We start from the raw sequence: 135,203 nt of genomic DNA, 5'->3' as shown, positions 1-135,203 counted from the left end.
CCCCAGGCCTAGGGGTCAGGTGCTTTAGGCCCCACCTCATTGACTCCCCACCAGGATAAAACTTGTTTTCAACCACAATACCAGCTCCAGGGGGAAAGCTCACATCAGGATTGGCATGGCAAGGTGAAAACTAAAGAATGGTACTGGCAGTTTGGGGTAGGTGGCGGCCGGTACAGATTCACTTTAAGACTATGTTCACACATGTCGAGCCGTGAGCCATACTTTATACTGTGAGCAGAGGCTGTCTTGTAAATCCGCTGTTCACCGAATAGTGGCCGCACCTGTCAATTATTTTGTGTGGCCTCAGAGAACCACAGCTGTAGTGTGTATAGAAACGAGCGGAGATGAGTCCGATGGCCATAGGAAAACACTTCTTCCATCCAGTGTCGGACTGGCCCACCAAAATACCGGAGAATCCTCCAGTGGGCCCCCATCTTTAGAACCTGCAAAAACACTGACTGAAATGTCGTTTCTCTCTGATCCTTCACTGGTGGGCCCCCCATGATTATTTCCTCTAATGGGCCCCATATACCCCAGTCCGACACTGCTTCCATCTATTACATACTAAGAAGGTGTTACACAGGAGAGGTCCTCATCAGAGATGGGAATCAGATGAGTTACATATAAGTAGCTATTTCCTGGACATCAGAATGGAAGTGCAAAAAAGAGCCCATGGAGTTTAAAAACACAGGACTAGCCAGATATTCCTCCAGGAAGGACACAGCCAAGGGGGGGTTCCTGTGGGGAAACCACCAAAACCACCATATTCAGTGGCGCTATAAGTCAATGTAATGACAAGGGAAAAACCAAGGCCAGGTAACCATCCACATACAGCTGTTTCGGGGTGTTGCCCCTCATCAGTGTGGAGCAGGATTCTGGCAAGGTGGGAGCAATGCCTATTACAGCCATAAGTGTCAGGACAGGGAGGTAGGGATAAGACACGACAGTGAGCCCTAAGGCTGAACCCACCCACTGTCCATACCTACTTACCTTAAACGGCCCTAGGCAGCTGCGGACAACCACAAAGCCAGTCTCTGCTCTGGTATAGGTGTAAACCAGAATGAGACGGACAAACACAAAGGAGAGTCAACAAGCCAAAGTCAGAACCAAATGGGCAGCGCAGAACAAATTCAGTAAACAATCGGATAGTCAAAGGTCAGGCAGGTGGTCAGATAACAGGTAAATCGAGCAGAGGAATTAGGTACAGAAATCGCAGGAATGGACAGGGGGAGCTGGGAGTCTGGAATATGAGTCCTGTAGTCTATAATATGATTTGTGTACGTGCATTTGTTCAGTGATTACAGCTGTATTCCTATCAGCTCAAAAACGTCCTCTGTCCGTCACCAAAAATACTAAATATTTGACATCTGTTATACAGTAATTAAACGTACATCTGATTTGTGTGCATGAATTTGTTCAGTGATTATAGCAGTATTCTTATGAGCTGACATGCATTCTTTCTCCGTCATAAAAAAATACGGAATACTTCACATCTGTTATACCCAGTAATTAATTGTACATCTGATTTATGTACGTGGATTTTTCATTGATTACAGCTTTAGATCAGCTGAGATACGTTCTCAGTCCGATAGTCTGGAATATCAGTCCTGTAGTCTGTATTATCAGTCCGATAGTCTGGAATATGAGTCCTGTAGTCTGTAATATCAGTCCGATAGTCTGGAATTTGAGTTCTGTACTCTGTAATATCAGTCCGATAGTCTGGAATATGAGTCCTGTAGTCTGTAATATCAGTCCGATAGTCTAAAGTTTAGTGATTACAGCTGTATTCCTATCAGCTCAAAAACGTCCTCTGTCCGTCACCAAAAATACGAAATACTCGACATCTGTTATACAGTAATGAAATGTACATCTGATTTGTGTACGTGCATTTGTTCAGTGATTACAGCTGTATTCCTATCAGCTCAAAAACGTCCCCTGTTCGTCACCAAAAATACTAAATACTTGACATCTGTTATACAGTAATAAAACGTGCATCTGATTTTTGTACGTGCATTTGTTCAGTGATTGCAGCTATATTCCTATCAGCTCAAAAATGTCCTCTGTCCGTCACCAAAAATATGAAAAACTTGACATCTGTTATACAGTAATTAAACGAACATCTGATTTGTGTACGTGCATTTGTTCCGTGATTACAGCTGTATTCCTATCAGCTCAAAAACGTCCTCTGTCCGTCACCAAAAATATGAAATACTTGACATCTGTTATACAGTAATTAAACGTACATCTGATTTGTGTATGTGAATTTGTTCAGTGATTACAGCGGTATTCCTATCAGCTGACATACGTTTTTTCTCCGTCATAAAAAAATACTTCACATCTGTTATACCCAGTAATTAATTGTACATCTGATTTGTGTACATGGATTTTTTCAGTGATTACAGCTGTATTCCTATAATACATATCACATACATATACATATCAGTGTCGTGGTATCACTACAAGGGGTGACCACTGTCCCATGTGATGGCCCTAACATTATTACATCAGCAGGGGGCAGTTTGTCCTCCACATCATCCAACAAGTGTTGGGGGGGGCATCTATCTGATGACATTATCTATTTGATAACATCATCAGTTGGATGACTTCATCTATCTGATGACATCATCGATGACATCATTGATTACATTATCAACATCACTGATGACATCATTGTGTCAGCCGAAACGTAGTAGTCTGTTACATGAGTCCAATAGTCTAGAATATGAGTCCTGTAGTCTGGAATATTAGTCCGATAGTCTGGAATATCAGTCCGGTAGTCTGTAATATGATCCAATAGTCTGGAATATCAGTCTTGTAGTCTGGAATATCAGTCCTGTAGTGTGTAATGTGATCCGATAGTCTGGAATAGGGATGGTCCAAACCTGCAGAGGTTTGGGTTCGTATGAACCCGGACTCTTGGCAATGATTCCCGCTGTCTTAAACCTCCATGCAGAGGGTGGATACAGCGGGAAGACCACCTGGAAAACTGGGATACAGCCTATGGCTGTGGCTGTATTCCGGTTTTCCAGGCGGTCCTCCCACTGTATGCACCCTCTGCACAGAGGTTTAAGACAGCGGGAATCATTGCCGAGAGTCCGGGTTCGTACGAACCCGAACCTCGGCAGGCTCGGACCATCCCTAGTCTGGAATATCAGTCTTGTAGTCTGGAATATCAGTCCAATGGTCTGGAATATCAGTCCTGTAGTCTGGAATATCAGTCCAATGGTCTGGAAAATGACTCCTGTAGTCTGGCATATCAGTCTGATAGTGTGGAATATGAGTCATGTAGTCTGGAATATCAATTATGTAGTATTTAATATCAGTCCGATATGGAATATGATAGTCTTTTAGATGAATCAATCTTTGGTGCAGAGAAGTTGGTGGTCAAATTTTTCCTGAATGGGTACAGAGCCTGCATTGCAGAACAGTTTTTTTTTTTTAATAATATCTTCATCTGTTAGACGTATCAATGTTTCGTACAGAGGAGTTCCCAAGTATTTTTCTCCCATAACTATAATGGGATTCGATATTTGTTTGAATATACGAATATCGGGAGCTATTCAAATCGAATTTCGAATTATTGAATATTTCACTATTCGCTCATCTCTAGCAGTATTTTATCCCCCTTTTTTCCCCTTTCATTCTTAAAGCCAAATTTCAGGCTATAAGTTGTTCCATGTTGCTAGTTTACTCTTCTGGGTGATAATTACAGTGTCTGCTACTACATATAGGTGTCAAAATTAACCCAAACATCTCCCATTGACTTTAATGGGGTTCGAGTTTGAGTTAGAGTGGAACTTTGAACCGAACTTCACTACTGTTCGAGGTTCGACTTGAACATTTTACTGTTCGATCATCACTAGTCATGGGATCAGTGATACAATCTGTGATGTCATTGATGATGTCATCAGACCGATGTCATCACTAATGTTGTCAATGATGTCGGCAGATCGATGATTACATTATCTATGTGATGTTATCAAATTGATGATGTAATCAGTGATGTCTTAGATATTTACATCAGATCAAGTATGTGATCAGTGATGTTGTCATTGATTTCCTTAGATTGATGATGTCATCAGTGATGTTATGGATGATGTCAACAGTGATCAGTGATGTCACTGATAAAATCGATGTCATTAGATCGATATTGAATTAATCATTGATGTTGTCATCCACAATGTGGTTGATGATGTCATGAGATCGATGATGTCATCAGTAATTTTGTCAATGATGCCGTCAAATTGAAGACATCATTGATGATGTCATTAGCATCGGTGATGTAATTGATGTAATCTATATTGTGAGCAGTGATGTCATCAATTATATAATCAGTGATGTCATTGATGATGTCATCAGTGATGTCATCGATGATGTCATTAGATCAATTATGTCTTCAGATCGATGATGTCATCAGTGATGTCATCCGATAGATAAAGCTATAAAATCGATGATCTCATCAATCAGATGATGTCATCCGATCGATGAACATATGAATAATGAATGCAGGGTGGTTGTTTGCAGCCCCTGCTCTGTCATTCTACAACTGTATCTGTGTCTGGAGGAGGATGCAGATTCAGTGAGCTTTGCCAGCCGTCGTTCAGTGATCGCTGGATGAGCTGACGGCTGACGTCAGTGAGTGGGGCCTTCCTGTAAAGGACAACTCCCGCGGGCCCCCCCCCCCCCAAAAAAAAAAACCACAGACACCATACTCACCATCCCTCCTTTCCCTCGATTTCCCGCCGTTCACCTCTCCGTCACCGCCGTCCGCCGTCCAGCGATCTCTTTCACTTCCGGGTCCAGGGGATGGAAAAGGCGCAAGTGCACTGGCAGCCTTTTCATTGGCTGGAGCGCATCACATGGCTTCCAGCAAGCTCAGCCAATCAGGGCTGAGCAAGCTGGAGGCCATGTGATGCGCTCCAGCCAATGAAAAGGCTGCTGGTGCGCATGTGCACCAGCAGCCTTTTCTATCCCATTCACTTTCCATGAAGATGCCGAGGAGGAAGAAGACTCGGACCGCCCCCCGACTCTGACGTTGTCGTCTCAAGATGGCGCCCGGGAGAAGAGGTCAGTGTTGACCATAATAGGTAATGTATAATTTCTTTAACTTCCAGGGGGGGGGCAGACCGGGTATTTAACCACATTACAAATTATATAACTTTGTAATGTGTGTTAAATAAGCAAAAAAAAATTTGCGTGGGAGTTGTCCTTTAGGCTGGGTTCACACTATGTATATTTGAGGCTGTATTTGGTCCTCATGTCAGGTCCTCATAGCAACCAAAACCAGGAGTGGATTGAAAACACAGAAAGGATCTGTCCACACAATGTTGAAATTGAGTGGATGGCCGCCATATAACGGTAAATAACTTCCATTATTGCAATACAACAGCCGTTGTTTTAAAATAACAGCAAATATTTGCCATTAAATGACGGCCATCCACTCAATTACAACATTATGTGAACAGATCCTTTCTGTGTTTTCAATCCACTCCTGGTTTTGGTTGCTATACAGCCTCAAATATACGTAGTGTGAACCCAGCCTTAGGCTAGGTTCACACTACGTATATGTCCGGCCGCATATTTTTCGCGGCCGGACATATACGCAAGTTGCGGCCGGATACGTACGGACCGCGAATTTACGCCCGTAGCGTACTTACACTTCCCGAGCGCTCTTCGTAGCGATCTAACAGCGGTCTTTTACTTGGAAATCTTCGCCTAGCCCCGGACACCCTACAGAACCTTTTGGATCGGAACAAAAAGCTGGCAAAATGAATAAATCACCACTACGTATGGGACCGCATGTTACGCTACGGGCGTAAGTTACGGCATTTCCGTCCGGAAACAATGGTCTGGTTCATTTTTTACGGCGCCGCATACGATCCGGGCGTAAGTTCGTACATAGTGTGAACTGTGCGCCCGTAGATCGTATACTTTTCATTGTACGCAAACTACGTAAGTTTCCGGCCGCTTATTAACGGAACGTGCTGCGGCCGGAAACTTACGTAGTGTGAACGTAGCCCCCGGCTGCGTTCATACTACGTATATTTCAGTCAGTATTGCAACCAAAACCAGGAGTGGATTAAAAACACAGAAAGGATCTGTTCACACAATGGTGAAATTGAGTGGATGGCCGCCATATAACAGTAAATAACTGCCATTATTTCAATATAACAGCCGTTGTTCTAAAATAACAGCAAATATTTGCCATTAAATGGCGGCCATCCACTCAATTTCAACATTGTGTGAACAGAGCCTTTCTGTGTTTTTAATCCACTCCTGGTTTTGGTTGCAATACTGACTGAAATATACGTAGTATGAACGCAGCCTTAGGGCTAGGTTCACACTACGTATATGTCCAGCCGCATATTTTTCACGGCCGGACATATACGTATGAAACTCCGGCCGGGACTTTACGCAAGTTGCGGCCGGATACGTATGGACCGCGAACTTACGCCCGTAGCGTACTTACGCTTCCCGAGCGCTCTTCGTAGCGATCTAACAGCGGTCTTTTACTTGGAAATCTTCGCCTAGCCCCAGACACCCCACAGAACCTTTTGGATCGGAACAAAAAGCTGGCAAAATGAAGAAAGCACCACTACGTACGGGACCGCATGTTACGCTACGGGCGTAAGTTATGGCATTTCCGTCCGGAAACAATGGTCTGGTTAATTTTTTACGGCGCCGCATACGATCCGGGCGTAAGTTCGTATGTAGTGTGAACTGTGCGCCCGTAGATCGTATACTTTCCATTGTGCTCAAACTACGTAAGTTTCCGGCCGCTTATTCACGGAACGCGCTACGGCCGGAAACTTACGTAGTGTGAACGTAGCCCCAAGCTGCAAGGAATCCTGCTGGCAACAAATTTAGAATTCTGGACGCTTTCCTGATGTGCATCAGAATTCCGAAGCTCCCATAGACTTCTGTGGGGGTGTCTGTGTTGGAATTGTAGACAAAAATAGGACAGGATCTATAAAATCCGGACCTATTTTTCCTATGTCTAGATACAATACACATGTTACATCAGAAATTAAAGGTCTTAAAATAAGTGAGTTACCTTGAGATAAACCTGACCATCTGCAGCTTCTCACTGTGATGTAAGTGCAGATATCCATCATTATAAATACCCTGCTCCTAGCATCTAGAAACTCCACTTTCACCATGAAACTTTTGCTTCTCCTCGCTGCCTTAGGGGCAGGTGTGCTCTGTGAAAAGACATTTATAGGGTAAGTTTACAAAAGTGCTATATAATGGCATGAGAAGATTCAGGAAGATTGCCTTTGAATTTATATTCCATACATTTTTAGGAAAACAGTCTATAATGAGTTTATCGGTTACAGTCTATGGATTTTATAAAAAAAAAAAAAAGACAGCAATAACAATGTAATATCTGTAACAATGTAAGGTCTGTAATATCAGTCCGATAGTCTGTAATATGTGTCCTATAGTCTGTAATATCAGTCCAATAGTCTGGAATATGAGTCCTGTAGTCTGTATTATCAGTTCGATAGTTTAGAATATGAGTCCTTTAGTCTGTAATATCAGTCCGATAGTCTGGAATTTGAGTTCTGTAGTCTGTAATATCAGTCCGATAGTCTGGAATATCAGTCCTGTAGTCTGTAAAATGATCCGATAGTCTGGAATTTAAATCCTGTATTCTGGAATATTATTCCGATAGTCTGGAATATGAGTCCTGTAGTCTATAATATGATTTGTGTACGTGCATTTGTTCAGTGATTACAGCTGTATTCCTATCAGCTCAAAAACGTCCTCTGTCCGTCACCAAAAATACTAAATATTTGACATCTGTTATACAGTAATTAAACGTACATCTGATTTGTGTGCATGAATTTGTTCAGTGATTATAGCAGTATTCTTATGAGCTGACATGCATTCTTTCTCCGTCATAAAAAAATACGGAATACTTCACATCTGTTATATCCAGTAATTAATTGTACGTCTGATTTATGTACGTGGATTTTTCATTGATTACAGCTTTATTCCTATCAGCTGAGATACGTTCTCAGTCCGATAGTCTGGAATATCAGTCCTGTAGTCTGTATTATCAGTCCGATAGTCTGTAATATGAGTCCTGTAGTCTGTAATATCAGTCCGATGGTCTGGAATATGAGTCCTGTAGTCGGTAATATCAGTCCAATAGTCTGAAGTTTAGTGATTACAGCTGTATTCCTATCAGCTCAAAAACGTCCTCTGTCCATCACCAAAAATACGAAATACTCGACATCTGTTATACAGTAATGAAATGTACATCTGATTTGTGTACGTGCATTTGTTTAGTGATTACAGCTGTATTCCTATCAGCTCAAAAACGTCCCCTTTTCGTCACCAAAAATATGAAAAACTTGACATCTGTTATACAGTAATTAAACGAACATCTGATTTGTGTACGTGCATTTGTTCAGTGATTGCAGCTATATTCCTATCAGCTCAAAAACGTCCTCTGTCCGTCACCAAAAATATGAAAAACTTGACATCTGTTATACAGTAATTAAACGAACATCTGATTTGTGTACGTGCATTTGTTCAGTGATTACAGCGGTATTCCTACCAGCTCAAAGACGTCCCCTTTTCGTCACCAAAAATACTAAATACTTGACATCTGTTATACAGTAATAAAACGTGCATCTGATGTGTACGTGCATTTGTTCAGTGATTGCAGCTGTATTCCTATCAGCTCAAAAACGTCCTCTGTCCGTCACCAAAAATATGAAAAACTTGACATCTGTTATACAGTAATTAAACGAACATCTGATTTGTGTACGTGCATTTGTTCAGTGATTACAGCTGTATTCCTATCAGTTCAAAAACGTCCTCTGTCCGTCACCAAAAATATGAAAAACTTGACATCTGTTATACAGTAATTAAACGAACATCTGATTTGTGTACGTGCATTTGTTCAGTGAATACAGCTGTATTCCGCGGTTCAGGGAAGAAACAGAGTGCTGCACCTCACACCTATGGCTGATACTAGTGCCGCTAGGCCAAATAAAAAACACATCAGAATTTTGTGTATGAATTGATCAAGCCATACTGCCCCATGTACCTCGTGCCGGTATCTGATACACATGGGTCCCTACACTGTGCCAGTCCACACCGTGCCAGTCAGTGGCCACCAACCCCGCAGGCATGCACAGCCAGGGAACGGGGGCCATGGGACGGCCCTGCGACCCCCATGCCACAGGACCAGACCCAAAAACACCACACCAGAACCCGGCCAGCACCGCCGGCGGAGAAGGTCGCCCCCAAGCAGCACAAGTCTGGATAAGGTATTACACTCACCATAGCTGCAGCAAACAGAATGGGAAAAAACAGGAGGGATCAAAACCATGTGCACTCAGGTGCCCCCTGCTAACTGCGGTCATGTGGGTCTCACCAGGAGGAGTGCAATACACGGAGAAAAGAGAGAAACAAAATGCGGTTCAGGGAAGAAACAGAGTGCTGCACCTCACACCTATGGCTGATACTAGTGCCGCTAGGCCAAATAAAAAACACATCAGAATTTTGTGTATGAATTGATCAAGCCATACTGCCCCATGTACCTCGTGCCGGTATCTGATACACATGGGTCCCTACACTAAGTCCACACCGTGCTAGTCAGTGGCCACCAACCCCGCAGGCGTGCACAGCCAGGGAACGGGGGCCATGGGACGGCCCTGAGACCCCCATGCCACAGGACCAGACCCAAAAACACCACACCAGAACCCGGCCAGCACCGCCGGCGGAGAAGGTCGCCCCCAAGCAGCACAAGTCTGGATAAGGTATTACACTCACCATAGCTGTAGCAAACAGAATGGGAAAAAACAGGAGGGATCAAAACCATGTGCACTCAGGTGCCCCCTGCTAACTGCAGTCATGTGGGTCTCACCAGGAGGAGTGCAATACACGGAGAAAAGAGAGAAACAAAATGCGGTTCAGGGAAGAAACAGAGTGCTGCACCTCACACCTAGGGGCACTAGTATCAGCCATAGGTGTGAGGTGCAGCACTCTGTTTCTTCCCTGAACCGCATTTTGTTTCTCTCTTTTCTCCGTGTATTGCACTCCTCCTGGTGAGACCCACATGACTGCAATTAGCAGGAGACACCTGAGTGCACATGGTTTTGATCCCTCCTGTTTTTTCCCATTCTGTTTGCTGCAGCTATGGTGAGTGTAATACCTTATCCAGACTTGTGCTGTTTGGGGGCGACCTTCTCCGCCGGCGGTGCTGGCCGGGTTCTGGTGTGGTGTTTTTGGGTCTGGTCCTGTGGCATGGGGGTCGCAGGGCCGTCCCATGGCCCCCGTTCCCTGGCTGTGCACGCCTGCGGGGTTGGTGGCCACTGACTGGCACGGTGTGGACTTAGTGTAGGGACCCATGTGTATCAGATACCGGCACGAGGTACATGGGGCAGAATGGCTTGATCAATTCATACACAAAATTCTGATGTGTTTTTTATTTAGCCTAGCGGCACTAGTATCAGCCATAGGTGTGAGGTGCAGAACTCTGTTTCTTCCCTGAACCGCATTTTGTTTCTCTCTTTTCTCCGTGTATTGCACTCCTCCTGATGAGACCCACATGACCGCAATTAGCAGGAGACACCTGAGTGCACATGGTTTTAATCCCTCCTGTTTTTTCCCATTCTGTTTGCTGCAGCTATGGTGAGTGTAATACCTTATCCAGACTTGTGCTGCTTGGGGGCGACCTTCTCCGCCGGCGGTGCTGGCCGGGTTCTGGTGTGGTGTTTTTGGGTCTGGTCCTGTGGCATGGGGGTCGCAGGGCCGTCCCATGGCCCCCGTTCCCTGGCTGTGCACGCCTGCGGGGTTGGTGGCCACTGACTGGCACGGTGTGGACTTAGTGTAGGGACCCATGTGTATCAGAGACCGGCACGAGGTACATGGGGCAGTATGGCTTGATCAATTCATACACAAAATTCTGATGTGTTTTTTATTTAGCCTAGCGGCACTAGTATCAGCCATAGGTGTGAGGTGCAGCACTCTGTTTCTTCCCTGAACCACAGCTGTATTCCTATCAGCTCAAAAACGTCCTCTGTCCGTCACCAAAAATATGAAATACTTGACATCTGTTATACAGTAATTAAACGTACATCTGATTTGTGTATGTGAATTTGTTCAGTGATTACAGCGGTATTCCTATCAGCTGACATACATTTTTTCTCCGTCATAAAAAAATACTTCACATTTGTTATACCCAGTAATTAATTGTACATCTGATTTGTGTACATGGATTTTTTCAGTGATTACAGCTGTATTCCTATCATACATATCACATACATATACATATCAGTGTCGTGGTATCACTACAAGGGGTGACCACTGTCCCATGTGATGGCCCTAACATTATTACATCAGCAGGGGGCAGTTTGTCCTCCACATCATCCAACAAGTGTTGGGGGGGGGGCATCTATTCGATGACATTATCTATTTGATAACATCATCAGTTGGATGACTTCATCTATCTGATGACATCATCGATGACATCATTGATTACATTATCAACATCACTGATGACATCATTGTGTCAGCCGAAACGTAGTAGTCTGTTACATGAGTCCAATAGTCTAGAATATGAGTCCTGTAGTCTGGAATATTAGTCCGATAGTCTGGAATATCAGTCCTGTAGTCTGTAATATGATCCAATAGTCTGGAATATCAGTCTTGTAGTCTGGAATATCAGTCCTGTAGTGTGTAATGTGATCCGATAGTCTGGAATAGGGATGGTCCAAACCTGCCGAGGTTCGGGTTCGTACGAACCCGGACTCTTGGCAATGATTCCCGCTGTCTTAAACCTCCATGCAGAGGGTGGATACAGCGGGAAGACCACCTGGAAAACTGGGATACAGCCTATGGCTGTGGCTGTATTCCGGTTTTCCAGGCGGTCCTCCCGCTGTATGCACCCTCTGCACAGAGGTTTAAGACAGCGGGAATCATTGCCAAGAGTCCGGGTTCGTACGAACCCGAACCTCGGCAGGCTCGGACCATTCCTAGTCTGGAATATCAGTCTTGTAGTCTGGAATATCAGTCCAATGGTCTGGAATATCAGTCCTGTAGTCTGGAATATCAGTCCAATGGTCTGGAAAATGACTCCTGTAGTCTGGCATATCAGTCTGATAGTGTGGAATATGAGTCATGTAGTCTGGAATATCAATTATGTAGTATTTAATATCAGTCCGATATGAAATATGATAGTCTTTTAGATGAATCAATCTTTGGTGCAGAGAAGTTGGTGGTCAAATTTTTCCTGAATGGGTACAAAGCCTGCATTGCAGAACAATTTTTTTTTTTAATAATATCTTCATCTGTTAGACGTATCAATGTTTCGTACAGAGGAGTTCCCAAGTATTTTTCTCCCATAACTATAATGGGATTCGATATTTGTTTGAATATACGAATATCGGGAGCTATTCAAATCGAATTTCGAATTATCGAATATTTCACTATTCGTTCATCTCTAGCAGTATTTTATCCCCCTTTTTTCCCCTTTCATTCTTAAAGCCAAATTTCAGGCTATAAGTTGTTCCATGTTGCTAGTTTACTCTTCTGGGTGATAATTACAGTGTCTGCTACTACATATAGGTGTCAAAATTAACCCAAACATCTCCCATTGACTTTAATGGGGTTCGAGTTTGAGTTAGAGTGGAACTTTGAACCGAACTTCACTACTGTTCGAGGTTCGACTTGAACATTTTACTGTTCGATCATCACTAGTCATGGGATCAGTGATACAATCTGTGATGTCATTGATGATGTCATCAGACCGATGTCATCACTAATGTTGTCAATGATGTCGGCAGATCGATGATTACATTATCTATGTGATGTTATCAAATTGATGATGTAATCAGTGATGTCTTAGATATTTACATCAGATCAAGTATGTGATCAGTGATGTTGTCATTGATTTCCTTAGATTGATGATGTCATCAGTGATGTTATGGATGATGTCAACAGTGATCAGTGATGTCACTGATAAAATCGATGTCATTAGATCGATATTGAATTAATCATTGATGTTGTCATCCACAATGTGGTTGATGATGTCATGAGATCGATGATGTCATCAGTAATTTTGTCAATGATGCCGTCAAATTGAAGACATCATTGATGATGTCATTAGCATCGGTGATGTAATTGATGTAATCTATATTGTCATCAATTATATAATCAGTGATGTCATCGATGATGTCATTAGATTAATTATGTCTTCAGATCGATGATGTCATCAGTGATGTCATCCGATAGATAAAGCTATAAAATCGATGATCTCATCAATCAGATGATGTCATCCGATCGATGAACATATGAATAATGAATGCAGGGTGGTTGCTTGCAGCCCCTGCTCTGTCATTCTACAACTGTATCTGTGTCCGGGCCAATCAGGGCTGAGCCAGCTGGAGGCCATGTGATGCGCTCCAGCCAATGAAAAGGCTGCTGGTACGCATGTGCACAAGCAGCCTTTTCTATCCCATTCACTTTCCATGAAGACGCCGAGGAGGAAGAAAATCCGGACCGCCCCCCGGCTCTGACGTTGTCGTCTCAAGATGGCGCCCGGGAGACGAGGTCAGTGTTGACCATAATAGGTAATGTATAATTTCTTTAACTTCCAGGGGGGGGGCAGACCGGGTATTTAACCACATTACAAATTATATAACTTTGTAATGTGTGTTAAATAAGCAAAAAAAAAATTTGCGTGGGAGTTGTCCTTTAAGCTGCAAGGAATCCTGCTGGCAACCAATTTAGAATTCTGGACGCTTTCCTGATGTGCATCAGAATTCCGAAGCTCCCATAGACTTCTGTGGGGGTGTCTGTGTTGGAATTGTAGACAAAAATAGGACAGGATCTATAAAATCCGGACCTATTTTTCCTATGTCTAGATACAATACACATGTTACATCAGAAATTAAAGGTCTTAAAATAAGTGAGTTACCTTGAGATAAACCTGACCATCTGCAGCTTCTCACTGTGATGTAAGTGCAGATATCCATCATTATAAATACCCTGCTCCTAGCATCTAGAAACTCCACTTTCACCATGAAACTTTTGCTTCTCCTCGCTGCCTTAGGGGCAGGTGTGCTCTGTGAAAAGACATTTATAGGGTAAGTTTACAAAAGTGCTATATAATGGCATTAGAAGATTCAGGAAAATTGCCTTTGAATTTATATTCCATACATTTTAGGAAAACAGTCTATAATGAGTTTATCAGTTACAGTCTATGGATTTTATAAAAAAAAAAAAAAAAGACAGCAATAACAATGCATTTACACCTCTACTGGAAATCCCATCAAATTTGAATGCTTTTTCTCCCCTTCAAACAACAAACACCACAAAAGAGATTATTAATTCTGTTAGAAAAGATTATAGATTATATACAGTGTATTAATCACCATTAGACTGTTCCCACTACAGGATTTTAGTGTGAAATGATGGCCATTTATTTATATTTTTTTATGATCATTATCAATAGATGGCTGTCATTTCACACTAATCCTGTAGTGGGAACATAGCCTTAATAGATATAACATAAACCCTATATTTTTTCAGAGAGCAGGTACTTAGGATCAAAGCAAGGAATGGTGAACAGATACGCCAGTTGCAAGATCTGAAATCCCTTGCACACCTCCAGGTATGGCTACTGTATTATTTAGTCATATAGATCATATAAGTTCTAGTTATATAAACCAGATGATACCTGACCCTTTCCCTGTGAATACAGTATGTATTGAATAATAACATTTATTGCTTTGCAGCTGGATTTCTGGACTAGCCCTGCCAACCCAGAGATACCAGTTGATGTTCGAGTTCCCTTTGACAGCCTTCAGTCAGTGAAGATCTATCTGGAATCCAACAACATTGACTACTCCATAATGATTAGGGATCTACAGGTAAGCTATGGGTCACATAAAAATATAGAAGATTGTAGACGAAAAAGACCACCTGGTCCATCTAATCTGCCTTTCTTTCTGTATTCATTATCTGTATAATGTAGGAGGTGATTAATGCAGAGAAGCAGGAGATGGAAATCAATCAAAGGAAGGAACGCAACGCTGGTACTTTCAACTATGGGGCTTACCATACATTAGACGTTGTAAGCATCCCTATTTGTTACCAGACATGTCTGTGATATGTACATCATAACTAGTAGCTTTCAGTTGGTTAAGAACCCATTTAACCTTTATTTCTCCTGTTAGATATACACTGCCCTTGATGCTATTGTGCTGGATTACAAATCCTTAGTCAGCAAACAGCAGATTGGACTATCATTTGAAGGACGCCCTCTCTATGCTCTTAAGGTAAATGTCTTCAAAACATTTTAAAATATCTCATCTTATGCCTCAATAGGGTATATTGAAGGAAGTTGGGAAACCAATTAAACTTATACACTGAGTTATCTTAATAATCTTGTGTTACTAACTTTACAGTTCAGCACTGGTGCCAATCGCCCTGGCATATGGATTGATGCTGGCATCCATGCCCGTGAATGGGTCACCCAAGCTACTGCCCTCTGGACTGCAAACAAGGTAACTGCTGGAAATGTCATGAGTCTGAGGACTCAAGTGGATCACTATGTTATTAGAGTTTGTTGTTTACTTAAAGTGAATGTATCATCAGAACATGACTTACGTATTTCTGTGGTCACACAAATGCTAGTAAAGTGGAACTTTAGCCATAAAATACTCATGTGGGAAAGACCCATAAAAAAACACACACACTGGTCCCCCACAGCACCTATTGGGCTCTGTTAGGTCCCCTGATCCTCAGTCTTCTTCTTGATTGTGAGAAAAACACTCAGTGCAGGATGTGCTCACTGGGCGCAGTAGGTTGGTCCACTTGGTGGATCATCTCGGAAGCAGCTGTAGACAGTTAATGAAAATCTGTAGACAAAATAATTTAATACAATATAATCTATATGGATCTATACCTATCTACAAATCTATCTATGAATCTATATAGTCTCATGAAGAGTGGGGTTGATTAAAAGATTATATATATATCCATAAACCTTTTTTTTTTTTTCATAGCTTGCCTCAGACTATGGAAAGGATGCATCTGTAACCTCTCTGTTAAACAGTTATGATGTATTTTTGATGGTTGTCACCAACCCTGATGGATATGCCTACTCTCACACAAAAGTAAGTATACATGTACCACTCTATATATATAATTAGTATAACTATTCGCAGTATTATCATCATCATCATCATTATCTATTAACATAGTAACATATGTTCAATGTAGCAGGAAGCATTTGAGGAGACACAAGAATAGCCGGCAACAATACTTTGATAATAAACTTTTGAACATTTCTAAAGCTTAATTAAATTCACATATATATATATATATATATATATATATATATATATGTATAAAAATATATATACTGTCAATGACATATGTTTTAAAGTGATTGCTTCTGCGAACTTCTTGTATGAGAAATTATTTATTTAATTGATGTTATGATAATGCCATGTTATACTCTAATAACTAGCAAATATATTGAAACTACATTCAAGTTTAAATTTCTTTGTTTTTAGGATCGCATGTGGCGCAAAACCCGTTCCATAAACAGTGGTAGCCGATGTGTTGGTGTAGACCCCAATAGAAACTGGGATGCTGGCTTTGGGGGTAACAAATATTTCACTGTTTTTCCTGATGAAAAATGTAAATTTTTCATTATATGTGTAGTCATTACTTTTTATGTTAATTCTTTGTAGGCCCAGGAGCCAGTTCAGACCCCTGCGATAGTGCTTACTATGGACCCAGAGCAGAATCTGAGGTGGAAGTGAAAGCAGTTGCTAACTTTATTAGAAGACATGGCAAAATCAAAGGGTTCATAAGCATCCACAACTACTCCCAGCTTCTGCTCCTGCCTTACGGATATAAGTGTACCACCCCTGCTCACTTTACAGAACTTGTAAGTTGGTTGTAAGAATCTTACTCTCACTTTCACAGTTAGGCCATGTTCACACGGCGTAAAACACCGGCTGTTCTGTGACCCAGCCGGCTGAGAAAAAGGCCGGTGTTTGCGAAGATCATCCCGGCTGGTACTGCAGTACCGGCCGGATGATCTTCCTTTGTGCTGAATTGGGATGCGGGCGCATCCTTGTGCGCCAGCCTCCCAATTCACCATAGCCGAAAATGGAGTATGCGGCCAAAGCTCCATGCTCCATTGTGTTACTTGTCAAGTTAAGCAGCCGCTATGTAATAAATAGTGGGTGTGCAAAACTGACATGTCAGTTTTTCGTGCGTCCGCTAGGGAGCCCAGCCAGAGTGTATACTAAGTGCACGCAGCCTGCAGTGTACGTAAGTTTTGAATTAATCACGGCCGTTGTTGCAAATCGGCAACAACGGCCCAACAACGGCCATGATTAATTCAAAACTTACGTTGCGTGAAAATGGCCTTACTGTGCGTTGTATTATACAGCAATAGTCCACTTATTGATGTTCAAGTCTATAAACCAGTGTGGAATAGGTAATAGCTCTAACACCTTGTGGTATAATGAGAAATATTGCTGTACTGAAATACCTGTGTTTTTGTAGAACAATGTTGGTAAAGCTGCTGCCAGTGCACTAAGCTCCTTGTATGGCACCCAGTATAAAGTTGGAACAATCTGCTCCACTATTTGTAAGTATGCTTGGTATCATTACTGTTGATGTTAAATTGCTAATCATTCAGTATTTTGTTAATACACTGGGTCCATTTGCACATTCATAGGTGGTCAATATTCAAGTTGTACATCCTATTTAAGTCGTACAAACTGCATCAAAGAAACAGCATTAGAGTGGTATTCTGGTATAATAATAATAATAATAATAATAATAATAATAATAATAATAATAATAATAATAACAATAATAATTTATATAGCACCAACAGATTCCACAGCACTTTACAATTCTGAGGTACATACATAGAATCAGACATTACAGAGATCTACATATAATTATCCATACAGACTATCAGGAGGGGGTTGAAACAAAAAGGCAGAGGGGCAAAGTGCATCATTGTTCTTATGGTCCGGCCATCTTTATAAATAGGGCAGTGCAGGTAAGGGGGTGAACCTGTCACCAACCAATGTCTGCATGTGTAGGTTTAAGTGCTTAAATTCTTGGTGTGTGTGTATGTATGTGTATGTATATGTATGTATGTGTGCGTGTGTGTGTGTGCGTGTATGTATGTGTGTGTGTGTGGGGGGGTCATATTAGGGAACCTGGTAAGCCTGCTTGAACAGATGTGTTTTAAGATGTGCTCAGCCAATCGCGGCTGAGCACAGTTGTGACGCGGCGAGGAGGTACGGGCGGCAGCGACTCGGCCGTCCGTCCGAAGATGACGTTTGGCACAAGATGGCGGACGGCCCTCGACACGGATCATGTAATGTATAATGCACCACACTTCCGGGTACACGGGTGGGGGTGGTGGGACACGGGGAACGGGGCGATTCACAGACATAACATACATTACAACGTTGTATAACTTTGTAATGTGTGTTATTCTGTGAATAATTTCTGAGCGCCGCACTACCCCTTTAAGTTATTATTGGAAAGCAAGGCACGGGTAGGACAGTAGACAGAGATGAGGGAGGAGATGTAGGGAGGTGCATTGTCGCGGAGAGCTTAATGGGTGAGCATGGGTATCTAAAAGATGTATTTAAATGAGACTATCACCTCATACCATATTACTTATTAAAATAGTGTTAATACTAAAGCTGGGTGCGCTTTTGCAGGCAGTTTTTTTTCCTATTAAAAAAAAAAAAACTGCATGAAAAATGTATTTGAGTGCATTTGTTTTGATCCATTTTTTCATCGACTTTAATTGGTGGTGGTGGTGGTGGACCACATTTTTGTGTATGCCAAAAACATGGATGCGATTTGATGTGGTTTTTTTTTTTAATAATTTTTTTAATGAGAGTTAATGGGAAAAATACACAATAAGAAGTCCTCTCCATTATGTGCACGAGCCTAGTAGTCCTCAATATTTATGAGAAGCAGCTCCACCCAGCAGCTGCTAATTGGCAGTTATTAGAGGTGAGCGAACCGGGTTCGGGTTGGAGTCCATCCGAACCCGAACGTTCGGTATTTGATTAGCTGGGGCTGCTGAACTTGGATGAAGCTCTAAGGTTGTCTGGAAAACATGGATAGTCATTGGCTGTATCCATGTTTTCCACATAGCCTTAGGGCTTTATCCAAGTTCAGCAGCCACCGCTAATCAAATGCCGAACGATCGGGTTCGGATGGACTTGAACCCAAACCCGGTTCACTCATCTCTAGCAGTTATCTATCCATGCTGTGTATAGGCAGTTAACTGTCAGTCAGCAGTTTGGGGGCAGGGGAGGGGTGTTGCAAGAATCCTATTCTTCTATATATTAGGGGAATGGAAGTAAAGTTTTTTTCAGCATTTCTGTCACTAGTTTATGCTGCCTTCATTGACCCTTTGAGGACCAGGCCCAAAATGACCCAGTGGACCGCTCAAATTGTGATCTTAGTGTTTTCGTTTTTCCCTCCTCCCCTTCTAAGAGCTCTAGCACTCTCAGTTTTCTATCTACAGGGCCATGTAAGGGCTTGTTTGTTACAGGAATAGCTGTACTTTGTAATGGCGTCTTTCATTTTACCATAACATGTATGATGGAACCCCAAATATATTATTTATGAAGATATAAATTGGTGAAATTGTAAAAAAGAATGCAATATGGTAACGTTTAGGGGGTTCCTGTGTCTATGTAATGCACTATACGGTAAAAGCGACATGATACCATTATTCTATTGGTCAGTCCGAACACAACCATATGCAGGTTTACACAGATTCTCTAATGTTATATGTATTTTTTTATGAAATCCTTTTTTTTGGCAATTAATTATTAATAAAATGGGCCTATTGTGACGCTTATAACAGTTTTATTTTTTCACCTACGGGGCTGTATGGGGTGTCATTTTTTCCGCCATGATCTCTATTTAATTAATACCATATTTGTGAAGACCAGACATTTTGATCACTTTTTATGAATTTTTTTTTTTATATATAATGTAACATAAAATCGGTAATCTGCGCACTTTTTTCGCCGTCATTCACCGTTTGCAATGACGCTTGTTATATTTTAATAGATCGGACAATTACACACGCTACGGTATATTACATGTTTATTTATTTTTATATGTTTTATTTATATAAGGGGGGGGGATTTAAACTTTTATTGAGGAGGGGTTTTGGGGTAGTGTGTTAGTGATTTTAACTTTTTTTTTAATACATTTTAAGTCCCTTTGGGGGACATATACATACATTACTTTGATTATTCACACTGATCACTGCTATGCCATAGGCATAGCATTGATCAGTGTTATCGGCACTCTGCTCATTGAGCCTGCCTGTGCAGGCTCAGTGAACAGATCGCCGATCGGACTGCACGGAGGAAGGTGAGAGACCTCCGGCGGGCCGTTTTATAGATCGGGACCCCCACAGTCACTTACACTTAAACGCCGCAGCGTTTAAGGAGTTGATGTCACACTGCAGCGCGATCGCTGCAGTGTGTCATTAACGGTTAGGTGCCGGCTGCTGATTGCTGCCGGCCCCCTCCTGCTATGAAGTGCGCTCCGCTCCGGAGCACGCTTCATAGCTCAGGACGTACCGGTAAGTCCAGGGTCATCTGGGCACAGACTTCCAGGACGTACCGATACGTCCTAGGTCATCTAGCGGTTAAAGGCAGCATAAAGGCCCTATTCCACCAACAGATCTGACGAAAGATTATCTGCCAAAGATTTGAAGCCAACCCCAGGAACAGACTATAAACAGAGAACGGGTCATAAAGGAAAGACTGGATTTCTCCTCTTTTCAAATCCACTCCTGGGTTTGGCTCCAAATCTTTGGCAGATAATCTGTCGTCAGATCTGTTGGTGGAATAGGGCCTTAAACCTAGTTACAGATACCCTTTAAGTTCACCTTTAACCAGTCCCCTATTATCTACATTACCACCTTCGACTAGCCCCTCCAGTGTACATCATCATCTTCCCATCTGTTATTTACATGTATACATATATATATTTTTGTTAGGGCATTTAGGGAAGAATGTGGTGTGTTTACAGCATGCTGTCTTGTGCTGCACAATGTCAAAAGTAGAGGAGCAAGTAGTGTATGCAGCAGCTTTTGCAGACTTGCTGTCTGGATAGATAGAGTGCTGTGGGCAGGGAAATGGCAAGTGTGCTGTGGGAGTATAGCTGGCAGGGCGGGATAGCTGTGATAAACAGCTGAGGAAAAGCAATGCATTCTGGGAATTGTAGTACTGTAGGACGGTTTTAGAACAGAGACAGACAGGAAAGTAATGCTATATGCTGTTTTTTAATTAGTTTTACCTGGTTTCACAACCTTTGTATTTTGTATCTAGTCCAATGACCCAGTGGCCAACCTTGGAATGCCAGGGTTTTTGCAACCATTCCTAATGATACAGTAGCATTCTTTAGTGATCGACTAGTTTACCAACTATTCTTGGTGATCCAAAGATAGAGACCTAGATGTATCAAGTTATTCTAACTTTGGCTGTGAAAATATTTGATCAGTTAATATAACCGTTGTTTCTTGTTGCAGATCAAGCTAGTGGTGGGAGTATTGACTGGACCTACGACATAGGAATCAAATATTCATTCGCCTTTGAGCTCAGAGACACAGGATTCTACGGTTTCCTGCTTCCAGCCAATCAGATTCTGCCTACAGCACAGGAGACTTGGTTGGGGCTGAAGAAGATTCTAGAACACATAAGAGACAACCCTTATTAAACATGATTCCATGCATAAACAGAGTCTTTGTACATCTATGTTTCTCAGTTCGAAGAAAATGTTTAAATGTTTTTGTTGTTTCTTTTTTTTTAAAAACTCTTTACACTTTGGCCCAAATTTAGTAAAGGTGCACCAGACGCAAATTCCATAAATTTTTGTATGAAAATAGAAAAAAATATGTGACAGCTTTCCCAACAGTTTTTTTTTAGGTGGTGCTGAGCAGCAATATACAGTTGCACTCACTGTTGTAGGAAAAAACGTTGCCTTTATTGTTATATCAAGCGGGTAAACTAAACTTGAACCCTGCTCCACAGCTGGTGTTTTAGCCAAAATGGAAAATAATACAAAAGAAAGTACAAAGCACATATTTATATCACAAATACAGATATATATATAATATAATAAAAATATTCTTTACAATAAAAGTGATAGAATGTTACGGTCATTGAAACCCAATGGACCGGCATAGGTGCATAAGGTCCATCTGGCACAATGCCCACATATATGACTACCCCTAGGGGGCAAATTTTTTTAATCATGTCCATCGTACAAAAGACCATGAACTAATTCATCCCTTAAACTGGGTTCACACTATGTATATTTCAGGCAGTATTTGGTCCTCTTGTCAGGTCCTCATAGCAACCAAAACCAGGAGTGGATTGAAAACACAGAAAGGCTCTGTTCACACAATGTTGAAATTGAGTGGATGGCCGTCATATAACGGTAAATAACTGCCATTATTTCAATATAACAGCCGTTGTTTTAAAATAACAGCAAAAATTTGCCATTAAATGACGGCCTTCCACTCAATTACAACATTATGTGAACATAGCCTTTCTGTGTTTTCAATCCACTCCTGGTTTTGGTTGCTATACAGCCTCACAAATACAGCCTCAAATATACATAGTGTGAACCCAGCCTTAAAGTGTTAGAGCAAATCTCTGTCATGTTAAAGCCACATGTCAGACGTTTGTATCGGTGGGGGTCTAGGGGTTGAGACCCTCACCAAGAACTGGAACGAAGGGGCAGAAGCACTCTGCCCCCTTATCTCTACTCTCAATGCTTATGTTGCAATTGACAGAATTATAATGAAGGCTATGGAACTTCCGGTGATCGCGTCTTCCACAGCTTCCATAGGCTTCATTATAATTCTGTCAATTGCAACATTAGCATTGAGAGAAGAGATGAAGGGGCAGAGATTTTACTGTTCTGGACAGGGAGCAGGTTTTGTACAATTTTACATAATATTTAGACACACAACCTGCACTTTCTGACCATCAATGCAGGTCTGCATATACAGTGGTACCTTGGTTTAAGAGTAACTTGGTTTAAGAGCTTACATTTTTTCAAACTTGTGACTTGGTTTAAGAGCATTGCTTTGGTTTAAGAGCTCCCAGTACTGGGTGGGGGTGTGAGTGGGGGAGGGACATGGTCTGCATAGCGGGGTATACAGCCCTGTACTCTGACCCAGGAAGTCTCCCTCACCTTCCAAATCATAGCAGATCCACCTCAGGCAGAGGCTTACATCAGGGGACAGGACTGTGGAGGTAATCTCTTTATAGCTGTAACCAGTGGCGGATTAAATGTACCCTGGGCCCCGGGCTGTCTACCCAACCTGGCCCCCCCCCCGTAAATCCGCCCACATTATAATCCACTACTGCCCCCGCTAATGCTGTCCCCAATTAACACTGCCTGCCTCCCCTCCCTGCTGGCACCAATAAACATAATGTTTGGTCCCAGCAGCACAGAGGATGTCAGAAGAGGAGGGTGCTGATCTTATAGGGGAGGTCACATCAGCACAGAGGACGTCAGGAGAGGAGGGTGCTGATCTTATAGGGGAGGTCACAGCAGCACAGAGGATGTCAGGAGAGGAGGGGGCTGATCTTATAGGGGAGGTCCCAGCATCCCAGCAGCACAGAGGATGTTAGGAGAGGAGGGGGACCTTATAGCTGGTCCCCCCCCTTATAGCTGGTCCCCCTCCCCCCCTTATGGCTGGTCCCCCTTCCCCCCCTTATAGCTGGTCCCCCTTCCCCCCCTTATAGCTGGTCCCCCCCCTTATAGCTGGTACCCCTCTCCCCCCCCCCTTATAGCTGGTCCCCCTTCCCCCCCCTTATAGATGGTCCCCCTCCCCCCCCCTTATAGATGGTCCCCCTTCCCCCCTCCTTATAGATGGTCCTCCTTCCCCCCCAGCAGATAACACAAATAAAACAAAAAACAACACATCTCACCTGCCCTCTGTTCCCCTGTCGAGCCTCTCTCCCTCTGCAGCCTCCGGCTGACGTGCGGCTGCCGGGGGTGTCCCATCCTATCCCCGGCAGCGCGCGCATCAGAGAGCTCCCCATGTGCCGGAAGTTACAGCCACAGGCGCACGGGGAGCTCTCTGATGCGCTCGCTGCCGGGGATAGGACGGGACACCCCCGGCAGCCGCGCATCTCTCGGGGGACAGTTATCAGTGCGGACTATAATGTGGGCGGCGTGGAGTGGGCCCCCCCGGAGCCTCGGGCCCCGGGCGGCCGCCCAAACCGCCCATATTATAATCCGCCACTGGTTGTAACCCCTCTCTCCCTAGACAGAGAGAGCTGCTATACTGTGCCCACATCTGCCCTGCTCATTCCTTCATACTCCCTGCAGTCTCTGTCCGTCCTTGTGTTTCCCATCCTCTCCATTCCTGTACAGTAACTTATAATATCACATATTCTGCTGTTTCTGAATGTGTTGGTCCCGCCCCCCAGTGCACCAAACCACCTTATTAGCATATTGATTAAACTACAAAATACAGTGGTACCTTGGTTTAAGAGTAACTTGGTTTAACAGCTCGCAGTTTTTCAAAATTGTGACTTGGTTTAAGAACATTGCTTTGGTTTAAGAGCTCCCTGTACTGGGTGGGAGGGGGAATGAGGGAGGGGCATAGTCTGCATAGCGGGGTCTACAGCACTGTACTCTGACCCAGGAAGCCTCCATCACCTTCCAAATCATAGCAGATCCACTTCAAGCTGGGGCTTACATCAGGGGACAGGACTGTGGAGGTAATCTCTCCATAGCTATTACCCCTCTCTCCCCGGACAGAAAGTGCTGCATGTATGTGCCCACATCTGTCCTGCTCATTCCTTCATGCTCCCTGCAGTCTCTATCAGTCCTTGTGTTTCCCATCCTCTCCATTACTGTACAGTAACTTATAATATCACATATTCTGCTGTTTCTGAATGTTTGTTTCATCTGTTTTACATGTTATTCAGAATAATAAATCATTATTTTTGGGATGTGGAACCAATTGTCTGCATTTCTATGATTTCTTATGGGGAAATTTGCTTTGGTTTAAGAGTGGATTTGGATTACAAGTGCCGTCCCGGAATGAATGATGCTCGTAATCCAAGGCACCACTGTATAGGCATCATTCCATCTTGGGCCTTGTGCTCAGCTCCTCTACCAGCTTTACTTCTGGTAACAGCTGCCATGAGATTGGATCAACAAGCCTCTGACTCACACCCTAGTGGGGTCAAGATTAATGCGAAGCTGAAGCTGGATAAGCTCGGGATAAGCAGCAGGAGGTCCACAGTAGCACAACCTCTCATATTGCTTGCAAGAGGCACCCCGATACAGCTGAAAATAAGTGTTTCTGCAAATAATCAAAGTTTGCTTCATGGCTATGTTCATAAATGATGGTTATTATCATTAAATATGCATTTTCGTCACGATTTTGTCTCAAATTGCGCAATCACAGTAAAATGGTGCTATTTTTGCCACAATTCTTTAAAAAATTGTGGAAGATAATGCTATTTTACAGGGATTGCTCAATTTGTGGCAAAATAGCACCACAATCTTGTAAAAAAAATGCATTATTAATGCTAATTATCTGCCATGTGTAAAATAGCCTCAAAACTAATAATTTCTAATCAATAAAAGCAATTCCATTTTTAAAATAGTGATTAGCTGTTCAGGGTTTTCATTTAATAATTGCAAATATCGAAGCCAAAGCAAGGAAGGAAGTCATAAAGGAAAAAAAAACTATTTTTTCCCTTTTCAAATCCATTCCTGGGTCTGTTTTCATTAAAGAGGTTATCCAGCTCTACAAAAACATGGCCACTTTCTTCCAGAGACAGCACCGCTCTTGTTTTCAGTTTGGGTGTGATTTTTTAACTCAGTTCTATTGAAGTGAATGGAGCTTAATTTCAAACCACACCTGAACTGGAGATGAGTGGTCAAGTTTTTGTAGTGCTGGATAACCCCTTCAAATACCAGTAAAAACTTGAATTTAGGAATATACCCTCAATGTTTGCATATAAATAGTAATCAAGTCATGATTAGCTTTGCTAGTTTTTGGTGCAAAAAATTATTCCATTAAACTTAGTAAATAACCACATGAATATCCAAAAACCAGGAGTGCCAGCCCGCATGTACAAAAGATTACATAGGGGAGAAATGCATTATTGTTCTTTTATTCAATATTCACAGCTGCTGCTAATTAGTGTGCTCCTAATTAGTTGATTGCACCAATCACCAACCCCTATAAATATGCACCTGTCCTGACATTACCTGTCATGCTTCCCTTGGTGTGTGGTTCCAGCTCCCCGTTGTTCCTGCCCGTTGTTCCTGCTCCGTGCTTCCGCTGTCTGAGCTTCCAGCCATGAGTCCTGCTGCAACCCTGCTGTCTATCCACATGTCTCCAGCTACACCTCGCCTGCCGCCGTTAGCAAGCCTAGCCAGGGGTAGCGACCTGGGGGTCTCCTGCCGCTGCAAGTCCATCCTGCCTTGCGACAGGCACTGGACCAGCAGCCCCTAAGACTCCACTCCCTGGTGCGACTACGTCATTGCTGGCGGTGGTACAGCAGATCTACGACTCCATTCGTTACAGTTGCTATATTCTTCAGTATTTTAACTTGTTGATACTGCATAATTAGTGGTTATTCACTGTTTTTTTTATCTTGAATATATGAATTTAACTTGATAAATAATGCTGCCTGCGGCCACAAGAGTATTCTGCACTGATCTGCCAATCATAGTGTAGCATCATTTAACTGTGAGCACTCATTACAAGTGATCACAGTTAACCCCTAGACGACCCAGGAAGTACAGGTAAATCATGGAAGTCTGTCACCAGACGACCCTGGACGTAACTGTGTTTCTCCCGGTATGAAGTGCGCTCTGGAGCGGAGCGCGCTTCATAGTAGGTGGGGGCCGGCAGCAATCAGCAGCCGGCACCTCACTGTTCATGACATGCTGCAGCGATCGCGCTACTGAGTTTCATTAACTCCTTAAACGCCGCACTGTGACTGCGGGGGTCCCGATCGTTGGAACGGACCGCCGGAAGTCTCTCACCTGCCTCCGTGCGGTCCAAACGGCGATCTGCTTCACTGAGCCTGCACAGGCAGGCTCAATGAGCAGATCGCCGATAACACTGATCAATGCTATGCCTATGGCATAGCAATGATCAGTGTGTGTAATCACACTAGTGTATGTAAAAGTCCCCCAAAGGGACTTCAAATGTGTAGAAAAAAAAAAAGTTAAAAACACAATTATACTACCCCAAAGCCCCTCCCCCAATAAAAGCTTAAATCACCCTCATCCCATTATATAAATAAAACATATAAAAATAAATAAATAAATAAACATATAATATACCGTAGCGTGCGTAATTGTTCAATCTATTAAAATATAACAAGCGTCATTGCGAACGGCGTACACGAAAAGAGGGGAAAAAGTGCGCGGATTACCGATTTAATGTTACATTAATGTTAAATTATTTATAAAAAAAAATAGTAAAAAGTGATCAAAACGTCTGATCTTCACAAATATGGTATTAATAAAAACTAGAGATCATGGCGGAAAAAATGACACCCCATACAGCCCTGTAGGTAAAAAATTAAAACTGTTATAAGCGTCACAATAGGTCCATTTTATTAATAATTAATTGCCAAAAAAAGGATTTTATTAAAAAATATATATATAACATTAAAGAATCTGTGTAACCTGCATATGGTTGTGTTCGGACTGACCTATAGAATAATGGTATCATGTCGCTTTTACTGTATAGTGTATTACGTAGACACAGGAACCCCCCAAACGTTACCATATTGCATTCTTTTTTACGATTTCACCAATTTATATCTTCATAAATAATATATTTGGGATTCCATCATACATGTTATGGTAAAATGAAAGACGCCATTACAAAGTACAACTATTCCTGTAAAAAACAAGCCCTTACATGGCCCTGTAGATAGAAAACTGAGAGTGCTAGAGCTCTTAGAAGGGGAGGAGGGAAAAACGAAAGCACTAAGATCAAAATTTGCGCGGTCCACCAGGTCATTTTGGGCCTGGTCCTCAAAGGGTTAAAGGGGTTATCCAGTGCTACAAAAATATGGCACAACACAACATATATAAGACAACACGACTCTTGTCTCCAGTTCAGGTGCGGTTTGCAATTAAGCTCCCTTCACTTCAATGGAACTGAGCAGCAAAACCCCGCCTAAGTTGAAGACAAGAGTGGGGCTGTCCCTGGAAGAAAGTGGCCATGTTTTTGTAGCGCTGGATAACCCCTTTAATGGGCCAGAGGCAGCACCCAATGCTGGGGTTGCCCAGTGTCTTTGCCCAACAGAGAAATGGCTACATATGTGCACTCACTTTTTCCATTACAAGATAAGGAAACAGCTGATCACACCTACTCAATGAGTGTCCCAGCAGTGACAACCCCATTAGTCTAATTTGTCTTGTCATATTCAGTGGACATGCTATAAAAGACAAATATGTTGGAAAATCACTTTGTTTTGTAATCAAGTGCCTTTATAAAAGAACGCCTCGCATGCTTATCAATATGATGTGGGAGGGCAAACAGCGGCTCAGGGAATAAATGAAACAAACAGCTTTATCTCTGTGTCCCAAAGTGATCACAACAGCTGTGGTGCTGTTTACAACTTTACAGTCAGTAGATGGAAAATATTGGGAAGTAAATACTTATAATATATAGCAGTGGTCAAAAAAAAGGTTTCTTCCTTTGCTGATGTATGTAATATTATTCAATATTTTTTATTAGTTAAAAAAAAAAAAGATTCAACAACAAACAACATATAGGGCATGCGCCCTGTATCAGGTGAACATAACCCCCATCGTTACATCTGAGTTCAAGTGATTGCCTATTGTACATATAGTGAGATTATTATTAACTCTGATTGTTGCATCTGTAGCCATTTGTAAAGAAAACTTCTTAATCTCTTCCAATAGTATATGTACACCATTACTTATTCTTTCCTTCATTAAGTAATTTAATAGAAAAGGGAATCAAGTGTACAGCATTTTTGCCTGTACCTGGCAAGTTTTGGGACACTGTTCACTCTCATGGCTATTGCAAGCTCCATCCTGTAGTTAGACTGCACTTTGGTTACAACTTCTAAAATAGATGGAATTTCACTGGAGTTCCACCTTTTGGCTATGCTGTTTCTTGCTACCATCACAATATGCAGTAATATACAGTAGCAGTCTCTTGAGGTGGGATGCCCTCTGTGTCCATTAAATTTAGTGCCAAGCTCGGGCCACAGGTTATTTGGTGTCCAAGTGCATTTTCCATAAGCTCATGTATTTGTGCCCTGAAGTGACTGGTAATCCCACCATACATGTATCATGCTCCCAACACAATTATGACATCTCCAACAGGTGGAGAACACATTAGAGATGAACTTTGATAGTTTATAAGATGTCATATACCAACGGTATAAGAGTTTATGTGATGCTTCCAAATGTCCAATACAATGTGAGACTCTAGAAGGGAAGCCATATGCTATTTCCCATTGATGTGTAAATGTGCGCTTTAAGCCTTTTCCCCATTTATTTATAAATGAGACAGACATCCTCTGGGATGAAAAGATTTGGTATGCTAAAGTAAGACCTTTTCCTGAGTTCTGCAAAAACTGTTCAAATTTTGTATTAGGTTCTAGAACAACTGCGTTATCTTCTTTAATTTTATCAAGACAGTGTCTAAGTTGGAGGAACTTAAAAACATAGTGTCTAAGTTGGAGGAACTTAAAAACATATTGCTCACCCCATACTTATTCACTAACTCTAAGAACAGTTTAAAGCGACTCTGTACCCACAATCTGACCCCCCCCCCCCAAACCACTTGTACATTCGGATAGCTGCTTTTAATCCAAGATCTGTCCTGTGGTCCGTTTTTGGCAGGTGATGCAGTTATTGTCCTAAAAAATAACTTTTAAACTTGCAGCCCCGTGCCCAACGGAATTATCTGTGCCCTTTGCACCACCCCTCTGTCCCTCCTCCCCACGCTCTTCATCATTAGGAATGCCACTGGAACATTTTCTCCTGTCTGAACATTGCACAGGTGCCTTAACGATCCAGCCCATGTTCAGTATTCACACAGCTGATGAATAGAAGACAATCTGCCTGGAGCATTCCTAATGATGAGGAGGGTGGGGAGGAGGGACAGAGAGGTGGTGCCAGCCTAATGCATACACAATCTAAGCCCCAGCCGTTAGACACAGCGCTGCCAGTTTAAAAGTTGTTTTTTAGGACAATAGCTGCATCACCTGCCGAACGGACCCCAAGGCAGATCTTGGATTAAAAGCAGCTATCCGAAGGTACAAGCAGTTTGGGGGGGGGGGGTAAGATTGTGGGTACAGAGTCACTTTAAGACAATTTTTTTACCGTCCTTTCACTGTCTTTCACGCTGCACTGACAACAGCCACTGTTCCCCCTACGGCCGCACAAATAATCGATATGTCAATTCTATGTCCACGCAATGTAAGGCTGTTTTGATGGCTATACATTGCATGGACTGCAATGGTTAATTGGATTGCTGGCCCACAAATGTGTCTGCAATCAAAAAATAAATAAAAAATGATGTTCCTGCAGCTGATATTGCAGTATAAGCAGCAAGAACATGTCAAACAGCGGCCATTGTTTGACACGGCAAACAATGGTTGTTTTTAATAAATTATTTGAACATACCCTTAAAGAGGACCTGTCATCCCCCGTGCTGGGGTGACAGGCTCCCGACCCCCCGTTAGATCCCCCTATACTTACCTCATCGCGCCGGGTCCCGCTTCCTGAGCCGGTCGGGTGACTGAGATTCCAGCGCCCGAAGCCCGGCGCTCGCGCTCACAGGAGAGTCCGATGCCCATAGAGAATGACTGGGGGGTCCGATGCTCCGTCATTCTCTATGGGCATCGGACTCTCCTATGAGCGCGCGCTCCGGGCTTCGGGCACTGAAATCTCAGTCACCCGACCGGCTCAGGGATGAGGTAAGTATAGGGGAATCTAACGGGGGGTTGGGAGCCTGTCACCCCGGAACGGGGGGGGGGGGGGGGTGACAGGTTTCCTTTAAACCCCTTAACGACATCGGGCGTATACTTACGCCCTGATGCCGGTAATGACGTTCAGAGCGGAGCCGCGCGGCGACCCCGCTCTGAACCGCGGCGGTCCCGGGTGCCGCTTGTAGCCCGGGACCGTAGGTATTAGCGGGCACGGTCCGATCGCTGTGCCCGCTAATACAGTAATCAGATGCAGCTGTCAAACATGACAGCTGCATCCGATTACCGGATTCAGCCGTTCCCTGGTGTCTAGTGGAGGAGATCGCTCCTCCGGGATGTTATCCCGGAGGAGCGATCTCCGTGTCTGAAGCCAGCCGGGGACCGCTCCAAGATAGCGCCGTCCCCGGCTCGGCACTCGTTTACTTCCGGCTGCAGCAGCCGGAAGTAAACGAGTGCCTATCTCATGGATCTCTGCAGCATATCTATGCTGCAGAGATCTCTATGAGAGATCAAAGCACTTATACTTGAAGTCCCCCAGGGAGGCTTCTAGTATAAGTGTAAAAGTTAAAAAAAAAATGTTGTTAACAGTAAAAAGCCCCCTCCCCTAAAAAAGTCTGAATCAACCCCCTTTTCCCAGGTTATAAATAAAAGTAAAAAAATAAACAAACATATTTGGTATCGCCGCGTGCGTAATCGCCCGAACTATTAATTAATCACATTCCTGATCTCGCACGGTAAATGGCGTCAGCGCCAAAAAATCCCAAAGTGCAAAATTGCGCATTTTTGGTCACATCAAATCCAGAAAAATTGTAATAAAAAGCGATCAAAAAGTCATATATGCACAATCATGGTATCAATAGAAAGAACACATCATGGCGCAAAAAATGACACCTCACACAGCCCCATAGACCAAAGGATAAAAGCGCTATAAGCCTGGGAATGGAGCGATTTTAAGTGACGTATATTTGTTGACAATGGTTTAAATTTTTTACAGGCCATCAGATACAATATAAGTTATACATGTTACATATCGTTTTTATCGTAACGACTTGAGGAACATATATAACAAGTCAGTTTTACCCCAGGGCGAATGGCGTAAAAACACGTTTCCCCCAAGTAAACAAAATGCTTTTTTTTTTTCAATTTCACCACACTTTGAATTTTTTTCTGGTTTCGCAGTGTACTTTATGCAAAAATTCAGCCTGTCATTGCAAAGTACAATTAGTGGCGCAAAAAATAAGGGCTCATGTGGGTCTCTAGGTGGAAAAATGCAAGTGCTATGGCCTTTTAAGCACAAGGAGGAAAAAACTAAAACGCAAAAATCGAAATTGGCTCTGTCCTTAAGGGGTTAAGCTTATCCATGTTTACATGCTACAAACAATCCTATGCAGTTTGTTCCTGTTGTCCCACATTTAGACTATGTTTACTTATAAAGAGATATCTATCAACCAGTGAAAATGGCATTATCTGGTGCAGAGGGGCCAGATGCTTATACATTTATTCGCACACGCTTGTATTGGGAATAAATTATTTGCATCGGGCTCCTCTCGCGCCAGAGGGACGGGGAGGGGGTGTAACAGGGGATGCGGCAGTGGAAAAATGTTAAGAAAACCTACACCAGCTCTAAGAGAGGCTCCGATGCGCACAGGATTTATGTAGAGGCATTACATCTCTACATACCTGCATATGTACATAAACCCTAGACTTAATAAATGTCCCCCATAGTATTTTTACCCAAAACTAGTAGTGGGATAAAAACACAGAAAGGCTTTGTTCCCACAATATCTTTTCTAGATGAGAAAAAATGCTATTTTTTGGTAACAAAGTCCATTAATAATGATAATAATTTAGGGCCAATTTGTATAAATTCTTCTCTGTTAGTTCCACTACTGGTTTTGGCTAAAGATAGTGGCTAAAATACTGACCAAAACACTGAGCATGTTAACATCTTGGTCTGTTTCTCAGTGCTGCAAATGCCATGGCTAGACCATCTTTTACACATGTGAATTTAAAGATATTGGGGGAGATTTATCAAACATGGTGTAAAGTAGAACTGGCTTAGTTTCCCCTAGCAACCAATCAGATTCCACCAGGGGCGTAGCTAATGTCTCCTGGGCCCTGGTGTGAGAGGTCAACTTGGGCCCCTCCCCCCCCTCCTTTTACGACCAAGTGATGCTATTGGTGTGTGTATATATATATATATATATATATATATATATATATATATACACACACACCAAGACAGATATTACCAATAACACCAGTATATAGGAAGGAAACATTACTGCCACACCACAACCACTACCATCACCACCATATTGTTACTGACCAAATCCAGTATACTAAATCACCTTATCCAGTCATATAGAGGTGGCCCCAGCTCTACACAGGTTCTATACACCATATACATTACAGTGCAGTTATATCCAGTGACTCACAGGAGACGTCTTTTCTGATCGGAGTGCTTTCCTTTCCATCTTCTCCATCTGCCCTGGGCCATTATGAGAACTTCTCTGAGCCACGAATCTGCCAGACAGACATATTAGGCTCCTCACACTGGCACCATCCTCATCTCTATACACACTGCGTATCTGTATTGGCCCCTTTACACCCTCATTTAGTGGGTAGCCCTGACTCTATGTGACCCCCTAATAATATATGCCCCCCTCTGTGTATTCCCTCTCCCCCGATGTTGCCCCCCCAAATAGATGGCCCCTCTCCCCCAATGTTGCCCTCCTTATAGATGGCCCCCTCTCCCCCCACCCTCCCTTATAGATGGCCTCCTCTCCCTCCTCCATATAGATGGTCCCCTCTACCCCCTCCCTTATAGATGGCCTCCTCTCCCCCCTCCTTATAGATGGCCCCCTCTACCCCCTCCCTTATAGATGGCCCCCTCTCTCCTCACCCTCCCTTATGGATGGCCCCCTCTCCCCCCACCCTCCCTTATAGATGCCCCCCTCTCCCCCACCCTCCCTTATAGATGGCCCCCTCTCTCCTCACCCTCCCTTATGGATGGCCCCCTCTCCCCTCACCCTCCCTTATAGATGGCCCCCTGTCCCCCCACCCTCCCTTATAGATGGTCCCCTCTCCCCCCACCCTCCCTTATAGATGGTCCCCTTCCCCCCCTTATAGATGGTCCCCTTCCCCCCTCCCTTATAGATGGTCCCCTTCCCCCCCTCCCTTATAGATGGTCCCCTTCCCCCCCTCCCTTATAGATGGTCCCTCTTCCCCCCCTCATAGATGCCCCCCTCTTTCCCCCCACCCTCATATACCCCCCTCTTTCCCCCACCCTCATAGATGCCCCCCTCTTTCCCCCCACCCTCATAGATACCCCCCTCTTTCCCCCCACCCTCATAGATGCCCCTCTCTTTCCCCCCACCCTCATAGATGCCCCCTCTTTCCCCCCACCCTCATAGATGCCCCCCTCTTTCCCCCCACCCTCATAGATACCCCTCTCTTTCCCCCCACCCTCATAGATGCCCCTCTCTTTCCCCCCACCCTCATAGATGCCCCCTCTTTCCCCCCACCCTCATAGATGCCCCCTCTTTCCCCCCACCCTCATAGATGCCCCCTCTTTCCCTTCACCCTCATAGATGCCCCTCTCTTTCCCCCACCCTCATAGATGCCCCCCTTTCCCCCCACCCTCATAGATGCCCCCCTCTTTCCCCCCACCCTCATAGATGCCCCCCTCTTTCCCCCCACCCTCATAGATGGTCCTTTTTTCCCCCACCCTCATAGATGCCCCTCTCTTTCCCCCCACCCTCATAGATGCCCCCCCTCTTTTCCCCCACCCTCATAGATGCCCCCCCTCTTTCCCCCACCCTCATAGAGGCCCCCCTCTTCCCCCCCACCCTCATAGATGGTCCCCTTTCCCCCCACCCTGCAGGCTGATAAAAAAACAAAACAAAACTTAACTCACCTGACAACGCGCTCCCACGTTGATCCTCTCTCCTCCTGGTCTGTCCGCTGCTGCGCGGCTGCCCGGGGTGTCGCGTCTTATCCCCAGCAGCGCGCGCATCCCAGAGCTCCCTGTGCGCCGGAACCGGAATTCAGGGCCCAAGACGCGCAGGGAGATCTGGGATGCGCGCGCTGCCGGGGATGAGACGCGACACCCCCGGCAGCCGCGCAGCAGCCGGGGGAAGACGGAGCCGGACTCTTGTGACCGCAAGCAAAACAATGCTTGCGGTCACAAGAGTGATTGATTGGGAGGGCCTCGCGGGCCCCCCTTTGTGGCGGGCCCGGTCATGGCGGTAGCTACGCCACTGGATTCCACCTTTCATTCCTCACAGACTCTTTGGAAAATGAAAAGTGGAATCTGATTGGTTGCTAGGGGCAACTGAGCCAGTTTCACTTCACACCATGTTTGATAAATCTCCCCCAATATTTTTATTAAATGCATATGCAGTGAGGCCTTGGATTACGAGCATAATTCGTTTCAGGGACGTTCTATCCGGGGAGAGAGGGGTTACAGCTATGAAGAGATTACCTCCACAGTCCTGTCCCCTGATGCAAGCCTCAGCCTGAAGTGGATCTGCTATGCTTTGGAAGGTGAGGGAGACTTCCTGGGTCAGAGTACAGGGCTGTAGACCACACTATGCAGGCCATCCCCCTCCCCCACTCGCGCTCCCACCCAGTACAGGGAGTTCTTAAACCAAAGCAATGCTCTTAAACCAAGTTACAATTTTGAAAAACTGCGAGCTCTTAAACCAAAACACTCTTAAACCAAGTTACTCTTAAACCAAGGTACCATTGTATAGTTCTTAATGTTTTCAATGTATGTGAGGAATATAGTAAAATCATTTAACTATATTCAATAAAAAGGTACTAAAATGTGGTAAATGGTGAATTATTTGATAGATCGCCATCCAGGTAAGTGTAAAAGTACAGGTGTCTGAGTAACAGCATTATCTATCATGTGTAGCATGGCTGATGCCAGGACATAATTAATAGCTTTTGATATAAAAGTCCTTGGCTGAGGTTCACACTGAGCAATATAAGTGGCCAGAATCTCATTGACCTAGTTCTGTTGGTCCAAATAATCGGAGAAATGAATATCTTGATATTCTTTATTATTTTCATAGCAGCTGCTTGCAGCCAAAAGACTTTTGTTGGGTAAGTACACGTTTTATGTCAGGAAAGTCTTATTTTTATGTCAGGAAAGTCTTATTTTTATGTCAGGAAAGTCTTATTGTCTCAGACATTCATTTTTTTATACTAGACTCATAAAACCTCTAAATCTAATTGCATACTTACAGTTACACAGTTCAGGGGAATAGCCAATCTTAAAAGAGTATTTAAAGGCAATGTGTCATGAAAACATTTTATTGTTTTTATAAAGTTTTTATGTTTAACATACACTAAGGCTGGATTCACATTACATTTTTGCAATCCATTTTTTTCATGGTTTTTTTTTTTTCAAAAAACGGATGCATGTGTGTGCATCCATTTTGATCTGTTTTTCAATTGAATTCCCTTATGAAAATTTTTTTATCAAAACGGATCTCCTTTTTTTAACGTACACAAAAGTAAGGTCAGCTACATTTTGTGTACATGAAAAAAAGGGATGCGTTTTCATCTGTTTTTTTATTTTTTATAATGGAAGTCAATGGGAAAAACAGATCAAAACTGAATAACAGAAGTGCATCCAATTTTTCCATCAGTTTTTTTTTGCAAAAACAGATGAAAAAAATGGATTGCAAAAATGTAGTTTGGACCCAGCCTAAGCCTAAAACTAAGCTGAGACTTTCTGTTCTGTCTTTGATGATAAGCATAATGTTTGCAGCATTAGGCTCTAGGCACACATCATCAAAATGACATCTGTTTTTATTGGACGGCCGTCTTTTAACGGCAAATCATTGCCATTATTTTAGAACGTCTGTTGTTTTAAAATAACAGCTACTATTAGCTGTTGAATGATGGCCGTCCAATAAAAAGGGACATCATTCTGACGATGTGTGAACATAGCCCAACACTAGAGATGAGCGAACTTGCCGGATTTCTGGTTCGTATGAACCAGAAATCTTGGGGTCTAAATCCTGCTGTCTGTTCGCTCCGTGCAGCGGGTGGGTACAGTGTAAGGAATGCCTGGAAAACTGGGATACAGCCATTTGCATTGGCTGTATCCTAGTTTTCTAGGCGTTCCTTACGCTGTATCCACCCGCTGCACGGAACAAGCAGACAGCGGGAATCAGACGCCGAGATTTTTGGTTCATACGAACCTGAAATCCGGCAAGTTCGCTCATCTCTACCCAACACTGAAATAGCTAGAAGCTCACAATGTTGCCTCCCCTCACTGCAATGTGACTTTTCCTATTTATATCAATGGGACAGCTCCAGTCTTTTGTTGTCAATGTTTATAAGTCTAAATGCTGTTAAAAACAACTCACGCAATATGTTTGCCCCCATAATAATGTACAAAAAAGTTGATAAAAAAATGGCAATCATAAAATAAAAACAGAATAAAAAGGCATGTGTTTCAGTATTTGGCTCTAAACAGTAAATGAATCTAGATGACACATTTCCTTGAAGAGACTTCAAGATTATTTCTGCAGCATTTAGCCATACAAAGGATAGAAACATTTTCAACTTTTCCCCAAGACTTGTGTTTAGTTCTGTTATTCGATGCTTTCACAGCCCCATGCACACACTGTGGGAGGGATTTATGAAAGGGTGTAAATATACACCTGGTGAATAATACACACAGCAACCAATCACAGCTCAGCTTTCAGCTCTGGTAAAATATAAGAGGAGCTGTGATTGGTTGCTGAGGGCAGTTTACACCAGGTGTATATTTACACCCTTTTATAAATCTCCCCCTATGTGTACAGAGGCCAGTGGTGTAGCTATAGGTGCGCCCCCACACATTAGGGGGCCAGAGGCCCCCTTTACCATATTAAGGTTGACTGGTTATGCCCAACCTGATAAATTCAGCTCCACTGCTCAGCACTATATGGGGGTCACATAGGTTAGGGTGCACGAATAAGAGAAGAGTAGATAAGAACTGTGTGCCAACCCCTTCCTCTCAATATAGTATTTGCATGTGCTATGCTATACTGGGAATGGCAGCACCCTTTAGGCTGTGGCAATAGAATAATAAAGTCCTCGATTACGGTGGTCCACCTTTATACTACCCAAGGTACATACAGTATACAAGAATTAAATACGAGTCAGCATTCAAACGTGAGTTATTTAATTGCTCCTGTGCATTTTTATTGATCCATAACCTAAAAAACCCAGGTAATAGACAAGTAACCTATGGAACTGTAGCAATATTTGAGGTCTCTGGGCCAAATGGCCTTCTTCAGGTTATTGGAACCACCAAAGAATAAGTGTCTGTCTATATATAGGCAAACAGCAAAACCTCCGGTATGGAGGTGGGAAGGAGCTGGAAGGCAACGACTGTGTATGATATCCACACAAGTAAAAGAAAGAACCGGCACTACCCACTTGTTGCCATGTTCACATTGGCGCATTGGACTGTGCATGATTTATTGGGTTAGTGTACTCTACTTAACATTTTCTTACTTTTTTCTTTGTTTACAGAGATCAGGTTCTACGTGCTTATGCCAAAGACAATGCACAGTTGGCTATATTAAGGGAATTAGAAGCCATGGAACATTTACAGGTACTTTATTCATCATAAGCTATAGAGAGCTCATTACAACAAACATACCAATCCCCGGTCAGCTGTATTGTAAATGCAGAACCGATTAAATAACATTTATGACCAGCAGATCTGGGGTCAATGTTTCTCAAAGGGGATGTTCATTTATTTATGGTAGAAAAAAAAATTCATAGTTTGGAGTCATACTCACCTTGCTGACTCCCCCCCCCCCCTCACTCCCATTCAGTTATATCCAGGGTAGTGCCAGTCTATTTACTTCTTGATCTCCATTTGACATAGACACGTGACCTCTGCATCTATTACAGCAGTGATCTTTTACAGTAATTTAATGCAGCTGCCAAGTGGTCAGTGCTCATTTACAGAACCTTTATAAAGCTCAGTGAATGGCTGGGCTGCACGAACAATCACTGGATTGTTTGTGCAGCCATTTCTTTCAGCCACATATTACATAGGGATATGTGTGGCTGATGAATGATGATTTTTTAACCCTGTTTAATCATGTGACCACTATAGTGAGGTGTGTTCTATACAATGTATTTACATGGGGCTGTAGGAAATGTATCAAAAAGGGATTCATTTCTAGTAGCATAGTGGCCTATGGCTTATGCTAAAGAAGTGTTAATACCAGACTACAGTGTGTTTAGAGGGATATTCCAGCAATACATATTTTTTCTTTATAAGAAAGCATATTCATAAGCCCCAATCCCTTATACAGTAGCTGCCATTTCAATGGCTTCCACCCCTGCTGCTTACAACTGGTACCCTCCTTCTTCTAATGTGACGACCCTGCAGGAAATGCCTGTTTTCATTCTCTTAGTGGTAATACTCAGGCTGCTGTGTATCAATGCATATACAACGTTTTTTGTGTCAATTGGACTTATTTAAAAATTACACCCCACATTATTGTGTAACAGCTCCTTTCATAAGTTATCTCATGTATTTATTTATTAGCTTTAGTCTATGTTTCCACTATAGGAACAACTTGTCATTTAATGGAAAATCCTGTCGTGGAAACATAGGGGGACATTTATCAAAGTTACAGCAGGGGAGTACGCCAGGCAAACGGCACAGATTTTCCCCTTCTCCCTGGCCTGTCGTATCCACCGCGCGCAGGCCAGGGGGAAAGTGGAAAGTCGGGGAGGAGGCGTGGCCTCACCCGTGCCTCATTTACTATGATTTACACCTGCTCGCAGGCGTAAATCATGATCCAAATCTACACCTGCTGCAGGGGTTGGGCGCACGGCTGGTCGGCCGGGGAAAAGGGGGCGCGGCCCAATTTAAGACTGGCGTACGAGTATACCGATCTTGATAAATCCCCCCCATAGTCTTTAAATAAGTGTGCAAAAATCCTGGCACACTTCATCTAACATATGATATGCAAACTATAGGTTTAATGATATCAACGTAAGTCCTATCTTCTCATTCAGGTTGATTACTGGCGTGGTCCTTCAAGGCCTAATCTACCTGTTGACATGAGAGTTCCTAATGCCGTTTTACAGCAAGTGAAGGTGTTCCTGGAGTCTAACAGCATTGATTATTCCATCATGATAGAGGATGTTCAGGTACCTTTAGAATGTAAAAAGACACACTTGATTTTTTTAGTGGACAACTTTATTGGGTTTCCTCTATATGCTGCTGTGGTAATACCATTTGTTTCTTTTTTTCTATTCCTTCCCAGGACTTACTGGACCAGGAGCAGCAGGAAATACTATCTGCAAAGTTGCATGGGAGAAGTACTAATCGCTTTAGCTATTCCACCTATCACACAATAGAAGAGGTTAAGGAATATCTCATTCTTATGAATTCTCATTTTTGAATAAAGTAACCATGGACATTTGAAAGTGTTTAGCTGTGTAAGGCTATGTTCACACATAGTATTTCCATCAGTCTTTTGGTCAGCATTTTTTCTACCAAAATCAGGAGTGGAATTGACAGGAAAAAAATTATAATGGAAAGATGTGTTTTCAATGTTTTGGTTGAAAAAAGACTGACCAAAAGACTGACGGAAATACTGTGTGTGAACATAGCCTAAAGCATCAGGGTCACATGGCCATTTGCTGAAATTTTAACACAAAGAGATGCTTACAACCCTAAAAACTAAACTATGTGTGGAAATATATCATGTTTTTGGTTAATATTGGTTAACATGCTGTTTATACTATCTATCTATCTATCTATCTATCTATCTATCTATCTATCTATCTATCTATCTTTATTTTTCTAGATTTACAGCTGGATAGACACTTTAGTGTCAGAATATCCCCAACTGGTCAGCAAGATTGATATTGGTCAGAGCTTTGAAGGTCGCCCAATATATGCTTTACAGGTAAGTCCTGTGTAAATAGGAATCCTTTCTATTTTTCAGTAAGGCTTATGATTATGATTTGCAACAACGGCCGTGATTAGTAAGGAAGTTACATTGTGCAAACATAGCCTGAGTTGTCTACTACAGATAAAGCAAGAAGATTGCCTTCTATAGCGAGTTAGCATACAGCCTGACACAAGATTGTCAGAAGTGAAGTGACTGCTCTCCTGCAAAACATACAACACATTTACTTTTCACAATACATACGTATTTTGTATATTTTGTTACCTTAACCACCTGCAACACTAAAATAGCAATTGAACACATTTTCTTGTGTTTTACATTTTTTTCAATGTGCTTTAGTTTAGTACAGGTGGAAACAAACCAGCCATATGGATTGACACTGGAATTCATGCTCGTGAGTGGATAACCCAGGCCACAGGTGTATGGACAGCTAAAAAGGTTGTGATCAAGGACTATCATGCTTATTAGTACAAATCTGCTGTAATCCATCTACGTCACATTCATACATATTAATATTGCATTCATAGATTGCAAGCAGCTATGGTGTTGACTCGTCACTCACTGATATTCTAAACAACATGGACATATTTCTGGAGATTGTTACCAACCCTGATGGTTATGCTTACACCCATAGTACGGTAAGATTGCTACTGGTAAGCTAAAGGGCCTTTTACACGGCCAAATATTGGCGAGGAGCAATGCTAGAAAACATTCCTTCTATGATAATCAGCCCGTGCAAAAAAGCCAGAGATCAGCCGAAGAGTGGGAAAAGACCCAATCTTTTGTACTGTGGCAAAATACAGTGGGGGCTTGGATTACGAGCATAATTGGTTTCGGAAATCCACTTGGAAAAACCAAAGCAAATTTTCCCATAAGAAATCACTGATATTCAGACAATTGGTTCCACACCCCCAAAATAATGATTTTTTATTCTGAATAACAGGTTAAAACAGATGGAAAAAAAAACCATTTAGAAACAGTTGAATATGCGATATTATATGTTACTTTACAGTATAGAAATCAGCATGTCGAGTATAATGTATAGTAAGTGCATAAACCTGAAAAAAAAAACAGCAGCAGTTTGTAGATGCAGAATGGAACTTCAGATCCCCATAATGCAGAAGTGTAACACAACAGAGTACAGACATGGCCAAAAGTTTTTAAAATGATACAAATATTAATTTTTACAAATTTACTGCTTCAGTTTTTAAAATGGCAATTTGAATATACTTCAGAATGTTATAAAGAGTGATCAGCTTAACAGCAATTACTTGCAAAGTCAATATTTGCCTAGAAAAGGAACTTAATCCCCCAAAACACATTTCAACATCATTGCAGACCTGCCTTAAAAGGCTAACATTGTTTCAGTGATTGCTCCATTAACACAGGTGTGGGTGTTGATGAGGACAGGGCTGGAGATCAATCTGTCATGATTAAGTAAGAATGACACCACTGGACACTTTAAAAGGAGGCTGGTGCTTGGCATCATTGTTTCTCTTCTGTTAACCATGGTTATCTCTGAAGAAACATGTGCAGTCATCATTGCACTGCATAAAAATGGCCTAACAGGGAAGAGTATCGCAGCTAGAAAGATTGCACCTCAGTCTACAATCTATCGCATCATCAAGAACTTCAGGGAGAGAGGTTCCATTGTTGCCAAAAAGGCTCCAGGGCGCCCAAGAAAGACCAGGAAGCGCCAGGAGCGTCTCTTAAAAGTGTTCCAGCTGCGGGATCGGGCTACCAGCAGTGCAGAGCTTGCTCAGGAATGGCAGCAGGCAGGTGTGAGTGCATCTGCAAGCACTGTGAGTTGGAGACTCTTGGAGCAAGGCCTGGTCTCAAGGAGGGCAGCAAAGAAGCCACTTCTCTCCAGAAAAAACATCAGGGACAGACTGATATTCTGCAAAAGGTACAGGGAGTGGACTGGTGAGGACTGGGGTAAAGTCATTTTCTCTGATGAATCCCCTTTCCGATTGTTTGGGATATCTGGAAAACAGATTATTCTGAGAAGACGAGGTGAGCGCTACCACCAGTCTTGTCTCATGCCAACTGTAAAGCATCCTGAAACCATTCATGTGTGGGGTTGCTTCTCAGCCAAGGGAATCGGCTCTCTCACAGTCTTGCCTAAAAACACAGCCCTGAATAAAGAATGGTACCAGAATGTCCTCCAAGAGCAACTTCTCCTAACCGTCCAAGAGCGGTTTGGCGATCAACAATGCCTTTTCCAGCATGATGGAGCACCTTGCCATAAAGCAAAGTTGATAACTAAATGGCTCAGGGAACAAAACATAGAGATTTTGGGTCCATGGCCTGGAAACTCCCCAGATCTTAATCCCATTGAGAACTTGTGGACAAACAAAAACCAACAAATTCTGACAAAATACAAGCATTGATTGGTCAAGAATGGACTGCTATCAGTCAGGATTTGGTCCAGAAGTTGATTGAGAGCATGCCAGGGAGAATTGCAGAGGTCCTGAAGAAGAAGGGTCAACACTGCAAATATTGACTTGCTGCATTAACTCATTCTGTCAATATAAGCTTTTGTTACTCATAATATGATTGCAATTATATTTCTGTGTGTGATAAAAACATCTGACAAACACACAGAAAAAACAGAGGGCAGCAGATCATGTGAAAATATAATATTTGTGTCATTCTCAAAACTTTTGGCCATGACTGTAGAATAGAGAAGCAGGGCTACTGTCAGAGGTCTGTGTGGTCACATGACCACAATGGGCAAAGGTGTGTGTTCAGCATGGATCAATCAGGAAGTAAGAATTACAGAGCTGTGCAGAAGGACAGTGACAGAAACTTTTCTATACAGCAGTGTGAATGGCTGAGTGTAAGTGCAGGCAAATTATAGCAGCAATGTGTATAGCTGAGTTTAAGTACAGGCACATTATAGCAGCAGTGTGTATAGCTGAGTGTAAGTGCAGGCACATATAGCAGCAGTGTGTAAAGCTGAGTGTGAGTGCAGGCACATTATAGTAGGAATGGAGAGGATGGGAAAAAAAGGGCTGACAGAGACTGCAGGGAGGAATGAGCAGGGCAGATGTGAGCACATAAATGTAGCACTCTCTGTCTGGGGAGAGAGGGGTTACAGCTATAAAGAGATGACCTCCACAGTCCTGTCCCCTAATGTAAGCCCCAGCCTGGATCTGCTATGATTTGGAAGATGGCACAGACTGTACAACGCTCTTAATCCAAGTTACTCTTAAAACAAGGTACCACTGTATATCACTATTGGCTGATATTGAGACTTCTTAATGGCCGAACAATACAGTGATAATTCTTTACTTTATGGTTAATATAGAATCGCATGTGGAGAAAGACCAGGTCGATCAATGTGGGCTCTTCTTGTATTGGTGTGGACCCCAACAGGAATTGGAATGCAGGTTTTGGAGGTGCAAAAATGATTATATGGGTTATATTCTAACTTAGGGAAGTGACTAAATCCCATACTGCACAGGGACCTCGCTGGGGGTGTGCACACAGCTGTTCAGGCACGCCACGCACTGATTTCATTGGCTGTTCCACTCCGGGCGTCCTAGCAGCCAAAATCAGATCCTGACGGACCCCCGACCCTAATCCGAACGTTTTGTTTTAGGGTTTGGGTTGGGGGTCGGCTTAGGGTTACATACCAACTTAACTATCCCCTGCCCGCACAACAACCCTTACCCTCGCGGTTGGTGCTAATCAGGAAGGTTAAGGTTGGGGCTGACGCAGGGTTAGAACATGACAAATCAGTGGGACGTAATCAGGGATCCGTCAGGGTCTGATTTTGGCTGCTAGGAAGCCAGGAGTGGAGCAGCCAATTAAATCTGGCTGGGGCACGGCTTGCCTGGAGAGCTGTGTTCGCGCCCCCAGCGAGGTCCCTGTACGGTATGGGATTTAGACACTACCTTGCAAATAGAAGTAACGGGAAATTTTTAATGTGGTTAATATCTAGATTCACCTACATTTTTTTAAATTGTTCAAATTAAAATGTTTTTTTTTTTTGTGTGTGTGAACAGAATTATTTTTTATTTATAAGACATGAAACATTTAAAGGCTATGTTGACTCATAGTATTTCCATCAGTCTTTTGGTTAGTCTTTTTTCAACCCAAACCAGGAGTGGATTGAAAACACAGAAGCTGTGCAAATCGGCCATTATAATTTTGCCCTGTCAGTTTCACTCCTGGTTTTGGCTGAAAAAATACTGATCAAAACACTGACAGAAATACTATGAATGAACATAACGTAAATCTTGAACAAGCATTTTTTAAAGAATTTTGACACTTCCATGTGTTGAAATTCTGCTTTACCATAAAACTATGTTTGTTTGTTTTTTGTTTTAGTAATAATAATAGTAACAACGATACAGGATTTAATAAAATTATCTGCACTTTTTTTTTTTTTTTTACCTTTTTTGGCCCAAATAAAAATCAACTTGTATGAAAAAATGGCAATGTTTTCGAGAATTGTGACAAATTTACACTGCCTACAGTAAATAGAAACATGTGGTTTTATGGTTTGCAGGCCCTGGTTCCAGCAGTAATCCATGTGCTGAGACATATCATGGAGCACATCCTCACTCTGAGCCTGAAGTTAACTCTGTTGTGGATTTTATCTTGGCTCATGGCAATGTGAAGGCTATGCTTACCATACACAGCTACTCCCAGATGCTGCTATTTCCTTATGGCTACACTAATAATCTTGCACCAGACCATGAAGAGTTGGTAAGAATGAACAACAAACTAAAGCTAATGTATGGGACTTAAAGGGGTTATCCAGCGCTACAAAAACATGGCCACTTTTCCCCCTACTGTTGTCTCCAGTTTAGGTGTGGTTTGCAATTAAACTCCATTTACTTCAATGGAACTGAGTTTCAAAACCCCACCCAAACTGGAGACAACAGTAGGGGGAAAGTGGCCATGTTTTTGTAGCACTGGATAACCCCTTTAAGGCCCTATTACACTGAACCGTTCAGGCAGACAATCATTCAGTGTAATGGCACATTTTGAGAAAAACATGTTTAGGCTATGTTCACACAACATAAGTTTCACAGTTATCACGTCCATTGTTGCTGAAGGCTGAGGGAATCTCAGCCGGACTGTATACACATAGGGGGGGGATTTACGAAGAAGAGCGTACAAGTACGCTCGTCTTATATTAAGCCCCGTCCCCTTTTCCAGGCAGGATTCGCTAAGAGGCGCATGCCTCTTAGTGAATCCGGGCGGCCCGGCATACCAAATCTACACCTGCTTCCAGCAGGTGTAGATTTGCGTCATGATTTACACCTGCGAGTAGGAGTAAATCATGATAAATGAGGCACGGGAGGAGGCCACGCCTCCTCTTCGCCTTATCACACACCCCCAAGCTCCGCCAGCCCGCTCATCGGGTGAATCTGCACCTCCTCCCTGGCGTATGCCTCTGGCGTACCTTTCATAAATGTCCCCTATAGTATACACTCCAGCCATGATCCCTAGTGGCGCAGCGAGAAACTGACATGTCAGTTTTCTGCAGCCGCTATTTAATGAATAGCGGCCGCAGAAAACCGTGTCAGTGCACACAATGGAGTGTGCGGCTCCAGCCACACGCTCCATTGTGTGCAGTGGGGAGTTTTGATGCGCACGCGCACGGATGTGCCCGCGTCAAGACTCAGCGGTGCTAAAGATCATCCGGCCGATACTGCATTACTTCTGAGACCAGCCGTTCCGTCACCTGGCCAGGTCACGGAACGGCTAGTCTCTTACAGGGTCTGAACATAGCCTAAAAGATCACGATCAGTCTGCTAAGGTAGCCCCTTCCCTCTGCTCCTGTCTTTGCGTGTAATAGCACAGTGAAGCAAGCAGGGAAAGAAGGGAAAGGGAGCACTGAGCTGAAAGCGCTTGCCTCCCTGGCGCAGCAGGCAGTATAATATGGCCTTTAATGATATACAAACAGTTTACAACGTTTCCTGAATTAACTCACTGTAATAGTGCTGGAAGTCAGTTCTATATGCATGATCATGACCATGCTTCTGGTAGGCAGGGACAGCCTTGGGGGCCTAGTGCTAGGGCTGACACTGTCTGTTTCTGTCTTTCATCCAGGTCCCAGGTTCCCTTACAGTACAGTATTCACATATATTTTGAATGCACATAAATGTACTGGAGCTCCAACCAGGAATGGGCATCTATAATCGAATAAAACATATCTAGTTTTTAGCTGTTGTACTAAAAATATTTTTCTGTAGATTTTATGTTTGAAAATGGCTACATAAAAAATACAGAACATATTAGATACATAAAAGACACAAAAAGTGTGTTTTGGGTTTGTCTATATGTAATCATTAACTGGCAAAGCAGGAAATATAAGAAGAATCCGGGATTTAGAAGATCATTATTTATTCAATTTACAACTTACTTTATGTTTTAAGATGGAACTAGCCCAACGAACAGCAACTGCTTTGGCCTCCTTGCATGGAACTCGGTATACTTATGGAACCACTATTGCCACCATTTGTAAGTAGATTACTGTAACAATAATAGTCTTGTACAGTATGGGGAGCAGGGCAAAAGATTTGATGATTTCCGCTAAGTACTGAATACATCAGTTGTACAAATATTCTATCATGATAACTTAATACAATGTTAGGGCTCATTCACATTATGGAATCGGGGCTGAAATTCCGTGCGACCCCCCCCCCCACGCAGACTCGCGCCGAATCCTGCCTTCTATCTGCTTAAATGGGAGGGCTTGCCAGCCTCCGCTCAATTCATTGAGCAGAGAGCGGAGGCGCGAAAAGCCCTCATATTCAAGCAGATAGAAGGCAGGCAGGAATTTCGGCCTTTTGAAGTCAATGGAATCGCCTTAGTGTCTGTCTGAATAAGTTAGTGTCCATTATTGAACAGGCCAGCTGGCCCTGTCCTGTGGCGCTAAACTGACTTTCTGATAAATGTGAACCTAGCCTCAAATCTGTTTTTGTTTTACATAGATTGATATGTCTATGTAATACTGCTTCTCAGCTTCAAGCAATACAGGAGTTAGGGTGGGTTCACACTACGAAATTCTCGCTGATAAACTGCGGAATTCCGCCGGCTGTACGCGCTCACGGATGCGCGCCTTTCCACCGGCTCCATAGACCCCATTCTATGGGCCGGCTGATTCCACATTCCACCAAAAGAATTGACATGTCAGTTCTTTCGGCGGAATGCGGAATCAGCTGGCCCATAGAATGGTGTCTATGGAGCCGGTGGAAAGGCGCGCATCCGTGAGCATGTACAGCTGGCGGAATTCCGCAGAGTTTATCCATGAGAATTCCGTAGTGTGAACCCGCCCTTAAGCTGAGAAGCTGCTAAACTTGATAATGCACCTGTGTTGTCTGTGTGATTGACGGGTTCCTCTGCCTTTCTGCTACCTGGAAGATCAGAGTGCTGGTCCAATGGGGATCCGTAACGGGCTCTTGCTCAGCATAAAAAAAAGCTGAGGCAGGTTTCCAGCGCTGGCTATTAGGTTAACTTCCTGGTCCCAGCTTCCCCTGTCTACTCCTGCGATCCCCGCTCCTTATCCCTCTGTTTTGCTCGACTTGTTACCTGACCTCCTGCCTGACTATCTGACTATCCGTTTACTTGCTGATAGCGCAGGGAACGTCAACGTGGTTGTCCACGGCCGCCTAGGGCCGACTGAGGCAAGTAGGCAGGGACAGTGGGTGGGTTCAGACCTCGGGCCCACTGTCTTGTCGTGTCTGTACCTCCCTGTCCCGACAAACACATAAAAAAAAATGAAGACAGCAAGAAAAAATGAACATACAATAGTTCGGATAATCAATGAGTCTGGAACAAGTGACCACGTAATGAATAGGGGACCACAAGTACTTTAAGAGAACTTTAAGCAATCAATCTCTTTCGTTTTGAGGAAAGTCCCGAGCGATGTAATAGTTGGGTGACCCACCCGTGGGTCCGGTTGCATCAATGTAGTCTATTCAACAATCATAGCTCTATATATATAGGTTAATAACAAATTAGAGAACAGCAAACAAATCATGTCTGTAAAACACTATGGGGGCGATTTATCAAACTTGGTGTAAAGTAGAATTGTCTTAGTTGCCCCTGGCAACCAATCAGATTCCACCTTACATTTTTCCAAGACTCTGTGAGGAATAAAAAGTGTAATCTGATTGGTTGCTAGGGGCAACTGAGACAGTTCTACTTTACACCTCTTTGATAAATGTCCCCCTATATGATAAAAAATGAAAGAAAAAAGAGAAAAAAAGTAAGCAAGCAAAAGAGAAAAAAGAATCAAAGAGAGAAGCAAAGAGGAAAGACCCAAAAGAAGAAAGGAAGATCCAGAAGGATAAAGAAGAGGGGAGAACAGGAAGGGTACAGGGGGGGGGGGTATAGGTGGGATGATGTGTTAGTTATTTCTGAAAAGAATCCTGATGGATCAGGCCAACCAATTTTTGAGAGTGTCAGAGTCCCAAGCCAACCATGTGTCCCTGAATGGGATTTGCCTATCAGTATTGTCAGCAACTATCATAATTTTTATAAATTATATATTTAGAGGCACATAATGACATGTCTTTACAAATAACACGACTTTGTTTTTTGTTTTTTTATTCATTTGCATTCTTTGCAGACCAAGCAGATGGCACAACCACAGACTGGGCCTATAATAATGGCATCAAGTATTCCTACACCTTTGAGTTAAGAGACACAGGAAAATATGGCTTTATCCTTCCTGCTGATCAGATCATTCCTACAGCAGAAGAGACTTGGCTGGCACTCATGACAATTATGGAACATGTCAAGGATCACCCTTACTAACCCTCTTTGTGCCTTTAGGAGATGAATAAAATTAAGTTTCCTAAAAGTATAAATGTATTTTTGCCTGGGTAGTTTGTCATTTTGTCATTATTTCTGTTGCCAAGGAATGGGGTAGATTTTTATTGACATTACAAAACCGTAGATACCTTTTGGTATGTTCTACATTAACAATATTTCTTATATAAAAATAGAAGAAAAAAAAATATTGCTGTATTGTAACAATGAAAGACTATTTATTTTACTTCATTAACAGGTTCAATTGGTCTTAATAGGTTCATGCTGCTCTAACCATGGGTAGCGTGTAATAGCTTCGTTATTATCATCACTTATGCTTTATGTAGCCACAAAAAGAGTTTGACCCACGTTTTATTGTTTCCTCTTGTTTATTTCTTTTATATATTCACTTGGTGTATTCACATAAGGTAGCTACGGGCTTGTCTCAGGTGTGCATGTACAGAGTGGGCGTTCCTCACTGCCGTGACGCAATGTTTCGGGGTAAGCCCCCTTACTCATGCGTGCTGGCTAGTAGGACGTGTATAAAAAGGAGCATGTCCTACTAGCCAGCACGCATGAGTAAGGGGGCTTACCCCGAAACGTTGCGTCACGGCAGTATAGAACGCCCACTCTGTACATGCACACCTGAGACAAGCCCGTAGCTACCTTATGTGAATTCACCAAGTAAATATATGAAAGAAATAAACAAGAGGAAACAATAAAACGTGAGTCAAACTCTTTTTGTGGATACATAAAGCATAAGTGATGATAATAACGAACAGAATAAGTGCTCCAGCAAAGTATATATGAATGTGCAGACTTATAGGCAAGTGGCAGCCTAAGAGATTGTGAGCACCCAAACATTACACGATTTAAAAGTATCAGCGTTGAATGTATGGGACGTTGTTGTTTCACACAGACAATTTTTTCTATAGCGTGTAATAGCAACAAGCTTCACACAGTACTTTCAATGACTATGAAACAGTAAAACATAGCTTGATGTAATGGAGGAACCTGCATACAGGATCTACAGCAGATTTGATGGCGCAGATTTAAAGATGCATATTCAAAGCAAATCAAATCTGGACCAGATTTAAATCTTCGCCATCAAATCTTTTTTTTTTTAATTCTTTATTTTCCGAAAGCACGGAGGTGGTACAGCCACATGCCCACCAGTCCTCCCAATAAACACCAATAAAACAGTTAACGACATGTAACAAATTGTAAACAAAATAATACTTCCATCTAGATGCATATTATACCTCTGTAGCTCATGAGATAACTGGCGGCCGCCACCACTCCCGCCCTTCGGTAGTTTAAAAAAAAACAAAAAACAGCTAAACACACCCAGGTGGTGTGTTTTTTAGAGAAGGAGGAAGCATCCAGGGGAGCCTGGAGGTAAACACAAAAGAAGGAAAAGATATGAAGAACAAAGGGAGAGACGTAAGACAACACCTACCCACACACAGACAGATAGAAAAAAAAGGGAGGGGGATATGGGAGGGAAGGGAAGAAGCCCACAATGTTTGCACCAAATTACGGATGGCGGGCCCAGGTCGACCACCCACAATGTTAGTCGGAGTTTAAAATGTGTCTAATCATATGGTTTCAGAAGGAACACCCTCCTTTCCTCTACCCTTAACAGGACTCGGTATTCTGGAGTATCTCTGAATGTCATCCAATCGAACCACGTTTTCTTAAATCTATCATTAGAATTATGTATGGAAGAAGTCAAATCCTCCATCAGCATGAGGTCGTTAACCTTCAAAACCCATGCGGAGATTGGTGGGGGGATCGTTTTTTTTCCAATACAAAGGAATGCAAGCCCTTGCAGCCATAATCAAGAATCTGAGAAGGGATTTTTTTGTAAGTGGAAGAACAAAATGCTGAAGGAGGAACAGAGATGGTGTAAGCTCTCTAGAGCTTTTTGGTCACCTGTCTGATGGCCCTTTTCACCTCCTCCCAAAAGGAGGACAGTATCGGACATGTCCAGTATATACTGCGCCATCAAATCTGCTGCAGATCCTGTACGTGTGAACGCACCCTTAGGCTATGTTCACACTACGTAAGTTTCTGGCCGTAGCGCGCTCCGTGAATAAGCGGCCGGAGATTTACGTAGTTTGCGTACAATGGAAAGTATACGATCTACGGCTGCACAGTTCACACTACGTACAAACTTCCGCCCGGATCGTATGCAGCGCCGTAAAAAATGAACCAGACCATTGTTTCGGGACGGAAATGCTGTAACTTACGCCCGTAGCGTAACATGCGGTCCTGTACGGAGTGGTGATTTCTTCTTTTTTACACTTTGATTTGCCGATCCAAAAGGTTCTGTGGGGTGTCCGGGGCTAGCCGAAGATATCCAAGTAAAAGACCGCTGTCAGATCGCTACGTACGCCGCTTGGGCAGCGTACGTAGCTTACGGGCGTAAGTTTGCGGACCGTACGTAGCCGGCCACAACTTGCGTAAATACCGGCCGTAGTTTTACACGTATATGTCCGGCCGCGAAAAATATGCGGACGGACATATACGTAGTGTGAACATAGCCTTAAGCTGCCTGTGATTATAGCTGCATTCCTTTCAAGGAATTCTCTGGGACTTGAAAATTAACAGCCTTTCCTAAGGATAGACCATCAATGTTTGATCATGTAAAGTAAATTGAAGACTATGGGTCCAAGTGCAAAATTGCTCACAGGCAGGGGCGTAGCTACAGTGGTCGCAAGGGTCGCAGTTGCGACCTGGCCCACCAGTCAGAGGGGCCCGGCCGCCCCCCCTTGCCACTTCACAATCTAACCAACCTTGTGCAGCTGCTCGCATCCCACAAACCCACGGATGCAGGCTGCTGCCGCTGCACAGGAAGCGCTGGAGCCGATAGGGGGCCTGAGGCCCTCCCCCCTGTATGCCTGACAGTCTCCAGCGGCAGGCTGCAGAGCTGAGGACCCTCACCAGGACGAGTCAGGGATCGCACATCCCCCTCCTCTCTCCACTGTAGCAGGGGGCTGGTCATGTGCAGCACTCACCTCCTCATAAGCAGCTGTCGGGACTGGAGGGAGGAAGCATCACCAGAGTGAGTGGGTCGGGGGCTGGGGTGCTGTGTATCTGCTGTATCAGGCTGTCAGGTTTGTCTGGCTCCTGCACACTGTCCTATCAGGCTTCCTCCCCCTGACTGGAGCAGACACACACAGGGGCAGGAGCTCTTAAGGGGGATTTATTGTGAGTTTCCTCAGTAGTAGCTACAAGTACTATACAGCTGCTAGTCAGTAGTGGATTATAATAGGGGCGTTTTGGGCGGCAGCCCGGGGCCCGGAGCTCCTGGGGGGCCCATGACCACCCAAAAAGACTTATACTTTCAGTGGTGTATTGTCTCCTGGCTACACTTCTGCCATGATTTGCAAAAAATCACTGTTTTTTTAATGGCAATTTTGCACAAATCAGGACATCATGACATTATCTATCCTGTACTATGAGCACCAGGCTAGTGCTGCCACAGTTACAGTGTGCTGGGGGGGCCCAGGCTTGGTGAACAGCCCAGGGCCTATGGTAAAGTTAATCCGTCCCTGCTGCTAGTGAGTTCACAGAATGAATCCACTTTTTCCCTGTCCCCTCCAGTTCCCTCCCTGCTGCACACAATCTCCATGTAGCCCTAACTTATGATCTCTTATTCTCTATAAACAGCTGCATCGGGGGTTTATTGATCACCACTTGTCCAGCACCAGAAAACTTGGAGTTTCCTCTGTTCAATATTTCACACCACCTATACACAGCCAGGCAGGTGGAAGTCAGCCTTTAAAAAGTGTTTTCCTATCATACAAAATATTGCTAGGAAAGCAATCACTTTCTGGTTACTATGACTGGTTACTGGAGAGGACTTCTCACCCTGGCTCCTAAATATAAGGACAGGGCAGCAGTATACACTGACACTGCACACTGTAGCTGCCATACACATTACAGTAACAGTTCCCATCATAGTAATTTGTGTCTTTCATTACAATTTTTTCTTCTATGAGGTCTCTTTATTGTGGGAGAAATTATACTTTTTGCCCCCCGCCCTCTCAAAACTGCAGGGTGTGACAGAACTGTGTGTGGCAGCAGCCTAAAACAAAGACACAACTCTTTTGAAAGAAGCAATCACCTTACATCCCAATTCTCTGAGCCCTATAAATGTTGTATTCTACTGTGGACTGAGCTTTGTGAGGTGCATTTGTCGTGTGCTCATCTGTACTTATCTGTACTATTTTAGAGTATGTTCACACAGCGTATGAGACCAGCCGTTCCGTGATCCGGCCGGGTCACGGAATGGCCGGTCTCTGCACAGATCATCCTCATAGCACACAAAGAAGCAAGCATCCGGAGCCGGTCACTTCATTGTGTGAACTGACAGGTCTTTCTGCGGCCGCAATTCACTGAATTTTGGCCACAGAAAACTGACATGTCAGTTGTTTGCAGCGCCGTACAGGATCCCGGCCAGAGCGTATACTATGTGTGTACACTCTGGCCGGGATCCCATAGAAAATAGGCAGTGTTCCACCCATACAAAGTACGACCGTTGTTGCCGATGGCAACCACGGCCATACTTTAACAGTGTGTGAACATAGCCTTAGGGTAAAGGGGACTTTTTTTTAGGGGGGCCCCAAGTTGACCTCTTGCACCTGGGCCCATGAGACATTAGCTACGCCCCTGATCACAGGGCCAACTAACTAATGCTTAATTATTAGCTTTGGCCTCCTCATATGGGAAAGAAACAATTTATGGGAACCCTCTAGCTCCTGCTCCAAAGTGCAACCCTCTGCCCCCTCTATAGTTACATACTGAGAGTAGGAGGGCTGAGCTCAATAATTGTAGTTGTAGCCCATGAGCAGAAAACAGCCAAGCACACAAAGTGATTCAGTGAGGCTAATGTTAAAGTTTGTGGGTTGACCATGCGTACACACACCACAAACTGGCTTATTTGAATCCAGTAGGATACATAGATTAATCGGCACTGCTGTTATCATGTGTGGTAAGGATGCTTCACGCATGGCTAGTGTGGAGGTGCCCTACCACTAAAGTCTGCATTCAGGTTTTGTACCAATTCATAGAATGGTATTGTTAGGGTGGTCTTCAGGTAAGACCTTCAGGTATATTGGATGGTAGCCAGATTGGAGGGGCAACTCGGCCGAGAAGGATGCAGACAACTCGAGATGGTTCTGAGTAGCAGCATGTTTATTGCAACAAAGTCATCTTCTTTTATACCCCTTGCGGGGTGTACACTTCATTAAACATTAACACAGAATCTTTAGGTATTTTCCATAGTATTTTCCAAAATAGTACCAAGTATGGTACCAAAAGAAAGAAAGAGTAGAGCAGATGTTATCTGGCAGTGGCTCTGTTCTTTGTGGTCATCAGGTGCATTCTCACAACAGTACTTCTCTACAAGAACTAGAAATCTCTAGCGGTGCCTTATAAACAATAAATAAGTAGTGCAAGATTTTACACAGCAGATGGATATAACAGCATCTGTCTCTCTTTCAAGAGTAAAGTCAAGGAAAGTATTTGGTGCCCAGCATGTAAATGATGCGTAAGTTTACAGGCACAGAATAAGACATTACTTAGCTGTAAACTGTGGGAAAGAAACACATTGTGAGTTTTCCATTTTGATGCCAGCTTGGTAAATACATTCTTGCACTTGGCCCATTAACTTCTGTGGCCTTGTTACTGTGTCAGCATAAGAAAACAAGCCTCAACTAGATAAGCTACAGAATACTAAGGAATACATCATGCGTAGTTGATATATCTTGTATGCAATAGGAACGTTTCCAAAAGAAAACAATTGCTGATGCAACTTCACAAAAGTGATAGTAAAGGAGACTCCGCTGGAGCTCCAGTTTGAAAGCTAGTTACAGCTTTGCAACCAAATGTATCATTTCCTGTCCTAATACAAATGAAGATTACAACTAAAGCAACTGCAATTCAGGTGCAAAGGAAATTACTCCACCACAGATTAATACATTGGACTTTAGTAGCAATGAGCAAATTGGCATTTTCCACATTTTCCCATTGTCCAGATTAGTGATGTCACAATACCAGAATTTTGAGTTTGATACCAATACCAGCTGTTTTATTTCGATACCCAATACCATTTCGATACTAAAGTTTGAAAAAAGAAAGGAAAAATACAAATATAATGCTCCCCCCCCCCCGGACTGCGGATATGTGAACTAAAACCCCCAGCAACCCCCCCCCCTATATGCACAACAAGTCCCAGCATACCTCTTTGTTCCCAAGGAGGTATGCTGGGAGTTGTTGTGCACAAGGGGGTATGCTGGGAGTTGTTGTGCACAAGAGGGTATGCTGGGAGTTGTTGTACCTAAAGAGGTATGCTGGGAGTTGTTGTGCACAAGGGGTATGCTGGGAGTTGTTGTGCACAAGGGGGTATGCTGGGAGTTGTTGTGCACAAGAGGGTATGCTGGGAGTTGTTGTGCACAAGGGGGTATGCTGGGAGTTGTTGTGCACAAGGAGGTATGCTGGGAGTTGTTGTGCACAAGGAGGTCAATGCCATAGATAGAGGGGACAGAGAGAAAGAAGAGACAGAGAGAAAGAAGAGACAGAGAGAAAGAAGAGATAGAGAGATAGAGGGGACAGAGAGAAAGAGGAAACAGATAGAGAGATAGAAAGCTAGATAGATAGATAGAGAGATAGATAGATAGATAGATAGATAGATAGATAGATAGATAGATAGATAGATAGATACAGGGTAGATGTGAAAATAGCAGGGCACTCACACTGACTGATGGACACAAGGTAAGAAGCCAGAGGAAACTAGTAATGTAATTAAACTGACAGATAGGAGATAGAAAGAAGGAGAGAAAAGAATCCGCAGGCCTACATCAGGGGATCTTGGAGGCTACCCGGGGAGGCTGTGGAGGAGGGAGGAGACGCACAGGCCGGGCAGAGGTCACCACACTGCCCGGGCAGCATGGCCTGTGCTATGGAGAACGCCGCCGCAGCTGCCTCACATACAGACCAATGATTGATGTCCTGACGACCAGGGCCATCTTACCCATTGGGCATGGTAGGAGGCTGCCCGGGGGCCCTAGCGTCCTAGGGGGCCCCTGCCCTCTGTGACATACCTGTATTTTTTGCTTTATAAGACGGCGAAGACGGCTCCCAAGCAGTGCTAAGCACCGCAAGGAAGCCGTCCCGCCCCCTGTATTGCCGCTCACTATGCATATGCATAGTGAGCGGCCCTGAGCGACCCCCTCCCTCCCCCCGCCCGCCGCTTCTATCGCTTCTCAGCTGAGCCGATCAGAAGCCCAGGAAAGTGCAATGAGCAGCACTTTCCTGGACTTCTGATCGGCTCAGCTAAGCGGCGATAGAAGGGGCAGGCTGGGCGGTCCAGGAACTCACCCGTCCGCCGGCCCCAGCAGCTGATGTCTCCCGGCAGCGTGCACTTCCGAACAGGGGCAGATTAAGTTTACCATAGGCCCTGGGCTGTGCACCAAGCCTGGGCCCCCCCACCCCACTGTAACTATGGCAGCACTAGCCTGGTGTTTATAGTACAGGACAGATAATGTCATGATGTCCTGATTTGTGCAAAATTGCCATTAAAAAACAGTGATTTTTTGCAAATCATGGCGGAAGTGTAGCCAGGAGACAGTACACCACTGAAAGTATAAGTCTTTTTGGGTGGTCATGGGCCCCCCAGGAGCTCAGGGCCCCGGGCTGCCGCCCAAAACGCCCCTATTATAATCCACTACTGCTTCCGAATCCTCCGGCACAGGCAGCGGGGTACAGAGAAGCTGCCTGTGTCCCGGATGTGTGGTGCAGCCAGACACTTCCGGCACAGGCAGTCTCTCTGTAAACCGCTGCCTGTGCCGGAGGATGTCGGGAGTGGCGTGCTGACGGGAGAGGAGCTGCTGGGACCGCCGGACAGGTGAGAAACTGGTTTGTTGTTTTGGGGGGCACTGGCTACTATGGGGGCACTGGCTACTATGGGGGCACTGGCTACTATGTGGGGGCACTGGCTACTATGTGGGGGCACTGGCTACTATGGGGGGCACTGGCTACTATGGGGGCACTGGCTACTATATGGGCGGCACTGACTACTATGGGGGGCACTGGCTACTATGTGGGGGCACTGGCTACTATGGGGGGCACTGGCTACTATGGGGGCACTGGCTACTATATGGGCGGCACTGACTACTATGGGGGCACTGGCTACTATGTGGGGGCACTGGCTACTATGGGGGGCACTGTCTACTATGGGGGCACTGTCTACTATGGGGGGCACTGTCTACTATGGGGGGCACTGTCTACTATGGGGGGCACTGGCTACTATGGGGGGCACTGGCTACTATGGGGGCCACTGGCTATTATGGGGGGCACTATATGTGGGCATTGGCTACTATGTGTGGCACTATATGCAAAGATGTGGGGGATTTTATGGCGGCGGATGGGGGGGGGGCCCAATTCGCACCTCTGCCCAGGGGCCCATAATGCTGTTAAGACGGCCCTGATGACGACCAGTCCAGCATACCGTCCAGCAGGCTGTCGGGTGGCTGCAGCGTTCTCTTTAGGCCCCCTGCTTCCCGTTCAGTGTGATGAAGTTTGGTTTCCACCTGGACGCTATCTGCACTGCAATGCCGTTTTTAATAAAATGAAGGCTGCACAGCCCGCACCCATGTGAGAGGGTTATCTGCAGGTTACATCCCCCCCTATAGCCAGAGCCGATCCCCCAGTCACCCCCACATTACTGATGTCCACACTGGCAGCATCCTCACAGCCCCGGCCGGCTTCCTCCTCCTCATGGCCGGCTTCCTCCACCTCACAGCCGTGCTGGACATGGATTGGTCGCATCTCCTCCTCCTCCTCAGCAGGCCCGCTCCATATGCAGCAGACTCCTGCTGTATATGGAGCGTCTGGGAAAGGGGTTAAATGCCGATGTCAGGTGTGACTGTAACGCCTGGAGTCGTGGATCCACTGAACGTCACTAGCGATGGCACTAACCTCACCAGGGAGCGGAGTCTAAGGGGCCGCTGGTTTTCACCAGAGCCCGCCGCAAGGAGGGATGGACTTGCTGTGGCAGCCATCCCCCAGGTCGCTACCCCTGGCTCGGTTGCTAGTGACAGCAGGCGAGGCATGGCAGGAGCAGTAGGCAGAAGATAGTGCAGGCAGAGGTCTGTAAGCGTAACCGCAGGTGGCAGACAGTACTCAGGAAACAACGGGTTAAGCAGCGGGCAGGAGCTAGGGACCGGGACAGTGGACAGGAACTGGGAACAAGGACTGAAGTCAGGAACAACAGGAAGCTGGGACAAACGCTATGGGACGCATGTAGGGGCTCCAACCCCTGTAGTGGGGCAGGGCTAGAATTTATAGGAGAGTGTGATGTGCAAGAACCAATTAGGGGCGGACTGCCCCTTTAACTCTGAGACAGCCTGCGCGCGCGCGCCCCAGGAGGCGGAGGCGCGCGCGCCGGCCAACACAGCAAGAGACAGGAGCGGAGGAAGGTGAGGCGCCCCCAGGGGCCAAACTAGTAGCAGCGCCGGGTCCCTGTACATGGACCCCGGGCTGCATGGGGGCAAAGGGGAGGTTGCGGCGGCGGCAGTAAAATAGCCGGCACTAGCAATCGCTATGTGCCGGCTATTTGAATTTGACGCCGCAGGGAGTGGAGTGTTCGTGGGCAGAGAAGGTGACACTAGAGGACAGGGGGCGGCACACAGAGAACACGGCCGGCGCTCAGGCAGCTGCCGTCTGCCATGTTCTCTGCTCTATACTTTATGTTAAGCTGCGTTATTATGCGGCTTAACATAAAGTATCGATTACAGGAAATCCTGGTACCAAACCGTATTTTTGCCCGAAATATTGATAGTAGTATCGATATTTTGGTGCATCGTGCATCCCTAGTCCAGATACATAACATAACATATCGCATTTAAATATTATACAACTAATTATGACTCAATATACCAATGATGCGCGAATATACCAATCCGCGTAACCACTAAAGTATACATTAATTTTATATTAATCTTGAATGCAGCTCCTATATGTAGGTTTACAACATGTGGCTTGTTTGTTGGATATAATTCAGCAGCATACCTTGAGGCTGGTTAGTTTGTTCCTGCTGTATGTAGAGGTGCCCACCATTTTTGTATTCAGAAATATTTAAAAGTAAAGTGAAATACATAAATAACAAAAAAGTATGGGAAAACTTACATAGTTGGTCCTTTTGCCCTATAGATGCCCCTGACTCCGCCACCTGTTCCCAGACCTGGTTTCAACCAGTCCGGGAAAGATAGCTGGAATCCCAGATGCAGCGTCGCTCTTAATTGAGCTTGTGCAGCTATTTCCTGGTTAAAATGGCTGCAAGAAGGAGCTACGCCTGTGACATCACAATAGCGGATCTGTATTTACTGGAAGGTTTGTGGACATTTCTTTGTAACAGAAATGGGCATTTGAACAAAACATCTTCGATAATGCTTTGGTTTTGGGCTATGTTCACAAGCTGTACAGATAACGGCGGTTCCACCGTGAACAGATGTTGTTTAAAGCTACCTACAGCCGGAATTAATGTTCATGATCCTTAATTCTGGCCAAAAGGAAGTGTTAAACACCAGCTGCTCACAGCAGAACGGCCGTTGTTTGTACAGTGGGTGGACATAGCTTAGATGTAGTTCTTTTTTTTTATCATCCTCAAATCGGTGCTGAATTATTTCTTTATAGTGAGAGGAGTTAACTTTTTTCTCATTCACAGGTCTAATTCCCATGCATAGAAATTGTCAACATAAAGTACATTATTTTAATAATTTTCACCTGTGAAATTGCCACAAACCACATTGCAAAACCACAGCTAGGTTTCTATGTGAGAAGCTGATATGAATGTTATCTCAGGTCACTACAGATTTCCAAAATAAAAATTCTGTTGAATTGCATGAAATCTGTAAAACAAATATAAATTATGATCATTGTTAGCAAAGCTGCTAATGTATTGTATCTGTCCTTCGGCTAGGGCTGGGGGGGGGGGGGGGGGGGTGCTGGTTGAGTAGCTATCAATGTGGACCCCTGAGCCTCCTAATGGATCAAGTATACTTCCAGTGTAGACTGAACAATCGGGTTTGGATGGACTCGAGCATGCTCGAGGTTCGCTCATCTCTATTAACAACAAATTGGAATTTGTTGTTAATAGAGATGAGCGAACCTCGAGCATGCTCGAGTCCATCCAAACCCGATCGTTCGGCATTTGATTAACGGTGGCTGCTGAAGTTGGATAAAGCACTAAGGTTGTCTGGAAAACATGGATATAGCCAATGACTATATCCATGTTTTCCACATAGCCGAAAGCATCCGAGTGCCGATCTCATTGATGTTTGCTGTATAAGTATGCAGCATAGATCTCAATGAGAGATCAGTGCACTTATACTAGAAGTCCCCCAGGGGGGCTTCTAGTATAAGTGTAAAAAAGAAAAAAAAAAAAAGTGCTGTTATTACTAAAAAGCCCCCTCCCCTAATAAAAGTCTGAATCACCCCCCTTTTCCCATGTTTTAAATAAAAGTAAATAAATAAATAAACATGTTTGCTATCGCCGCGTGCGTAATCGCCTGAACTATTAATTAATCACATTCCTGATCTCGCACAGTAAACGGCGGAAGCGCAAAAAAATCCCAAACTGAAAAATTGCGCATTTTTGTTGCATCAAATCCAGAAAAAATGTAATAAAAAGCGATCAAAAAGTCGTATATGCGCAATCAAGGTACCGATAGAAAGTAAACATCATGGCGCAAAAAATGACACCTCCCACAGCCCCAAGGATAAAAGCGTTATAATGGGAATGGAGCGATTTTAAGGAACGTATATTTGTTAACAATGGTTAAAAATTTTTACAGGCAATCGGATACAATATAAGTTATACATGTTATATATTGTTGTAATCGTAACGACTTGAGGAACATGCATAACAAGTCAGATTTACCCCAGGGCGAATGGCGTAAAAACAAAAAAAACCCTAAATTAAACAAATGCATTTTTTTGTTCAATTTCACCACACATTGAATTTTTTTCTGGTTTCGCAGTGTACTTTATGCAAAAATTCAGCCTGTCATTGCAAAGTACAATTAGTAGCGCAAAAAATAAGGGCTCATGTGGGTTTCTAGGTGGAAAAATGCAAGTGCTATGTCCTTTTAAACACAAGGAGGAAAAAACGAAACCGCAAAAACGAAAATTGGCTCCGTCCTTAAGAGGTTAAAAGCATTTCTCTCTCTACTGGGTGGGAGTGGGGGAGGGGCATGGCCTGCACACGGTGGTCTACAGCACTGTACTCTGTCCCAGGAAGTCTCCCTCACCTTCCAAATCATAGCAGATCCACTTAAGGCTGGGGTCTACATTAGGGGACAGGATTGTGGAGGTAATCTCTTCATAGCTGTAACCCCTCTCTCCCCAGACAGAGAGCGCTGCTGTACTGTGCCCACATCTGCCCTGCTCATTCCTTCATGCTCCTTGCAGTCTCTGTCCACCCTTGTGTTTCCCATCATTTCCATTCATGCTATAATGTGCCTGCAGTTACACTTAGTTATACACACACTGCTGCTATAATGAGCCTGCACTTACACTTAGCTATACACACTGCAGTATATAAAGTTTCTGTCTATGTCCTCCTGCACATGGGTATCTGCATCTCCATTCTGTATCTACAAATTGCTGCTGTTTTTTCATTCTTATGCAGTTACTATACATTATACTCCACATACTGATTGCTATACTGTAAGTAACTTATAATATGACATTTTCAGCTGTTCTCATTGTTTGTTTAATCTGTTCTACATGTTATTCAGAATAAAAAAAATATATAATATTTTGGAGGTGTGGAATGAATTGTATCAGTGAGTTCTTATGGGAAAATTTGCTTTGGTTTAAGGGTGGATTTGGATTACAGTTCAGGAACAAATTATGTTTGTAATCCAAGGCAACACTGCACATTAAATAAAATGTTGGAAGCTAAGAAGTTAACTTTTACAAGTCTATGGCTCAATATTCTTGCAGCAGAATTTAAATCGGCTGCGGGAATGGAGTGCCATAGGCTTTAATAGAAATCACTATGAAAAGCGTGCAGCAGGAAATCCGCTGCAAATGAAGTACATGTGAAGGCACCCTAATACTATATCAATAGTATGCTATGATTACAGAAGGATAGTTGGAAATGCACCGTTTTGATAGCAATGGTTATTTGCACTATGGATATTCAGTAAAGCCGTGCATTTTTATATGTGGGTCAGAACTTATCCCTATATCAATTGCCGCTACTGGAATCCTGTGTTTGTCTGTACACCTGGTAAGTGGTAAGTTTGACTGTATTTTATGGTTATTATCTAATGTATTGCTTCAAAATTGCATGACATTTCAATAGCAGAGAGTCACTAAATTTAGTGACCAAGTTAGCAGCCGGCTTGTTCCCACTGTGTTAATCAGGTATATGTGGGAATAAAAACAGGTGTACAAGTTACACTAGCCAATCCCACAGTAAGCTCACTGCAGTCTATGGGGACAGGACACTATATATACAGTGCTCTGTTGGTTATCATTCTAGCAATTCCAAGATGAGGGGTATTTTGGCGTTACTTGCCCTGGTGGCAGCTGTCACCAGCATGGAGAATTTCAGTGGGTAAGTACAATTTGTTGGTTTCTGCCTCCTTATTATTATTATTATTTTTTTATCAGGGTACATGAAAATGTTCTAGTACTGTAGTATTTCTGTGCGGGCTGCAGAAGCGTTCAATCTCCAAATAGATTGTGGACTAAGGCAATTACTTGATTTTTTAAAAAAAAAGCTGGCAAAAAGCTGAAAGCTTAACTTACTAGCGTGTATATTGATAAAGCTGAATGTGTAATGGGAATTACTGGCTGAGGTGGCCATAATGTTACAATCACGGCCGAGAGTAATGATCATGATCATCAGTCACGGCCATATTTATAATGAGAAACAGATTGCTGAACTCAGGGAGAACAGCCAAATGACAACACTGCCGGCTGCTAATGAAAGCGCTCAATGCAGTGAAGTCCTAGGTGCATTTCCCCCTGGGACACATGAGTATGCAAAAGAGGAGTCTGTGGAGCCTCATTGAAGAGTCTCAAAACACAGGACTAGCCAGATATCCCTCCGGGAAGGACCCAGCCAAATGGCAGCTCCTGATAGGAAACCACCAAATCCACCATATTAAGTGGCCCTATAAGTCAGTGTAATGACAAGGGATAAACCAAGGCTAGGTAACCATCCACAGACAACTGTTTTGGGGTGTTGCCCCTCATCAGTGTGGAGCAGGATTCTGGCTAGGTGGGAGCAATGCCTAGTAGAGCCATAAGAGAAACAGATTGCTGAACTCAGGGAGAACAGCCAAATGACAACACTGCCGGCTGCTAATGAAAGCGCTCAATGCAGTGAAGTCCTAGGTGCATTGCCCCCTGGGACACATGAGTATGCAAAAGAGGAGTCTGTGGAGCCTCATTGAAGAGTCTCAAAACACAGGACTAGCCAGATATCCCTCCGGGAAGGACCCAGCCAAATTGGCTGGGTCCTTCCCGGAGGGATATCTGGCTAGTCCTGTGTTTTGAGACTCTTCAATGAGGCTCCACAGACTCCTCTTTTGCATACTCATATTTATAATGAGACTGCTGCCTTTCCAGCTATGTTCCAGAAGTGGGATCATAGCCTATAAGAAACTGCAGGGAATATAGAAGAGAACTAAGTGCATTTCATACATTTTAATGGCTAAGTTCCCACTTTAGGAACATAGCGGGGAAACGTGGCCGTCTCGTAATATTTACGGCTGCTAATAATGATCATAGTCCTTATTTGCAGCCATGATTATAAAGAGATGGCCACCTTTCCCTCCTATGTTCCCAAAGTGGGAACATAGCCCTACACAGTAAAATAAAGGCAAATACTAAAGTAAAAAAACACAGTTGAATTTCAAATATAATAATAAGCTACATTAAAGTCTATGGAAAAACAGCAAATGTGTGCACACATTGTAAAAAAGTCCATGGAAAAACAGCAAATGTGTGCACACATTGTAAAAAAAAAAAGGTTGTTTTCCATGGACTTTAATGTAGAGTTAAAAAAAGGGAAAATGACTGTGTTTTAGCCCTATTTTATCATTGTATCTTAACAGGAAATTGTTTGTTAAAGCAGATTTCAGCAATTTTAAACATATTAAGGCTATGCTAATGAAAAGTAATACTTTTATTTCTGAACATCTCTACAGACAACAAGTCCTGAGAATTCTCCCAGCCAATGAGGAGCAGGTGAACTTGGTTCGAGACCTGGAAAATTTTGAAGCTCTGCAGGTAATAAAGTCAATCAGATTCTAGATTTCCCAGGCTCTGTTCACATATAGCATTTAGGCCATGTTCACACGCTGTCTTCTTTTTAATTAAGATAGCGGCTGTTAATTTATACTCAAAATAATAATTTCCAATGAAGGCTATGGAAACAAGGGCCGTTAATTCGCACAATGCATTGAATAACAGCGGCTGTTTGCAGTGGCCGTCAACTGAATGTTCATGTGATTAATTGTGGCCGCTATTTAGCGAACAGCAGACATTAGTTTACATTGTTCAAACATAGATTTTTGTTTTCACTGTCCTTTCATTTGTCTTTTCATTTAAATTCAATGGACCCTTTAAAATTAGTCCCACCCAAAAAGGCCATCATCAACCTTAACTAGAATAATATACCAATGCCTGTAATTTTATACGCAAAACAACGGCTGAGTATGAAATTACATGTGAACACAGCCTTGATACAGTATGCATTTATTTAGTGTTCATTAGTGCTATTTTGGTAGAAATTGCACAATGCGTTATAAAATATTAATATTTTTTGCAACAAACCATAATCACTGCAAAAATATTGCTTTTGTACCATAAAATTGCAATTCGTGGCAAAATAGCACTAATTAACGCTATATAAACATGCATTAAATGCTATGATCACAATCATTAATAACCTTAGTTACTCTTATTTGTACAGTTTTTATTTTAGAGGACTGCCATTTTGAGTCTGATTATTTCACAAATAATGGCCGTTGTTTTGAAATAATAACTGGAATTTGGGCGTAACATGAGGGCCGTCCAAAAAATCGCAATTAAACAGCCTAAAAAAGACGTGTTAAGATAGCCTGAGGCTATGTTCACACAACGATTTTTTATGGCTGTTATGTTAGACGCAAAACAATGGCTGTTGTTTTGAGTCTAAAATAACACCCATTGTTTAGTATACTGTGGCAGCAATCATTGCAATGACAGCATTGGTGCATGTTTAAGTTTAAAGTGACATTTTTTCACCTGTTCACACATTGTTCTATTTTCACTCAAAATTGTGGACGTATTGGGCTTTTTTTTTCTGTGTGGGAACATATCTTGATTCCAACAGACATGGCAAATGCTTCTTACTACCTTGCAAAGTTTGACTAGCATGCCCAAAAATGCCAGTCTTAACAAATCGCTCCCACATAGTTCTTAGATATTTTTGGGGTTCTAAGATGTTAATGGGAAATTTTGTGCAATTAGGGTCCAACATAGGAGCTGCCATTATACTATTATTGTATTAACCCTTTCATATTTTGTTTTACAGCTGGATTTCTGGCAGGGACCCTCCAAACCAGAGAGGTTTATTGACATCCGTGTACCATTCTTCAGTCTTCAGGATGTAAAGGTCTATCTGGAGTCAAACGATATCCAGTACAGCATCATGATCAAAGACCTGCAGGTGCAAGCAAAGAAAAGATCTCTATGATTTTTTATTTAAACAATGAGGTAGAAGTATAAAGATCTAAAATCTAGAATTTCATATAATCTTAATACTGGCTACGCTACTTTATGGCAGTTGCTATGTTAGTTGTGCTAGCAATAGTGACCTCATTAGATTTACTATAGGGTAGAACTCTAACACAGTGCTGGTCTGTTCTCGAGTACTCTCTATGACACGTCTCCATTGATTCTAAGGTAAGCCAACCATTTCCAGCTAACAAGCCCCAAACAGCCAAATGGTTACCACATGGTGTACATATTACACAGATCTTTCTGTAGGTATTTTCGAAAACCCCTTTAACACAGTCTCTTCCTATATCTAGCTGTGCAATAGGGCAGCTCCATCTGCCCTATGGAGACTTGGGGCACTTAGATAACATAGACAGCAATGTTTTATGTTAGTGAAGGTATAAAGCTTGTCATCTTCACCTATTTTCCTACTCAAATAGGCCTTGCTGAATGAGGAAAGGAGAGACATGAAAATTGGACGTGCCATGGAAAATGCCCGCTCCACTGACACATTTAACTATGCCACATACCACACTTTTGACGAGGTAAGAGATGATACCTGTCAGTATATTCCCACAGCCCTTATGCTCTCTTTATTCACTGAACATATGCTCAGGTAAAACCATGAGAAACCAAGGCCCAGATTTACTAAAACTGCCTAATTCCTAGACAGTACAAACACGGATGGGAGGTTTTCAGAGGCCCCAGTGTGTATCAGTCTGACATCTGAGGAATTCTGGCGCATTTGCAATAGAAAATCTGGGCCAATATCTGTATACTGCTTATGCTCCCTGTATTCCTAGCGACTGTCTTTTATCATTTGAGCTAAATTGGCATAAATGATGTCCTAAAAGATTCATTTTTTTGTATTGGATAAATTCTAAGTATTGCTTATATTTCATGTCTCCACAGATTAACAAATTTATTGACACCTTAGTGGCGGAAAATCCTGGTCTTGTAAGCAAAGTTCAGATTGGCAAAAGCTATGAAGGTCGTCCTCTGAATGTTCTGAAGGTAAGATCAATCTATAGTTTTCACCATTTATGAATATAGTGCACGCCTGTACCTATTTCCTTTCTATGCTGTCTACAATTTTTATGTATGTGCCTCGTCTTTCAATGACGCATATTCTCTCCTGTATTTTAGTAACATAACCAAAGTAGTCTACGCTGCATGCAGGAGTACTAGCTCATCCTTGATAAAGAACTTCATTAAATAACATATTTAAATACTTTATATAAAATCGTGTAAATTAACAGATTAAGCAAGTATGATGACTACATTAAATTTGTATTCCATATTGTGTTCTAGTTCAGCACTGGTGCTAACCGCCCAGCATTCTGGATTGATACTGGAATTCACTCCCGTGAGTGGGTAACTCAGGCCAGTGGTCTGTGGTTTGCTAAAAAGGTATGGAATAACAATTTCTTACTTATACAATGTGTATCAGGCATATTTCTTTACTTAAACCTTCATTTTGTCATTATGAGACATAAAGAGAACAAGGGGAAATATTAAAGCTTATATATGTGATGAAATCAGACATCAGCTATGTCTCATCTCTTCTATTTTCTGTAGATTGTGAAAGATTATGGACGTGACCCATCTCTTACTGCCACCTTGAACTCTTTGGACATCTTTTTGGAAATTGTGACCAACCCTGATGGCTACGTTTTTACCCACACCTCAGTAAGTATTCTTTATTTGGTTATAAGAGAGGCTTTATGCTCCATGTTTTACATCTGCTTTCTGTACATGTCACACTTTATAGCCCTTGTGGTAGTGCACTTAACTCATTATCACTATTATATTACAGAACCGTATGTGGCGTAAGACCAGATCTCCCAATAGTGGCTCCACCTGTATTGGAACTGATCCCAACAGAAACTGGGATGCTGGTTTTGGAGGTACAATGCTCATACATTCAAAAGCACATGTACATTAGTAGAACATAATATTGTTTAGTGGAGCAAAAAATTTAAAGTGTAATCCCGTTTAAGGCTATGTTCACACTACGTATATTTGAGGCTGTATGTTTGAGGCTGTATAGCAACCAAAACAAGGAGTGGATTGAAAACACAGAAAGGCTCTGTTCACACAATGTTGTAATTGAGTGGCTGGCCGTCATTTAATGGCAAATATTTGCTGTTATTTTAAAACAACGGCTGTTGTATTGAAATAATGGAAGTTATTTACCGTTATATGGCGGCCATCCACTCAATTTCAACATTGTGTGGACAGAGCCTTTCTGTGTTTTCAATCCACTCCTGGTTTTGGTTGCTATGAGGACCTGACATGAGGACCAAATACAGCCTCAAATATACATAGTGTGAACTCAGCCTAAACAAGTACTGGAACACCAAAGTGCAATTCAAAAATAGATGTCTAGAAAAACAATGTTGTGAAAGGACATGAAGGTCACTCAGTGAACTTATTCTGATTGTTAAAATAGTAATCATTCCTTTAATGATTTAACGCCAATTTATGCTGCAGCTCTGTCCATAGTTTGTCATCACTCATATTGGTCCCTGTACCCATTAGGGCTTACACTCTAAGTTTATAACTTCTCTTTCTTATTGATGTCTAGGTGGTGGATCCAGCTCAAACCCTTGCACTGAGACTTACAGAGGACGTGCTGCCCACTCCGAGCCTGAAGTCAAGGCTATTGTGGACTTTGTGAAGAGCCATGGAAAAATCAAGGGATTTGTTTCCATCCACAGTTATTCTCAGATGCTCCTCTATCCATATGGCTACACCAATACTCGTACCCCAGACAATGCTGAATTGGTACATTTTTTATACATTTTATGTACTTGGTTATATTAGGAAACTAGAGTGTATATATAAATATATGAGAATCATATTTGTTACCTGAGTTGTATTAATTTTTTGCCGTTTTGTCTACAGGACAGCGTTGCTAAAGCAGCAGTTACTGCATTGACTAAACTGTATGGAACACAATACACATATGGAAGCATCATTACCACCATCTGTAAGTACTAATATACTAGTTAACTTTTTTTTTAATTGGTACTACTAAAAAATTATAGAAATCGGCTCCTTTAAAGAAGTTATACTTACCTCCCCCAATGCCACCAGCTCTCTGTCAGCCTCCAGCCTCCTGTTTCACGACCCAGCAGGAAGTACCCACTAGGTCAGTCAGTGACTGCAGAGATAACCTGCTCAGTCACTGACTGTCTGAGCATGCATTTCTGAGCCGGGTCGTGACATCACCGGATCGGGAGCTACAGGGGACTAAGGGGGCACGGGGAATGGTACATATATCTTCTTTAATTTGTCCCTAAACTCCCCTGCCTGCACTGGATTTTAACTTTTTGCTGGAGTTCTCCTTTAAGTAGATTTAAGAAATCCTGTTATACATAGGAATCACGGGCTATCACCTTTGCCATTTAACTGTTCTGTGAACCAAGAAACTACCTTCATGTAGCTCTGTGATAAAGAGGGTAGAGTAGTTAATATGTTGCGTACAATATATACAGTATTTTAATAATGCTGTATATCATCACGCTTGTTATCATTAACAACAAAAATTTCTTGCTTTATAGACCAAGCCAGTGGCGGTACCGTTGACTGGACCTACAACCAGGGCATCAAGTTCTCTTACACCTTTGAGCTTCGTGATACTGGTCGCTATGGTTTTGCCCTGCCAGCCAACCAGATTATCCCAACTGCTGAGGAGACCTGGCTGGCTCTTACTGTGCTCATTGAGCATACTCGTGATAACCTCTATTAAGTAATAAATGCAATGTAATAAAATGCAATAAAAACAAAATTGTCTGTATCTTTAAATCAAACCAGTACTAAATCATTCAATTTACATGAATTGGAGGGATTGCCTAATCCAAAAAGGTTGGTGCTTTTTTTTAAGGATCCGGGTTGGCAATAAAAAAACAAAACAATAATCGTTCCGAGACTGCAGGGAGTATGAATGAGTGAGCAGTACAGATGTGGGCACATGCTTGCAGCACTCTCTGTCCGGGGAGAGAGGGGTTACAGCTATGGAGAGATTACCTCCACAGTCCTGTCCCCTGATGTGAGCCCCAGCCTAAAGTGGATCTGCCATGATTTGGAAGGTGAGGGAGACTTCCTGGGTCAGAGTACAGTGCTGTAGACCGCGCTATGCAGGCCATGCCATGCCACGCCTCCACTCACGCTCTCACCAAGTTCAGGGAGCTCTTAAACCAAAGCAATGCTCTTAAACCAAGTCACAATTTTGAAAAACTGTGAGCTCTTAAACCAAAACGCTTTTAAACCAAGTTACTCTTAAACCAAGGTACCATTGTATTTTGTAGTTTAATCAATATGCTAATAAGGTGGTTTGGTGCACTGGGGGGCGGGACTAACACCCTGATTGCACCAGCCTTGCCAGCCTGCCCCTTCTAATGAATATTCATCCAGCGCTCTGCAGTGATGAGCAATGTCACTGCAGAGCGTTGCCCCAATACCCATTAAGGCCGGAGGGATCCCTGCACTGAAGGAAGAAGTCCCGTCCCCAATACATCTGAGATTTTGGGGACCCAGAAAGACATTTACTAAGGAGTCTAATTTGTGCGACTAGTCTAATGAGGATTAGGAAATATTTTTCACAAATATCTTGTGACTGATTTATTAAAATGTAGCACTGCCATAGTGAATGTATCTAAGTAAAAAAGTCGCAGAAAATGCAAAAATTGCACAGGCATATTCACATATTCACCTGGTACTGACTAGACATAGGCCTGCACCTGTTTGTACAACTTTTAAAAAAAAGTCGCAAATGATAAGTTGGGCGTTAATCCCGAAGTATGCAAACTTTTGGGTGAACACTGAAAACAGGCGCAAAACCCTTAAAGGGGTTGTCCGGCGAAAAAAAATTATTCACAGAATAACACACATTACAAAGTTATACAACTTTGTAATGTATGTTATGTCTGTGAATGGCCCCCTTCCCCGTGTTTCCCCCCACCCACGCTAGACCCGGAAGTGTGGTGCATTATACTCACCGCATGTCGTGTCGTCCACGGTCTCCGATCGTCAGCAGTGACGTCTTCTTCGGGAGCTTGGCGGATCTTCCCGAGTGCCGGCCACCCTCTGCAGCGTCATCCGAAGCTCAGCCGCGATTGGCTGAGCATAACTGTGCTCAGCCAATCGCGGCTGAGCGGCTGATGACGCGGCCACGTCATCAGCTGCTCAGCCGCGATTGGCTGAGCACAGTTATGCTCAGCCAATCGCGGCTGAGCTTCGGATGACGCTGCAGAGGGCGGCCGGCACTCGGGAAGATCCGCCAAGCTCCCGAAGAAGACGTCACTGCTGACGATCGGAGACCGTGGTCGGCACGCGACAGGTAATGTATAGCGCACCACACTTCCGGGTACACGGGTGGGGGTGGTGGGACACGGGGAAGGGGGCCATTCACAGACATAACATACATTACAAAGTTGTATAACTTTGTAATGTGTGTTATTCTGTGAATAATTTTTTTTCGCCGGACAACCCCTTTAATAAATTTCCCCCTCGATCTTTTCTGCCATCACAATCACATGAGCACTGTTTATGGAATGGAGGTAGAAGCTGCTCATGTGATTGCAGGGATGCCTGTAATAGGAGACTGCTACTGAGTGTAACAAAATGCTTGGCAGCCTCAGATACAGTAGGAAGTATACTGCAAATATATATAAACAGTATATAAAACCCCATTCACATGCATGTTGTTAGGGTGAGACTTAGAATAAAGGTCTCTCAGCTATACCTGGGCCTTGCCAAATTGGTAAAGTGTGGCAGCTGCAGACTGCCGCGAGCATCAGCCAAGACACATGATACCAAGCCAGTGTTCAAGCTTATTCTGTTTATTATGGGAACAACCCTGATGCTGCGTTTATGCGAAACGATAATTGGCCCGATCGTACGATTAACGATGTTGGAGCAACGATTTTTTTTTCATAACGATCAGCGGGAATTTTGAACACCTGCTACACCGAGCAGGTAAGGTATGCTCGTGGCCGAGGCGGCGGGGGCTATCGGAGCGGCGGGGGGTGGCGATCGGAGCGGCAGGGGTGGCGATTGAGGCGGCAGGGGGTGGCGATCGGAGCGGCGGGGATGGCAATCGGAGTGGCGGGGGTGGCGATCAGGGCGGCGGGGATGGCGATCAAGCCAGCGCAGGGGGCTGTAGGATACGTGGCCGGGCTGCGGAAGAGCGGGGAGCCGGGCTGCGGGCGGGGTACCGGGCTGCGGAAGAGCGGGGGGCCGGGCTGCGGGCGGGCGGACTTTCGCGACAACCATTTACACTAAACGATCTGCGATTTTTTTGCGAACGATCAGTGACGATTTAAGAACATGTTGAAAGATCAAAATGAACGATTTCTCTTTCGCCGTTTGATCGTTCGCTGTGTTTACACATACGATTATCGTTCAAATTCGATCGTTATCGCGCAAATTCGCACGATAATCGTTATGTGTAAACGCACCATTAGTTAAAAAGAAAGTTTCAAAATGTAAGAGGAGGAATAAGGAGGAGGAGGGGGAAGACGACGCAGGTGTGTTCCCACATTCTACATAAGAAGTCATTGTTCTAGCCCCCCCATCCTCCCTAATCTTTATCTATTGGCAAATAGTCCCAAACCAAAGACCTTGGATTATAGCAAACTGTCTAAAACAACACATTCCAATACAGTAACAGAGCGGTCGGACCTTTCCCAGCATCTGTCTATAGAGCGTTAAGCAAAACAAATGTACATTATAAGAATATGACATATATAATAGACTCTCAACTCCACAATGGCATTTTGCTAATAAACAGATTTGGGTGCAGAATCCACCTGTCTATATGAATAATTGGTTAATCTGACAGGTGTCAGTGAGGCCTGTATCACCTCATGTGCTGAGCTGTGAATAATCAGTACAAGACACCGCAGGTGTCAAACATGAACTGGTGGAAACCGACATGACTGGTGCAGATAGTGATAGAGAAATGCAGAACCGGTTAGCCAGAGCTGTCCTCAGCCCCGGGGCAGCCAGGCGGGAACATGAACAGCAATAGCCGGGATGACCAGAGCGTCCCTGTTACCTAGCAACCACAGGGAACTGTCACCAGCCGCAGGGGCCACGCCCCTCAGCAGAGTAACTTCTCTTCTTATTCGTTTTCTTTCAAGTTTTGTCCAATGAGCTGAGCGCTTGTTGGCAGGTGATCCGGCTGAGGCGGTAGAGAGGGGGAGGAGGCGGGTAGCGGTGTCTCGGGCTGCTGTGCGCTTCTGTTTGAAAAAAAGAAAATCATGTCGGCGAAGAGGAACATCGGAGACCCGGAGGTGAGAGCAGAGAGGGCCGCTGCGGCCGGGCTGTACACACGCCTCTACCCCTTATATAGTCTATAGGCGCAGCTGTCTGTGGACGTGGGCCGTTGTTTGCTGCGCATGGTACCGGAGGATGCTCGTTATTAACGATCTGACATCATCCGGTCGCCGCTGATCCCAGTGGTAGTGTATGTGCTATTCTCAGCTGCAGGTACTTGATATTCATGGGTCCCTAGTGCTGCCTGTGATGGAGGTACATGTATATCAGTGGGCTTCAGCCTGTAGGTGTTGGACAACTACAAGTCTCAGCATGTCTTGTGAGGCCGGTGACCACTGATGTACAGTAATCTGTAATGGTAGATGCTCAGGGTTATCCCACCATGTGAGGCCGGAGACCACTGATGTACAGTAATCTGTAATGGTAGATGCTCAGGGTTATCCCACCATGTGAGGCCGGAGACCACTGATGTACAGTAATCTGTAATGGTAGATGCTCAGGGTTATCCCACCATGTGAGGCCGGTGACCACTGATGTACAGTAATCTGTAATGGTAGATGCTCAGGGTTATCCCACCATGTGAGGCCGGAGACCACTGATGTACAGTAATCTGTAATGGTAGATGCTCAGGGTTATCCCACCATGTGAGGCCGGAGACCACTGATGTACAGTAATCTGTAATGGTAGATGCTCAGGGTTATCCCACCATGTGAGGCCGGAGACCACTGATGTACAGTAATCTGTAATGGTAGATGCTCAGGGTTATCCCACCATGTGAGGCCGGAGACCACTGATGTACAGTAATCTGTAATGGTAGATGCTCAGGGTTATCCCACCATGTGAGGCCGGAGACCACTGATGTACAGTAATCTGTAATGGTAGATGCTCAGGGTTATCCCACCATGTGAGGCCGGAGACCACTGATGTACAGTAATCTGTAATGGTAGATGCTCAGGGTTATCCCACCATGTGAGGCCGGAGACCACTGATGTACAGTAATCTGTAATGGTAGATGCTCAGGGTTATCCCACCATGTGAGGCCTGTGACCACTGATGTACAGTAATCTGTAATGGTAGATGCTCAGGGTTATCCCACCATGTGAGGCCGGAGACCACTGATGTACAGTAATCTGTAATGGTAGATGCTCAGGGTTATCCCACCATGTGAGGCCGGAGACCACTGATGTACAGTAATCTGTAATGGTAGATGCTCAGGGTTATCCCACCATGTGAGGCCGGAGACCACTGATGTACAGTAATCTGTAATGGTAGATGCTCAGGGTTATCCCACCATGTGAGGCCGGAGACCACTGATGTACAGTAATCTGTAATGGTAGATGCTCAGGGTTATCCCACCATGTGAGGCCGGAGACCACTGATGTACAGTAATCTGTAATGGTAGATGCTCAGGGTTATCCCACCATGTGAGGCCGGAGACCACTGATGTACAGTAATCTGTAATGGTAGATGCTCAGGGTTATCCCACCATGTGAGGCCGGAGACCACTGATGTACAGTAATCTGTAATGGTAGATGCTCAGGGTTATCCCACCATGTGAGGCCGGAGACCACTGATGTACAGTAATCTGTAATGGTAGATGCTCAGGGTTATCCCACCATGTGAGGCCGGAGACCACTGATGTACAGTAATCTGTAATGGTAGATGCTCAGGGTTATCCCACCATGTGAGGCCGGAGACCACTGATGTACAGTAATCTGTAATGGTAGATGCTCAGGGTTATCCCACCATGTGAGGCCGGAGACCACTGATGTACAGTAATCTGTAATGGTAGATGCTCAGGGTTATCCCACCATGTGAGGCCGGAGACCACTGATGTACAGTAATCTGTAATGGTAGATGCTCAGGGTTATCCCACCATGTGAGGCCGGAGACCACTGATGTACAGTAATCTGTAATAGTGGGATAACCCTGAGCATCTACCATCGGCATTATTACCACATATCCATATAGGTGATCAATGAATAATCTATGATCATCACTTATACTGTATTGCTTGGACTTGTCATACATATATGCTTACATCAGCCAGCAGGTCTCTATTGCATAACAGTTTGCTAGAAGGACGTATGTACACTGGCCAGAACCTGTACAGATCACAGAAGTCCCATAGGTCAGGTGTAAGGCCTGGTCTGAGGCAAATACCCCTGTACATGCACCTGTGCGTGTACCGGCACATCAGACACCTCTGCCTAAGGCCACATTCACACTATGGAATCAGTGCCAAGATTCCGTGCGGAACCCGCCTTGTGCGGACTCTGCTCCGAATCCTGCCTTCTATCTGTTTGAATGGGAGGGCTCCGCTCTGTGCGCCTCCACTCTCTGAACCTCTCCGCTCAGAGAATCACAGCAGACCTAGCACCAAGTGCATCTAACCAATTGGACATTAGGGCTATGTAAAAATAAGTGCAAATAATAGCCGTTGTTTGCACTTGTTTTTGCATTGTGTGAACATAGCCTAGCAGTGTTATTATATGAATTGTATATATGAAGCTGTAGTGTGATCTTTGTTACTGTATATGTGTTTAGTTGCTTGAGTTGCGCTCATCTCTATTATTCCCATCTTGTTTTGATGTCACAATGCTGACATATCTGTGCAGTGGGGAGGCACGTTGGGACAAGACCTTATGAAATGGTGTTACTTGAGCCCTGTATGATTGTTTTGCTTATTGGTGGTATTGTAGAAAAGTAAGGGTGCCCTTACACACAGAATTATCTGCCAGATTTTTGAAGCCAAAGCAAGGAACAGACTATATACAGGGAACAGGTCTGACTATAAACAGGGAACATTCCTGGATTTGGCTTCAAAAAACTTGTCAGATAAATCTCCGTGTAAAGGCACCTTAAAGGGAACCAATCACCCAGAAAATCAATGTAAAGACAAGGATATGTGCTGATAGATCACCCAGCACACTTCCCAAATATGCCCCTGTAACCTCTGTGCCCCCCTCAATTAGACAGTAATCTTACTTTGTTCAGGTCACGCGCTGTATGTAAATTTTTGCTAAGTAGTCCTGGTGGGCGTATGTAGTCCTGGTGGGCGTATGTAGTCCTGGTGGGCGTATGTAGTCCTGGTGGGCGTATGTAGTCCTGGTGGGCGTATGTAGTCCTGGTGGGCGTATGTAGTCCTGGTGGGCGTATGTAGTCCTGGTGGGCGTATGTAGTCCTGGTGGGCGTATGTAGTCCTGGTGGGCGTATGTAGTCCTGGTGGGCGTATGTAGTCCTGGTGGGCGTATGTAGTCCTGGTGGGCGTATGTAGTCCTGGTGGGCGTATGTAGTCCTGGTGGGCGTATGTAGTCCTGGTGGGCGTATGTAGTCCTGGTGGGCGTATGTAGTCCTGGTGGGCGTATGTAGTCCTGGTGGGCGTATGTAGTCCTGGTGGGCGTATGTAGTCCTGGTGGGCGTATGTAGTCCTGGTGGGCGTATGTAGTCCTGGTGGGCGTATGTAGTCACGGTCCGGGGGCGTATGTAGTCACGGTCCGGGGCTGTAATCACGCCCAGAGGGGCGTGATTCGGAGGCTTGCGGTCCAGTGACGTCATCCGGCGGCTTGCGTTCCGCGTCTCGGCCGCGCTGACGTGTTCGGGAACCCGCGCATGCGCAGTACGTCAGCGTCGTCTCCCGCCGTACTGTGCATGCGCGGGTTCCCGAACACGTCGGCGCGGCCGCGACGCGGAACGCAAGCCGCTGGATGACGTCACTGGACCGCAAGCCTCCGAATCACGCCCCTCTGGGCGTGATTACAGCCCCAGACCGTGACTAGATACGCCCCCGGACCGTGACTAGATACGCCCCCGGACCGTGACTCCATACGCCCACCAGGACTACATACGCCCACCAGGACTACTTAGCAAAAATTTACATACAGCGCGTGACCTGAACAAAGTAAGATTACTGTCTAATTGAGGGGGGCACAGAGGTTACAGGGGCATATTTGGGAAGTGTGCTGGGTGATCTATCAGCACATATCCTTGTCTTTACATTGATTTTCTGGGTGATTGGTTCCCTTTAAGAAATTCAGCATGGAGTGAGATCTTAGGTTTATTTACCTTTCTTCTAGAGTCCCTATTTTCCTGAAGTCGTCTTCTGGACAGGTTAATAGAATCAGATTTCTACACTGATTCTATTATTCTATATGAATAAAAATTCAGCTTCAACATTGCATCGTTCCATTTTGTTTTTCCCATATTTTTTAGCTTTTCAACCCTTTCCAAAAGGATTGTTTGATTTTTTTTTTTAAGGGTACAAACACACACGGCTTATACGCTGCGTATTTACTGCTGCGATACGCAGCAGATTAGATCTAAATAACTGAACACAGCATCAAATCTGCTGCGTATCTGCTTTGTGTGTTTGTACCCTAAATGAGCTGAAACCTCCTATAACAAATGTGTTGGTAATGTCTCCTATAGAGGCTTGTAAGTGATGACAGGTGATGCATCTCTCATGTTCTCTACGGATTTATCTATACTTACGCTAGGTTTCTGGTGTTGGGTTCACATATAGCGGAATCGCAGTAGATTTCACACACTGTTCCATCAGTTTCAATAGATTTACATACTCGCAGCAGAATTTTCTTTTTTTTTTTTTTTAATCTTTATTGAAACTTTTCAGTTTTTATAACAAGACATTAAGAAATACAGAAAGAAAAGGGGAAAGGTTTTGTAGACCCTATTGCAAATTCAGTTTAAAACTGTACACAAATATAGTACACAATGAAGATACAAGTTACAGTCCAGTAACAGTCTCTTCTAGAAAGGTATATAATGTGGAAAGGGTCTTAGGTGAGAAAGAAGGGAAGCAGCAGAATTTTCATCCCAATGTATGTAAAGCCACCCGCTTAACCCACCACAGCCCGGTGAATACATTACCGGTCCACGCTCCAGCTTGCTTCTGTGGCTCCTGGCTCCCTGACATCCAGCTCAGCAAATTAGTAACTGCAGCAGGGCAGCGCACTGATTGGCTGAGCGGGACACCAGGGAGCCAGGTGCCACAGAAGCGAGCTGGATCGCAGACAAGTGAAGTATTTACTGGGCTGTGAGTATGTAAACCTATTGAAACTGATAGTTCGGGAATCACTGCAGATTTTGCTGAGAACTCGCAGTGTGAAATCCGCTTTGATTCCACTATGTGTGAACCCACCCTAAAAAAGATGCAAATTGTTTTGCAATACTAAGGGGTCATTCACACGTCTGTAAAAATTCCCTCCATACATGATGTCAGGAGCTCCTAAACAATTTAAATGTTTGCACTAGTGTACTCACACAGTGTACAGATGAGCCAAATGGAAAAAAAAAAGTTCTTAGAGAAGTCAGGCCAGACCCATTTTATTAGCAAGTGTTGGGGAGGAGGAAGATACAATAAATAACATGCTCTTACCTCCCCCCGCTTCAGCACTTGTGGCCACATACCGCTGCTCCAGTCCCTGAGTCCCTGGCCGCTTCCTGGTCTCAGCATGGAACAGGGTCCTGACATGTGAGGTCTGCTCAGCCTGTAAGCTTCCAAACCAGCAGCGGACCTTATACGACCCAGGTCTCTGCTCAGACCAGGAAGCTGTGGGGGTCCGGAGCTGCGGTATGTGGCCAGCAGCGCTGGAGCTGGGGGGTAAGAGCACTTTATTTCTTTTGTCCTCTCCCGCTTCCCAGTAGTTGTTAAAAAACTGGGTCTAGCCTGACTTCTCCTTTTAAAGAATATGTTTAAGTGTGAAACTTGATTTTCTGATTATACATTCCCTTAAAATATTGGTGGTCTAGTGGGTTAGGGGGAGGCAGAGTATCTCCATGTTAACATACTTTCACCTTTTATGGGGACAAGCATTGCCAAGGGAGTCAAGGCAGTCTTGATAGGTTGATGTTAGTAATACCCATGGGACATACACAGCGCATTACAGTAAATACAGGCAGCTCTTATAGGTCATTTGAGATTAGGGTTATATATAACTTGCATACTAAAACTCTGTTAGGGTAAAGCATGCATTGGGGTTGTGTGTATCTTCCCTAAGCATCTACTTCCATGCTACTACAGTCATACATCTACTACATCTGTTGCTTCATATTATTATTTTTTTTTATATCTTTTTATTTGAGCAAAGACAAGATAGCAAGCAGTTTACAGAAACCAGCTTAGTGTCGCAGCACTTAACATTTTATAGTCTTTAAAACGTGCATATGAAACAGCAAACATTTTAGGTACAGTCGATTGATGAGATCATGAGGAGAAATGAAGAGAAGAAGAAAGAAGAGTGAGAGGAGAAGGCAGAATGAGGGAGGGGGGGGATTGAGGGAGGGGAAGAATAAATGGCTTGATGCTGCTCAAAGACCATACTTAGAGGGGGTGTCATGGACTTGACCTTTACAGAGAGCGAATATGGATGACCTCTCACACACCGTATACGCAGCTTATTTACTGCTGCGATACGCAGCAAATACGCAACAAACATGCAACAAATATGCAGCAGATTAGATCTTAATAACTGGACACAGCATCAAATCTGCACCACCAAATCTGCTTCAAATCTGCTGCGTATCTGCTGTGTATACGGTGTGTGGGTTTGTACCCTTAAAGTGTAACTGTCATTTCAGGGTCATTTTTCTGAAAACATTAAATATCAACAGTACAAGCGATTTTAAGAAACTCTGTAATAGGTTTTATGTACTAAAAGAGTTTCCTTCTGGACTGAAAAAGCAATCTCCCAGCCTCCCCCCTCACATCAAATAAAGCAGGATTTCTGTCTCCATTATGTGGCTATGGAGAGGGGAGGGGCTGTTAGGAGTGACTGAGCACGGAGCAGTCCTGCAAAGCACAACACCCTGCAATCTTCTCTCAGTAAGTTCATAGATAAGCACTGACCTTTCTGACCCCAGAATCCTGCGGTTTAGGTGCCCAGACAGTCTACAAACAGCTGACCTTCATGTCACCTCTTCCTGCTCCCTCATCTCCCTCGGCCCCTCCCCCCTTCATAGGCTTACAATGGAGAGAGCAGAACCCGTCTTCACTGGCTTCTCTGTAATGAAGACGTGTTTGCCTGATAATGCACAGATAAGAAGTCAGGGGGGAGGCTGGGAGATTGCTTCTTGAGTACAGAAGGAGGCTTTTTTGGCTGATGAAACCTATTACAGAGTTTCTTAAAATCGCTTATACTACTGATTTCTGCAATAAAAAAAAAACATGACAGTTACTCTTTAAGGCAGGGGTGGGGAACCTTTTCCATGTCGAGGGCCGGTCGGGCATTAATAAAATCATTCGAGGGCCGCATACTGTGCGCAGCAGTTAGTAGCGTGGGTTTGCAGCACCCGGGGCAAGGCACAGTATTGTTCCCCCAGTGCCCCTGCTATTTTAGTTAACCCCCAGTGATGCCCCTTGTAGTCTAGTTAACCCCCAAGTCATGTCCCTGGTAGCCTAGTTAACCCCCCCAGTGATGCCTCTGGTAGCCTAGTTAACCCCCATCAGGCATGTCCCTGATAGCCTAGTTATCACCCCCATCAGGCATGTCCCTGATAGCCTAGTTATCCCCCCCATCAGGCATGTCCCTGGTAGCCTAGTTATCACCCCCATCAGGCATGTCTCTGGTAGCCTAGTTATCCCCCCCATCAGGCATGTCTCTGGTAGCCTAGTTAACCCCCATCAGGCATGTCCCTGGTAGCCTAGTTATCACCCCCTTCGGGCATGTCCCTGGTAGCCTAGTTATCACCCCCATCAGGCATGTCCCTGGTAGCCTAGTTATCCCCCCCATCAGGCATGTCTGTGGTAGTCTAGTTATCCCCCCATCAGGCATGTCCCTGGTAGCCTAGTTATCCCTCCATCAGGCATGTCCCTGGTAGCCTAGTTATCACCCCTATCAGGCATGTCCCTTGTAGCCTAGTTATCACCCCCATCAGGCATGTCCCTGGTAGCCTAGTTATCCCCCCCATCAGGCATTTCCCTGGTAGCCTAGTTATCACCCCCATCAGACATGTCTCTGGTAGCCTAGTTATCACCCCCATCAGACATGTCTCTGGTAGCCTAGTTATCACCCCCATCAGACATGTCTCTGGTAGCCTAGTTATCACCCCCATCAGTCTTGTCCCTGGCAGCCTAGTTATCACCCCCATCGGTCTTGTCCCTGGCAGCCTAGTTATCACCCCCATCAGTCTTGTCCCTGGTAGCCTAGTTATCACCCCCATCAGTCTTGTCCCTGGCAGCCTAGTTAACCCCCAAATAAAAAAAAAATAAACATCCCTCTCACCTTTCCTCCGTTCCCACGCTGTCCAGGTCCTCTTCTGTCCCAGGTCCTCTGTGCCGGTCTTCTCCTGCAGGCGGCGCGCGCTGAAATGACGTCATCACGCGGCCCGCAGGAGACTGAAGACACGCGCCGCTCTAGTGGGGAAGAAGCCGGCATAGACAGCATCCTCCTGTATCCGGCAGCTGTCACAGACACCGGAGGATGCTGTGTATGCTGGCTTCTTCCTCCTCCAGAGAGGCGCGCATCACAGGGGAGCTGCGGGCCGCGGGCCGCATCGGGAAGTCTCAGGGGTCGGATGCGGCCCGCGGGCCGGAGGTTCCCCACCCCTGCTTTAAGGTATCAGGCAGAGTATCTGTAGGGCCGTACAAAAGAGTGGATCTGCTGCTGTGAGAAATGGAGAAGGTTTTGCATTTCTGGAAGAACTTCTTAGCATGCTTTCCTGTATTGTGCTCTGCCTCCAATCTGTCAGCTGCCAGAACTAGTTTCAGATGGCGGCCGGGTCAACAGTGATTCCATGAGTATACTGTATCACACTTCCGGGTCCACTTCTGGGGGGGAAACATGGGGAAGGGGGCCATTCACTTAAATAACACACATTACAATGTTGTATAACTTTTATTAAGTGAAAAAATGTTTTACACCGCACTACCCCTTTAAAGCTGCCGAGCACAAATGGCAGATATTGCCTAGAACCGTTTACGGCCTGATCAAGAACCTAATATGCTGAAGAACTGAATATATTATTACTTACAAGAAGGAGTGGTGCTGTGGATGGACATATAGAGATGTGATGGATCCGACAATTATTATTACCACAAGCACATGGTTATGTGCCGATTGTACCATACATGTATCTATACCGGTATATGTTGCACTAAGTCTTCAGCCTGTTTGTTACTAAATTGCCAGTGTACAGAAAAACGGTAGAAATGGACGTTGGCACATACAACTGCACAAAACAGATTGGGTTTTATTACTTTCAGCTTCATAAATTATAATTTTTTTTCCATGTTCAATTTTTTTTATGGTTAATACTTTTATTTCAGGTTCTTAAGAAAAGAATCCCTCAGAATCCAAAGTACCAGCACGTAAAAACAAGGCTCGATACAGGTCAGTGTACCCCCAATGTAGAGAAAAGTAATATAAACTGTAGGACCTGTAGAGTAGTGGAGATGACTAACAGCATGAAAGTGCACACCCCTGCTTGTTTTGCTGATTGGTGGGGGTCTCACTGCTGGGATCCCCCACCGATCAGGGGAACTAGCGGGGAGCAGGGCACGGCAGCTAGCAGGTCAATCATCTCCGTTCCGGCAGCCCCATAAACATATAATTGACCATAGATTTATATACAGCTGGCTAGATAAAGATTGCTGCAAGACAGAAAGTGAAATGCGCTACCCCACATTTCTACCAGCTCATTCTCCTGATTGGTGGGGGTCTATGCAAGGAGACTCCCACCATTTAAAAGTTTTGATATGTCCCTGTGACATATTACCCCAAGAGTTTAGCTGTTTACCAGTAGTACAGACACAGGTTCTTCCTTTTACTGACTTCTCTACCCAATCACAGTACAACATATCACATGCTCCTCTCTGCTATGCCATGACATAGTGTTGGTAAAAGTGCACTGAAGAGGCTTGCACTGTGCCATCTCAGTACACCTACTAGAGATGGTGTATGGGGGAAGAAGGGGTTACTCATTGCACTGGGTTTGCAAGTTGGTATGGGAGTAGAAATGCAAGACTGCACTGAACACCACTATAGATGGTGGAAAATTGCTTGACATGATAACTATTAAATCTGAGGTCATAAATGTGAGATAAAAGGCTGCACTACTTTATGTACTACTATATGAATGGCATCAATATATTTCATTGTAGTTTTTTTTATGTATTTCAAAGCTTTTAGTCATAAAAGGACACTATTCTTCATATACTGGTATTGATTTGATATGCTTGAAGGTCATACAGGGCTCCAGATGGCGACCAAAATGGTCGCCAATGCGACTGACATCTTGCAAATTGCGCCCAGATTTATTAATCTGGGCGCCATTTGCGACTGGCCCCGGCGGCGTGCTGTCTCTTTAAGGACTTCCGCACGCTGCGCCGAATCACGTGGCGCCTCTGCGGCCGTCCGTCCAATGAATGACGGACGTGCTGGATGACGTGTACGGGGACACACTTCTCCAGTGACGTCATCCAGCACGTCCGTCATTCATTGGACGGACGGCCGCAGAGGCGCCACACTCCTCCAGCGCCTCTCTCCCGCCTCTCCTCACCCGGCGGTTCTTCAAGTTCACCCCAGCGGCACCAAGCTTAGATAGTGGGTGAGTACAACCGGAGGGACGGCAGGGGTGGCGGCCGGCCAGTAATGTGTGTGGGGGGACCGCGGCCTGGGCGGGGGATTGGTAGTGTGTCTGTTGTGATGGCGGCCAGGTGCAGTAGTCAGTGCGTGTGGGGTGCGAGGGGGGGGGGGGTATGTATAGACTGCACAGTACCACTTCCCTCAGTGTCTGTATGTATATACACTGCACAGTACCACTTCCCTCAGTGTCTGTATGTATATACACTGCACAGTACCACTTCCCTCAGTGTCTGTATGTATATACACTGCACAGTACCACTTCCCTCAGTGTCTGTATGTATATACACTGCACAGTACCACTTCCCTCAGTGTCTGTATGTATATACACTGCACAGTACCACTTCCCTCAGTGTCTGTATGTATATACACTGCACAGTACCACTTCCCTCAGTGTCTGTATGTATATACACTGCACAGTACCACTTCCCTCAGTGTCTGTATGTATATACACTGCACAGTACCACTTCCCTCAGTGTCTGTATGTATATACACTGCACAGTACCACTTCCCTCAGTGTCTGTATGTATATACACTGCACAGTACCACTTCCCTCAGTGTCTGTATGTATATACACTGCACAGTACCACTTCCCTCAGTGTCTGTATGTATATACACTGCACAGTACCACTTCCCTCAGTGTCTGTATGTATATACACTGCACAGTACCACTTCCCTCAGTGTCTGTATGTATATACACTGCACAGTACCACTTCCCTCAGTGTCTGTATGTATATACACTGCACAGTACCACTTCCCTCAGTGTCTGTATGTATATACACTGCACAGTACCACTTCCCTCAGTGTCTGTATGTATATACACTGCACAGTACCACTTCCCTCAGTGTCTGTATGTATATACACTGCACAGTACCACTTCCCATATACATTGCCACAGGGGCTATATGTCATTGGCTGCCGGGGGCTAGCTATATATATATATATATATATATATATATATATATATATATATATATATATTATAGTAGATCATTGCCGGTAAGATGGCAGCTGGCTGAGGGAACACACCGGCAGCAGGGGGGTATATGGTTGTCAAGTCGCAAGTTTCCATGTTGAACGTTTTCAAACTAAGAAAAGAAAGAATCTAAAGGAGGATGCTGCCGTGGCCTCTGCACACAGTAAGTCCCATTTAACATAACATTAATTTTACATGTTTTAAAATGTTGGCGACCAAATATTCTATTTGGCGCCTAAATTTTTCAGGTTAGGAGCCAATGGCTCCTAGGTAAATTTTTTAGTCTGGAGCCCTGTCATATGTGTGTAGTTTACTTTTAGACATATTCTGCATTGGAACAACAAACAAGTATTACTTAGGCATCCGGCCAGGTAAGGCCTTTTGGCTTTGTGTGGATTCATTGGAGATGAGGCTTGAAAGCAATGGTTACTGTTGCAGTGTTTCACCACACAGCCCATTAGCAGGGTATGCCTGAGTGATCAATAAAGGTGCTCTTCTCTTATTATCTCAGGTCATCTTACAGTCCCGTGTTCTCTACCTATTGCCTTCACAAATCACAAAACCCCTCAGTTCCACCCACGACTCAGGAATAAAACAAAGGAAACACTTGTTCCCATCCTGAAGTTTTTTTTCCAGTCGCGTGCCTTGTAACAAAGTATGACCTTTTATAAAGCCTGTATTTTCTAATAGGCCAGTGTAGCACATTAAAATCTTTACTGCAAATAAATGCTTTAGGGTACAAACCCACACACCGTATACGCAGCTTATTTACTGCTGCGATACGCAGCAAATACGCAACAAATACGCAGCAGATTAGATCTAAATAACTGAACACAGCCTCAAATCTGCTTCAAATCTGCTGCGTTTTTGCTGCGTATTTGCTGTGTATACGGTGTGTGGGTTTGTACCCTTAAAGTAAAACTAGGGTGTTATTAAAGGAGTATTTCAGTTGGATATTAGGGTAATATTTATTTCATGTAAACTTTGTAATTGTTTCAGGCAGCATATCTACAGTTATAGGATATGGGTGCAAAACCAGTGTGGTATGCCCTACTGCCGTACATAGGAAAGAGTTGGCAGTGGCACACTAACTGTAAACTTTGTATATGGACTTACTTATGATGATTATTATTAATGTCCCACGCACACATCACTGTGCACAAAACGTTTTCAGTAACGCTTCAGGCTGAATAATCTTCATGAACCTGAGTGCGTAATGTTTAATTACCGGTGGCCAAAGAGGTTCACTCATCTCTAGTTTATATGGGGAAAAGCAGCCGTACTTGTAAGGATGAATGCCAGAGGATGACGTGCTCGGTCCCAGTCTCCTGGCTTTTATGCTTTTGCTTGCATGGCTACTTTATACCATATGCTCCTGGTCCTTTATTCATGACACCTTCTCCATCTGTCATAGCTTAATGAGGTGTATTCAGACCGAAATGCTAAAAGATAGTTTTGTGCACAGTGATTTTTGCTTGGAACGTGGATAGTAAAAAGTAAACCAACACACAGAACTCACGATCGGTGTGTGTCCCCTTCTCCATATTGGTGTGAACCACAATTTATTATGTAATTTGTAGTTTGTACTAGAATGTATTTTGAAATGGAAGGACATTTTTTTTTTTTTTAAGCCTAGCGTGCTTGTGCCACATTGATCAAGTAGAAAAGGCCAGTGACCATATACTTGTAATGATCTACTGATGTATGGAAACCTCTTGTATGAGGGGACATTTAGAAGTATTGTGTCTTTCTCCCCAGGTAACAGCATGACCAAGTATTTGGAAAGGATAGAAGAGATCAAGAGAAGTAAGTAGAAATCAGTCTTTAGATAGAAGTGATATTGTTTTTAGACAGTATACATGGAGTATACCTGCTGGTAACCACAGTACTATAGGTATTCTCCATATCCTTTTTGTAAGAATCCAGGATATTATATGTCCTGTTCATTTTGCTTCTTTATATCTGGTACCTAGACCGTAATAGGTTGATGTGGTTGTGTTCTTCACAATTATCATATAAGAAAATGTAATGTTATCGTCTATGAGGCTCATGAGACCTCGCTACTTTATAACACACTTTTATTACAATATTTGGCTACATTTTCTCCATTTCCCTGCTGCATTCTTCTCACAGTAGCGGCCTCACAAACACGGTTTTGTTGCCGTCCAGAATCCAGTTCCCTCAGTGCTCATCGGATTTCTCTTTATTTTTATCCTCTTGTTTAGCAGAGTCTGAAGCACACACAGATCTTTGTCTATTCCATGTGCTGTATAATATATACAGCCTGGGCTTACTAGAATAGGTACTTTTGTGCCACCTAGTAAGGGTACCTTCTATCCATGTGAAATCAAACCCTTGGTACAGTAATTCTGTCTTATGAGAACAACTGAGAGAATATGATGTCTGAAAGTATACAAATCTGATAAAAGCCAGCACAATGGTTAGGACTGTCTCTGGGCATGGCATAATGAGGGAATGTAGGACGAGATGGACCATTCCGGACAGGTTCACAGTCCTGTTCAGTCAGCTGAGCGTTCAGACCAAAACTACACACTGGAATATTTACACCATCCATAATGTCGCAAAGCTCCGATGATGCTTCTGGCCAGACAGAACCAGGTAATGGGGTTCTGCTTCTAAATTACTGGACCATTACAGTTCTACTTACTTAGTATGTTACTTGGCATGTCTGTGTAGATTGGCCCTAGAAAGCTCACGGTCTTACAGAATGAAAGTGCTGTGTAGCTGAGAGATTACTTGTCAGGTGTGTGTTTATAAGTCTTTCTCTATCACTTTATAGACTAAACAAACTAGACCACATTGGTTGTAGATCCAAATTTCTGTTATTATTCTCACCACCTACATAGGTGGAGAATTCCTTTTCTTATAAATTTAAGGCCACGTTTGTTTAGTTCTGTAGTTCCCCTTTTATTGTCCAATTACTTTTGGTACACCGCCCTAATAGGCTATATGTTACACAGGCATTTGCAATTTCTATGGTAGATATCTCTCTAAAATTGCTATTTAGCAACATACACTTATACAAAACCTCTGTGTGACCGCTATCTGTTACTGATTTGTCTCCATCCAGCACTAGACTCAAAGAGCCATAGGAAGCTGCTGAGATATGAAGAGTATACTGACAAAAAAAGGTCTCTTACCTGTACATAATTTCTGTGCTGTGTTATTGAGCCAACAATGCTTCTCAATTCCTCGTATCTTGGCTTCCTAGATCCCACTTTGACACATGGAATTTTTTTTTTATTAACAGAATTTGAGACATATAGGGTATTAACTTATTACCTATGGACATAGGCCAAACAAATGTATTCTTACTTTGCCTGTTTTGCTTTCTAGTAGGCACACAGTAAGTGGGGATGTCAAGCTGTAAGCAACTCTGCTGGCTTCAGAAACCTTTCTATAGGACCTATATGCTAATGTAGTGATGTATCTAGTAGAAAAAGTGGCATTTTTCCTCTGTGTTACATCTATGGGATCTAGGGATGAAACATGTTGTACTTGCTGCTGAAGTACCTGTGCATTATTTTGGGATATAAAGTTGGTGCCAATGAAAATGGCCACTTTCTCTTCCTAAAACGATCACTACTATAAGAAGAGATTTGGATGGAGGGGTTAACTGCTTTCACAGGTAAACTGCCAGGTTGTGTGTGAAATTGCTGACAGTGTTCCATGTAGTGATACAGTAAGTAAGTATGTAGTGCTCTTTACCCTTTCCTTAAAGTCTTTATTCCTTTATCTTTATCCTTTATCAAATGTTTAAGGTCTGAGCAACTTTTACAGGCAGTCAATACCGTAGTTTGTTTTATTGTTAATATTAATTGTGAAAAGTTCATAAAGATTTTCTTGTTCCTCCTCAGATTACAGATATAAAAAAGATGAACTTTTCAAACGGATTAAAGTTACTACCTTTGCCCAGCTGGTGAGTGATCAACAGTGATGTGTAACACGTGACGTCTTAAAGTGCGGTAACCAAAAGGGCCACAGCCCAAACAGGAGATGAAAAAGTGGAGAAGGGGAAAGAACGCTCAGTGAGATCCTCTATACGTTTGATGTCTTCCACCCTGCGCTACAAAATAGAGATGGGGGGGGGGGGGGGGGGGCGCGCAACTCTAAGGGGCAGGTATGTAGTAACGTGCAGCATTGACCAGATGACCGAGTACAGAGTGGCGATAGGTTTTAAGGGGGATATCAGAGATGTGAAGGAGAGAGAACACTGGAGTAAAAGGCACTGGATATTACATAAAGGTAGAGGACAAATGCCACACCTCTCTCCAGTAGGGCGTCAGTTTAGGACAGTTCCAGAACGTATGTAATAAGAGAGCCCTCCTCCCTGCAATTCTTTCAATGAACTGGTGAAACCTCTGGAAAGATCCTATAGATTTGTGTGGGGACCCCATGACACTGTGACAAAATTGAACTTTTTATCATGTCTCAACTTTAGCAGCTGCAATTAATAATGTCCTGGTTTTGGCATTGTCAGTGAATTTTTATGTCTAACTCTGAAAGAGTCAGCATGGGAACCTTAGAATCTTATTACCGCACATTTTATCAGCAGTGGTAATAGTACAGCCCAATTACATATTTAGGCTAAACAATTTTTATTCAATTAAAATGTCCGTTTTTGTCATAAAATGTACGTTGTGTGAACATAGCCTTTAAAGAGTACTAATCATTAAAAATAACTTTTGACAAGTCATCAGACATGCCCCTTCATTCTAGCAATCAGCGGGGGTCTCAGCATCCGGACCCCCACCGATACACACTTCTGACTTCTGTCGCTATGGCATGTCAGATCTTTTTTTTTTTTTAATAACTACACTTTAAGTTAGCAAAAATGCTATACTTCATCAAAATATATTAGTCTGAGCATTGCTTTTAGTGGTGGTCTGTAACCTAGCTTATAAACTGTCAACAATAGGATGGAAAGACGACTATATCAGGAGGAGACAAGTTTGCTAAATGAATGTGTTTACGAAAATGTTATACTTGAAAAGTCCTACAAGTATAACTATGTTAGTTGAGGTAGGAATACACATTTTAAATTAATATAAAATTCGATTAGGTGAACTGGACTTGCCATCCATGGTTAGAATAATTTTTTTTGTTTTTAGTAGGCATAATTTAAATGAATAATAAGAGATTAGAATGCAAGTCTACAATGCTTCCAGCTGTTTCATTCACCGCTTACTTTAGGAGCGGACTTGATAAGTGATGGAGTTTAGAGAGGGTGTCCTGCCGCGGGAGGGGAATGATAGGTACCTTCTAATAATGTTTTAGAATTTTAGGGTTTTGTGGGGAGGAGAGAATAAAGATATTTTATTATATTTAGGTACTTCAAGTGGCATCTGTATCTGATGAGAATGAGACAGCTGACATTACAAGTGAGGAGCTACTGAGACTGGAAGGTAATGAATATTTCAGTGATTTAAGTATTAAATATCAGTCACCTTATTCTCTGAATGGCATGCTGACAGATGGCAAGAAATAGACTCTGAAGCTATTGTCCCCTCCCAATGTGTTCTCAGTTTCCATTACTGGGTTCTGGCTTACTGGTATTTATTTAAAAGCAGTTTTATTATGAAAATATTTTCTGTTTTCCACTGAAGGTCTTTTTATGGCCACAAATTCAAGTTCCTCATGATTTGCTAAAAATCATTAAATCACATTATTTCTTATAGTTCATTTAATTTAAAGGAACCTGGAACTACATTGATCAAAACTTTTGATATATCAAATTTTAATATAGGGGGAGATTTTTCAAAGGGTTTAAAGTATACCCTGGTGTAAACTTCCCACAGCAACCAATTTCAGTTCAGCTTTGGTAAAATGAAAGAGGAGCTGTGATTGGTTGCTGTGGGTAGTTTTACACCAGTTTATATTTTACACCCTTTAAAGCGGCACTATCCGCAGGTTCTGCCCAGAGAACTGTCCCACCAGCTCGGCTCACCCCCTTCCAGCCCGGGAAAGTGTGGGGGTCACTCTTCTGGGGCTTGAATGCTGATCAGGACCCAAGGACAGTAGACTGCTCACTGCTATAGTTTGCAAATAGCAAGAACGCGATCGGCGCTGGGAGCCTGGGCTGAGCTTTACCATCCAGCTCAACCCAGGCTCCCAGCACCGATCACAGTCCTGCTATCTGCAAACTGTAGCAGTGAGCACCCTACTGTCCTGGGGTCCTGATCAGCTGTCATACGGCATGGGAGAGGGCGGGCTGAGCGGGACGGGGGGGGATGCTGTCTGTGCTGGGTGAACTGGACTGGAGGGGGCGGGGGGCGGTACAGTTCGGGCGGACTGGGCAGGGTGGAGTGTTGCTCCCAGACCCAGGCGACGCCCCAAATGCTCTTAAGCTCCATATTTGCATAGGGGCAATTAGCGAATTTATAAAGAATGCTGCGGTGCAGAAGAGCGTTCCTAACAGCTATCAACTCCTAAGGTAAAGGGCTTTTGTGGCATATCAGCAGGTTCTCTCTGCAGAACCTGCTGATAGTGCCGCTTTAATAAATCTCCCCTATAGACTTTAAAGGTTTTTTTTTTTCCAGGCAGGGGACTGTTTTCATCTATGCCTGGGGAGGGGGGGGGGGGGAATGAAAATAATAAAATACACCTGACTCCCTGCCACCACCAGTATCTTATTGCTTTGGGCCCACTATGCAGCCGCTTCTGGTGTTGGGGCATTGCAGGTCCTGCAATGGCTGGGCGATGATTCACTGCAATTAGAGATGAGCGAACCGGGTTCGGGTTCGAGTCCACCCGAACGATCGGCATTTGATTAGTGGCGCCTGCTGAACTTGGATAAAGCTCTAAGGTTGTCTGGAAAACATTGATACAGCCAATGACTATATCCATGTTTTCCACATAGCCTTAGGGCTTTATCCAACTTCAGCAGCCCCCGCTAATCAAATGCCGAAAGTTCGGGTTCGGATGGACTCCAGCATGCTCGAGGTTCGCTCATCTCTAACTGCAATAGCAGCACAAATGTGACAAATACCAAATATAATAACAATACAGTTTAAACCACTGTCTGGCCAAATAATACAAACCAAAGAAGGAGCCGGCCAACCGTGGCCCCTATCAATGCATTTTTATAATTTAGTGCTGAAAGCAGAAAGTTATAAGGTGTGCAACCAGCAACAGCGACAAGACTACGAGGAAATAGGAAGAAAAACACATAGGGAAGGAAAATGTAGGGCAGAGAAAGCAGAAAAAAAGTAAATGAAGAAGACTAAGAAAAATAATGTATGCGTGGGTGAATTAGGTGTTGAGGGGTCAACGCAGTGGGAAATTGCCCCTACTAACATAATTACCCCAAGACGGGGATTAAGAGGAGTGTAGAATATCTCTATAAGTTACAGTCTATTGGAACTCCATCCGTGTGAACCAGGTCTTATAGAAAGGCTCATGGGTATCTTGTACACTAGCTGTCATATCTTCCCAGTGCATAAGATCATTAATTTGGTGAACCTAAAGGGTTGTCGATGGAGGGCCTGTCTGTTTCCATGCTCTGGCTTTCATGAGGGGGGTGTATGCTCTGGCTGTCATTGCCAGAAAGTGTAACAGTAAGTTGTTATAGGCATAAGTAGAAATGTCAGTGATGAAGTAGGAAGAGAACCGGGCCCATATGAATGAAAAGACTCATGACACTCAGGATGACATTGTTGACTGCGGACCACAAAGTAGACTGTAGGTGACAGGACCAAAATATGTGTAAAAAGAAAAAAAAATCCATCTATGAAACCACACCACCAACAAGTAGGATCCACTTGGGGTATCAAGGAATGGAGGGGTAAAAGAACACTAACCAACTGAACAATATCTTATACCCTGAAATCTAGAGCTAATGAAAGAACTGTGTACCAGGGCAACAATATGGCTTCTGAATACAACTTTCTGATAATAGAACCTTGGTTATGAGACATCGAACCTAGTGATTTAGAGGTTATTCTGTTTTGGAGCCAAGATTGTGTTTTGTTTTATGCATAAGTGTACAGTATTATGTAAGGACCGTGGATTTTTCATTTGGAGGTGTTAATGTATTAATGCGTATATGAGGTCCTTGCATGTATGTGCGTGCATGCTGTGTGGCAAATTTATCAAGGCACATAGACCTTCATAAATTTAGGTCCCCTGAGAAGCTAATGAATGTTAGTAACTAACAGAGGTAGCCATTTGAGTGTGGTCCAGACTGGAGTGGATCTGCTCTAGCATCAGTGACCTTTTAAGAAAAGTCGCTAGTAATAAATTTTCTGCTAGGTGGAAAGACAAGTGTAACTAGACATATCAGTCAAACTTAACTGGCTACAGATGTGAGGAGAGGTAACCTGCAGTTTTTTTTATCAGTGAATTATTAAAACTACTACAGGATAAAAATAAGCTGTAGTTTATAGCAACCAATCAAATGTCAGCTTTTATTTCTCCTTTACTGCAGTGCCTTTTTAAAGGGAACCAATCAGCACGATTGTGCCGATATGGTTCCCAGCAGCACAGTATAGATCTACTGTGCAGTGCCCAAAGCATACCAGCTGCATTTTAGAAGTTTTATTATGTCGGGTGAGGCAGGGGAGGGACTGCAACTAGTCGTCTGGGCAGAAGCCACCCGTGACTAGTCACGACCCTCTGCCTGTCATGGCATAAATGATTGACAGGCAGAGAGACTGTTAGTGAACTCTCTATCTGTCAATCATTTACGCACTGACAAGCAGAGGGCCGTGACTAGTCCCGGGCGGCTCCCTGCCCAGATGACTAATTGCCGCCCCTCCCCTGCTTTGTGTGGCAGAATAACACTTCTTTTTCAACTTTTTATAAATCTGCTGCTGCAGCCTCTGCTTGTATGCTTCGGGGGCTGCGCAGTACCTCTATGCTGTACTGCAGGGAACCATATCAGCACAACCTCTGGGTCTCCAGACATCCTGCTTTGATACTATGCTATACTTTTTATATTTAAATATTTATATTTAGAACTTTTTTTTTTTTTTTATCTTTCTGTAGAGAGCAATTCTGTCATGTCAGATGATGGTGAGCTTGCTAGTGACCGGACAAATGGAAAAGGAAGTCCCGTTGATGTTCCTTTAAGTCCAATCCAACTTATTGACACCATAGGAGGAGGAGAGTCTGTTAATTCTGCCCGATCTACCCTGCAGAGGTGAGCAATGCTTGTGGAATACTGTAACATTTAATAAAATGTATTTATTTTGTATTTATAATTCTTTTTTATATTTAATATCTTTTTATTTATTTTTCGGTTTTCCCATACAAAATAACATCATTACTACATCATAGCAATTTTTCATATACAAACAAGTATTACAAAAATAACCACCATACAAAAAAAAAATCCCCAAATACCCCTCCACCCCCCCACCCCCTGGTCTGCCCTGAGAGAGAGAGAAAAAAAAAACGCCTCAACCCCTCACCTCTAATTCCCTGCTCCCTCATACTTTTTATAACATATTTCCCATTTTTCACAACTTGAAATCACGGGAGCCATCCATTGTTTAGTTATAACAAGTCTAGCATAGAAAAACATTTTTTGTACAGTTTCCTTTTTCTCGGGATGATGTTAGTAGTGTCTCCCAGCAAAGCTGTGACTGGGTTCAGCTCAAATTTACCTTACTCTTTCCTTCAATTCTTTTGTGCACTCTCCCCCAATACTCTTGCAAAGAACTACATGTCCAAAGCATATGTGCAAAATCCGCCTCCCCACAGCTACATCTCGGACACTTTCCATCCTTTCGCTTCCCTATTCTACAAAGGATCATTGGTGTAATATAATATAAATAATATTGGGTGTAATATAAATGATGTATTAAATTAAATAATTCTATGATTACCCACACTTGAGACTTCCTTAATACTTAGCACTTTCTCCCACCTACTCTCATCTATTTCCCCTAATACTCCCTCCCATTTTTCCTTGCTTTTTATCCCAATCTGTTTTTCCTTTAGAAGGTGCGAGTATATTGTTGTAATCTCTTTCTTTTTGATTGTCCTGCCCCTTAATTTTTCAACTAGTGGGCTGGGGCTACATACTTGCAGATTACTATTATTCTGACTTACAACTAACGCTTTTCTACATCTAACATAAGAGAACCAATGTCTTTCCTCCTATCTTATATTCTACTTTTAAAGCATCCCAACTTTTTATGTTTATGGGGACGGAAAAGAGTAAGAACAAAGCTAGAGAATTTATTTATCCCAATGACAAGAGGTGGACTGAGGTTCCCAGATATGGAAAGATATTATTATGCTTCTCAAATATATTGGTTGGCTAGGTGGAAGCAGGATAGGTTTTTTTGTATTTGAGTAAAAGCATCAGTAATGGAACCTGGGACATCTTTCAAATTCTGGAGACAGGAGCTTTGGGGAATAAAGTTTGGAACAAATTGATAATGGTAAAGACCTTAGTCAGAACGTGGGACTGGGTGAAAAAAAGCACTAAATAATTAGGGAATAATGGAGTTTGCCCCACTGTGGTTAAATGATGAGCTAGGGGAAATTGGGAGTAGTAAAAGTACTGGAAGAGATGGGGGTGAAAACAGTTAGACGTAATGGACGGAAACAACATTTTGTATTTATAATTAGCTTTATCATAATTAAAAATAAATAAATAAAACAAATCATTTGAATCAATATGATTTTTTTTTTTTTTTTAAGTAATGTTTTGACTACTCGCTTATCACTGTGGGACTAGAAATCCTAGTAGAGACTATTATTGCAATACATGCTTGTACACCACTGCAGTTTTTTGCAAAAGTCACAGTTTAAACAAAAATTAGCAACTTTTTTCTTTTTTCCACTATTTATGCCACTTTGGGGTGATGTAAAAAAAACTAGTTTTGCCTGCCATTTACACTTTAGTAGGTGTATTAATGATGTCATTTTGCTGATTTTACAGTGTTATCAGTGGAGTTGGAGAATTAGACCTGGATAATAAACCTAGGAAGACAAGTAAAAAAGATCCTCAGTCTAGCCCAGGATCCCTGGAAAAACCATACCCGGATTGCCCATTCCTTCTCCTTGATGTTCGGGACAGAGATTGTTACGACCAGTGCCATATTATTGGAGGTCTGTGTACAACTATACACTCATTTGATGTTATTTGATTTGATTTTTGTTTTGTTATATTAAATCTAGAAGTGTCACTGTCCTCATAAAAAAAAAAAAACTTTTTATATGTCTGAAAGACATGTCAAAAGTTTTGATCGGTTCGGCTCTGAGTGTTCAGACCTGTACTGATTGTGAGAACGAGCAGGGAGAGGACTGCGCTGCAGCATGTGAAGTCAATCAGGCTCCATAAACTTACATATACTATCAGTTGGTATAGCTTATAGCTTTTGTTATGTTTTACTAAATTATTGACAAATTTTATCTATGGTGTGATATAACCAAAATAACTTAATCTAATTCTGTCATTTAGTTTTTTTTTTTTTTTTTGTTTATAACATTCACTTGTGTAGAATCAATAAAATGATATTTTATGAGTAAAGACAATTATTGACGCAGAACAATAATAATTTTTTTTTTGTACACTTAAGCACCCCAGGAAGGTTTTGTAAGCAATCATTAGATTGTTATTACTGTTTCATTGTGTGGATCAGTAATATTTGTGCTCTGCTAAGAGGGTCTGGCTGAGCCAGATTCTATTAGCACAGACCCTTGATAGCCACTGAAGGTAAGAATATCACTGGTGTCAGTCATCAGCAGCACACAGCAGCAGACACCCGTTGTGTATGGTGTGGGCTCAGCTCCTGAGGCCTTTTCATACACCCCTTCCCCAGCCAAGCCTGTTAATTTAAAAAAAGAGATCCTGGTCATACAAATAATAACTGGATTGTTCAGGAAACTCTTCACTACTTTTGTCAGTAGCACATTCTATGTTTACACAAGGCTATGTGCTACCGACAGATAATAATTTTTAGGCCTGTATAAAAGATATGATCAGCCAACGAAAATGCAGATCAGATATAAAATGCAGGGTCAGATATATTATTTAAGCAAGATATGGCCTTGCAGCTGTCAGATACAGCTGTGCAATGTGTCTAAAAAGATACAAGGCTGCAAAATGCAACAATTTGATTGCAAAATATTCATCCAAAACTTTAAGGTGGAGATGGTCACCGGCATTTTTCCCTGAATAGTCCTAATGAATAATCCATGTGCCTTGATTACTGTATGTTTCACCCCTTTATAAAAAATACCATGTGCTGTAAAGCTTGTTGCATAATAGTGATCTTGTGAATGCACTGTAAAATTTTCTTTGTCTTTGCAGCTTACAACTATCCTACTGCAATGCTTTCCAGAACAATGAATCCATTCACACAAGAAATTCTAAATTTTGTATCCTTTTGTCCATTCTCTCTTGCAAATATATGTTTGCACTATTTTTATATTTCACACATTCAGTTACAATTATAACATGAGCTAATAATGCCCCCAGAGGTGCCCCCATGAGCTAATAATGCCCCCCAGAGGTGCCCCCATGAACTAATAATGCCCCCCAGAGGTGCCCCCATGAACTAATAATGCCCCCCAGAGGTGCCCCCATGAACTAATAATGCCCCCAGCGGTGCCCCCATATACTAATAATGCCCCCAGCGGTGCCCCCATATACTAATAATGCCCCCAGCGGTGCCCCCATATACTAATAATGCCCCCAGCGGTGCCCCCATATACTAATAATGCCCCCAGAGGTGCCCCCATATACTAATAATGCCCCCAGAGGTGCCCCCCATGAACTAATAATGCCCCCAGAGGTGCCCCCCATGAACTGATAATTCCCCCAGAGGTGCCCCCCATGAACTGATAATTCCCCCAGAGGTGCCCCCCATGAACTGATAATTCCCCCAGAGGTGCCCCCCATGAACTGATAATTCCCCCAGAGGTGCCCCCCATGAACTGATAATTCCCCCAGAGGTGCCCCCCATGAACTGATAATTCCCCCAGAGGTGCCCCCCATGAACTGATAATTCCCCCAGAGGTGCCCCCCATGAACTGATAATTCCCCCAGAGGTGCCCCCCATGAACTGATAATGCCCCCAGAGGTGCCCCCCATGAACTGATAATGCCCCCAGAGGTGCCCCCCATGAACTGATAATGCCCCCAGAGGTGCCCCCCATGAACTGATAATGCCCCCAGAGGTGCCCCCCATGAACTGATAATGCCCCCAGAGATGCCCCCATATACTAATAATGCCCCCAGAGGTGCCCCCTATGAACTAATAATGCCCCCAGAGGTGCCCCCATTTACTAATAATGTCCGGCAGGCGTGATGATGTCACATCGCGCCTGCCGGAGAGGTCACGTCCCGGCCTCCCATAGGCTGCTGGCATGAAGTGCCGGCAGCCTATGGGAGGGAATGTAGGAGCAGGATGCTGACACTTCTTCTCCTACATTATGCTCACTTTGATGTTCCGCCCGCTCACAGTGCGGGCGGAACATCAAAGTCATCTGTGCATCCCGAGAAGCTGCGCGGCCGCAGCTTTTCGGGATGCTTATAAAGACAGCGCACATTTCCCACCGGGATCCCGCGGCACCCCTGGCGGGTTCTCCCGGCACACCAGTGTGCCGCGGCACCCTGGTTGGGAGACGCTAATCTAGGGGGTGATGAATTGTCATCCTTATTCTCCTGCTGCAGCCTCCAAAGTACAAGACATTAGTTTAATAAGCACCTTTACTGTATCTACTTAACCACCGCTTGAAGAAAAATGCCCATGGTAAAATTATTATCCTCTATGATGAAGATGAGAGGATAGCCAGCCAAGCCGCAACAACGATGTGTGAAAGAGGGTTTGAGAATTTATTTATGCTTTCTGGAGGTAAGAAAATAACTTATTTTTAGTTCACACTCCTTATTACAAATGTTAATAATAAGACCTTATGTAAATAGAGCTACACTAATTGTCTAAATGATATATCATCATATTACCTATTGTTCTTGTTAAGGGATTGTGATCAGTTAACTTATTTAAATAAAGTTAAATAAAGTTTTGGTATTTTTATTTTTAAAGCATTTTTCCAATTTCATATTTACATTAGAAATAAATCCTGAAATCTTGCAGTTTTCATTTTGGCCACTAAGACTAATAATAGGCTGACACTTTCTGTCCATCACAGACAGGCTTAAACTGAACTATAAATATTAAGGCCTGGTCATTTAAGAGATGACCAGGCCAGTTTCCCATTGTCGATCACATGAGCAGTGAGTACGTACTGTCTGCGTTGCTCTTTGATCTGGAACCGCCTTAAATTATTTTATGTGCGGGCTGAAAGTGTCATGGAGGCGTGACACAGGCGGGCAGGTGCTGGAGAGCAAGCCGCGCAGAGGCCTTGTGGGAAAGGCGCTGACAGTGTCGAAGACACTGATAAAAATAAATAATCGGCCGCGAGGAACTGTCAGCATGGATATACGCATATCCACGCTGTCTGTTTCCATTTAAAGAGATAAATCGGAGCTATAAAAAATAAACATTTGGTATTGTTGTGTGCAGAAATGTTTTTTTACATGGTAAATGGTTTTACATATAGAAAAAACAGGTCAACCACTATTGTGTATGTTAAAAAAAGATATGTTTTGTAGATAATGTAGATCAATGGAAAACATACTGTTTGGCATATAGCGGCATCTGTTCACCATCTGTTATCATATTCATTTTTTTTCTTTTTAACGTTAAGGTTAAACAGAACCGAAAATGCAGTGTGAACCCGGCCTTAATGCATAATTTTCACCTCAATCCGAAAAGGGTGCCCTTAACAAGTGCACCTCTGTCAATGAAAACACCTTGGTAACACCTTTTTAGATGACTCAGTGTGTGTCCCGTAATAATGACACAACAAAGATGCAATTGGCCGACAGAGCACTCCCTCAATCATTGGCTGATTGCTTGCTGTTTTAGGTTATGTTCACACTGAGCAAATACGGCGGATCTCTCCACCGCGGAATCCCACCGTGCTCAGTGTTCCGCCATGAGTGAATAAGTGGGCGCGCGCTCCTCTGCTGCCGCAGCTCTCCGCTCGTAGAAGTGACATGTCACTTCTTTGAGCGGAGAGCGGCAGTTGCAGAGGAGCGCACGCTCTCCCATAGACGGGCTATGAGACACTGGGACAGGTGGGATTCCGCCGTGGTACACTTTTACTCAGTGTGAACATTCCCTCATTGTCGGGAATGAGTGTTCTTTCAAACTAATTTGTTCAACAATTGGCCTGTGAACGAGAGAAGGAAAAACTTTAAGCAGAAAAACAAAAATTGGCCGGTAATAATAATTGGTAATAAGGCCGGGTGACCCTAATAATATTATCCTATATTTTGCATATTGCATAGTTTAGTCAATAAAATTTAAAATAACTTGAAAATTTTAAATAACTTGAAAATTTTAAATAACTTGAAAATTCAAGTTTCTTGAAAGGTGTTTCATGAACTGTTGTTCATGCTCTGGGCCGGTTTAACACAAGTGGTTCTTGCACAGGTCTGAAAGTCATAGCTCAGAAATTCCCGGATGGTCTTACAACTGGTTCATTCCCAGTCACCTGCCTACCCCAGCCCACCCAATCTAAATCTGCTCGCAAACGCACAACTCCAAGAGAACCTACTACAGCTGCAGAGAACAAGTGCCGATTTTCTGGTGAGGACTTGGAAAAAATCGAGCAACACCTAGAGAAATTGCTTGTGCCAACAGACACTGCCAGTGAGTACTCATTCTTACTCACCCTACCAATAGTAGGGGGAGATTTCTAAAGCTGTATTCTGGTTATAAAACTCTTCTATTGCTGGGGCTTGTAAAGAAAAAAGAAAATTCTACTTACTTACTCATAGTCCCCTGTAGTCCCCGCTGTAGATCCCATTGCTGCACTTCACGGTTTGTAATGCTTGTCTCTTCTGTCTGCTTCTGAGATGAAAGGTAAGAGTTGGACCTGCCCACTCAGCGAATCACTGGCCACAAGAGGAGAGACTACAAATGCACAATATTTATCACAGTGGTTTAGACTTTTTTCATCTGTAGAAAGACTAGTCTAACTTTGCACTGTGTAATTTAATGGGGTTGTCTGGCAAAAATGCTTTTATTGGCCATGCTGCTGGGGTTGCTTACTTGTCTCACCCTGCTGCAGATTCCCGGGCAGCTCGCTTTGCGCCACTATCAGCATAATTTAAAAGAAAAAAAATTAAGGCCTTACTTAGGGTGTTTTACTTAAACGTAGTGAAATAATTTCTGGTTATGGCAGTAAGCATATACTGATAGATGTTGCAGGAAGACTTTTAGTTCAGGGCTTTGCTGCTCTGTATAGAGTGTTTTGTTTTTAGTTTCTAAAATATATATTGAAAAGAAAAAACTGCTGTTTTCAGTAATCTGCTAGAAGGGTGTAGTATTATTGAAAATCCTTAAAGGGGTTAATCTACCGCTACACGGTCACTTTTTTCCAGAGACCGAACCACTCTTGTCTCCTGTTCAGGTGTGGTTTGCACTTAAACAGTATGTACCATCAGGTATATCCTCTGTAATCTGACCCAGGGATAGAACGGCGCCGTCACGGGGAAGCCGGTGCCACGTTCCGTTTTTTGAACAGCCGCCCGGTTCCCGTGTACGGCGCCGTTCTATCAAAGGGTCTCGGGCTGGGGCTGGCCTGCCCCCAGTGGGAGGAATCCCCAGCCCCTGTATGACGCGGCTCCATTGTTTCTAATGAAGCTTCGTCATAGAGGGGAGGGAATTCCCTCCCACTGGGGGCGGGGCGGCCCGCCTCCAGTGCTTTTGCTCCGGACTGCGACATCGGCTTCCCCGTGACGGCGCCTTTCTATTCCTGGGTCAGATTAAAGCGGATGTACCTGATTGTACATCCTCTTTTAAGCTCCATTCACTTCAATGGAATGGAGTTGCAAAACCTACACCCAAACTGGAGACAAGGGTGGTGCTGTCTCTGGAAGAAAGAGACCATGTTTTTGTAGAGCTGGATAACCCCTTTAATGTGGAATATAATAAATATTGCTTGCAGAATAGATTGAAAAACTGATTTCTTTGTTACCTTTAGGTCGTTTTAGCAGATTATCCACCGCAAGATCAGAGTCAAAAACAGCTACCTCAAGAAATAGCCAAGTCCCATCGTCTGCCAGTTCCACCAGTTCCCGATCTATTCGCAGCATCAGTCCGCACTCCAAGCCATGGAAATAATTTATGTTCCGCCTCTGTAATAAACAACTGTTCTCACTCATCCCCATGTCTGTGCCCAGTAGAGCAGTTCTTATTCATGCTCCAGCAGTATTCCTAGCTTGACAATGTTTGCTTGGCAGGGATGCAAGACAGATAGAATGCTGTTTACTGGTTATTTAAATCAATGTATAGAAAGAACACTTAACTTAAATTGTTTTTATTTATATCTAGATGGTTGCTGCTTTCTTTTAGGTTGTAGAGCAGGTCACCAAAGCTTCCTGAACTGTCCAAGTTTAGAGATTGTGGTTACCTGTGCTCTTGTACATAACACTACACTAATATTCATCGTTTCTTTGACTGTCTCTCTAAATGTCTGTCTGTATAACCTGTGGTCTTAAAGGATGGCAAACTGCAAACACAATGGATCTTTAATGATTTGTTTTTTTGGGAATAGCACATACATACATTGTGACTGAGGAAGTGTTAAAAAGAAAAACTGTCTTTGTTGCACATTGCAGCTAATAGGAAGTAAGCTTCCATTACTTTGTCTGCACTGGTAAAATAATAGATGACCTCTGGTTGTTCTAGGCAACAAAGGAAGATTTACCTTTTAACCCTCTATTGTATCTATTTTTTACTGTAAAAAATAATAGGGCATGGTGTTGGACCTTCAGTTTAACATTTAGGAAAATCTTGCAGAACGATAGCTTGGAGACCAGAATGGTATTGTGCTGAAGAACTAAGGCCAGGTTTACAGTCACCTGGCGATCTGGCAGCGTTCCCCTCTGGTGCAGGAGAAAAGCGCTGGAGGGAAACGGATCTTTGAACTGATCCCATTAATTTCAATTGAACAGTTTGAAGCATCCAGAGTGTTAAGTGCCATCAGAACGCTGCTTACAGTGTTCTGACGCACAGCCTTGATGTTCATTGTAAAAAAAAAAAAAAAAAGCATAGGACATCTTACGCATTTCTGCCATCGGTTATGGCACTGTTTGGACCGCCGGATATATGTAAACCCAGCCTAAGATATATCCAAATTGGGATCTAATTGACGATGTTTCCTATATTTTTCTGATTTTACTGTAGACTTCATAAATTTTGTGCGTTTGGCTGAGAACGATTGTAACGCGTCACTCCTTCTTCCGTCAAATTGGAAGTGAATTTTAATAAATATAATTTGTGTATACATCTTCACAGGAGTTTTCTTGCAATATACTGTTTTATTTTTTCCTTTTTTGTGTAGAATTGTGCAGCTATTTGCACATTTGACAAATTAGTAAAAGATAAAATAAGCTATTTCTCTTGGCAAAGTGCCGCTGAACATGTGCTACTCTAAGGCTATGTTCACACAACGTGAACACCCAGCCGTTCCGTGACCCCGTGACCCCCAGCCGTTCCGTGAGCTCTGATGCGGGCCCATCAGCGTGCGCCCCCATCAGAGCTTCCCATAGCCCACAGTGAAGCTAGCATCCGGAGCCGCTTGCTTCACTGTGTGAACTGACAGGTCTTTCTGCAGTCGGAATTCACTGAGTTCCGGACGCAAAAAACTGACATGTCAGTTTTTTCCGGCGCCGCATGGGATCCCAGCCGGAGCGCATGCCTTGTGTGTACGCTCCGGCCAGGATCCCATTGAAAAAAAGGCTATGTTCCACCCCTCAAAACTACGGCTGTAGTTCTGCGGCGAGAACTACGGCCGTAGTTTTACGTAGTGTGAACATAGCCTAATGGTGCGTTTACACAGACAAATTTATCTGACAGATTTTTGAAGCCAAAGCCAGGAATGGATCTGAAAAGAGGAGAAATCAGTCTTTTCTTTATCACCTGTTCCCTGTTTATAGTCTGTTTCTGGTTTTGGCTTCAGAAATCTGTCAGATACTGTAAATCTGCCTGTGTAAACGTCAAATACTGAAATAATTTGTGCCAACAACACTGTCAAATTAATTTTTTTTTGGTTAGGCGATATGGAAAGAACTGCAATTTTGTTATCTTGCATTTTAAGGGTATTGCTAGGGTCCTAAAAGATCAGGGGCACAGGCTCTAAGACATATGTCACATATATTTACATACACTAATGTGCATAAATAGTTATCAAGTGATAGCAGTATACTGGGACCAATTTTCACCACCGTACAGTAATTATATTACTGTACTATTACTGTGCAAATCATACTATACTAGGAATAATATTAACAATCCATGGACTGTAATAATACTGCCACACCAGTATTAGGGCTGACTGGAAAACATGGATGCAATAGGCTGTATCCATGTTTCCCAGGCAGCCCTAGGGCTGCATCCATCTTCAGCCATCTTTGTTTTACTGTGTCATTTTAGGGACCAATGTAACCTTTTGATCAATATTCATTTATGTACTGTATGGGATTTTTTTTTTTAACTGTGGACATTCCTCCTTGTGGAGATACCAAATGTTTATTTTCATGGACTTTAGTTTGTTTTATTTAAAAATTGGGAAAAGGAGAGTTGTTTATATTTTTAAACACTGGGGCTGTAACAATAGCACACTGTAATATCAGGTATGCTAGGGCAGCCATGGAGGCGTTTATCAGACCCAGGCTGCCATGACATTGAATTGTAGGTACCTCTGATACTCAGGGCCGCATTAACAGCTGCTGCCGCCCTAGGCACTAGAGCTGAAGACGCCCCATCTTCACTCACAAATTAGCTTTATGATTTTCTAGTGTCTGAATATCATAGGGATATCTGATCAGTCTTAGGCCACGTTCCCACATTTACTGTACGTCACCACATGCAGCTAAAACCAGAGCCTCATGCATGTGGTAACCAATAGATGTATGGCCACTAATCCTGAGGAAGAAATGGGAGCCTGGTTTCGACCTCATGCATTTCTCTACTTGTACATTGTCTGAATCGCGGTTTTCATGGTTTTTAACAGCTTTTTAACACCAGACAAAAAAGTTGTTTCTTTCCCCTGCTCCCTGCAAGGTGCTGCTCTAGGCACCGGACCATGGGTGCCTAGTGGTAAATACGGCCCTGCTGATACTGTCCACTGACTGCAGCCGTCAGGCCTTATTCACACTTTCAGTATATTTTTCTGGTCCGTACAAAATGCAAACCATTCTCTTCAATCTACCAAAAAATCGACTGTATCAGTATATTTGTTTTTGGTGGATACCCCAGTAGCTGTTGCTAGGAGACTCCAGTTTCACCCTGTAATGTCTCTTGGTGGATTTGTGTTTTTTTGCGGATACATTTTTTTTGCAGGTGTTATAAACTACAAACTGCAAACAAAAATAAAACCACATGGATACCATTGTGGATTGGGGATCTGTAACACTACACACAGTGTGGGCAGCTCAATAGAAATCAATGGAACCTTAATTTGTCTGTAATGGCGGATCTGGGCTTACAGAAACAACTACAGAACATGTGAATAAGGCCTCAGGCTTAATGCACAAGCCCACTCTATACATTCTTATGGATATGTTCCCACACAGTATTTTTGCTCAGTATTTTTCAACCAAAACCAGTAGTGGATTCAAAACACAGAAAGGCTATGTTCACACATTTAATGGCAAATAATGGCAATTATTTGCTATTAAATGATGGCAAACCACTCAATTTCAACAGTGTGTGTGTGAGTATATCCTTTCTGTGTTTTCTATCTACTCCTGGTTTTGGTTGCAAAATGCTGACCAGAAATACGGTGTGAACATTGCCTTAATGTTGACATGACATAAGTTAAAAAATAATGCCAAAAACGTTTTAAGCTCTCCTATGGGGCTATTATAAAAGCAGTCTTATTATTTTTTGTTTACTAAATAACACCATATTACAAAGTTATACAACATTTTAGTGTGTGTTATTTAAAGGGGTAGTGCGGCGCTAAACAATTATTCACAAAATAACACACATTACAAAGTTATACGACTCTGTAATGTATATTATGTTAGTGAATGGCCCCCTTCACCGTGTTTCCCCCCACCAACGCTACCCCCGGAGGTGTAGTGCTCTATACTCACCTGATCTGTGTCGACCCCCGTCCGCCATCTTAGGACAATGATGTAATCTTCAGGCCGGCCGAACTGTTCCATCTGTCCCTCGTGCCGCGATTGGCTGAGCACAGTTATGCTCAGCCAATCGCAGCATATGACGTGCTGGAGGGGATAACTTAAGTATACAGCATCACACTTTCGGGTCCGCAGCAGGGAACATGGGGAAGGGTTTAAATAACACACATTACAATGTTGTATAAAGTTGTAATGTGTGTTATTTAGTGAAAAAATGTCTTAGACCGCACTACCCCTTTAAGATTGCTTACACTGCTTATTGTGCCCAGTGCTGACCTATAATAATTTTTCGAACTTTACAGGTGCAAGTATCTACCCCCTGAGTTGTGTTAGGGTCTTATTACACGGAGCGATTTTTAACGACTAACGATAAATGATCGCAAACGAGATTGTTTATCGTTAACCTGAAATCGTTCACCATATTACACAGAATGATAATCGTTAGTTACGATCGTTACTATGATCGTTTATTCCTTCTGATTCCAGAAAAACAATGAACAATGTATAATTACACTGAACGATTAGTGAAAAAATGCGGAACTTGAGCGAACGAACGTGGAATTACAGCGAACGATTAACGATAATTTTAGGTTTAGATCTATATCAACGACATACGAACGATTTTTCTATCGTTGCCTGCAATTACACAGAACGATTATCATTTAAATTTGAACGATTTAACGATGTTTTGCACGCTAATCGTCCTGTGTAATAGGGCCCTCACTCAGCATGTGGTACCAAGATGGTGGGAGGCAGAGCTCTGTGATCTATAGCATGATTGGCAGCTTCCCTATACACAAACACTGTGCACAGGGCAAACAAGACTCCCTCCCTCCTCACAGTTGCTGTAAATTCCTGAACAGCCTGTAACCTAGTGCAGACCATTCCCCACAGTTGGGACATATATACCGTATATAAAATAATTTTTCCAAACTGTCCTTTCTGTCCTTGATTTGTGGATAGGTTGTGCCGTCCTTTTCTCCCGTATATGCTGGGCTCTAATCCACCTGGCAGGATCACTGTATTACTGAAAAACGGTTCCACCCGATATGAGCTGTCCCCGTCTTCTTCCCCAGTAACGTAGGGGCAGTAAGTGACACCTGCCAGGACTAAAGATGGCCGCCTTGTCGCACGTTTCCGCCCTCTGCTGTCACTGACGCGCGGACCAGACCTGTCTCCTCGTGGCCGCGCACGAGGAGGTGCAGGCAACAGGATGGGAAGTTGAGCCCAGGTGAGGAGGACAGCCGCCGTCCGCAGCGCAGCATACAGCAGCTAGAGGTGAGCAGCCAGGACAAGGACGTGTGCGGAGTGAGGGGCGCACGGTGTCTTTATGTCACCTGCAGAGGGCGCAGCTGCTGACCCGGAGCCCTCTATTCCCTCTGCGGGCAGTGCCAGTGTGGTGTGACCACTGGCAGGGGAGAGGCGCTGCAGCACAGACTGCTGTGTGAGGGAATGTAGCTGTCAGCTGCCAGATACCTGTATATGTTCTATGGGGCGGAGTCGCGGACTATGGAGCTGCCGGGCTGTAGGGAGTTGTGGGAGCAGAGGGCAACTTTTTCTTCCATAGGTCTCATCCTCCGAAATGGTGTGTGCCCGCCCCTGTACCCCCACAGCTATGGGGCAGATGTGTGCCCCCACAATGGTAACAGCTAGGGAACCCTCATAGCAAGAGCTAACATTGAGATCCCCAGAGATCCCAGTGCCCCCATAACTATCACAGGTATGATCCATTAATAACAATAACCCCAGTGCCCCCATATATATCACACCTATCGTCCATTAATAACAATAACCCCAGTGCCCCCATAACTATCACACCTATCGTCCATTAATAACAATAACCCCAGTGCCCCCATAACTATCACACCTATCGTCCATTAATAACAATAACCCCAGTGCCCCCATAACTATCACACCTATCGTCCATTAATAACAATAACCCCAGTGCCCCATAACTGTCACATCTATCGTCCATTAATAACAATAACCCCAGTGCCCCCATAACTATTACACCTATCGTCCATTAATAACCCCAGTGCCCTCATAACTATCACACCTATCGTCCATTAATAACAATAACCCCAGTGCACTCATAACTATCACAGGTATGGTCCATTAATAACAATGACCACAGTACCCTCATACCAATCTAAGCACCTATTGTATGGTCTGTTCATAACAACAGATGTCCCCATGGCCCCCATAACTAGAGCATCTACTGTATGATCTATTCATAACAGATGTCCCCATTGCACTCATAACTATCACACCTATGGTCCATTAATAACAATGACCACAGTGCCCTCATAACTGTAACACCGACTGGATGGTCTATTCACAGCAGATGTCCCCAGTGCCCCCATAGTAAGGTCTCTTTATACAAATGATGTCCCCAGTGCCCCATAGTGATATCTACTTCAGAGCCCCTTAACTAGAACATCTACTATAAGGTCCCTTCATAACAATAGATGTCCCTAGTGCCCCCATAGTAGTGCCAACCCCTAGTGCTCCCCCCTCACACACACTTCACAATATACTGCAGGTTTGAGAAGTTTCTCCTGGCAGAGTGATGTCCTACTACTTTGAGCATGTGGCCATCAGGGTCCTATCTATAGTGCATATGTACTCTGACCTGTGGATTATTGCAGTAGGTAACTCTCCTGTATATGTAGCTTTCACAACATTTTTCCACGCCTTAAAGGAAAACTCTGGAGATTTTTTAACCAACTGATGCCAGAAAGTTTTAGATTTTTTTAAAAAAACTTATAAAAAAAAAAGACTAAAGACTTCCAGTACTTATCAGCTGCTATATGCCTTGCAGGAGGTGCTGTATTCTTTCTAGTATAACATGACACACATCACACACACTATGGCAAAGAGACAAGAGGGTTTGTAAATTTCCATCTGCAGTAAAATCCTGCTGTCTTTGCGTTCAGACAGTTCATTTAAAAGATGAGCGTCTTTAAATATATCTGGCCCTGCATAATGTATGCTAGATAAATTTACACTATAGTTTGTCGTTTTCCGGTATATAGTATATATAACCTGTTGGGCCTTGGAGTCCCCACCCACTTTTCTGTGAAGCTTTAGTTTTTGTAAGTGGTGAGGACAGGATAAACATCTCAAAAAGTCACACTTTTTTTTGAGTGTACCTGTCATGACATATGAAAAAAAGCAGAAAACATGCAGCAAATCTATAGATAATGCTTGCTTTATGAATGCTGTTGGTTTTACTGCCCTGTTATGTGCAGCGTGGCTATGATGAAAGGGAAAATGACGTATCTGAATACCCCAGAAAGTAATGGGTTAGGGGGCCTATCTTTTAGGCTATATCCGGAACATGTGCAAGGGCACATTTTTTTCAATAAGAAGATGGTCTTGTAGCATATCAGAGAATATCTGCAATATCTCCTGTGGTTCAAAAGTTATGAACACAGAAATTTGCTTTCTGATCAGCTTCAGCTCTGTGTTCAGCACCATGGACAACACATTAAACACATCAAACAGCAGATTATGCAACTCTGATTGTGGCAATCGATTTCTGGTCCTCTGTGTTATGCTACATGACCACCTTCCCATTGGAAAGACTTGCCCTTGAGCCCATATGGGGGCTTTCAAGATAGTGGCCATGTTCCAGACATAGCCTTAAAGAGAGGCCCCTCACCAAATACTTGCTGAGGTTTTCAGATATGTCATTTCTCCTTTCCTTTCTGAAATAAAAGGAGGTCCTTAGACTTTTGACTCTGGTACACCTCGTTCTCTCTATGCCATTTATTTCCTGTGACATGCTCCATCAGATATTACATGATACATCATTGGGGCTGAATTCTTTGTGCTTTATCTGTATTTGTTACAGATGTAAAATAAATAGCCAGGGACTTCTTTTTGGCATGTATTTTGGGAAGTGTCTAATTTCCAAGGAGCTGTTTTTGGGCTGTAGCTTTTGCTGTAGCCCAAAAACATCAGAAACCTTTTGGGGAAAAAAAGGCTTATACAATGGCTCAAATGGGGGGAAAAGGCTGTAGAAATGGCTGTAAGTTTGAGATGTTTTTTTTTTTTAATCCTGAAAAAGAGTTGTTTATTTACAACACAGAAAAAAAGACAAGTTTGGTCAGCTCTCCTTGAACACCATTCACACTAGGAAGGAGCACGTTGCTATGGCTGAAGTTGTAAACACAAAAACACAGCTCACTGCAATGGCAAGATACAGACCCACTACAGACATGAAAATAGTTAAAGGCAGCCCCCCCAACTGCTAAAAATACCTCCCACAAAAATAATGAGGCTCTTGGTTACCATTTGCAAACAGTGTAAACCACCCCACCACAATAAGGTGGCCTCATGCTCGGGGCGACCCACACTGTACTATGGCCTCTCCATGGCATGTAATACGCCTATGCTCTGGGCATGCAAGATCCATCATCTTGTCTGTAGTGGGTCTGTATCTTGCCATTGCGGTGAGCAGTTGTTTATTTAGTTGCAAAAAATTGCTGAAAAAAGTATTGTTGGAATCCTGATTTAGGTTTGTTTTACAGTGCAGACTGCAGTTTTGTATGCAGTTTTTTGATCCAAAGCCAGGAGTGGATCCAGTAGGAAGGCATAAGTATTTATATCTGTTCGCTGGATCCCTGCTGACCACAACTTCCTTGTCCTGTCTTGACACAGAGGAAATGGCTGCACTTTTACACCCTCTATTAGGTTGGGACCACCGGTTGAGATGACCGAGGACCTGGTGAGTGGTGGAACCATGGGGAATTGGCCCCTTAAAAATGCAGTCAGTGCTCTGTATACAAAGACAGGTATCCTTGGTAATAAAGGTTTTTTTTGTGTTTTTTATGCCTTAAACTTTTATTACTCTTTCCAAGAGTCTTGTATAGATAGACATGGTCACGTCCTATCCAAGGTTTTTCATTTCAGTATAGTAGAAACCTCTAATAGCTTTTGTGATCTGAATGTTCTTAAGGGTGCGTTCACACCTACAGGATCTGCAGCAGATCTGCAGCAGATTTGATGCTGTGTTCAATTATTTAAATGAAATCTGCTGCAGAAAATCAGCTGCAGATCCTGTAGGTGTGAACGCACCATTAAAGTGTATTTCTAAGTGTGTTCTTTTGTTCCCCAATGTATATAGCTAGTTATGTTATATTTTGAGATGGTTGTGTAGAAGATTTCTGCTCTGTGTCCTGAGCAAGCAGAAACATTAAGAAGATTAAATGTCTGTGGCAATAAAGCTGCTTACAACCATTTAAAGGTGCAATCTGTATTCCCATATTTTCAGTAGAAAACAAATTCTTTGAGCTTCAGATCTTTTACTAGGACTGAAATAGTCAGCATTCAGCAAGGCTCTGCTGACATTGCAGTTGTGGCCTATACACAGTTGAGAAGAAAACATGCAAGTATATGGCATAAAGCTGGCTATGCCTGATCACCGACTTTTATTTTAACATATAACATATACATTTAACATATACACTAACATGCAACATGTTTAATTGTATTTGCAGTACTAGACACTTTATGCATAAAATGTAAGCAAAGGTAAGGTGCGCCTTTATTATTTAGTATACAAACCCTGTATTATTTACAATACAAAAGGGATGTGAATACATCCACACATATACAAGAGAAATATTCATAAGTAGCTTCAATATATTTGTAATATGTGGAAATTGTGTTATACTTTTTTTCTAGTAAACCGCGTATGAACAATATGGTGTATCTCTTAATCCCTGCCCTTATGTCCTGCAATGGATTTATTGAAAGGTGCACATCTCTAAACAAATACGGAGAATATGATCCTGCTTTACCCAGCCTCAGAAATCTACGCCAGCTCTGAGCTTTGCCGAGCCCCCTGCCCATCCATCATTCCTATTTGGCACACACCACATCTTTGCCCAAAGCAGACGGTTTTCGCATACCTTCCATTGCTAAAATAAAGTAATAATCTTTAGCATCTATGGGGGTTCTTACCTTCTGGAGCTATAGATGTCCAATGGTTGTGAATGACACTATCTCCTCTTTACTGTAAATCCATTTATGTAGTTGCCATGTGTATACTGCATTGTTAGCTGGGAAGACTGTTCAATTTGATGCTGGACTGTATCATATACACATATGCACGTACAGTAAGTATCCTTTCCTGTCTTTGAGGCAAGGATTGGAGCCATTTTTGTAGCTGCTAGTACATGTCTGTATTACTTCCAGTATAAGTAATGTATTTCTGTATGTGTTGCAGGATGAAGGAATGGTGGATTCAGGTGGGGCTGATAACAGTTCCTCTGCTTGCTGTGTACCTGCACATTCCTCCACCTAACCTCTCCCCAGCCCTCTTTACATGGAGGTCCACTGGTGCATTTTTCACGTACCAAGAACAACGGATCTTTTATAGAGGTATTAGATCTATTTATATTAATTCTAATTCTAATTAAATTCTTATATTTACTATTTTCCCTACCTAATTATTTATTGTAAGGCACTGTGCATGAGATGTATGTTTAGAGCCAAAGATGGGATCAGATTCCAGTGTACAGGGATTAGGAAAACCAAGAAAGGAATTCTACCATGTCCTTGGCTTTGGGAAACAAATGTGCCACTAGGTATAACAAACGAAGCAGATTCTAAAGGCACTGTCTGTTCCTCTGAGCGCCACCTGTTTTTTGAGATCTTCTTAGTTATGTAATTATGTAAATGTGCTAATTTGGTGCACTGGAGACTGACCCAGCGCCCCAAGTGCACTTGTATCCCTGCCCCTTAGTGACGCACCTTTTTCAGAATCAAGTCTGGCAGTGGCAGGGATATTGGTGCACTGGGGGCACTGGCTCAGTCCCAAGTGCACCAGATTAGCACATTTACATACTTACATAACAGAGAAAATGTCAGAGGAACAGATGGTGTCACTAGAATCTGCTTGGCAGCTTTAATCAGGTTGAATAGAAGTCTTGTTTTGTAATAGTTGTACATTCACATGTTAAAAGGTTTATCAGTCCGGGTCTGAGTGTTCAGACCTGTACCAATCGTGAGAACGAGCCAGAGCAGACACTCTGCACCATGTCCTCTCCTGGCTCTTTGTTAGAAAAAAGAGCCATGCTTGTAATGGAACTCTTTGGAGCCCAACTCTTTTGTCTTACACAGAGCCGGGAGAGGGCGTGCTGCAGCACTCGTTCTCCCGATTGGTGCGGGTCTGAACACTCGTGATGTGGACTGATCAAAACTTTTGACATGTCTCTTTGACATAACAAAGAAATGGAGAGTTCAGCAGCACCACAGATACCTTGGTGTATACAGATGGGATGCAAGCTGAGATGCAGGTAGTGTCCACTACCTGTAGTAGTAGTATGCAGAAACGGAGAGTTCAACAGCATCTGTGGATGTGGATGCTGTTGAACTCTCCATTTCTGCACGTCTCTGTGACATGTCAAAAGTTTCTTGAAACGACAGGTACACTTAGGTTCAATAATCAAGGCACCGATAATTGCACAATGGTGGCTCTTAAGAGGTGCCCTTTAAAAGCATTTTATAATAACTCATATTTTACCAGACTGTATAGCAACAGGGTATAGGACCATTTTGTGGACATTTGACCAACATTGTATATTAGTACTCCTATACAAGGCTCAAGTAGTGCGGTCCATGCGCACCCAACACTAACCAACACAAAACCGAAAAAGAATCTATCACGGATGCAAGACCAGTATATATAAATTTACTTTATTGTTTGCATATCAGAAAGTGAAATTGTTTAAAAACAGATACATCACAAGGGGGCTAGAGCTGATACAAATCCCCATAAAAGCGGTGGATTAACAAGGTTCTTGGTTATAAAATATACCGTCACAGAGCAAAATACAAAATGATGAACCTATACATGTACTGGGCACTGGGCTGGGATTACATACAATAAATAAGTATAAATATAACTCACAGTGAGTATACAAAGATAAATAAATACCATCCTCCTATGATAAAACATTACCCATACGTGTCCTTAGTTCATGTATCCACCTCACCGTACACCCGACGCACGTTTCGCTTGTTGCTTTATCGAGGGTGATGTCCCAAGTACTGAGCTCAGATCTTATAAACCCCATACAACCAATCAAACACATACCCATCATGTGTATCACATAACGCAATCAGTAACGCCGGAGAACCGGAAATGATGTCACTGGGTCACATGACCAGGCTTTATCACATGATGAGTAATTGTTCATATGACCAAATTATTGCTATAAACCTATATACACAATCATTATATCCCCTTGATTGTATATTGTTTTGCCCACAGATAGGCTAGGCCTTCATGGCTACTTTGGTCAGATGACATAAAGATTGCAGTGTTCGGCTATGTTCACACGTGGTAAGACACCGGCCATTCCGTGACCCGGACGGGTCATGGAGTGGCCGTTGTCTGAGAAGAAAATCCTGGTCGGTACTGCAGTATCGGCTGGATGATCTTCACCGCCACTAAACTCTGTGCTGCACACAATGGAGCGTGCAGCCGGAGCCGCACGCTCCATTTTGAGAACTGACAGGGTTTCCTGTGGCTGCTATCCATGGAATAGGGGCCGCAGAAAACTGACATGTCGGTTTCTTGCGGCGCCGCTAGGGATCCTGGCCGCAGTGTATACACTCTGGCCGGGATTCCATAGAAGGCAGCACTACACAAGCTACTTAGTAATCACAGCCGTTGTAACAACATCCGTGATTACTAGGTAGCTTACATAGTGTGAACATAGCCTTGCACTGCAATGTGCACTTTATCTTAGTGACATGCAACATATTGCTACTGCATTGCAACAGTTGCAAAAAATAAATTTTTAATTCCTTTTTTCGCCACATGTCACCACTGACATCAATGCAAGTCGTATGCAACTGTGACCTGCTTGCGACTTCTCTGTGATTTAGCTTTTTTCCAAATTGCAAATGTCTGTCGCTGACAAGTCACAGAAATATTTTGGTCACATGATTTAGTTGAAGCATTGCCATATATCACTAACCTTCCTTACCTACTTACTAGGAGAGAGTGTTTACACATAACAGACTATTAATAAAGATTTGTACGCATTACATTGTTACTCCAACCAATGCTCGCTCTATCTATCTATCTAATCTATCTATCTATCTATCTATCTATCTATCTATCTATCTATCTATCTATCTATCTATCTATCTATATTTTTTTCTTTTTAGAATCTTGGGGAGCTGTAGGAAGCTCAGATGTGGTGATTATTTTACATGGTTTTCCAACATCAAGCTATGACTGGTATAAGGTATTGTCTGTTAATTGAATATCTCTTAAAGTGACTCTGTACCCACAATCTGACCCCCCCAAACCACTTGTACCTTCATATAGCTGCTTTTAATCCAAGATCTGTCCTGGGGTCCGTTCGGCAGGTGATGCAGTTATTGTCCTAAAAAAATACTTTTAAACTTGAAGCCTTGTGCCAAACGGGAGTATCTGTGCCCTAACTTTGCACAACCTCTCTGTCCCTCCTTCCCACCCTCCTCATCACTAGGAATGCTCCAGGCAGATTGCCTACTATTCCCCACCTGTGGCAGCCCGGCACATGGGCTGGATCGTTAAGGACCTGTGCAATGTTCAGCATGGAAAAAATGTTTCAGTGGCATTTTTTTATGATGAAGAGGGTGGGGAGGAGGGACGGAGGGGTGGCGCAAAGTTAGGGCACAGATACTCCCGTTTGGCACAGGCTTTAAGTTTAAGGGTGCTTTCACACACACCGTATCCGCAGCGGATTTTACAGTGCGGATTTAATGCTGTGTTCATTCATTTAGTCAAATCCGCTGCGGATCCGCAGCAGAAAATCTGCTGCAGAGTTGGTAGGTGTGAAGGCACCCTAAAAGTATTTTTTTAGGACAATAACTGCTTCACCTGCCGAACGGACCCCAGGACAGATCTTGGATTAAAAGCAGCTATCCGAAGGTACAAGTGGTTTGGGGGGGTCAGATTGTGGGCACAGAGTCGCTTTAAGTTCATAAGTGTCTTGTATGAAGTTAAGTAGTACACAATATAGACATTTTTGTGCATGGAGAAATCATAATTCATAATTTCCTTACTAAAATTGACTAGTTGTGTACAAATGTGAGCTATAAAACCACCTCTGAGAGTTTGCATTCTACCCCTGGATGTTATCAGAACAGTTCATGCACCAGACTAAGGGCCCTATTCCACCGAACGATTATCGTTCAGATTATCGTTAAATCGTTCGAATTTAAACGATAATCGTTCAGTTGAAATGCAGTTAACGATTAACGACCGAACGAGAAATCGTTGATCGCTTTATAAGACCTGGACCTATTTTTATCGTTGCTCGTTCGCAAAACGTTCGCAAATCATTCACATTGAATAAGACGTCGTTCGGTCGTTCCCAGTAGATACGAACGCAATAGCGAAGAAAAAACGATCGCAAATATGATCATAAGTAACGATTATCGTTCCATGGAAATGAGTGAACGTTTTTTAGGTCTTTTGCAATAGCGGTCGTCTGAGATTGTTAATCGTTAACAATTATGTGAACGATAATTGTCCGGTGGAATAGGGCCCTAAAGCTAGGCTCACATCTGCCTCACATCTTTAGGCAACAGAAAAACAGAAATAAACAGATGTAAGGGTAAAGCGTTTACATCCGTCAACATTGACTTTAATTAACCCCTTAACGACATCGGGCGTAAACTTACGCCCTCGCGCCCTGGTACTTGGCGCATCAGGGCGTAAATTTACGCCCGATGTTTCCCCGATCGCTGCGTGTTCACACACAGCGGTCGGGGAAGATGGCCTGCTATAAATCATAGCAGGCCATCTTAGCTTCACGGCACGGGGGGTGGTTAACACCCCCCGTGCTTACGATCGCCGCTATAGGCTGATCAATTCAGATCAGCCAATAGCGGCGATCGGAACCTTTCCGGGTCATCGGCGACCCGATGACCCGGAAAAAAAATGGCGGTCGGTGCTGTCCGAGGACGGCACCGACCGCCATTACTGTAAAAAGTAATGGTGATCGCCGTGCCACCGGCCCGATCGCCGTGAACGGCCGGCCGGTACCGGCCGGCCATTCACGGCGATCGGGCCGGTGGCACGGCGATCAGAGTCCCACAATATAGTAAATACCTGCCCTGGACCCCTCAGCTAGGCAGCCGAGGGGTCCAGAGCAGGTATTTGTACATTACTCACCTGTCCCGGGCTCCTGATCGGCGTCTTCCGGGTTCGCGGCATCCTCGTCTTCGTTCGGGTCTTCGGCTTCTTCCGTGATGTCACGTTCGGCTTCTCTCGGCTATTTTCGGCTCCAGCGTCGGCTCTTTCCGTATTTTGCGCTCTGCTGCCCTCTAGCGGCTGATATGTGTAATACACTTATCAGCAGCTACAGGGATGTTCAGAATTTTTTTTTTTTTTTTTCAAATTTTTTTTTTTCTATTTTCCGCACCCTATCGCCGCTGAGTGTTGATCAGCATCGCACGAAAGTGCGCTGCTAATCAGCAACTCCTCCTTTTTGGCGTAGGGTGTTTTTTTTCTATATTCTACTGCCACGGTCTGCTTATAAGTGCCGCACATAAGTGCGGCATTTATCAGCAACTCCTTTGTTGGCGTAGGTTTTTTTTTTATACTTACTGTAAAAAAAACACGTAAAAAACACTACATTACACCACACTACATTGAATAAAGTTTGACACTACACCACTACATACCCCATATACTAGTCCCCATATAAAGATGGCCCCCTGGGTGTTTTCGGCGTCAGAGGGATACGTTATTATTACCTCTGACACCGAAACAGCCAGTGAGGATGAATGGGGGGTCCTTCGTTCCTCCATTCATCCTCATCATCCTCATCCTCCAGTGACGTATCTGGGGGTAGCGTAGCGTACGCTGCCCCCCAGACACATCTTTTCCGCCAGTACCGTCCCAATAAGAGATGACGGTATGGAGTGAAATTGTACAAACTCTGTGAGCGTACCTTAGGGTACACTTACAGATTTCGGGTACGTGCACACTGCGGAATGGCGAAGGATAACCCTTCGTGCATTCCACAGCTGGCACCCGCCGGCGGACTGATGCAGGCATGTGTCTCCACCCGTGTCATAGAATCCATTCTATGCACGGGCGGATTCCATCGTCCATCCAAAGAATGAACACGTTGGACGGAGAGCGGAATCCGCCCGTGCATAGAATGGAGTCTATGACACGTGTGGAGACGCGCGCCTGCATCAGTCCGCCGGTGGGTGCCAGCTGTGGAATGCACGAAGGGTTATCTGTCGCGATTCCGCAGTGTGCACGTACCCTTAGAGTGTATGTAGGAAGGGACACCCGAATCCAGCCCCCAGATGCCCCCCCATCCTCGGAGTTAGTGGGAAGATCGTCCGGGAACTGATCTTCCCACTGCTGGATAAAGGTCACCATCTGTACGGGGATAACTTTTATACCAGCTCCCCCTCCTCTGGTCTCTCGCTGCCCTGTAGCTTGCGGCACGATCCAAACATATCAGAAGTAGTAATAGCGCCCTAATATTTAGCAGCCATGGAGCGGACCCAGCACTTCTGGATATGAAGGACCCCGTATCGCACCAGGGCAACATTTTCCAGGTGACGTCCCCCACACTGGAGAACAGGAGACCCCAGAAGAAGTGCAGAGTGTGGTGTAACAGGGGGATCAGGAAGGACACCATTTCCAGTGTGACACCTGTCCTGATCCCCCCGGCCTCTGCATACTGGATCGCTCCAAGGCGCACCACACGTCACTGGGGTTCTACATTATCTAAATTCTGTCCCTTATTCCTATTTCAGGGGTCACGTTGATCCAGGGATTATTCTGATCGCCATTATGGAGTCGGGAAGGAATTTTTCCCCTGTGATGAGGCTACTGTCGTCTGCCTTACGAGGGTTTTTTTTTGCCTTCCTCTGGATCAACACAGGTTGAATTTGATGGACACCTGTCATTTCCAACCTTATAAACCAATAATTGGCCTAATACCCCCAAAATAAATTAGAATTGTCCCTTTTCCCCAGCTAAATAGGTATGGCCGCCATTCCCATTAGAGGATGCCATGATGCAATTACAAAGCCTCTGTGCGGCCAGGACAGTAGAAACCCCCCACAAGTGACCCCATTCTGGAAACTACACCCCATAAGGAATCTAAGAAGGGGGGCAGCGGGGATATGGCCCCCTGGTGACGGCCACATTTGGGACGTGAAAATGAAAAAAATTGTATTTTTTATTTTCTCGGCACATGTTCTACGTAAGTGCCCGTCACCAGTGGGGTCCATATGCTCACTGCACCCCTTGTTGGATTCCTTATGGGGTGTAGTTTCCAGAATGGGGTCACTTGTCGGGGGTTTCTACTGTCCTAGAAGCACAGGAGCTTTGTAATTGCGACATGGCCTCCATCCTCCATTCCAGCCTCTAAATGGCGCTCTGTCCCTTTGGTGACTTGCCCTGTGCCCATATGGCACATTATGTCCACATGTGGGGTATTTTCGTACTCAGGGGAAATTACCCTACACGTTTTGTGTTCATTTTCTTTTTTAACCCCTTGTGGAAATGGAAAAAAATCAAGGCTAGACCAACATTTAGTGTAATTTTTGTAAAATTTTTACTCTAAATCATTAATCTTGTCATGTTTTTTTCATTTTCACAAGGGGTTAAAAGATAAAAAAAACATTTAATGTGTAGAGCAATTTCCCCTGAGTTTGGAAATACCCCACATGTGGACATAAAGCGCCATGCGGGTGCAGGGTAAGCCTCCGAAGGGAAGAAGCGCCATTTGGTTTTTGAAGGCTGGATTTGGATGGAATGGATTTCGAGGGGCCATGTTGCATTCAAAAGGCCCCTGTGTTGCCAAGACAGTTGAAACCCCCCACAAGTGACCCCATTATGGAAACTGCACCCCTCAAGGAATGTAACAAGGGGTGTAGTGAGCATATGGACCCCACGGGTGACGGACACAAATGTGGAACAATGTGGCGTGAAAATGAAGTATTACATTTTTTACACTATAATGTTGGTTTAGCCTTGAATATATCATTTTCACAAGGGGTTAAAAGAGGAGAAAAAAAACTAAATGTGTAGCGCAATTTCCCCCGAGTCCGTAAATACCCCACATGTGGACATAAAGCGCCATGCGGGTGCAGGGCAAGCCTCCGAAGGGAACGAGCACCATTTCGTTTTTGAAGGCTGGATTTGGATGGAATGGATTTTGAGGGGCCATGTTGCATTCAAAAGGCCTCTGTGTTGCCAAGACAGTTGAAACCCCCCACAAGTGACCCCATTATGGAAACTACACCCCTCAGGGAATGTAACAAGGGGTGTAGTGAGCATATTGACCCCACTGGTGACGGGCACAAATGTGGAACAATGTGGCGTGAAAATGAAATATTACATTTTTTACACTATAATGTTGGTTTAGCCTTGAATTTATCATTTTCACAAGGGGTTAAAAGAGAAAAAAACACACAATATGTGTAGAGCAATTTCCCCCGAGTCCGTAAATACCCCACATGTGGACATAAAGCGCCATGTGGGCACAGGGCAAGCCTCCGAAGGGAAGGAGCGCCATTTGGATTTTGGAGGTTGGATTTGGCTAGAATGGATGATGAACGCCATGTCACATTTACAGAGCCCTCCTGCTGCCAAAACACTGGAAACCCCCCACAAGTGACCCCATTCTGGAAACTGCACCCCTCAAGGAATCTAACAAGGGGTGCAGTGAGGATATGGACCCCTTGATGACGGGCACATTTGTGCCATGAAAGTGAAAAAATGAAATTTTTCCCTTTTACGTCACATTGTTCCACATTTGTGCCCGTCACCAGTGGGGTCCATATGCTCACTGCACCCCTTGTTAGATTCCTTGAGGGGTGTAGTTTCCAGAATGGAATCACTTGTGGGGGGTTTCCAGTGTTTTGGCAGCACGAGGGCTCTGTAAATGCGACATGGCCCTTGAAATCCTTTTCAGTGAAATTCAGCTTCCAAAAGCCAATTGGCGCTCCTTCCCTTTGGAGGCTCGTCCTGCGCCCCCTTGGCACTCTATCGCCACATGTGGGGTATTTCTGTACTCGGGAGAAACTGCGCTACACATTTTTTGTCTTTTTTTTGCCTCTTATCCCTTTAAGAAAATGAAAAATTGAAGGCTAGAACAACGTTTTAGTGTAAAAAATAAATTTTTCTTTTTTCACGCCATATTGTTCGGAAAATCTGTGAAGCACCTGTGGGGTCCAGATGCTCACCGCACCCCTTGTTACATTCCTTGAGGGGTGTAGTTTTCTAAATGGTGTCCCTTTAGGGGTGTTTTTTAGGTTTTGACACCCCAGAGCCTCTGCCAACCTGAAGTGGTACAGTCAAAAATGACCAAATATAACGGAGGCGTTGAAATTCACTAGGCGCTCCCTTATATCTGAGGCTTGTGGTTGCGTCAAATAGCGCAATAGGGCCACATATGGGGTATTTCTATAAACTGCAGAAACGGGGCAATAATTATTGGGGTGCATTTCTCTGGTAATAGGTTTATAATTATGAAAAATATTGGATTACAATAAAATCTCTGTACAGAAAATTAAAATTTTCAAATTCCTTACACACTTGGCTTTTATTTCTGTGACTCCCCTAAAGGGTTTAAACACTTTCTGGATATGCTTTTGCAGAGTTTGGGGGGTGCAGTTTCTGAAATGGGGTGCTTTGTGGGGCTTTCTAACATACAGGCCCCTCAAATACACTTTAAACCTGAACAGGTCCCTAAAAATATCTGATTTTGAAATTTTACTGAAAATTTGGAAATTTGCTGCTAATGTTTTAAGCTTCCTATCGTCTAAAAAAAATGAAAGATAGTTTAATAAATGCCGCCAACATAAAGTAGACATGTTGCTAATGCTATTTAATATATAATTTATGTGGTATAACCACTTTCTGTATACGCAAAGAAGTTTCAAAGTTGGAAAAATGCATTTTTTCACATTTTTTCACCTTATTTGGGTTTTTTTCATAAAGATTTGTTATGAGTATCGACTCCAATTTACCAGAAATGTAAAGTACAATATGTCACGAGAAAACAATCTCAGAATCAGCCGGATAGGTAAAAGCATCCCGAAGCTATTAATGACTAAAGTGACACTGGTCATATTCATAAAATTTGTCTCTGTCATTAAGGCCATTTCAGGCTCTGTCCTTAAGGGGTTAAAAAGAAAGTGGATGCGTACTCTCTGTTTATGGTTTGTTTTCTTGGGACAGATAGAAAATTTATGCAATCACAAACTTTTTTTTTGTCCGTTCAAAAAAACTGACTGGATGAAAACGGAGCACAAGCAATGCAAACTGATCTGAATAAAAACCTATTGAAGTAAACTGGGACTGATCAGTCTATTTACATTTCTCCGCAAATGCAACAGAAAAACATAATAGAGGAGCAGATTCAAATGCAGATGTGAACCCACAATAAGCAAGATTACAGGGCTGCTTTTTCCAGTTTGTTGCTGGCCCTTGTGTTTTCATAAATCTCTTTTATGTATTTCGCAGTGTTTGTATTATATTGTATTCTTTTTGTAGGTCTGGGAAGGGCTAACACAAAGATTCCAAAGAGTGATTGCTCTGGACTTTATAGGCTTTGGTTTTAGTGACAAGCCAGTAAGTACAGCAGTTTATCTGTTAGCTGTGTAGTACTCAGACAGTATCTGCCTGTTGAATGTGAAGTGTGGACAACTTTATTTTGGCTTACATAAAGGCCCTATTCCACGGAACGATTATTGGCCGTATTCGGCCGATATCGGCCATTACGGACGATAATCGTCCCCTGGAATAGGAGGCAACTATCATCCGACATCGTTCATGTCGGCTGATCGTTGAAGTCATTTGTCTTTCAACATGTTGAAAGACAAATGACTTATATAGCAACAATCCACTGTCGTCGCTCCATGTAAAATGAGTGGCGGCAGCAGATCGCCGCTATATCCTATGGGCTGCCCGGATGATCAGCGATCACCTGAGCAGCCCCCCCGCAGCTGGTATGGTGATATTGGTCAGGTCTGGTGTGGCGATGTTAAATGTGATGCCTAGAGCTATTACCTACCAATCTACCAATCCTGTGGTGAAATTTGTTTATGTTTTAAGCAGTAAAAAACCATGAAAAATGTGATTCAGACAATGTTTCTACATGTAGAGAAATGCATGTGGCCGAAACCATGCTCCATGATGCTAATTGGTGAGTGAAGCTGGGGCGTCTTTAGGTTTAGTGCCTAGGGCAGCAGCAGCTATTAATACGGCCCTGAACAGACGGACGCCTTTTCTCCACTATGATCCTACATTTATTATGATTTTTTTTTCCTGATGATGCTCTGTGCCACAGTTTCAAAAATAAAATAAATTTTGCAGAGATTCCACCGCTATTCCGTCTTTGAGCAGGCCCGTATTGTAGAAGCTATGATCAGTCACCTTGGCTTGATAGATCAAAAAGTGAACTTACTTTCCCACGATTATGGAGATACTGTTGCCCAGGAATTGCTCTATAGGTCAGTACTGTTTCCTCCATATTTGTATGTAAATGTCTTATGTCTTCTGCAGGTGGATCCGATTCTTTTTTGTTTGTTTGTTTAGGTGACAAATATTCAGCCTTTAGCTAAAGTTTTGATGCTCTGAATGCCCTCAAATTACTACTTAGTAACCAAGTGCTGGTGCTATGCTGTCACAGCAGTGGCCTAGTAAAGGAGAGTCCGGGACTAACTCTGGAACAGTGTATCTAATGGTAGGCTGCATCTTGTGCTGGCTGAGACAGTCTGGCAGCACTTGGTTACAGGTTTTGGGACATGTATTGCTCCAAAACAATAGCAATATATTTTAAAATGGAAAACATTACTTGTTAGTCCTTGTCATATTTTTCTGTTCAGTGTTTTAGATCCTTTTCTAGAATTTTGTTAGATTAGATTTAATATTGGGTTACAAAGTACATATTAGTGCCCACAGATCTTTCTTTCTTGTTTGTATCTAGATATTACAACTTGCTTACATTTTTTTCCTTAGGTATGAACATAAAAGGCAAGGACATATTAACATCGGAAGCTTGTGTCTCTCCAATGGAGGTAAAATAGTGTTTGCAGAGATTAGATTTGATACTCCTAGGCCAGTCCTGCTAGACGACTGAGCAACATTGTTAGGTGGACATTGGTGGCTCTTATGTCAATAATGTACATATCTCCGCTATATATATTTATATATGCCTTAGCGTGTCCTGGGTCAGTTTGTAACTAAAATACTGGCACTTAGTGGTTGGATGACTGCATGACTTGCAAAGGCTTTTAGATATGTAGGCAAATATAAAAGGATTTGACACCTGACTGTTTAGGCTGTAGAGGGCACTGTGGCCAGCGTTCACCAGTTGTGGGGTGGGGGTTGAGGGAGATGGTTGCTGCACCAGTGTAGCAGAGAGCTGCTCCTGCTTCACTCACAGTCAGAACCTACATTGAAGCACTGTACAGGAAAGTACAGCATGAAGGTTAGTACATCTGGGCCAAAATGTACAATTATGTACAAAAACACTGGGCAAACTACTACCAAATCCCTGACTTGGTGCACTTGGGTGCATTGGTGGACAGTAAACTTAACTTCAGTGATCAGTGCCAGACAGTGCTTGCCAAGGCTAATAAATTCATGGGATGCATCAAAAAAGATATATAGATGCTCATAGTTTTCCCTCTATAAAAATCACAGTTTTGGGCACCGGTATATAAGAAGGACATAGCTGAACTGGAGCGGGTGCAAAGGAGGGTGACCAAGGTCATTAAGGGAATGAGTGGGTACAGTACCAGGACAGGTTATCAAGCTTGGGGCTATTTAGTTTAGTGTCACCCCCAGTTGTAGTCTGTAAGCTCCAGCGACATGTAAATGTAACCTCTGTACTGTGTGTATAAAAAAAAGTGCTGCAGAATCTGTTGGCGCTCTACAAATAAATATTATTATTAGAAAAAAGATGTCTCAGGCGTCGAGCAGATCACAATGTACAAAATATGAAGAAACAGTATAGTGATTTTTCTAGTGATCTTTTTATAACTTGTAACCTGACCTACGTCTAGAGGAAAGAAGGTTTAACCATTATTACAGACAGGGATTCTCTACTGTAAGAGCAGCAAGACTATGGAGCTTTTTGCAACATGACATTGTGATCGGCTCTATCTGCTGCTAAGTGGAGCTGATTGTGTTAATTATACTTATAAAATCACCTTATTTCTTAGATAAGTGTCAAGTGTCACAGCTTGGCATGTCTCGCTACTTGTCCTCACCTCTCAGCACCTTCTTGACTGACATTCAGGGTTCTGTACACCACTCAAGGAGGGTCTGGGATGAGGAGGAATGAGGGGATGTGACAGGCCATGACACTTAAGCAGTTTAACTCCACAGTAATGATACTTATCTAAGTAATAAAAATAAAAGAAAAAGTAAAGTTTGGCAGCCACCATCAGCTCCAGAAAAGTACAGTTTGCTATTATGCCCTAACAGCTAACCAGCAGTATCTGCCACTCTTAGCAGGAAATAGAGCTGATGGATTCCCTGTCTACTATCTTCTAGTAACTAATATATAGGGTCTCTTTCTTACATATGTATGCAGGTATTTCATAACATGGCAAGAGGACAGGAAGGTAACTGTTATATTTAATTTATTTGCAGGAATCTTCCCAGAGACTCACTATCCCAGATTAATTCAGAAGGTTGGTTAATTATACTTTGATTATGCCTCATACTATGTTTTACTTCAGTAGTCAGACTTAGATCTTAAAATAATTTTGGAAGGGCATCAAAAGATCACAATACTTCTACAGTAACGTTGAGCTTACACAGACTTGCATTATAGCAAATCACTTCTTTGCCTACCAACAGCTGCTGAAAGATGGTGGAATTTTTTCACCGGTACTTACTAGGCTGATGAATTTTTACTTCTTTAGCAAAGGGTGAGTAATATTATTATTACCATTTATAGATTTATATAATACAAACATGTATTTAAGGGCTGAGAGTGGAATGAATGCTGCAGTTACTCCACATCTCCCTTTCTAGTTGCTTTTCTCATGCTTCTTATACTACTTGTACTACTGCATTCTCTTGTTATGGTGGTTTGAAAAACAAGCGACTGCAACGATCAGCCGACATGAACGATGTCGGCTGATCGTTGCACTCTATTCCAGGGGACGATTACTGTCCGTAGCGGCCGATATCGGCCGAATACGGTCTATAATCGTTCCGTGGAATAGGGCCTTTACACTCTGCATAGTACATTTTTTTATCAGGTAATACAATCCTGGGTTAAAAATGGCAAACATGTAACTGTTTCTATAGAAACAATTATATTTACATTTTTTAAAGGAATTATAATAATCAGAACATATATCTGTCTGAACACAATTTATTGATTTTGTATTGGCAGAATCAGTGAAGTGTTTGGTCCTTTTACACAGCCATCAGAAACAGAATACTGGGATATGTGGACTGCTCTCAGGACTAATGATGGCAATCTAGTAGTAGACAGGTAAAGTATAATCTAACTTGCACTGGGTTGGCATAGGACAACACATCTCTTTTATCACCACCTTACCAAAGCCGGTCACACAAGGCGAAATATGCACAAAATTAATCCGTATTGCTTACTCCTCTGGAATGACTTCTGGAAAAGTATAATCAAATCAAAGGTTGAGTTGCCCAATGGCCAGTTTCACTCTTTAGGGTGTTGACATCTCAGAGTTGAAAGTGTTTGGGATCTGGACTGTATATTAAGTTGGTGGGGTGTATCAATTTTGCAGTTAGTGTATCCGCCATGATCTCTCTCTGGAGAAATTTTTTTAGAAGTAAGGAAGCATGATTTAAACTTACTTATTCACAAAATATCGGTTTGTAAGTCATTAGTTTTCATAGAATCCATAGTATTAAAAGGAATGTGGTAGATGGAAACTTCATGCAAAGTAGTGTTTGTCCTTGTTTACAGTGTTTCTAACACACACACACACACACACACACATATTATATATATATATAGCAGTGAAATGATAGAATCAGGGATTTGATCAAATCCTGGGAAATGATGAAATGGCCAAGCTGTTCAATCATTTCCCTGAAGAAAGTCAGGGATTTGATCAAGTTCCTGACCCCTTTTTTTAGGAGAATAATGGAATGGAATTGTATCATTTCCCCCCAGCGATATAAAAGTTCCTTACTGCCTGTCGGGAGGTCTGGTGCGTGCCTTCTGCCTTCCAGTGCCACTCACAATCGTGTGTGTAAGCCGCCGCTCTGCTCTATGTCCACCTGTCTGCCTCCGCCTCCACCTCTCTGCTTCCCGTCCAGGACCTTCTGCACCAGACCTCCCGACAAGCAGTAAGGTACTTGTATGTTGCAGGGGGGGAAATGCTGCAACTCTGCTCCCTGTCCGCCCATCTGCCTCTGCCTCTCTGCTCCCTATCCAGGACCTTCTGCACAGGGCGTTCTGACAGGCAGTAAGGAACTTATATGTTGCAAGTGGGAAATGCCGCTGTTCTGCTCCCTTTCCACCCGTCTGCCTCTCCCTCTTTCCCCCCTTATCTAGGACCTTTTGCCTGCTGCAGTGGACCTCCCGATAGGCAGTAAGAAATTTGTATGTTGCTGGGGGGAAATGATAGAATTCCATTCCATCATTTCCTTGAAAGGGGTAAAGGATTTGATCAAATTCCTGACTTTTTTCAGGGAAATGGTGGAACGGCTTGGCCATTTTTATTTCCCGGGACTTTATCAAATTTAATTTCCCAGGATTTGATCTATCTTTTCACTGCAACATATAAACCATCTAGTGCACTACTGTACCAATAGTATCATACAGCATTCAGTCCGAATACACTGTTGGTAGTTACACTAGCCACAGTTGAAAACATCTGGTCCCTTAGTGAATTCAGCAGAACCTCATGCAGTGTCCCTATTCCAAGGCTCTCATATCATGCAAAAAAGGTAAAGCAGATGGGTTACTGTGATTCTGATGTTCCCCGTCTCTAGCTATTGACAAAGGGACCAGATGTTCTCCTCTGTGGCAAGTGTTACTACCACCAGTGTATTTGGACTGAATGCTGTATGATACTATTGGTGCAGTATTGCACTAAATAATGTATATATATTTGAGAAACACTGTAAATAAAGACACTACTTTGCACAAAGTTTACCTCATCTACCACATTCCTTTTGATACTATGATTTAAACACACCCATCTAGTTTTAACATAACATAGTCATAGTTTTCCTTATCCTTTACTAAACGGTTGCACAATAGTATTTTATAACCTTAATTTGGTTCTTAGTATTTTACAGTATATAAACCAGCGCAGAAAGTACAGAGAACGCTGGGTGGGTGCATTGGCCAATACATCGGTTCCTTGTGAGTACAAACCCTAAAAGCCATTATGCTATTAAAAGTTTCAATGATACATCTTCAGAAATCTGGAGAGACAGAAATGGCTGCACATCGCACCTACGGTTTGGGGGGGGGGGGGGGTTGGCTACGGTTTTGGACCTGTAACATTGGGGTTGCAGGGCCATTCCGTGGCCTCCCTTGCCTGCTTGCGCACGCTTTGCAGGGTTGGCGTTTGCTGACTGGCACAGTGTTGTTTGGTTAGGGACTCATGTGTATCAGAGACCTGCACATGGTACATGAGGCAATATAGTTTGATCAAATTATATACTAACTTCTGATGTTGGTTTTTTAATGTAGCTGAACAAGTTTTCGTATCAACCATGGGTACCATGTGCAGCCATTTCTGTCTCTCCAGGCTTGTGCATCTTCAGAAATCTGATAACCTGTTTCCAGTACAAAACTGCAATGTATTGTGGGATATGACAGGACCTGAAGCAGAAGATTGAGAATAGATAACCAATAAGGAAATTCCTCTAATTATAAAGCAGGTATAGTAGATTTGTGCTAGAACAGATCTGCCATCTGATTATGCTGCCGTATGTAAGGACAATATACTAGAGGCATAGCATTCTTGTTATCTCAAATGACACAAAAATATTACTCTGCTTGGCTAATAGGAGTGTGCTAGTAATATATAGGACTCATATAAGTAATTTAATGAGCTGAGCACTCTAATCCCCCCTCCCTCCTTACCAATGAATGATGGCTGTCTGATGTCTATGCAAAAAACAGCTGTCTGTCTCTCACTTTGAAGGCAGTAACAAGGATACTAGGCAGCACAGCTCGGAGCTGAAAATATAGATCGGTGCCAGCCAGAGGATCCCAACCACTGATCAGTGCAAATATTCAAACGAATTCCAACAGTACTCCCAATTTTTCAAAGTAACGTGCAATTTACTCCATAACAGTGCAGAACAGCAAAGTAAAGCGACGTTTCGACTGTCTCACGCGGTCTTTTTCAAGCTCAGTGACTAAGTGCAAATACAACATTTTTATACACAAGTGTTCAATTTACAAATACACCTTATAGCTGGGTTCACACTATGTATATTTGAGGCTGTATTTGTGAGGCTGTATAGCAACCAAAACCAGGAGTGGATTGAAAACACAGAAAGGCTATGTTCACATAATGTTGTAATTGAGTAGATGGCCGTCATTTAATGGCAAATTTTTGCTGTTATTTTAAAACAACGGCTGTTATATTGAAATAATGGCAGTTATTTACTGTTATATGGCGGCCATCCACTCAATTTCAACATTGTGTGAACAGAGCCTTTCTGTGTTTTCAATCCACTCCTGGTTTTGGTTGCTATGAGGACCTGACTTGAGGACCAAATACTGCCTGAAGTATACAGTGTGTGAACCCAGCTTATTGGTGTTTCACAATGTCCATCACTTCAAAACAGTCCTCTCATTGGTGTGGTTGAGTGTCCATCAAAGACGATCTCCCTATTCCCTTGGGAGAAATTAGTGTCCATCTGTGTAAGGATCTCACAAACTCTCTGTGCTTTAAATCTTGAGTGTCCCCAGTGTAAATAATAAAAAAACAAGACAAAATGCTTGAAAGCAACAGTGTGCATAATAATGAATTAGCAGACTATCGGTCTAAACACATTCCAACCTCTGGAAAACTTCGGAGTAGGAGCCAAAGGGAATAAATAGAGGAATTTTATATTCATGGTGTTCCCAATTCATCACTAGATCATTTTGAAGGCAGAGAGCTTCCTTTATGAATACATATGACTCATACCAGTACTGTATTTTTTGATCACTCCTATTATCTAAGCAGAAAAATATTTTACGTCTTTTCAGCAAAATAAAAAAAGGTACTATAGCCTGCACATTAATTTGTGCCATATTTTGAGATTTAACCAGCTGCAATAAACTACCAAAAGCAAAAAAAAAAAATAAATACTGCAAATTTTTTATTTATTTTTTTGTCAATTCTTTTCACGGCTTAAAAAAGGTCCCAAAATACTGTGTGTGAACATAACCCTATTGCTATATTTACATAGATATCTGATTAGCTGTAGTATTTTAGTTTGTTTGTTATTTACCCATTATAGGGGTTGACGGCTGAAGCTTTCTGCTCAATGGCTTACGTACTGTGATTCCATGTCAAGAATGTACTCTAAGCCTTCCGTGACATGGTGTTGGTGGGTGTATATCCCAAACAGCATGTGTGGTTAAAACCACACTTGCAAGCGACATCCAATAGTTATTGGACATTACTCGTAAGCGTGGTTTTACCCACACATGCTGATCGGTATATACACCTGCCCCTTCACATCTCGGAAGGCTTACATCTGTGATGTGGAATCACAGTAAGTAAGCTGGGGGAGCAGAAGGCTTCAGCCTCCTTACGCTCCCCAGACAACCCCCTAATATGTTCCTTACTACTTGTTGGATTTGGAGTAAGGATCACATGATCCTCCATGTCGGCCATCTTATGGACAGAGTATAAACGGAAAAAAGAGGAAAAGAGAGAGGGGCGCTTATGGTGCAGTATTGTATATAAAAAAGGGATGTAGGAATTAGGGTTGAAAAACAACTAACCTTATGGTGTTGTGCAAGCTGTAGGCACAACACTAGATAGACTTTAATAGTGGAGAGTCCGCAGCCAGGCTGTCAAGTTGCGGTCAGTGGCTCCCGTCACAATGCCATCGGCCGCATAAACATGTAGAGAAGACTCGGTAAAACTGGATTAGCCACGGCACTGGACTCAAGAAATGTAATTATCCGAAGCCAGAAAGGATTATTATTGTGAGTAGCTGGTTTAATTGAGCAACGTGTTTTGGTGGCGTGCTGCCGCCTTTATCAAGCTCCTTGAGGAGTCCAGCGCCGTGGCGAATCCAGTTTTACCGAGTCTTCTCTACATCTTATGGACAGACTCACCACAGAGCAGGACAGCACAGCCTGGATGAGGGGAGTCTGATTTTAGCTCTAAGGTACACAGGGAGCTGCTGTCAGTAACTGCAGTGAGTACTGTTACTAATATTGTACACTGAACTATTTTACTATAAAGTGGCCAACCCCTTTGCATCTTTCAGACAGCCGTAATATGGGCATATTTCAGGGTACATATTATGGGATCTACACCCGACCTTCATGCAGCATTTGAGCTCCAGGCAAAAAAACGTAACATAAATCTTATATAATTCTGTAGTTGCCCAAATATTTTATACCTAAAATGGGTTTCTCTAGAGATTCTTAGGGGGCATTCACATGTCCGCAAATTTGCGGACGTTACGGATGAAGAAGGAAATGAATGTATGTGTTCCCCGCCTGGCATGAAGTGTCAATATCATGCCGGCAGAGGGGAAACTCTGAATCACTGCAGCTCTGTCACTACAAATTTGCGACCATGTGAATGCTCCCTTACTGTCCTCTACTAGATGGCAGCTGAAAATATAGCCGGCCATGACAGTAGAGAAGTGTTATCATAAGTAGCTCTACAGATTTTAACTTCATCTTACAATGTTTATATATTGATATTTCTTAAATGTGACATCAGAGAAAAAAAGACAAAACTATTAACATTACATAGTATGTTCTCTACCCATAGTACATTTAATTTATGGACCACTGGATCCAGTCAATCCCCATCCTGAATTCTTGGATCAATACAGGCAAGTCTAACATACATTTTAGTTATAAATCACATGATATACAGCTTCTATTTATACCTGTAAAACACAAGTCAAAACTGTATGATAAATGTGTTTGGGAGAGAAAGAATGTATGGTTGTTTGTAAGAGGAGAGGGATAGTAGAGAGCAGAGAGAGAGAGATCTGTTCTGAAATGAAAGTTGTGATTGGTGAGGGTCCGGATGCTAAGACTGATTGTAGAATGAAGGCTATGCATGTAAAGTACAGACACGATTGAAAATATGAGAGATACATAAAGCCATAAACATTTGGCCAACTGTTTCTGTCCCTTTTTTCTAGTGATTCGTGCGGGGTCTCAGCAGCTGGACCTGTACCAACCACAACTTATGACATATCAATATGGCACCACTTTACAGAGTTTATCCAAAAAGAATAGTATTGATGGCCTATCCATGGGATAGTTCAATGTTAAGGTTGTCGTCACCCGTTCTTCCTGAAAATCACTGTTTGTTGCTGCACTGCTGTGAGAACAGAACCAGAAGCAGTTGGCTTTGTCACTGGTGTAGGGCAGCCTTGGCTTCTATTCACTTCAATAGGAGTTTAGGCTGCAGTACACCAGGGTTCCACAGCTACACAGGGAACAGAGCTAACTGCTTCTGGCTTTGTTATCCCTTTAGTGCAGGCACTGAAATGAACAGGTATTGATAGCCTATTCTGTGGATGGACTGTCAATTCTTTTCTTCTAGAAAACTTCTTTAATATTACAGCCTACGCACTTTGTAGATTTGTAACCTATCTTAGCATGACAAATGCCCTATCTGCATCATCCTGCCACTTATTAAAGTGTACTTGTCAGCAGGGACGCTGCCAGATCAGTGGCGCTTTCCTCTATTCATCCTGAAGTTTGGATCTTTATGGATACGAACCCGCAATGAGACCATAATGCTCGTGGCCTTCATTCTGATCTAATGGCTGCTATGGCAGCAAACACATATAGACATGAGGCTGGTATTTGTGGAAAGTTCGGGTTATAAAGATTATAAAGCCAAAAAGCTTTTCTTTTTCATACAGGAAACTTATTCCCCAGTCAACGTTTACTGTGCTGGATGATCACATCAGTCACTACCCTCAACTGGAGGATCCCACTGGTTTCCTGAATGCCTATCTAAACTTCATCAATTCATTTTAAGCCACGAAGAACAATAGAACATGCCTGCCAGTTCACTGTATGTGAATAATGCAATAATAAGTATACCATATGTCATTTTCATGCAATGGGCTCCTGGACTGCTCTGGAGCACACCACCAGCAGTGACCACAGAAATACCTCAGGGATGGTTTGTCTTTTAACACTATGTTCATGTTTAATATTTTTTTAAAATCGATCCAGTGTTTTATGTGTATTATTTCTGGTGACAGTACTAGGGAAATTGCATGTTCCTAATCCAATCTGTCTTCTAAAGTCATTGTCGTGTTAGATGATTACAGAAAGTATAACTAACAGGCATGCCAGCACAATAAGGCTTAGAGACTCTTGGCGTTTTGGGGGATTTATTTTAAGTACTTTAAGCCATACAATAAATGCACTAAAAGGGCTGCAGTGTTTTGAACATCTTAATAAAGGCAACATCTTCCATTTTGTATATTAATAAAATTATTTTAATAACTAGTGAAGACATTGGCTTTATTTTTATGTTTCATTGTCTACTTGGTAACTGCATCTGTCACCTGTCACACTTTTATAGGTTGGCATGTCCCGATGCCTGTATAGAAGCTGTTGGTAGCAGTATTACCCTTTTATTCTGGCTTTTTAGGGGGTCCATGAGGGAATTCTTCATATTCCCTTGCACTTTTGTGCTTCCTCATGTGATGTCACAGTCTTTACATAATTTGACAAACAGGGTAAACCTGCCAGCCCATGTGAATATTCTGCATGCGTGTCCTGATTGTGGATTAGGTGACATCACATGAGGAGGCTTAGCAGCTCAGGGGCACAACAGAATGGGGACTGCATCTTTGACACTTATAGACCCCCTAAAAAGTTTTGGAAAAATAAAGCCGTGGTTTCAGGAGCTTAGAACTGGTGACAGATGCAATTTAAAATACACACAAATACATTTCTTCACCTAATTTGCACTCATCAGTTACAGCCTGTATTATATTTACAGGATTACAACTCTTGAAACAGGCAACAGTTTTGTTGCAAGATATTTTAACACTTTCTTGACCACGGTGCCCAGGGCAAAATTTTCATTTTTGGAGTGTATGGTAAATTTCTATTTTTACTTAGGTTTACCAAAGATAAATTTATATATGCTTAGGATAGAACACTGCCAGAGTGAATGTATCTAAGCAAAAAGTCATGGAAAAAGTTGCAAAAATTGCACAAGCTTATTCACCTGCTACTGACCAGACCTTTGTGCTACTTTTTAAAAAGTCTCAAATGATAAATTGGGTGCTAATCCCGGATTATGCAAACTTTTGGGTGAATACTCAAAACAGGCAGATTAAAAAAATTTAAAAAAAAGTTGCACCTAAAAAATGCCACGGGGTGTGTGCAGGAACTTATATAGCTGTATGGCTGGC

General features: G+C 43.2%; 5 protein-coding genes across 7 annotated transcripts; all 5 read left to right on the top strand.

The window, feature by feature from the left end:
- Nucleotides 1-14,040: 14,040 nt before the first annotated feature.
- Nucleotides 14,041-21,787, top strand: LOC138777163 (carboxypeptidase A2-like). Its single transcript, XM_069956260.1, has 11 exons — nucleotides 14,041-14,105; nucleotides 14,551-14,632; nucleotides 14,757-14,891; nucleotides 14,996-15,094; nucleotides 15,198-15,299; nucleotides 15,429-15,527; nucleotides 16,029-16,139; nucleotides 16,542-16,632; nucleotides 16,722-16,921; nucleotides 17,548-17,632; nucleotides 21,581-21,787. The coding sequence occupies exons 1-11, from the start codon at nucleotides 14,041-14,043 to the stop codon at nucleotides 21,766-21,768; spliced, it is 1,257 nt and encodes a 418-aa protein (XP_069812361.1). The 3' UTR covers nucleotides 21,769-21,787.
- Nucleotides 21,788-36,030: 14,243 nt separating this feature from the next.
- Nucleotides 36,031-49,812, top strand: LOC138777151 (carboxypeptidase A1-like). The gene is made up of 11 exons (XM_069956259.1): nucleotides 36,031-36,137; nucleotides 38,568-38,649; nucleotides 40,077-40,211; nucleotides 40,328-40,426; nucleotides 40,874-40,975; nucleotides 41,318-41,416; nucleotides 41,506-41,616; nucleotides 44,289-44,379; nucleotides 45,495-45,694; nucleotides 47,374-47,458; nucleotides 49,572-49,812. The coding sequence occupies exons 1-11, from the start codon at nucleotides 36,073-36,075 to the stop codon at nucleotides 49,757-49,759; spliced, it is 1,257 nt and encodes a 418-aa protein (XP_069812360.1). The 5' UTR covers nucleotides 36,031-36,072; the 3' UTR covers nucleotides 49,760-49,812.
- A 13,470-nt stretch (nucleotides 49,813-63,282) lies between these two features.
- Nucleotides 63,283-70,334, top strand: LOC138798649 (carboxypeptidase A1-like). The gene is made up of 11 exons (XM_069979194.1): nucleotides 63,283-63,386; nucleotides 64,987-65,068; nucleotides 66,357-66,491; nucleotides 66,982-67,086; nucleotides 67,454-67,555; nucleotides 67,853-67,951; nucleotides 68,120-68,230; nucleotides 68,358-68,448; nucleotides 69,129-69,328; nucleotides 69,449-69,533; nucleotides 70,108-70,334. Exons 1-11 carry the CDS (start codon nucleotides 63,322-63,324, stop codon nucleotides 70,293-70,295), a joined length of 1,263 nt encoding a protein of 420 aa, XP_069835295.1. The 5' UTR covers nucleotides 63,283-63,321; the 3' UTR covers nucleotides 70,296-70,334.
- A 3,305-nt stretch (nucleotides 70,335-73,639) lies between these two features.
- On the top strand, nucleotides 73,640-102,612 carry CEP41 (centrosomal protein 41). Of its 2 annotated transcripts, none has more exons than XM_069956243.1 (11): nucleotides 73,640-73,842; nucleotides 83,109-83,172; nucleotides 87,158-87,205; nucleotides 89,278-89,339; nucleotides 90,750-90,825; nucleotides 94,406-94,559; nucleotides 96,312-96,481; nucleotides 97,686-97,753; nucleotides 99,116-99,230; nucleotides 100,878-101,096; nucleotides 102,433-102,612. In XM_069956243.1, the coding sequence occupies exons 1-11, from the start codon at nucleotides 73,810-73,812 to the stop codon at nucleotides 102,570-102,572; spliced, it is 1,149 nt and encodes a 382-aa protein (XP_069812344.1). In that variant the 5' UTR covers nucleotides 73,640-73,809; the 3' UTR covers nucleotides 102,573-102,612. The 2 variants fall into 2 exon arrangements, with proteins under 2 accessions (XP_069812344.1, XP_069812351.1); XM_069956250.1 differs by lacking the exon at nucleotides 73,640-73,842 and adding an exon at nucleotides 73,935-74,038.
- Nucleotides 102,613-107,771: 5,159 nt separating this feature from the next.
- MEST (mesoderm specific transcript) lies at nucleotides 107,772-134,287 on the top strand. Of its 2 annotated transcripts, none has more exons than XM_069956238.1 (12): nucleotides 107,772-107,878; nucleotides 112,836-112,990; nucleotides 115,790-115,869; nucleotides 123,147-123,224; nucleotides 123,969-124,105; nucleotides 124,614-124,672; nucleotides 126,255-126,295; nucleotides 126,465-126,535; nucleotides 127,009-127,110; nucleotides 128,897-128,973; nucleotides 132,575-132,638; nucleotides 133,689-134,287. In XM_069956238.1, exons 2-12 carry the CDS (start codon nucleotides 112,837-112,839, stop codon nucleotides 133,804-133,806), a joined length of 981 nt encoding a protein of 326 aa, XP_069812339.1. In that variant the 5' UTR covers nucleotides 107,772-107,878; nucleotide 112,836; the 3' UTR covers nucleotides 133,807-134,287. The 2 variants fall into 2 exon arrangements, with proteins under 2 accessions (XP_069812339.1, XP_069812332.1); XM_069956231.1 differs by having other exon boundaries at nucleotides 132,557-132,638.
- The last annotated feature ends 916 nt before the right edge of the window (nucleotides 134,288-135,203 follow it).

The sequence above is a fragment of the Dendropsophus ebraccatus genome, chromosome 1, assembly GCF_027789765.1.
Source record: "Dendropsophus ebraccatus isolate aDenEbr1 chromosome 1, aDenEbr1.pat, whole genome shotgun sequence".
NCBI classification, from domain to species: domain Eukaryota; kingdom Metazoa; phylum Chordata; class Amphibia; order Anura; family Hylidae; genus Dendropsophus; species Dendropsophus ebraccatus.
Note: the sequence above shows the minus strand (reverse complement) of the source record. Positions and strands in the feature narration are given on the sequence as shown.

Excerpts from the sequence above, each read along its gene's own strand:
- CEP41 (XM_069956243.1), top strand. The coding sequence starts at position 73,810 with ATGTCGGCGAAGAGGAACATCGGAGACCCGGAG. Across the intron at positions 89,340-90,749 it reads TTACTACCTTTGCCCAGCTG|GTACTTCAAGTGGCATCTGT; the intron begins GTGAGTGATCAA and ends TATTATATTTAG. Across the intron at positions 99,231-100,877 it reads TTTATTTATGCTTTCTGGAG|GTCTGAAAGTCATAGCTCAG; the intron begins GTAAGAAAATAA and ends GTTCTTGCACAG.
- LOC138798649 (XM_069979194.1), top strand. The coding sequence starts at position 63,322 with ATGAGGGGTATTTTGGCGTTACTTGCCCTGGTGGCAGCTGTCACCAGC. Across the intron at positions 68,231-68,357 it reads ACGTTTTTACCCACACCTCA|AACCGTATGTGGCGTAAGAC; the intron begins GTAAGTATTCTT and ends ATTATATTACAG. Across the intron at positions 69,534-70,107 it reads AAGCATCATTACCACCATCT|ACCAAGCCAGTGGCGGTACC; the intron begins GTAAGTACTAAT and ends CTTGCTTTATAG.
- LOC138777163 (XM_069956260.1), top strand. The coding sequence starts at position 14,041 with ATGAAACTTTTGCTTCTCCTCGCTGCCTTAGGGGCAGGTGTGCTCTGT. Across the intron at positions 14,892-14,995 it reads TAATGATTAGGGATCTACAG|GAGGTGATTAATGCAGAGAA; the intron begins GTAAGCTATGGG and ends TGTATAATGTAG. Across the intron at positions 15,300-15,428 it reads GCCCTCTCTATGCTCTTAAG|TTCAGCACTGGTGCCAATCG; the intron begins GTAAATGTCTTC and ends CTAACTTTACAG.
- MEST (XM_069956231.1), top strand. The coding sequence starts at position 112,837 with ATGAAGGAATGGTGGATTCAGGTGGGGCTGATAACAGTTCCTCTGCTT. Across the intron at positions 124,106-124,613 it reads GCCCAGGAATTGCTCTATAG|GTATGAACATAAAAGGCAAG; the intron begins GTCAGTACTGTT and ends TTTTTTCCTTAG. Across the intron at positions 132,639-133,688 it reads GAATTCTTGGATCAATACAG|GAAACTTATTCCCCAGTCAA; the intron begins GCAAGTCTAACA and ends TTTTTCATACAG.
- LOC138777151 (XM_069956259.1), top strand. The coding sequence starts at position 36,073 with ATGAATATCTTGATATTCTTTATTATTTTCATAGCAGCTGCTTGCAGC. Across the intron at positions 40,212-40,327 it reads TCATGATAGAGGATGTTCAG|GACTTACTGGACCAGGAGCA; the intron begins GTACCTTTAGAA and ends ATTCCTTCCCAG. Across the intron at positions 41,417-41,505 it reads GTGTATGGACAGCTAAAAAG|ATTGCAAGCAGCTATGGTGT; the intron begins GTTGTGATCAAG and ends TTGCATTCATAG.